At 35.6% G+C, this 144179-nt stretch overlaps 6 protein-coding genes and 1 pseudogene across 7 annotated transcripts; 4 read left to right on the top strand and 3 right to left on the bottom strand.

Annotated features, from left to right (window-relative positions):
* Positions 1-378: 378 nt before the first annotated feature.
* LOC124370446 lies at positions 379-40775 on the top strand (annotated as a pseudogene).
* Positions 40776-63109: 22334 nt separating this feature from the next.
* On the top strand, positions 63110-63735 carry LOC124370439. The gene has a single exon (XM_046828723.1). The coding sequence runs from the start codon at positions 63229-63231 to the stop codon at positions 63622-63624; it is 396 nt and encodes a 131-aa protein (XP_046684679.1). The 5' UTR covers positions 63110-63228; the 3' UTR covers positions 63625-63735.
* A 2666-nt stretch (positions 63736-66401) lies between these two features.
* Positions 66402-69342, top strand: LOC124370440 (protein ANTAGONIST OF LIKE HETEROCHROMATIN PROTEIN 1-like). 2 transcript variants are annotated; one of them, XM_046828724.1, is made up of 3 exons: positions 66402-66701; positions 67114-67426; positions 68464-69342. In XM_046828724.1, exons 1-3 carry the CDS (start codon positions 66562-66564, stop codon positions 69280-69282), a joined length of 1272 nt encoding a protein of 423 aa, XP_046684680.1. In that variant the 5' UTR covers positions 66402-66561; the 3' UTR covers positions 69283-69342. The 2 variants fall into 2 exon arrangements, with proteins under 2 accessions (XP_046684680.1, XP_046684681.1); XM_046828725.1 differs by having other exon boundaries at positions 69125-69342.
* Positions 67437-70217, bottom strand: LOC124370441. The gene is made up of 4 exons (XM_046828726.1): positions 69955-70217; positions 69336-69679; positions 68275-68389; positions 67437-68076 (listed from the first exon to the last, which is right to left on the bottom strand). The coding sequence occupies exons 2-4, from the start codon at positions 69675-69677 to the stop codon at positions 67565-67567; spliced, it is 969 nt and encodes a 322-aa protein (XP_046684682.1). The 5' UTR covers positions 69678-69679; positions 69955-70217; the 3' UTR covers positions 67437-67564.
* A 1587-nt stretch (positions 70218-71804) lies between these two features.
* On the bottom strand, positions 71805-75252 carry LOC124370443 (putative nuclease HARBI1). Its single transcript, XM_046828727.1, has 2 exons — positions 74917-75252; positions 71805-73602 (listed from the first exon to the last, which is right to left on the bottom strand). The coding sequence occupies exons 1-2, from the start codon at positions 75220-75222 to the stop codon at positions 72781-72783; spliced, it is 1128 nt and encodes a 375-aa protein (XP_046684683.1). The 5' UTR covers positions 75223-75252; the 3' UTR covers positions 71805-72780.
* Positions 75253-83632: 8380 nt separating this feature from the next.
* LOC124370444 (39S ribosomal protein L39, mitochondrial-like) lies at positions 83633-111648 on the bottom strand. The gene is made up of 8 exons (XM_046828728.1): positions 111463-111648; positions 108428-108617; positions 107346-107588; positions 103891-104109; positions 101935-102035; positions 97269-97340; positions 91158-91205; positions 83633-83760 (listed from the first exon to the last, which is right to left on the bottom strand). Exons 2-8 carry the CDS (start codon positions 108465-108467, stop codon positions 83695-83697), a joined length of 789 nt encoding a protein of 262 aa, XP_046684684.1. The 5' UTR covers positions 108468-108617; positions 111463-111648; the 3' UTR covers positions 83633-83694.
* A 6348-nt stretch (positions 111649-117996) lies between these two features.
* LOC124370438 (protein SPT2 homolog) lies at positions 117997-136725 on the top strand. The gene is made up of 9 exons (XM_046828722.1): positions 117997-118164; positions 121235-121378; positions 123230-123365; positions 126586-126743; positions 128134-129458; positions 129619-130637; positions 131497-131626; positions 133608-133693; positions 135237-136725. Exons 1-9 carry the CDS (start codon positions 118105-118107, stop codon positions 135329-135331), a joined length of 3153 nt encoding a protein of 1050 aa, XP_046684678.1. The 5' UTR covers positions 117997-118104; the 3' UTR covers positions 135332-136725.
* Positions 136726-144179: the final 7454 nt, after the last annotated feature.

Consider the following 144179-nt stretch of genomic DNA (forward strand, 5'->3'; position numbering starts at 1 on the left):
AAAACAAGAATTGAAATTGTGGCATAATAACAATGTCATGGAAAGTATCATATATATTACTTCAACTCGGTGACAAATAAAAGGATCCAGCCCGTATGATTCAGCTTGGCAAAGTTGTTGATAAACATGTTTCTACAACTAGTCCTGTAAATTTATCCTTTTATACTATCCATTAAGGTGTGTTTAGAAGTATGATTTACTGCCTGTGTGTAACTAGTTAGTGACTTCAAGCAACTGACCATTCGTGATCGGGTGTGATCGGTACCCCATATTGGTTAGTGGTTGTGTCCTGTGGAGGAGATCTTCAAGTCCCTGTAAGCAGATATTGACTAAATTGTGAATAGAATAGAACAAATTTGTCCTTTCCACCTGTTGTAGGTACCAGCACAAGGAGGAATCGGTTAATCTGGCAGAGAAGACTGGCACTGGAACGGGGCTTGGGCTATTAACATCGGCGGAGGCTTTCCACCATTATGCAGATGGGGGTCATGGCGGTGGTTATTTTGTCCCATATGCGGATATCACATTGCGTCCAATCCTGAACTGCCACCTGTTTCGATATGAGGCAAGCCGCGTCCGTACTGCCATGATAGTGGACTGGGACGCTCATCAGGTTAGATGTTTGGTCGTTTATTGCCAATGTTAGTGCATTGGATTTCATCTGAACACATGATGAGTATGTGAAGTATTTTTGACAGTCTACAGGAAATATATCTATGATGCCATTTTACTTGTTAAAAATTATTCACTGCACATGTTTAACACATAATTTATAAGACTAGTGGGAGACAAAAAACAATATTTTTTCTACACAGACTAGATTTTTTAAGGAACAATATTTATTATAATGGTCAAAAACTTTTGAAATTTTCATATTAAAAATTGTGCATCTCAGCATATATTTTCACAATTGTTAAAAGATTTTTTAATTAACCTGACAATATATGGAATTGATGAATTAATTATGCAAAATATTGGCAATATCACTGTATAATCTGTAAATACTAGCTTTAGTTTTACCTGTTTAGGATTAAATTGAATTTGAATTGAATTGTCCATTACAAATTCAATACATCTATGTACAGTAGAAATACAAAAATTCAATTAGTGCTTGTGATCTGATAATATTCAAGAGAGCAAGTTCCAGGTAGAGCGTTCACATTTAATATTTCATTAATTACAATGATGACAGTGGCGTTTTTGTAGAATAATTTCAAATAAGTAATACAGAAATGATACATATCTCCCTTCTTTAAAGTCCACAGAGATGTTTCAGGATAGTTAAGAAACAGAACTATTTATCTTGTTGGGTTTAAAAACCAATTTTTTGTGGACAATAGCCTTACTAGTCAAAGAAAGCATGAGCATGATCTTGATATTAGACTTTAACATGAAACCATTTTTTTGATTCTGAATAAGCAGGAAAGAATATTTTACTTTCAGTGAAAATTGTATCCAGTATGGACTATACATCATAGACATGTATAACAAGATACAAGATATTTTTATTGTCATTAAGCACAATACATATTATGCAATAGACAAAGTCAACATATTATATAGCCTACTTTAATTCTTTAATCTAAGCACAGTTATAGGACAAAATACAGTATTGCCTATTGCTAGAACTAAATAACAATAATATAAATGTGAATAAAAACAATAAAATTACAATTAAATAATTTTAAAAAATCTATATAATACATGCTAACAATCCTAATCTTAAATTAAGAATGGATTAAAAACTTAATGGAGCTAACATCACAGGCTTGGTAATCTTCAACAGTGTAAAAAGCTTTATTTTTTCAGCCACTTTGTAATGGTAACTTTAAAATTATTAAGTGTAACATTTCATGCTTTCTCTGGTAATTTATTAAATAATTTTATACTGAAAAATATCTGGCTGTTTTTTGGTCTTTTCGAGTCTGACTGGGGGTAGATCGAGTAAATACTTTTTTCTTGTGCAGTGTGTATGAAACATCTTGTCTATTTATGAAACTTTTCAAATTTTCTTTTACATCAAGTAATGAGCAGTAGATGTATAAACCTGGCAACGTCATAATTTGAAGTTCTTTGAAAAAAGGTGAACAAGATTCTTGTTTTAGAAAACATTTTTTAAAATCCTAATAGCTTTTTTTTACCATAAAAATATTTTTTGGCACTACGAACTGTTTCCCCAAAGAGTCACACCATACCTCAAGTGTGAATGGAAAAATGCATAATAAGCAGTTATCAACATCTCTTGAAGTAACAGTATTCCTTAGTTTTACATAATAGGTATATAACTCTAGATAGTTTAGTACATAAATAATTTAAAACATGTTGCCAGCTTAATTTACCATCTAGGATAACACCCAATAACTTAACAGAATCATTACTGTATTTAGTATTATTGTGTAGAGATAATTTTAAATATTCAGTTTTATTATGATTCACTGCCAACCCATTTGCTTTAAACCAGTCCTAGTAGCTAATTTAAATGAACTTTCTTGATCAGATTTTAAGGTTTGTGAGTCTTTATTTCAGTTTAAAAGAGTAGTATCATCCGCGTACAAAACAGAATTACAAGGTAGGCTAGATGAAAAATTCATTGATTGCAACATTAAACAGAAAGGTCCCAAAACAGAGCCTTGCGGAACTCCCAATTTCACTGTTTAGAAATTGGACTTGTTCTCCCCCTGGACAACCATCTGTTTCCTGTCAGATAAATAAGATGACAATAATTGTAATTTTATGTTTTATGCCATAACTAAACAACTTTTTAACAACAACTCATGATTAATACAGTCAAAGGCTTTACTTAAATCTATCAATGTTGCAGATGATATAATCTTTTTCTCAAAATTATTTAAAATGTTTTCCACAATTTTTCCTATTGCTTTCACAGTGTTTGATTTTTTTATAAATCCATATTGTTCTTTACAGAGCAAATTGTTTTGAGGAGAAGAAATCATACAATTGGTCTTTTAAACAACACTCAAAAATCTTACTCAGTATGGGAACCAAAGAAATGGGACGGTAACTAGCAGATCTGCCTTGCTGCCCTTCTTATACACTGGCACTACTTTGTAACATTTCAGTGCTTTAAGAAAAATCCCCTCAGATAACATCCAGTTAAATAGAAAAGTCAATGGTTTTTACTATGTAGGGTATAATATCCTTGATGATTTTATTATAAAAACCCAAAATAATCTTCGCTTCTTGATCCACTCAACTTAGATACTTATTTTATAATTTTAAATTCAGTTATTACATTTAATTGGAATGTTTTACTAGCATTATTAAATCTAGATAAATAATTACTCAAAAGCTCAATAGCAGTGTCAAAATTATTTTGCTTCAAATGTGTAGTACTAACTATATTTATAAAATAATCATTAAAGTCATCAGGCTTTATTAATTCTTCAACGCTTTCTTTTCTTACAATGAATTTCCTTTTTTATTATACTCCAAGCAGCTTTACATTTATTTGGAGCTCTCATAATATATCTGTCAGTGTTAATCGTTTTTCTTCCTTAATTCTATTTTTATACATCTTTTTTATTTCTATATACATTTTTTTGTGTTCAGCTTCATTTTCTGTGCCCTTACTTATCTTGAATCTATCATAAAACACTGTTACTATATTTCTAAGTTTATAGTTCAGGTGTAAACCAGTCAACCTTTTGTCTATTTCTACTTTTGATTTTGACATCTTTAACAGGACAGCATTCTTTAAGTGAACTTGTTAATATTTGTATAAAAAAATCAAAAGCATCGTCAACAGTTGCCACCACCAGTCAGTCTAATTCAGTCTATGTTTCAAAACCTTCAATGGCACCAAAAGACAGATCTCTCACTTTTCTTTTAAGAATATTTTTTGTCTGGTACTGTATTTGAAAAAATGCAACTCATAAAACTCTGTGTATATACCAGCGTGATCAGATACATTTGGTTCGATAACTTGACATTTTATTTTGTTTTTGCTTTAAATTACTAACGACATTGTCAAGACAAGCATCTTCTCTAGTTGTATCAAAAATTATGACAATACATATTAAATGATCTTAATTAAATTCAAAAAAAGTACATTTTTCAGAAGAATCTTTTCTTACATCTATATTTAAAATCACCTGTTAAGTGTCACAGTTGCAAAATTTTTATTTAAAAATATCATTAAAGACTCCAAATAATCAAAGAAACTAAAAATATTACTCTTTGGAGTACGGTAGATGGTAACTATAACATCAATCTCCTTTAAATATATAGCTGTTGCTTCCAAAACAAAGACAACACACAAAAAATGTAACAGTAACATCTACCCACGAGACCACAAGGCTGAGGAAGCCATCAGATGCAAGGTCAAACTCCAGTCCTTCATTGAGGATAGAGAGTAACTTGAGTAACAATATTGTACAGAGTGGGGCATATGTCAGTTTTCCCCAGAAAAGAAATTTAAAGGCTTTATAGGTTAATTGAATACAACACTTTTAGGCAAGAAAAAAAATTCATTAGGTATATGAAATTACTTACATATTACTTACTGTACAATGTTGTAGCAACTGTTCGAAATGTCCACCTTGATTTTGTATACACTTCATACAACGACTGAGAGAACAGAATCACAAATGTTTTAGCAATAAGGGTTTTTATGGTTATTAACAAGTTCAAATGCATTTCTAATTAGGTTTCTGAGTTCTTCATGATTTTGCCAGGAGCTACTACTTCGTAGTAGTACAGTACTCGAAATACCCCCTCATACCATAACACCAGGCACATTGAGATCTGCTTGGATTACGTTATGAGGATTTACATCCGACCAGTACACGCAGTTGGTGCCGATTAAACGCATCCATTTAGTTTGAAAACATGCCTCATCACACACCACAAAATTGATCGCAAGAAATTTGGATGAACCTTTGAGCGGATAATTATTGTCCCACAGGATTCCAATCGCCTATTGGAAATCATCCTCGTGAATGGCCCATGGAGTAAAAGATGGACTGTATGGCTTAAATTTTAATTGCTTTAACATTCTTTGCACGCTTCTTCTTGATATTTCTAGTTCAGCAAATGCCTTACGAGTCGATTTACCAGGACTGGCTACAAAAGCTTGAGCAATATTATATAAAGATTAGGTTGTTATTGTGACAGGGTAACGGCCATGAAACAGACTTCCTAGGTAAGGAGACCAGTGTGTTTTTATCATGGACATGTACAACAGTAACATCTACCCCACGAGACCGCAAGGCTGAGGAAGCCATCAGATTGCAAAGTCAAGCTCCAGTCCTTCATCGAGGATAGAGAGTATCTCGCTTCTGTTAAAAAGTAAGTCCAGGATATGCTGTTCACATTCTATTCTTTTTAGACACAAGAGTTTAAAACATAAAGGTCCTCTTACTACAAACTAGACTTGTAAGAAAATGTTGAATTTAGCTCAATTTTACCTTCTAGTTGGAACAGCATTTGAAAATCTGATATTGTCACAGATTTGATATCTGGAAACCATGTCTGATGAGACAAAAAATGTTGGTGACCTTGGAGGCAACAAGGAAGTCACAGAATAAAAAAAATATTTTTAAATAAATCTAGTACAATCATATGACATTTTAATGAGACATGGTAGTTCACGTAGCCTAACTAACCACAAGATATCTTGACTAGGATTTTCCACCTCAAATTTTCCATGCAACCACAACGAAGCCTTATATGCAACACTTGGTGTGGTATAAACAACAATAAGGAATAAGAGAGTGTTTATCTCTTATGGTAGTGCTGTGTAATAAAAGTGACTGTTAGTGAGAACAACTAATTGGTGACTATTGATTTCTTAAATATATTGTAAATAAAGTTCAATTGAAGGGACTCAATACTCAAGCTTAATTTGTTAAACTTTGATTTATAAGTATTCAGATTATTTAAAAGCATAGCCTAAGTATAAGAAATTTAATTATTTGAAGAATTTTTGATAGAATTCAGAGCTCAATTTTCTACCTCAAGTACTTATTATAGAGCTCAAATCAAGCAATAAAACACTAATAGACAGGTGTTAAAACCAATAGGACATTATAAACTATACTTTCTAACATATAATAGTCCTAGGCCTACCATGAAATCATAGAATTTTATATTGAAAAAACACTGATATAATTACTCCACTCAATTCTTCAAACTTTTTAAAGTATAGTACAAATTACGCTCAATTAAATACTTAACAATTAACTGTTGTCTACAAGAGAACACATTAGCAAAATAAGAAATGTGCTGTGTGTATGAGTACATTGCTTGAGAACTTGAACTGACAGGCAAAGGACATTCTGACACTACATTTTTACCAGCTAGTTATAGCTAGCTCACTTGGCTAATTGACTGCACTGGGGTTCATATCGGCTGGAGATCCTGAGTTCAAATCCTGCTCATGACATTTATTTTTGCCAAGAATAATTTTATGGAAATTGATTATTGAGCCTATATCCATAATTTTTATTGCATAAGTATTAATTTTTAGAAATAGACAATAAAAAGAATCTAACTATATTATAGTATTAAAAAACAAAGATAAAGAATATTTTAAGTAAAAATATATAAAACTATACTCAAAAAAATTCCTTAGTTTAATTTAATTAGTGGATGTAATAAATAAATTTAAAAAATTATAAAAAAGAGATTAGGAAAAATATACAATAAGTGAAATAACTTTGAAAAATGAAAAACGATGTTGAAAATGGGATTTGCTGCTGGACAATGTGTTTGCAAAGGTGAAGGGTTTTCCACCATGGCCGGCTAAAATAAAAAATATTATACATCAAGATAATAATACGTACTACAATGTTGAATTTTATGGTACTCATGAATGGGCAAAACTAAAATTCTCAGATTTGTACTTATACTTACTTACTTACTTACTTACTGCCGTGGCTCTTGGTACCCAAGGTGGTACTTTGCCTCGCCAACACACTGCCTCCAGATCTCTCTGTCCATTGCCTCTTCTTCCCTTCTTCCCAGTTTTCTTATGTCTCTTCTGATCTGGTCTCGCCATCTCAACTTGGGCCTTCCTGGTGGTCTTCTGCCCTCCGGATTGTTTACAAGGACGTTCTTGACTAAGGAGTTGTCCTCCTTCCTTAGTAAATGGCCAGCCCATCTCATTCTCCCACTTCTCACCTCGGCCACTATGTCTGGGGTCCATATATAGTTGCCTCAACTCCACATTATGCTTTATCCTCCACTCTCCATCTCCCATCTTCAAGGGTTGGCCCATAGATGGTTTTTCTCAATAATTTGTTCTCAAATACTATCAAACGTTTTTCTGTTTTTTTTACCGAACACCCCAGTTTTCTGAGCCATATAACAGAACTGTTCTTATAATGGTTTTATATATACGGAGTTTGGTCTTGTGTGATAGTAGTCGAGAGCTTAATAGCTTGTGGCATGCTGATAAACTTCTGTGTGCTGCATTTATCCTTTGTTGTATTTCCATGTCTTCTTCATTATTATTCGTCAGCATTACTCCCAAATAAGTGAAGTTGTTTACTTTTTCAAATTTGTGCCCTTCTATTTCTATATTATTTTCATTGTTTATTTGGGTTGTTCTCCCACACTCCATTATTTTGGTTTTCTCTTCATTTACGCTTAAACCAACTTTTTGTGTATGGTTTAGGAGTTTTGCGACCAGCACTTCCAGCTCTTCTTTACTCTTCGCTATTATTGCAACATCATCCGCAAATGCAAGAACATTTATTTTGGTCCCTATTGTAATTCCAGCTTCTGTTTGTCTTACTTCTTGTAATGCTTCCTCTAAAGCTAAATTAAATTAGCATTGGGGACAATCCATCCCCCTGTCTGTACGCCTGTGCTTATATCAAACTTTTCCGAGATTTCCCCATTTATCCCCATATATTCCCCCGAGATTTGTACTTATACAATGACAATAAAGCGGAGCTTGGTAAACCCAAAACAAGAAATCCAAAATTTAACAAAGCACTGCAAGAAATTGAACAATCTATATCTGAATATTCCAATGAAATTTCCATAAATATAGAAAATGAGTGTGCAGTAAATGAAAGTGTTTCGGTCAACAACAGGTTGGAGAAGAGAGTGGCTGAGCATGCTTGTGAGTTACACAATATATTTGGGCAGTTGATTTACAAGCATGGATCTGATGATTACACTGAAATTCTGCAAGTAACTACAAATATTCTTGAAACAAATAATTTACTGAAAGCCCAGATTGAGGAGTTAGAAAGTAAATGTACTCACATTGAGAAAGCTTTAAAAAAAGAAAAATCACTTCGGTTGGAGGAGCTTGAGTTGTCTGAATGTATGGAAGCAGATGTGGAAATGGATGTACAAAAACACAAAGGACACTATAAAGACATTGACTCAAGACTTATCTATTTATATTGAAGATGCTAAAATTAAAAACAAGGTAATTGAGGAGCTCAATGCTAATACAACTTTTTTAAACAATGAACTAAACCAACTAAATCAAGAAAATAGTTACTTAATAGCAGAATTAGTCAACTAAAACTAAATATAGAAATGAAAAATTAAAGTTCACAAGTCAGGTAAATGACTTGAAGTCTCTTGAAAACACCCTAAAACTACAAATAGCACAATTTGAACAGCACCAGAGTAATCTGAACATTAAAAACTTAGATGGTATTGTAAATGCTCAGGAAAATAATTTGAATTTATGTACTACATTGTTGGCAAATGAATGGATCCAGGACGATTTAATTTCATTGTATTTTGATTTCCTTCTTCGAAGTATTGTGATGGAAGATGTCTATTTTATGAACCCATGTATTAGTCAAGCTATTAAGTGTGCAGAAAATATTGATGGTTTATTGGAACAGGAGATGATTAGTAAGGCCTATGTATTCATACCAATTAATGATTCTAAGGGAGCAATGGAAGTCAGTGGTTCTCATTGGAGCTTAATGTTGTATGCCAAAACAGAAAAAAACATTTTATTAATTGTTGATTCAATGAAAAATTACAATCTTAACCATGCCAAAGATATATTCACAAAGATGGAGTCTCAAAAGATGGAGTCTCACAGTGTTCATCAGGGGCCATGTTGTTTCATTGAAGTAAAGTGCCCACAACAAAGAGATGGCATTGAGTGCGGCGGCTACATGCTTTTCTTTGTGGATTGGTTGATAAAAATAATATGGGCTCAGGAGGATAATGGGACTTTTGACTTTAAAGGATGTTTTGATTCTTTTGAGATAAATGAGTCTGATATAATCCAGAAACGTTCTATTGTGACCTACTTAACATACAATCTACAATACAAGAATTTGAGGGAAAATATTGCAAAGGAATTAATTTTTTGTATTTTGAATGGAAAAGGAGACCTCAAAACAAATCCAATCCCAGGTAAATATCTATGAGACCCCATGTGATTGCCAAAGAACGGGTACCAGCTATTGAAAACACAACATTACAATATGATAATGAAGAAAACATGCAGTGCCACTTCTAACAACCAAGAGTGGTCATTGGTGAAAGGGAAACATAGACTGAAATATTTTAACCACCAGCATTCCAGAAGGAGTGTAAGGCCCTTTCGGGGGTTGATACAGCAAATAGGTATGATGTTTTGAACGGACACTCAGAAATTTATGAAAAAAAAAATTCATAAATTTGAAGTCAGGGTTCACTTTTATCTTCAAAATTGGAGGAGCTGAGCAATGGTAGAGTGAAAATGCTTTGGGCTTGTACGAGCTAACACCACTTTGACTCAAGTGATTGACTCTGCTTCACTGAGTGATGATAGCCCAGTGATTCTCCTAGGAGGAAGTAATGATAGTCTGAATGGTGATTTTCAAGATATTTACTCTAATCTGGAAAACCAATTACTGCTTCTCAGCAAGACTAAGCCTGTTTTTATCACTTCGATTCCACAAAGACTTGACGAAGATTTCAGGATTGTTGATGATCAAGACTTGAGACTCGTTAATAACTACATTACCTGAGTTAACAAATAGGTTAAAGAATGTCTTTCTGATTGACTTAAGTGATTTCAGGAGGTTTCACTATACTACTCAAGGCCTCCATTTAAACAAAAGGGGAAAATCTAAATTGGCATATTTAATATTAAATGCTCTTTCAAAATGGCAGTCTACTGTCACTTCAGGAAACTTAAATAAGAGTATGAATATCAACTCCAATCCTGAAGATTGTAAAAAACAACTATTGAACCTTATAAGCCATCCTAAAAATTGTATCAGCCTTATTGAAGAAGATATGGTTGATACCTTGTCCAGGAGTGAGTTGGAAGTCAACAGCCCAAGTGAACCCAGTGATGTTATTGGTTCTGGGAAAGAAATAAAAGTTCTGGATGCGGACATGTGGCAGGTGATTGAGGACTTGAAAAGTAATGATTCCATTGCCTTCGCCCACTCGATCTCGGGTGATTTCGATCATCCAAGAAGGATGACAGCTGGAGTGGGCAGTTACGTTTGCAAAAACAGTTCGGCAAGCCTCAGAGGACGGATTGCATAACTGAGTTTCTGGCGTGCCAGAGAAGTGATCCTCAAGCAGCAGCAGTATACAGTCTGATAACCAAAGATCACTATTACGGTAAGCCTAAGAAGAAGGACTATGACAGGGCATTTCTTGACCTGACATTGGGAATCAAGAAGAGGAAGTTCAGCACATTGGTATGCTCACCGACAGGTTGTGTCCCGGGATCATGTCCAGCTCGACCATTTTGCCAAAAACATCAATCTTTTTCATAGGACCACTGGTGCTGCTGTTTTGGTAATCACTAAAGAACAACCAGGAGCTCAAAGACCATTGCATCTTGGACTTTCTTATTCTGCATTTATCAGCAAGCTGAGGGATGAAATCAGGAGGGGAGGCCTTGTGAACCAGCCAGACACAGAAGCACTTACATCCTTGACGAGCCAGCCTCACTCGCCTCACCAAGTCAACGTCCAGAGAAGCAGTCAAAGTTTTTTAGACAATCTGAACATATTCCCACCTCTCTAAATTAAATGTATCTTAAAAATCTGAATGGACTCCTCCACCAAGATAAAACCTTCATTTAAATCAAAAAATAGTCTTTTCATAATGCACCAAAATATTCAAAACTTTTTGTCTCGAAAACCATCATTAGAAATTGTATTAGATGAAATAAAACCAGACATTTTAATTCTTTCAGAGCATAACCTTCAACCATTAGATATAAATAATACAAAAATAAATGACTACTGTGTTAAATCTTGGTACTGTAGAAAGCACTTTAGAGGTGGCGGAGTCTTAATTATGTGTCAAACAAATTTTAATCTAAAAAAGATTGAAATTCCTGAAATGAATGAATTGGTGATTGATAAAGAATTTGAATGCTGTTTGGCTCAATGTAAAATAGATGGATTATCTGTAGTTATAGTTGGTTTGTATAGAACACCTGGCTCAATTTATGATAATGTATTTTTGTACAAACTTAGTGTAGTTTTGGTTATTTTAAGTAAAAAATTTAAATACATAGTGTGTGCAGGGGACATAAATATTGACTGTTTGAAAAAATCTAGGGCTTCAGATATGTTTGGTAATGTGTTAACTCAACATAATATTTTTTCTATGGTTAATTTTGCCACAAGGGTTGCATTTGATTGTGAAAGCTCTATTGACCATATTTTTACTAATATACCAAAGCACCAACTGTCAATCTCTGGCCTTGTCACCGAACTTTCAGATCATGATGCCCAACTTTTAGAAATCTCATATCAAAATTAAAGCAATAATAAAAATTATTTTACTCAATTAAATAGACAGTTTTCAGATAAAAATAAAAAAAATATTCCTAAAAAATTTAGCATCTGAGACATGGTTAAATCTTTATCAGGCACCAGTTGATAAGAAGTATAATACTTTTTATGACATTTTTATGTACTATTTTAACTCATGTTTCCCAAAAGTTAAAACTAGAATAAGGAATTGTAGCAGGATTGATTGGGTAAGTGAGGATTTAAGAAAAGATAAAGAGGACTTAATTTGTTTAAGCCAAACTTTAAGGGTCACAAAAGATATTAATCTAAAGGATATGTTAAAGGAACAGAAAAAGCTGTATTATAAAAATATCATTGACACTAAAAGTAAATATGTAATTAGTACAATAACAAAGTCTGACAACCCCTGCAAAGCCGTTTGGAAAATTATTAATAATGAAATAAAACCACTTGTAAAAAAAATAATGAAATTAAGTTATCTATTAATGGTAAGGAAGAGAGTGATCCAAGAACAATCTGCAATATTTTTAATGAGCACTTTATAAATATAGTAGATGAATATGTAATTCCAAATATTGTCAGTAATTCAAATTTTGTATCCAATATCAATCATGGTAAAAATAATAATCAAAATGTTAGACCTACCCTCCAGAAATTTCGAGTCAAACCAATAACTGAATTAGAAATTGAAAAAATTGTTATGTCTTTTAAAAATAAATACTCGGCTGGTTTCGATGAGGTTCCAATGCCAATTATTAAACATGCAAAAAAACTTCTGATTAAGCCACTCCCACATCTGATTAACTTATCCTTTATAAGCGGTATATTCCCTGATAAGTTAAAAATCTCTAAGGTTAAAACTGTGTTTAAGAAAGGGAACACCACAGATCCTAATAACTACAGGCCCTTGGCTATTCTGCCGAGTTTTTCTAAAATATATGAAAGAGCAATGTATATGAGATTGATGGAGTTTCTTGAAACCAATGAGTTGTTTGACAGCGAACAGCATGGGTTCAGGCCAGGTAAATCGGTCACAACTGCTGGCATTGACTTTATTGAGTCAATTACAGATTCAGTTGATAGAGGTGACTATGCTGCGGGAATATTTATGGATCTGTGCAAGGCTTTTGATAGTGTTTCACATAACAACCTAATAAGCACCCTCAGGGACTTGGGTATTATTGGAATGCCACTAAATTGGCTACAATCCTACCTTAAAGATAGAAAACAATATGTCGAAACATCATTTAAAAATAAATTTAATCAATTGATATGTATTAATTCCAAGTTAAAAAATATATTACATGGTGTGCCTCAAGGATCTATTCTTGGGCCAATCTTGTTCTTATGCTACCTTAACGGCTTACCGTAGACTGTAAAAAATTCGGGAACTAAAATGTGCTTGTATGCTGATGATTCTAATCTCATTATATCAAACAAATCTTTGCAGGTAATTGAAGATCAAGCACAAAGTGATTTGATCTCAGTCAGAAACTATTTCTCCAACAAAAATTTGTTACTTAATCTCGAAAAGACAAATTTTGTCTTATTCAGTACTCGCCAAAATAAATGTGTAGACAGTCCAAAGATCGAAATTGGACAAGTAAAACTTAATCAATTAGACAGTACTACATTTTTAGGAATGGTTTTAGACAAAAACTTAACTTGGAATGAGCATACACATGCAGTTCTAAATAAATTATCTTCTGGGTTGTATGCTTTAAGGAGCATATCAAAATTCTGTAGGTTGGATGTTTTAAAATTGGTTTATTTTGCCCATATATCTTTTGGTATTGTGTTGTATGGTGCAACAAGTGATCAAAATTTACAAAGTATTCTTCACATTCAGAAACAAGCCATTCGTATAATGATTAAGCTGGAGGATCGTGAATCGGCAAAGCAACATTTTCAAACTCTAGGTATTCTTACTGTGTATGGCTTGTACATATTAGACACTGTGGTGGCTGTTAGGAAAGCTAGGGATAGACTTCCTGTATTGGGATCATCACATGGCTACTTGACTAGAAATCGAAACCAGTTGGCAGTACCAAAATTAAAATTAGAATTTAAGAGAAAAAACCCATTAGTTGCTGGAGTAAAGTTTTACAATAGTATCCCCGAAAATATCAAAAGCATTCCTAATGTCAAATTGTTCAGATTAAATTAAAAGAATATCTTGTTGACAAAACATTATACTCATTTAATGAGTTTTTTGAAAGCAGTGTGGAATAAAACTATAGATTATTGGGTAAATATTAATTATACTTTTGTTTATATACATACTGTTTTAGCAAATTAACTTATGTATTTAGTTCTTAAATCTAAGTACATACTATTGACACAGTTTTATATTTGTATATTTATTCTTGTAATGTAATGTGCAAACGGTAAATAAAGATTGTTTTGAATTTGAATATACTGCTAGCTTGTTGTTACCATATTTTTAATGGTTTCTTGTTCTTGTCTTGCTGTAATTTTAATATTAATTAGGCTTTCAAACTTTGTTGGCTATTATTTCAGTGATCTTCAAATTAGTTATTTTTTAACAATAGTTATTAAATACTACCTACCAAAGTACCGTAATTAAGTATATCGGTTATTATTTATACCTGTTATCAGTGGCGTAGCGAAGGGGGGGGTCCAGGGGGTCCGGACCCCCCCCCCCCGAAAATTTTAAGACGTATTAAAAAATAAAGCATGGAGCAAGAGAAAAAAAAGGAGAGTTATCATTTACTCTTGTCTACAAACATTAAATTGATTGATTTAATTGATTAAAGTGACCGTTGTTAAAAATATAATTGTCCTTTCGTTTAAATCATAAAGTATCAAACGATACTTTTGGGCTCGGGCTTTCGGATAGTGTAGTGTAATCACGGTATTGCTATAGAGCGCGGTCACGTTTACGTCGCAAAGCAACCTAAATTGTAACACGGCGAACATTCGACATCAAGCGCTCGTTGTGTAAACAACTACTGGAACAACATGAGTGACATCTTCAAGAAGATGGCACAGCGTGCCTTTGGAAGCGCCGGGAAGCCAGCTAAGAGGCCTAGCTCTCCACCTGCCAGCTCCGGCGCCTAAGAAGGTCGCTGCTCCAGCAAAGGGCCTTTTTAAAGGCCACAACGTCACCACTTCTACTGTGACATCTGACCAACCTACGGCTTCGGTTTCTACGCCCAGGATACCCTTGCTGTTCCTGGACAGTGTTCCGAACTGGCCTACCCACGCCAAGAAGTTGGAGGAGTTGGCGCGGGACGGCCTGACGAAAACATTCCACGGTGCTCACTATCGCTTGAAAGTGACCACCGTGGAGGACTTCAGGGCAGTTCAGCGGTACCTATGTTCCAAGAAGCTGCCCTTCTACACTCACAACCTTGGGCGTGAAAGATCGCTTAGGGTTGTGATCAGCGGACTGCCCGACACCGATGATGTGGAGCTCTTCGATGTCTTAACTGACGAGGGCTTCGCCGTCGACGAGGTTGCACGACTTCGGACAGCCAGGGGACCTACCAGGAGCTGGCTGATCACGCTGACCAGGGACAGTGAGCGAGAGAATCCTGACACTAAGCGGGCTTGCCAAATCTACAACGTGACAAGCCTGCTCCATGTCAGGGTCTCAGTCACTGTCTACAAGAAGCCGGTCGGCCCGCCGCAGTGCTAACGGTGCCAAGGTTTTGGCCACGGCTCCGGCAACTGCGGGAGGCCGAGAAAATGTGTCCGCTGGGGGGGGGGGGAAATCATCTGAAGATGAACTGCCCCAAAGTCTCGACGGAGAAGGGTCACTGCTGCAATTGTGGCGGCGATCACAACGCCAACTATCGTGGGTGTCCAGCCTACAAGGAGGCCAGAGCGGCAGCTGTCCAATTAGGCCGCAAAACCTGACGGCCTACCAAACCAGCGGTGAGGCGATCAACGGCCCAGCCGCCCAAGCGACCAGCGCGAGATGAGTCACCAGCGGACTCCGTATCGGAGAATGAAGCTGAGGACCACATGCCGCAGAAGAAGAAGCGCCGGAGGAAACCCCAGAACCCAGCCAACCGACTTCCTCGCCCGCCGGCATCTGTGGCTGACCTTCCGGTCACACAGAGGCCCAGGGCGACTCCCAGGCAGAAACTAGAGTGGCCACATACACCAGCCACTCTGCCGCAACAAACGGAGGCGCCAGCAGCTGATGCAGCATCAGAACCAGCCGCCCCCGCCCAGCGCAGCCTACAAGCCGTCTTGAAATAGCTGCGCAGCTGACCGCCCTCACCCGGCTCTTCAATGAAGCTGTGGCCCTCAGTGGCACACCGACCAACTGATAGACTGCTGCAGGAGCAAATTGTACAGTTGACAGGCAAGTCATTGAGTTCAACTGCTCAGATACTGCCCACAGACCAGGAGGAGCGCCCAGAGGCCATCCTAGCGACCCGACTTGGACTTGGACAGTTTAAATTAGCGACCACTTCGTTCAAATTCGTCTTGGGGACGTAAAATGGCTGCTTAGAATTAAGTCACGACGTTTATTTTAGTGTCATTAAACTGTAGACGTGTATATAATTATCGAAAAAAAAATATAAAAGATCACTTCCGGTCGGGAAAATACACTTTAAAAGCTCTACTGATAAGAAGTTCCGACTACTTTGGATTTCACTGACTGAGGTTGTTTGTCTTTGCCTACATTTTCCTTAGTATATTCCGATCTGAAGTGATTATTTTTGTTTTTTTTTTCTCGATAATTATATATTTATTCGTCGGCGTTGAATTAATACCTAAAATCAATGTCCTAACAAAATTATAAATACCACTTTTACCTCAACCACTGAACCAGTGAAATCCAAAATCGTCAAAACTTGAATCTGTAGAGAGCTTTTCTTCGGTATTTACCGACCGGAAGTGATTTTTTGTCGATAATTATATAGGTAGTCCGAGTACAGTTTAATGATAACAAAATCGTCGTCCTAACTCAATCAAAAAACCACGTTTACCTCTATAACCGAAGTCCGAAAGTAGTTGAAGTTACTGTATAATCATTAGAGTTTTTCAGGTGTATTTTATTTCCGACCAAAAGTGATTTTTTGGATTTTTTCCGATAATTATATACTCGTCTACAGTGTAATGATACAAAAAATCGTCATTATAACTCATTCATAAATACCTCAATCAGTGAAATCCAAAGTAGCCGAACTTCTAATCAGTAGAGTTTTTTTCGGTACATTTTCCGACCGTTAGTTTGATCTGTACCGGAGCAACGCTCGAAAATTTCCCTCCTTTTCTAAAGGGTTTCGGCCGTCAGTCAGTGCCCAATGTCCCCGAAGGGGTATTTCATTTTTTCCACAGAATATAGTTGTGTCAATTATATGCTTGAGTGAAGCTCTGTTTTGTTCTTTTTCTTTCTTATCCAGTGAATCCAACGTCACTTTGGAGCCTTATACTCGGCCAGAATCGAACTTCGTAAAGTTTCTGTAGCTATACAAGAAAATTTGTGGTACTAGAGTTGCTGTGAGAGTTGAATTTGCCTATTACATCTTTCCACTTTCTACAAGACGTAGTTACTAAAGCTCCATATTTTTGGTATTTACCTTTTACCAGTGAACTCATTGGCAAATAACACACAAAACGTCCCCCGGATCTTCCAGTTTCGGACCCCCCCCGAACGAAATTTCTGGCTACGCTACTGCCTGTTATTATTAATAGAACTTTGTGAATTTATGACAAGGTCTGTGCCGTATCAAAGCTTTATAGAGAAATTTGAATTTAATCAGGTTTTATCTAATTACAGTTTTAAACAGACTTTATTAAGTTGTTATTTAGACTGATACTTACTGTAATTTACAGATACTTAGACGAGAGCCTAGCCAACTTCCACCCTGACATCCTGGTATACAACGCAGGGACTGACATCCTGGAGGGAGACAGTTTAGGACTTCTCTCTGTCTCTGCTCTTGTAAGCTGTTCCTCACATTCTGTGCTGCCTTTATTTATATATGGTTTACACATAAGTATGGTTTGTGTAAGATAAACCATGAAGCATATAAAAGTATTGTATGATAGCTTCTCACATAAGTAAGGTTTTTGCAGTACACAGCTCGAAGCATATCAAAGTATTGTTTGACACCTTCTCACATAAGTATGGTTCGTGCAGTACACAGCTCGAAGCATATCAAAGTATTGTATGATAGCTTCTCACATAAGTAAGGTTTTTGCAGTACACAGCTCGAAGCATATCAAAGTATTGTTTGACACCTTCTCACATAAGTATGGTTCGTGCAGTACACAGCTCGAAGCATATCAAAGTATTGTATGATAGCTTCTCACATAAGTATGGTTCATGCAGTACACAGCTTAAAGCATGTCATCGAAGCATATCAAAGTATTGTATGATAGCTTCTCACATAAGTATGGTTCATGCAGTACACAGCTTAAAGCATGTCATCGAAGCATATCAAAGTATTGTATGATAGCTTCTCACATAAGTATGGTTCATGCAGTACACAGCTCGAAGCATATCAAAGTATTGTATGATAGCTTCTCACATAGGTATGGTTCATGCAGTACGCAGCTTGAAGCATGTCAAAGTATTGTATGACACCTTCTCACATAAGTATGGTTCAAGTATGGTTCAAAAACAAAACAAAATGGCTGACACTTAACATTCACTGTGAAAGTGCTCCTCATATTAGTGCAGTTATTAGTAGGTAAACCCAACAAATTGCTTACTAAATACTCACCACCACAACTTCAACAGCAACTGTAAGTGTTACAACTATAATATAATACAAATATAAAAGATAAAGCAAGAATACATTGAAAAACTAATACCACAGAGCTGACCTACATTAAGAGGCAGCAATTTCACATTTAACTCATATCCAACTTCAAGAATATACCACTCTGAGAGTACAAATCTCTGCATAAATTACAAATAGTGTAGTTTAATTAAGTGACGTCAAACACATAAGCGACTAAACACGATTATTTTACCACTATCAAGACAACCTCACAGGCGCTACACCATACGTGACAAGGCCGCTGACCCAGATACCGCATCAGCAGTGCTACACCATATGTGACAAGGCCGCTGACCCAGATACCGCGTCAGCAGTGCTTATGCTACGACAACACCTTTTAGCTGACTGCAGTACAACTAACACTGTACTGCTTCTATCTGGCTGACAAGGAATTGATTACCCATAAATCAAACACATTTATTTTTAACCTCTGACTAATTCTGACCACTAGAAGTCTGCCAATTGCTTGACAAGGTGTCTCAGTGGTGATGAATTGAGTAGTTGCCACTGAGTACCGTGTCTAGTAATACACTGGTCTACAGTATCTTACATTTTTGACATGGTTATTGACTACCTTAAATCAATCTAAATTTTACAGTGCAATTCCTTATACCTGACCTTTTTGTAATTACTGATACTCTTAAGAATGCCATCAAAATATCCCTGTGGTATATGCTAAATAGGAGTAAAATACTCAGGATTAAAGTGCACTGGTACATGTGAATTGTGGTGGTACCATGCTGGCTGTCAGAATATCAGTGAAAAAACTCTTAAAAAAATGTCCTTCAATAAAATAAATGACTGAAAATGCAACAAATGTAATACAGACTCTTCAAACCTACTTTCTCAAGTGACAGCTGATTCAAATATAAGCTTCCCCTGTAACACAAACATGAACAATGGTTCTGATTCTCCAAACATTTCTATTAAAGAACTTGAACATAGCCTAATTGAGAACAAATTTTTTGAAAACAAAGCCAGTGAAGAGGGAAAGCTTGAAATGGCTGCAAAAATAGGCTCTGTACTACTCAACGAGAATAATACCTTGAAAGAACAAAACATCAGACTCAAAGCTGAACTTGCTAGCTGTGAAGAACAGATTGAAGAACTTAATAATGAAAAAGAAAGGTACACAGAGAGACTAGAAGCACTACAACGCTGTCTAGACGATATGCAAACTTCACTTGATAGAGAAACCCAACTGCGACGGAAAAACCAAGATACCTTTGATGAGCATGAGTGTAAAATGGGGCAAATAATTGATGATTACATTTGTAAGATGAATGAAAAAATAATAAAAACCCTGCAAGTTAAATTTGAAAATCAAATCAACATCAATATGTCCAAATCAACCATCAGTACCGCTTCTCAGACCCAAGGCATCGAGAATGATCCCTCATCTGCAACAGCCTCTCCATATCCTGCTGCTCCAAATCCTAAAACATAAATAAAAAAAAAACAAGAAAATATGGAAAATATGATGATAGCATTGTCTTCACAGCTTCAACAGTTGTCTACTAATCAAACAAAACAGCTCAGCAATTTGGATCATTTACCTGTGGAGAGTAAACCTATCTGCACTCAAAATTTAAATTATGACCTGACCAACCCCGGGACAAATGAATCACTGACTTCGACCCCAGGAGCCAGACAAACCTGCAGACAAAAACTGAACGAAAGTACATTGAGTAACGCCTATCCAACATCAACCCCAGGAGCCAGACAAACCTGCCGTCAAAAACTGAGCGAGTTGAAAAAACCTTCTACTAACAATAAAAGAAACAACGTTTTCAGTGTTTCCTTACAGGTAGCAAGATTTACAGCTAATAAGGACAGGCAAGGGGGTGTGAATCCAAAAATAAAAGTGCTGGCAAAGAAACCGCCAATAACTGCAAAAGTCTGCAGTCATAATGAAGCTCTAGAAGAATTCTTCGTAAAGCACATAGAATTCTACAAAAAAATCAATGAGAGCTATAAAAGTAGTGCTATTGAATTAGAATTGCTGCCAGAGCACTCTGAACCTAACCCTTCAGATGAACCTTGCACACAGATGGCAACCTCCTCAACAGGTCCTTTTTTAGAGGACAGCCGCCTGAAAAAGGCCAAAGAATAACAATTAACACTCCTAGGCCTGGTTTGGATGGAGAAAACATATTGTCGATTTTCCATCAAAATGTCGACCGCATCAGTAACAAGGTGGAGAGATTAAACCATTTATTATCCTCTCTCAAGCCAGATTTGGTAGTTGTCACAGAACACGGACAACATGCAAATAACATCATAAATACGCAATTAAATGGTTATACTCTGGTCTCCGCATTTGGAAGAGTGCATAACATTAAAGGAGGGGTAGCAATTTACAAAAGTAACAAAATAAAGAATGAAACTACAAGTTTGGAAATGGAACATCTAGTCTGTGAAGTAACAGTTGCCTCTATCAAACTTTCTGGAAAAGAACAACTTTATTTGATAGGTGTATATCGGCCTCCTAATAATCTGATTGACATCACAGCAGAAGCTATCGAGGTCCTTCATAAAGTTCTGGATAACATTCTGACTCACAGCAGAATTATTTTGATTGGGGATATAAATATTGACATTTTAAGACCTACTAGGGAAACTATTATGTTTGATGAATTTCTTTTGTCCCATAACATGACACAACTCCAACTTTCGGCGACCAGAGTATTTCAAGGTCATCAGTCCTCCATAGATGCTATCTGCACAAATGCTGAAATTGATGAATCTCAAGTGAAAATTCTCCATACTGGTATAAGTGACCATTTCGGACAACTTTGTTATCTGCCTCTGTCTGTTGAATCAAAAAAAAACTACTACCTCCTCTCATCGACATGTAAGTCCAGAGAACTTAACAAATCTCAAACGATATTTGGCTGAGGAATCTTGGACTAATGTACTTCAACAAGATAGTGTGGAAGAGGCCTACAGACAATATTTGAAGACAATAACATACTTTTTAGATCTCACTTGTCCAATCAAGAAATTCAGAGTTGTGGCAAAACCAAAAGCTCGACCATGCTATGACGAAGAAGCTCTCCGCTTAAAGAAAGATTTTCTTAAAGCGAATGAGAGATATTGTCTTTCTGGCAGCCAAGAGGATAAACAAACTTCTACGCAGCTAAAGAAGGCTTACGACTTAAAACTAAGGACCTTAAGACAAGAGGCTAGTGCTGCTCATATTGACAATACTGTTAACAAAAATAAGGATGTTTGGGAGATCATAAACAGCGAGAGAAATCATCAGCACAAGGACACAATTTCTGGATTTGACTTCATAGTTAAAAACGGAGACAAAATTGACGACCCTATAGATATAGCCAACCATTTTAACAACTATTTCTCAACTATTGCTGATGAAACTCTCATACAGAACCTGTGCATCAACCCAACAATGCAATTTGTTCAGAACCCACCTGTTGGAATGCCACTGACCTCTATGGAACCCACATCAATTGAAGAAATAAGTAAAGTAATAGACTCACTAAAAACAAAATCCTCTTTTGGCTTAAATGAAATATCCTCAAAAATTCTAAAATTTTGTAAAAATGAAGTAGCGGTACCGATTTTTTCATATCACACAACTATCTCTTCTGCATGGTACTTTCCCCTCAAGTATGAAAATTTCCAAAGTTATCCCTCTTCACAAAAAATCCAGTAAACACCACATAGAAAATTTTAGGCCAATATCTTTAATTCCACCTGAATCCAAAATTATTGAGAAAATTGTACTCTCTAGACTTTTCAAGCATCTTCAACTGAACAACCTTTTGACAGAGGAACAGCATGGTTTTTATTAAGGGACGATCCACCATGACTGCAATAGTAGATCTGTTGGAGCACATTGTGGACAATATCGAGGCTGGAAATAATGTAGTGGGAGTGCAACTTGACTTGAGTAAGTCATTTGATTGTCTAAGCCATGACTTGATTATAAGAAAACTTTTTCATCTAGGAATCCAAGGAACAGCACTTTCATGGTTCTCAGCATACCTTGAAGGAAGACGCCAGGTTGTAGAAGTGACTCAGACCATAAAAAGAATTACTACAATTTCTAGATCTGAGGTCCTGTCAATGGACTGTGGTGTACCGCAAGGATTGTGTTGGGGCCTGTACTTTTTATATTATTTACTAATGATTTTCCTAACGTTTTACATTCATACAGTAATTTAGTCATGTACGCTGACGATTCTATGCTATTAACTGCCAATAGCTCAGTGGAAAATCTAGAAATAAATTCATACATTGCTGTTAACATTGCTATGGACTATTGTAGAAACAATGAACTGGTTTTCAATGAATCAAAGACGAAACAAATTTCATTTGGGAACAAGAAGGATGACATTTCAGATCTACCAAATCTTCAATCTGTCAGCTCAACTAATTATCTTGGAATCATTGTTGATGACAAACTCTCATGGCTAAATCATATTAATAACTTATGCCTTAAACTTAGCTCAGCAATCTATGCCATAAAAAGGACGAAAGCTATAAGCACGACAAAAGCCACAATAACAGCCTATCATGCTCTGTTTGAAAGCCATATGAGATATGGCTTAGCGGTTTGGGGTGGTTCAACTGAAAGAAATCTCCAACGAATCCTCATTCTTCAAAAAAAGGCTCTAAGAATCATGGCCGGCTTGGGATGTAGAGAGAGCTGTAGAGGGGTATTCAAAGAGTGGAGGTTATCAACAGTAGTCAGCCTTTATATTGTAGAATGTATTGTGATAGCTACAACTCATAATGTCCAACAGCACCAAGACATTCACTCTTACAATACTAGGCATGCCAATAACTTTACTTTGCCAATCCATAAGTTAACTCTCTCTGAAACAAAACCAACCTATGCTGGGGCAAAATTCTTCAATAATCTCCCTGATGAGCTGCAGAAAATGGAAGGAAGGAAGTTGAAGAAAAGCCTGCACTCCTGGTTCCAAGAGAGACCCTTTTACTCAGTAAAAGAATTCTTGAATTGGAGAGTCGACTCGCAGAGAATGTGAAGACCTAGGCAGCTAAGGACAACAAACCTGGGAAAAATTTTTAAGATAATATGTATATGACGCCATTTCCTTCTTGATGAATGTGAAAATAAAGAATTGTCTTGTCTTGTCATGCTCTACGCAGCTTGAAGCATGTCAAAGTATTGTATGACACCTTCTCACATAAGTATGGTTCATGCAGTACACAGCTTGAAGCATGTCATCGAAGCATATCAAAGTATTGTATGACACCTTCTCACATAATTATGGTTCATGCAGTACACAGCTCGAAGCATATCAAAGTATTGTATGACACCTTCTCACATAAGTATGGTTCATGCAGTACACAGAATGAAGCATATCAAAGTATTGTATGACACCTTCTCACATAAGTATGGTTCATGCAGTACACAGCTCGAAGCATATCAAAATATTGTATGATAGCTTCTCACATAAGTATGGTTCATGCAGTACACAGCTTGAAGCATGTCATCGAAGCATATCAAAGTATTGTATGATAGCTTCTTGTAATGTATGCGGGTCGACACTGTACTCTCTATGGGTCGGGAAGAATAATTAAACTACACATTTAGAGTAACATTGCTCTAGGACCGCTCGTAAAGGAACGGACGGGACGCGGAGGTTACATGACGGTGTCTGGTGGTGGACTCCGGGTGGACTGCTGGCTGGCCAGCTTGGACCGTTGGTTGTAGGGTAGTGGCGTGATGTGACGTCACAGGAGAGCAGCCTATGAGCATTCTTTATTCTTTTAGACCACATCGTATGTTACATCGCCTGACAATACATACTGCCAACATCACTGGTGCAGACATTAAATATCACTATGGATACCTACCAACTTAGTACTTCTCACACTAAATACACTACAATCCTCCCCCTTAAATACATAAGTCCCCTACAATTTTAGAAATTTATCAATTACAATTTGTTTTACAATTCTCCAATTTTAAATCAATTACAATGAATAAGAAAATTGACATTATACTCTTTTATTTTTGTAAGTATAGATTATAGAGAACAAAATACAAACTCAATATAATCATTTAACACAAATCACAAACACTTCAATCAAAACCAATAAATCAGAATATAGCAATTAATAACACATTGAATGAACACAATTAACAAATCGATAATAATAATGCTTAAACAATATTAATTATATACAAGTCACAATTGGGTTGTATTTACAAGTCCATTTTGACTAAAGGTTTACGATCCCTTAGTGGGTATCGTCTAACAGGTGTCATTTGTTTGGGTGAAACGCTGGAACTGTTATTGTTTACATTTGTACGTGGGCTGGGGCTTTGCCCCTGAGCGTTTCTGTTATTGTTATGGTTTTTGCGGAGAGGGGGGCAAGGTCGTTGCTAAAAGTACTGGCGACCTTGCGCTCGCTCTGTCCCGCGACTGTATATCGATCGTTTCCTGCGTGTGCTCTGTTGCCACGCTTGCGTCTGGGAGTCTAGGCATTGTTGTCAACTCAGACATTTCCGGACTACACTGTAAACCTACCAACTGGTCGATATGTCGTTTCCACCTCATGCCCGTATTCAGTTCAACTAAATACGTGACTGGTCCTAATCGTGAAACTACCACACCTGGTATCCACTTATTTCTACCTCTGTAATCTCTGGCTATGATTGGTTGTCCAATAGCTAACTGTCTAGTTTTACTACCCCTATAGTACAATCGTTGTTTTTCTTGATTATCTGACATTATTGCTTTAACATTTGGGCGAATTAAATCTAACCTAGACTTTAGCGATCTGCCCAACATTAATTGAGCTGGCGATAGATTGGTAGTAGAATGCACTGTATTTCTATAAGTGAACAGGAAGTTACTCAAAGCTAATTCTAAATCCTTGGAATTATGAAGAGCTGTTTTCAATTTATTTTTAATAGTTCTGACTGACCGTTCTGCCAAACCATTGGTTTCTGGGTGGTATGGTGGTGAAAACGTGTGTTTGATACCATTTGACATCAAAAATTCTTTAAACTCTTGACTGGTAAAAGGTGGTCCGTTGTCGGACACTATGTGGTCTACAATACCATACCTACTAAATAATTCCCTTAATTTCACAATCGTTGTGTGTGAACAGCTGCCGTTGAAGCAACGGGCAACACCTCTGGCCACTTAGAGTACGCATCTTTTACCACCAAAAATAACTTGGACTGAAAAGGTCCAAAAAAATCAATATGAATTCGAGACCAAACTCGTTCCGGAACATTCCAATGATGCAGGAAAGCCTTGGGCGGTTTTGCTCGTTCCTCCAAACAGGCTGCACAGCTGTTAGCTAGTTGTTCTATGTCCCGGTCGATATTAGGCCACCATACATATGCACGGGCTAATGCCTTCATGCGAACAATACCTATGTGTGAAGTATGCAATTCGTTCAGAATGTTTATTCTGAACCTTTTAGGTATTACCACCCTGTACCCCCACATTAGGATTCCTTGCTCCAAGGTTAATTCCGACTGTCTAATTTCAAATGGCTTTAGATCTGGTTCAGTTACAATAGGCCAACCTAATTCTACATAGGATATTACCTTTTTGATTTCACTATCTACCATTGATTCTCTTTTTATGTCTACATAGCTTAATGGTATGTCATTTTCAGCTAAACACTGCAAATAGGTACCTATGACATTAATATTAAGGTCATCATCCGAGATTTCATCTTTAATCTCACTATTTACAGGTAATCTAGATAAACCATCGGCATTGCCATGGTTTTGGGACTTAACATACACAATCTCATATTGGAAACCACTTAAAAACAAAGCGTATCGTTGTAACCTACTGGCTGCGAAAGCAGGTAACCCTTTCTTTGGTCCAAAAAATAGCCACTAAAGGCTTATGATCAGTCTTTAACAAAAACTGTGTACCATATAAATATTGACTAAATTTCTTAACACCAAATACAATGCTTAATGCTTCCTTATCTATTTGTGAATAGTTTTTCTCAGCGCTATTTAACACTCTACTTGCGAATGATATAGGTCTTTCTGTACCGTCGTAGTGAATCTGACTCAAAACTGATGCAATGCCATATGGACTAGCATCACTGGCTACCACTAGTGGTAATGCAGGATCATAATGCGCTAAAACTTCAGCAGAGATTAACTTTTGCTTAATCTCTTGTAGTGCCTTCTTACATGCTAAATTAAATACAAAATCGGTATCCTTTCTTAACAACTGATACATTGGGGTTAAAATAGTGGATATCCTAGGAATGAAACGTGAATAGTAATTAACAAGACCAAGGAAGGCTTTAAGCTGTGTCACATTTTGAGGTTCAGGTGCCTTGACAATTGCTTCAACCTTACTAGGTGCGGTATGCAACCCTTGTTTACTGATAACAAAACCTAAATATTCTAAACTGTCACAGAAAAATTTACATTTGTTCTTGCTCACTGTGAAACCCATTGTCTTCAAGTCTTTGACACACTAGTCTAAGTCTATGCATGTGTTCCTCATTGTTTTTACCTGTTACTAGAATGTCATCTAAAAATACAGTTACCCCCGGGATACCTTGTAATGTTCGTTCTATTATTCTCTGGAATATTCCCGGTGCTGAACTGATACCAAAACATAGGCGATTGTAAGCATACAATCCTTTGTGTGTGCTAATTGTACAATACGTTTGACTATCTACATCTAGTTTAAGCTGCTGATAAGCTGAAGATAAATCTATTTTAGAGAATTTTTCTCCGTTTTGTAGGCTGGCAAATATTTCTTCAATTTTCGGTAACGGGTGTCGGTCTACCTCCAAGAAAGGATTTACAGTTATTTTATAATCCCCACAAATTCTTATTTTCCCATTAGCCTTAATAATTGGTACAATGGGAGTCCCCCATTCACTGGTATCTACTGGTGAAAATAACGTTCTCTTGTTCTAGTCTAGTCAGCTCGGCTTCTACTTTTTCTTTAAGTGTAAAAGGTAACGTCCTAGGTTTAAAGTATTTTGGTACTACATTTTCTTTTAACTTTAATTTAACTGGTGCACCCTTGAAAACATCCCAACTTATCCGTAAATACATTTGGAAACTCATTGTACAGTAATTCTACTTGTTTGTTGTTGTTGACAACAGACGGATTGACAGATGTTTGTTTGTTTACCTCTACAGGTGTGTTGTGGCTTCCACTGACAGGCGTGCATGCGTCTGCCGCGCTGCCGCCTGCAGTTGGCACAACCCCCACCATGCTCGTGCGATCAGCTGACTGTACATTGTTTTACATTACTAGGCACTCTAACTGTTAAATCTAATGCTTGCATCCAATCACGCCCTAACAAGGGATTAGCCCCATTAGCTACGATGTATAAAGCTAATTGTTTCTCTTTACCTTTATGTTGTACATTGACCATAACCTTACCTAAAGGCCTGATCTTTTCATGTGTATATGAACTTAATACTAAGCTAGTTGGATACATGTTTATATTTCCTAACTTAGTCTTACAATCTTTTTCTGACATAACTGAAACACAAGCTCCACTATCGACTTCAAATACAATTTCCTTACTTTCCACTAATAACTGTACCGTTATTGGCTCAATTTTATTAATCTTAGTTTCTATTTCTTTAACCGTAAATAGATTGGAAATGTCATACACATCGTCATTGTCTTTATGTTTCCAGTGATTATCTGAACCGGACTCTGCTGATTCTTTACTTTCCTCTACATAGTGCTGCCTACCTTTATAAACATATTGCTTTTTATTGCTGTAAAACTGTTTCCCTTTAGCTGAAGGCTCCTTAGACCTATTTGTAAAAACATTTGGTTTGTTCTCATTAGGTTTGTTAACATAATTTTTCGATCTACAAACTCTTTCAAGGTGTCCCTTCTTTTTACAATGATTACACGTGTACTCACGAAACCGACATTGCGATGCTGTGTGTGATCCTCGCTTGCCGCAACAATAGCAGGTGATGTCTCCCAGCGCCTTCCCGCCGTCCGATGACCGTCTCGCTGCGATGCTCGCCGCCTGTGTCCTTTTCGGTATCGACCCGCTGCTCTGCATCCGGTGAATACGTCCTCCTGCAGTTGTCATCTGGGCCGCCCCCTTCTCAGCAAATTCCATTGCAGTAGCTAGTTGCACGGCTTTTTCATAAGTGAGGTTCTCCTCCCCGAGAAGTCTTTTCTGTATCTGTTGGTCTCGCAGACCCGCGACTAATCTGTCCCTTAAGTAGTCTGGCAATTTATCACCAAATTCACAATACTTAGATAACTGTTTTAAATGCACAATATAATCGCTAACCGTTTCATGATCCAATTGATTCCGCCTACTAAATTTAAATCTTTCCGTGATAAAAGAAGGCTTGGGATGCAGATGATTCGCTATAGTGTCCACAATTTCCTTGTACGACTTGTCAGACGGTTTGTCTGGTGTAATTAAGTCTTTCAGTAACGTATAGGTCCTTACACCCATAACTGTCAACAAAGTGCTTAGTTTCTTTGAATTATCGATATCATTACAATCAATAAAAAAACTCAAATCTCTCTATATAAGACTGCCACGATTCTTCCGCACTATCAAAATAACCCATAGACCCGATAGTTGCCATTTTGTTTTCTTGTACACTCCGTAATAACTGTTTAAAATGTCCCCGGTAAAAATAATCGTCTAACGGCATTAATTGCAACGATTAAAATCAGCTTGTGCGCTGCTTACACCAAGAATAGTTTATATCGATCGGCGTACCTTACTACTCCCGACCGTTGGAATGTCCGGAATGTCCTTGCACATTCGCGGTTATTTGCACGTGTTCATTACGATAGTTGCCCTTCCGCACTAAATCACTGTAATTCACTGTTTCAATGTCCCGAATGTCCCTGCACATTCGTTGTTATTTGCACGTGTTCATTACGCTTGTTGCCCTTCCGCACTAAATCACTGTAATTCACTGTTGCAATGTCCCGAATGTCCCTGCACATTCGTTGTTATTTGCACGTGTTCATTACGCTTGTTGCCACTGTAAGCGACGTTCCACTGTTGCAGTTGTTTTCCTCGTCGCCACTGTAAGCGACGTTCCACTGTTGCAGTTGTTTTCCTCGTCGCCACTGTAATGTATGCGGGTCGACACTGTACTCTCTATGGGTCGGGAAGAATAATTAAACTACACATTTAGAGTAACATTGCTCTAGGACCGCTCGTAAAGGAACGGACGGGACGCGGAGGTTACATGACGGTGTCTGGTGGTGGACTCCGGGTGGACTGCTGGCTGGCCAGCTTGGACCGTTGGTTGTAGGGTAGTGGCGTGATGTGACGTCACAGGAGAGCAGCCTATGAGCATTCTTTATTCTTTTAGACCACATCGTATGTTACATCGCCTGACAATACATACTGCCAACATCACTGGTGCAGACATTAAATATCACTATGGATACCTACCAACTTAGTACTTCTAACACTAAATACACTACACTTCTCACATAAGTATGGTTCATGCAGTACACAGCTCGAAGCATATCAAAGTATTGTTTGACACCTTCTCACATAAGTATGTATGGTTCATGCAGTACACAGCTTGAAGCATGTCATCGAAGCATATCAAAGTATTGTATGATAGCTTCTCACATAAGTATGGTTCATGCAGTACACAGCTCGAAGCATATCAAAGTATTGTTTGACACCTTCTCACATAAGTATGGTTCATGCAGTACACAGCTTGAAGCATGTCATCGAAGCATATCAAAGTATTGTATGATAGCTTCTCACATAAGTATGGTTTCATGCAGTACACAGCTCGAAGCATATCAAAGTATTGTTTGACACCTTCTCACATAAGTATGGTTCGTGCAGTACACAGCTCGAAGCATATCAAAGTATTGTTTGACACCTTCTCACATAAGTATGGTTCGTGCAGTACGCAGCTTGAAGCATGTCAAAGTATTGTATGACACCTTCTCACATAAGTATGGTTCGTGCAGTACACAGCTCGAAGCATATCAAAGTATTGTATGATAGCTTCTCACATAAGTATGGTTCATGCAGTACGCAGCTTGAAGCATGTCAATGTATTGTATGACACCTTCTCACATAAGTATGGTTCATGCAGTACGCAGCTTGAAGCATGTCAAATTATTGTATGACACTTTCTCACATAAGTATGGTTCGTGCAGTACACAGCTCGAAGCATATCAAAGTATTGTATGATAGCTTCTCACATAAGTATGGTTCATGCAGTACACAGCTTGAAGCATATCAAAGTATTGTATGACACCTTCTCACATAAGTATGGTTCATGCAGTACACAGCTCGAAGCATATCAAAATATTGTATGATAGCTTCTCACATAAGTATGGTTCATGCAGTACACAGCTTGAAGCATGTCATCGAAGCATATCAAAGTATTGTATGATAGCTTCTCACATAAGTATGGTTCATGCAGTACACAGCTCGAAGCATATCAAAGTATTGTTTGACACCTTCTCACATAAGTATGGTTCGTGCAGTACACAGCTCGAAGCATGTCAAAGTATTGTATGACACCTTCTCACATAAGTATGGTTCGTGCAGTACACAGCTCGAAGCATATCAAAGTATTGTATGATAGCTTCTCACATAAGTATGGTTCATGCAGTACACAGCTCGAAGCATATCAAAGTATTGTATGATAGCTTCTCACATAAGTATGGTTCATGCAGTACGCAGCTTGAAGCATGTCAAAGTATTGTATGACACCTTCTCACATAAGTTTGGTTCGTGCAGTACACAGCTCGAAGCATATCAAAGTATTGTATGATAGCTTCTCACATAAGTATGGTTCATGCAGTACGCAGCTTGAAGCATGTCAAAGTATTGTATGACACCTTCTCACACAAGTATAGTTCATGCAGTACGCAGCTTGAAGCATGTCAAAGTATTGTATGACACCTTCTCACACAAGTATGGTTCATGCAGTACGCAGCTTGAAGCATGTCAAAGTATTGTATGACACCTTCTCACATAAGTATGGTTCGTGCAGTACACAGCTCGAAGCATGTCAAAGTATTGTATGACACCTTCTCACGCAAGTATGGTTCAGTGGTGCACTCATAAATCTTTACTGGGGCTGTCCGGACCTTCATGGAGTTGGGGTTTTGGAAAAGCCCTCACATCAGAATGGGGGTCTAAGATTAACGGGAGTTATATTACAATATTGTTTCTTTATTTCTGTATTTTGACATAAAAAACTGCTTACTAACAATAACTTTCAGTTTTTATGCCATGTACAATGAAAAAAACACTTTTTTGGCGCTTTTCAACCAAACAACTATTTTGAAAATATTCATATCTGATTTGTGATCATGACTGGAGATTAGTGCTCTAAACTTTTCCTCATGAATCTCGACAGGAGGTGGCCCCTACCTCCAACCTTACCCATCCAGAATATCCCATCACTCTGGAAGCAGTGCAAAGGTCCTTATAGGACTAGGTGCAATTTTCTAATCTTCTTGCACTAAGAAAAAAAAGAAAACATTAGGGGTTTTTACCTCATCACTCTATAGTCTCAATATTAAATTGAACTCTATTTGGATATTTCTTTCTCAAATCAAATCACAAATTCTTTATTTGTAATTTCATGGAGAAATACAATGGCGTCACGGTAGTAAAGTCATATTTTATATAAATATACAAAAGTGGTTTTTAATTTTACAAATTTTGATGTTGTAGCCATTCTTGAAGTTTCCTCTTAAAATGTTTTTGTCTGGAGATCTTCTTCAAGTAGTCAGGAAGGCAGTTAAACAATTTTGGTCCCATGTAGCTTGGCTTCTCTTCATATAGGCTGAGACGGTGGTTCGGCAAAATGAAATTGTTTCCATGCCTGGTGTTGTAATAATGGAGCTGTCCTGTTCTTGTTAGATTTTGATTAGTAGTGTAAAAGGATAACTTCCTGGATGTAGAGGGATACTGATGTGAGTATCTTTAGTTCTTTAAACGTATTTCTGCAGGAGTCAAGTGGATTGAGGTTGGCTAAGATCCTAATCGCTTTTTTTTTTAATTACCAGGATACATGCCCCAGACTGTTATGCCATATCGGAGATGAGCCTCAAAAAGTGTGAAATAGGCAATTCTAGTTATCTCCTAAGTATTGGTAGCCTTTAGTCTTTTAAGGACATAGATGCAGGAGTTAAGTTTTGAAAAAAGTTGGTGTCCAGGTGAGTTTGTCATCAATACTTACTCCCAAATATTTAGCTTTATTATCAAGGTCAACTTCTGGGAGTCCTGTCAATTCAACTGTTCTTCTTCCAAAGTTTAGTTGTTGAGTCTTATGGTCGTTTAATACTAAGTCATTCTGATTACAATATTGTTTTGCTGTATTTAGAGGGATAAAGGATGCTATTTCTAGTTCTTGTACTTGTTTATTTGCTATGAGGAGGATAGTATCATCAGCATACATGAGTACCTGGCTAATCTCTTGGAGATAGTTTGGGAGATTGTTGGTGAGCAGAATAAAAAGTACTGGCCCCAAGACAGATCCTTGAGGAACGCCTCTACTTAGAGGGAGTGGTGTTGATGTTACACGATATGAGGTGTTGTTTTTTATATATGATATTTCTACCATTTGTGTTCTTCCCTCCAGGTAGCTTGTAAACCAATTGGTTGAATTTCCTCTGACTCCCACATTATTCATCTTTTGAAGGAGGATATTATGGTCAAATGCTTTAGTAAAATCCAGAAAAAGGCCAGTCATAGCAGCTCCATCTTCCATCTGATCTATAATGAATTCAGTGAGTTCTATCAATGCTGAAATTGTTGACCTTCCTTTCAGAAACCCATGTTGTTGGGTGGTTAGGACATTGTGGTCGGTCAAATGTGTTACAAGCCGGTTTAACATTACTTTTTCAATCACTTTTGAAACTGTAGAGAGAAGAGATATAGGTCTGTAGTTGTTGATGTCAGTTGGAGATCCTTTTTTTAGTTTTGGAAACACTTTTGCCAATTTTAGAGCTCTAGGAAAAATGCCTTGGGAGAAAGTTTTGTTGATAATAGATGTCAGAGGTGGTACAAGTTCCTCTGAACAGCCTTTGAAAAGGATTGATGAGATGTCATCCACTCCAGCCGAAGGCTTTTGTTTGAGGTTAGAAATGGCTTCTTCTGTTTCTTTCAGGCTACAAGGCCATAACGATATACCAGGTATATGATTCTGTAGCTGGTTGAGTTGTTTGCTTGTTTGTGTGAGTCCAATTTCTGTTAATGTTTTGTCAGCTACTGTTGTAAAATAGAGATTAAGGTGGTTTGCAACAAATAGTGGATCTGATTGGAGTTTCCCATCAATTTCTAGTTCTATGGAGTCTGAAGTCCTGTTGTCCCGGCATCTTTCATAATTTATCACTTGCCATAGGGCTTTTTGCTTGTTACTAGATTGCTCAATGAAATGTGATGTAGCCTGTTTTCTGAGTTCCTTAAGCTGTAGATCATACGCCCTTTTTTTTGCAACAGTTTCGGCTTTGTCTATGTCTCTTCCATGAAAATTTTGTTTGTCCAAGGCCTTCAGATAGTCAGTGTTTAACCTATGAGATTCTTTGTTAAACACCTTTCTATGCTTTTGTTTCTTCTTTGCCCTTGTTTTTTTATATGGACAAGCTGCATTGAGTGTTCTGCACAACACATTACTAAAGAACTCATATGCTTTGTCAGCGTCATGTGTATTGTATACATAGTCAAAAGATTCAAAGCTGAGTAAGTTTTTAAGGTGATGCAAATTGTCTTTAGTAAAATGTCTATAGGTTGAACTAGGATAGGTTTTTTCTGTGTTTGCAGGTTTACAGTGCACAATTGTGCTGTATGGTCTGACAGACCTGTTATGATGACTTCAATACCGATGTCCCCTTTGTTAAGATTTGTGCACACTACATCAATTGAAGATGCAGAGTTGTGCACAACTCTTGTTGCTGGAAGTTCTAGTCTTACAATGTTATGACTGGTTAACATTTCTTCAAGTTTCTTGTTTTGAGTTGTTAGAAACCTGAGGGAGTCTGTCAATATTAATATCTCCTATAATTATAATGGGATGTTTCCAGATTGGTAGAAGGTCAAGGGTGTTAGAAAGAGCATCCAAAGCATAGTCCACATTTCCACTTGGAGGTCGGTAGAGGCCGAGGATATAGATGTCTTTATTTTTGAAATTAACTTTTATTATATGTTGTTCATATATGAGTTCAGTGGAGTTTATACCGGTTTGTACATTTTGTGTTGAGTCCCTAGCTCTTCATTAGTATATATGGCTACTCCTCCTTTCTTGAAGTTTTTTCTGGAGAAGCCCCCAGTCAGCAGATATCCAGATAGTCTAGTGTTCAGGAGCTGGTCTTCTTTTAACCCATGTTCACTCAAGATAACTAAATCAGGTTTAATTTTTTGAAGAAGATGGTCAAGTCTGTTTATTTTTGAAGCTAGTGAATCCATATTTTGATGTAAGATGATTAGTTTATTGGTTTCACCCTTTCTGTTTTTTTTTTTTTTTTTTTTTTTTTTTTTTCAGAGGAAAGCCTAAAACATTTATAGATTTAGAAGAGCTGAGAGGTTGGTTTGTTTGAAGAGCTTCCAAAAAATATTCATGGTGGTGAACATCTGCCTGAACTAGGATTTGCTGCCTGGATATGGGAAGATGATCTAGCACCACAGGAGTGGATGATGTTTCATTATCAATGTTGTCAGTGTTCGGTCGATCACTGTGGTTCTTTGTCATGAGCTCCATGTAGAAATCTATATTATTGGTATAGAATTCCTCTATACTCACATCCTTGCCTCGTGGTTTTGCGTTGACTGGTGGTTCTCGTGGCATAGTAGGCTGTAGTGTTTGTGTTTTTTGCATCTTACCATTTTCTTTTTGTTCTCCAGGAAGTGCAGATACTGGAAGAATATTGGTGAGCATTTTTTTTCCTGAGCTTTAGATGGATAAAAGTCAGGAGTTTCATTTTGTTTTTGGCTGAGTACTCTACTTTTGGCCATTTGGAGGGATACACTAATTTGGCTGTTTGGTCTGTACTTATTTCTATTAGAATATGTGCGGAATGGTGGCCTGTGTTGAGTTTTTCAGTGTAATTTTGAATTTGGCACTTGAGTGCTTTCACGGTATCCTCAACTTCGTTTTGACGGGTTTTCAAGTTTTCCAAGCTGTGTATTAAGAGAGGGCTATGGCTTTGCTCAAAAAAGTGGACAGGTGATTTTATGTTTCCAGTTTGTGTTTCAGAGTGTTTAAAGGTTTTGCTTTGTTTATTTAAATCAGGTTTCTCGCTACTGGTACGTTTCAGGTTTTGTATAGTTACATACAATTATTTAATCTCCTTTTTTGATCCAAAATTGTCAATTCTTTAACAAGTTGAAATTCAGCTTCTTGCAAAGTTTCAGTTAAACTGGAATATTTGTTTTCAAGAGCTTCAACTTTTAGTTCAAGATCTTCAATTTTTGCCTCATACTGATTTTTTTCAAATTCAGTCTTGGCCCTATAATGCTGACTTAGTTGGGAATTTTTTTGAGTCAACTCATGTATTTTTTGTTTTAATTTGCTGTTTTCAGCTAATAAAGCACTTTGATGGCTTCAGCAGCTAGTGTAAGGGATGTTTCTAGATCATCGGCATCTCAGAGGTGTTTGATTTTAGACTGAACTTCCTCAATATTTATGTGAGGTTCAGTTTGACTTGTCAGTAATGAAGAATTGGAGGCTGGGGGAGTCAACGGCAGGTTTGGAGAGCCTGTAGTACATTTGTTACATTTCCAGTTATCTGTTTTATTGGAGGACTTTTTTTCAAAATTTTCTCACTGATATCTTGACAGCCGGAGTGGAACCACAGTCCACATAGACCAGTGCACTTTAGTCCTGAGTACTTTACTCCTATTGAACATATACCACAGGAATATCTTGTCGGCATTCTTGGAGGAAAAAGAAAGAAAAACCCAGAGGTTGAAAATTAGGAGATCTTCAGTTTTCGAAAGTTTGGCTGCTTCTTTATGTCAAGATTCTTGATGTTAAGAAATAAAATTAAAATCAGTTTTTTAAAGTTTGGCTGGTTCTTTATGTCAAAAATATTGAGGTTCAGATATAAAAATCAAAAACAGTTTTTTAAAGTTTGGCTGGTTCTTTATGTCAATAATTGAGGTCCAAAATATAAAAATCAAATCAGTTTTGTAAAGTTTGGCTGTTTCTTTATGTCATAAAACTTGAGGTCCAGGTGTATGAAATTGCACAGTATAAGTTAGATTTATTTAAGGTAGTCAATGGCCATGTTGTAACATACTGTAGTCCAGTATATTACTAGGTCTGGCAATAAATAGCAAGCAGAAGTCTGAGGTTAGTAATCAGCAGACGCTGTGTCAGCGCTGGAGGTTAGTGCTCCCGGCTGCCTGACACACTTGCTCTAGTTGTCTGTCTGCCACCTGTTGTTCAACTGGTGTAGTGTTGGAAGTGACTTATTTAGCAGCAATGGATGAGTTTCAGTAGTGTTTTGTCAATGTTAGTATATTAGAAGAGATAAAATTCTTTCCTTATGCTCCTAGAATATTTTATTAAAAGTCATTCTGATTATTTGACATGTTATTGTCATTCTATGTATTGTCAAAAATAAAGTATGTTGACTTCAATATATAGGTCAGTTACTGGTAAGTGAAAGAATAAGAAAAATATTTCACTTTCTTTGAGTTTTAAGTGTCAAATTTTTTGGTGAACAGAGTCACGGTACTCCAGGTAAGGTGCTGGTCGGAGGTTATTTGTTGTTTGGACCTAAAACCATCACTAATTTACTGATTCTTGAGAGCACTTTCATAGGGAATGTTGGCAGTCAGCCATTTTTTTTTTTTTTTTTTTTTTTTTTTTTAAGAAAGTAACAAAACTACATAGATTTTTACAAAGATTGTTACAAAGTTATACACCTTCAATAGTAAATAAGAAGTAGTTATGTTACCTACTTGGCTCTGGGTACCACAGGGTTCTTTTATTTCTAATATTCATCAGCGTCTTATCTAAAATCGTGAAAGGATCCTCTTTAAGCCAATGACTTAATTTGTGTAGGCCTCGTTACAGAGATGATGATAGAGTTCTATCATTTGACATTCTCTGAATACGCTTGAATGGTATAAGAATAAATTTATTGTCATATAGCTTCGACACAAGTCATGTATAAAAGTTGCCAAAAGTCACGCCACAATTTAAATTAATTTAAAATATAATAACAAATTAAAACAGGTGTATAACAAATAAATAAATAACAACAAGTAAAACACAGCCTCAGAAATTGCAATAACAGATTATATAACATTGATACATTTTTCTAATACAGTTTATATAAATAAAAAACATATGACATTAACATTTAAAATCTAATCATTAAACTAAATAGGTTATGTCTAGAAACTAACAGTTCCACAATCAAAAAATTATTTTAATAAATAAAATGGAATGACTAAAAGCCAGGAATAAAATTTTTGTTTAAATTCATTAAAACTATATTTTGAGATAAGTGGTTTTATCATTTTGTATACTTTCAATGCGATTACTGTGTGACTATTAATAGTTTTGTTTAGTGTATAAAAATCTATGGATACATTTTCTCTATTTCTGGTGTTATATACATGTCTGTCACTGTATGTCTTCAGAGGATCAGGATGTTTGAGAATGTAGAGTACAATATCAAATATATATACGAGGGCTGTTCAGAAAGTAACCTCCGGTCGATTGAAAAAAATACACCAAGTTAAGTAAAAATATTTTAATATATACATCTTACAACTACATCTTTGCACTATTTTTCGACATAGTCTCCATCACGATTGAGGCACTTATCGTATCTCTTCACAAACTTTGAAATTCCTTCTGCATAAAAATCACCCGCCTGTGCCTTGAGCCAGCCTGTGACCGCATCTTTGAGCTCTTCGTCGTCATCAAACCGCTGGGACCCGAGCCATTTCTTCATATGCATGAAGAGGTGATAGTCGCTTGGCGCCAGATCTGGGCTGTAAGGTGGATGGTTGAAAACGTCCCACTTGAAGGACTTAAGAAGGGCTGTTGTTCTGCAAGCAGAGTGAGGACGGGCGTTATCGTGCAAAAAAAACGATACCGGAAGTCAGCATACCACGGCGTTTGTTCTGTATAGCCCGTCGTAATGTTTTTAGTGTTTCACAGTACACGTCTTGATTAATGGTCGTCCCACGTTCCATGAATTCAACCAACAACACCCCTTTGGCATCCCAAAACACCGTTGCCATCAGTTTTTCTGGCAGAAAAATCTTGCCGGGCTTTTTTTGGTTTGGTAGGCGAATCTGAATGTGCCCACATCTTTGATTGTTCTTTTGTCTCAGGGTTTACGTACTTAATCCAGGTTTCGTCACCGGTCACGATTCTGTTTAACAATGGTTCTCCTTCGTCCGCATAACGTGACAGAAAGTCTAATGCAGAGGCCATTCTTTGAGTTTTATGGTGGTCGGTAAGAATTTTGGGCACCCATCGTGCACATAACTTACGGTAACCCAATCTTGCTGTCACTATCTCGTACAAAAGAGTCTTAGAAATCTGTGGAAAATCAGTAGACAACTCCGCCATTGTGAAACGTCGATTTTCACGAACTTTTGCATCAACTGTCTGAACGAGTTCGTCAGTCACCAAGGATGGTCTACCACTCCTCTCTTCATCATGAACGTTTTCTCGTCCACTTTTAAATAAACGTACCCATTCACGGACAACTCCTTCACTCATAACTTGTGGTCCGTACACGGCACAAAGCTCACGATGAATAGCTGCTGCAGAGTATCCTTTGGCTGTAAAAAAACCGTTTATAACAGCACGCACTTCACATTTGGCGGTATTTTCTATTGCAGCACACATTTCAAACTGCCACAAAAACTAAACTAGCGCAGGTACGATGTTCACTCGACTACAGCTTGATGCCGACTGACCTGCTTAGTGCGTGAATGCACAGATGGCGCGCTACTCCCCTCCACTACCCGCACTGTGACCAACCGGAGGTTACTTTCTGAACAGCCCTCGTAAGTTTAATATGGTTTAAATTTATTGGCAATAAAAATTTGTTTGAGCTAATGGTTCACAACGTGCAATAATTCGAATGGCTTTCTTTTGTATAATAAAAATTTCTGATATCTACTGCAGTTAAGTATGAGTAATAAAGATAACAAATTTTTTTGAGTTTCTTATTTTAGATTAAAATTGCCAACTCTCCTAAACTATTGTATAAATGGTGTTAACCTTAACTTTTGACAAAAATTAAAGATTTGGCATTATTTTGATTCTTACTTTTTAAAATGTGCATATCGCAGCATATAACACTCTATTCATAACTACTGTCTAATATATATATACTAGCAGTTACCCGCGGCTTTACACATAATTTCCTGTTGAAAAATTGGACAATATATTCATATATGCTTTTTCTATGACATAATAAACAGTCTAGAGATAATCGTTAGTCACTCAAAGCTATTCCAATCTCCTGATCCATTTTAGATTTAAGTTTAAAGAACAGTGTTTTGGGATCCTGTAGTCGTAAAGTGAAACAGTTGTTATAAGATTAGTATTTCCCTCCAACATTCCATTATAATTTATTGAAGTTCTCCATTGATTTCAGTAACAATAAGAGTTAGTCTTTTTATCTCAATGACAAAAATGTATTGTACAACTAAAAAGTTGCTGCGGTCAATATGAATATGTTCTGGTCGTTCGTTTAAATTCACTCCCGGTCTAATCTATTGACGGTTCCACAATTAATTTATGCTGTTGCTTTGACCAAAAAAATTGTCTCATTTGGTGATTAAGTGATTTTGATATTTTTACCAATCAATAAATATGTATAAAGGATATATGTTTCTAGTATTAGGCAAGAGTGTGTTATCCCCATTTAATTTTCTATAACCACAGTAATAATGCCATACACAATGTTAAAGGACCTAACCAGATTAGATTACTTTACGTGCAAACATTTACAGTTTTATACAATAAGGTAGTTTTTATAACAGATATAAGTGTGTATATATAATAAAACAAATATGTGACATTCAATACTCTACCTGTACTGATTATGTTTCAGGGTATAATTGAAAGAGACGAGATAGTGTTCAAGAGAGCGAGAGAACGTAATATCCCCATCGTAATGTTGACAAGTGGTGGATACTTAAAAAAGACGGCTCGTATCATCGCAGACTCTATCCTGAACCTTCACGAACACGGATTGATCAGCTTGGATATCACATAGTTCTTCCAGTAGATTACAAACACACTGCTCTTGAAAAATAAGCTTTAATCATGCCTTTTCTTCTAGAAAATGATAAATGTTAAGTTTTATCACTGTTATTTGCTTATGTTGCATGTATTATTTCTAATCGGTATTTATAGGGTGGTGCAAAAAGAACGCATGATTTTAAAATGTTATAAGCAAGTTTATTTTAATCATACAAACATTTTATTAAACACCAAAAGAATCCAGCACACAACCTAATTTAAGAATTCCAAAGCACGTCAATTTTTTAAATTTAACATCGTAAATACAAGTCTTTTTGCGTAAGATCACATTAAAAGTCTCTCTTCAAAGTTCTCGATAACTTTTGTTAAATTGTCCTGTGCTAAAGTAGCAATTTATTCACATATTGCAGCTTTACTATCTTTGAGTGAACGAGGTTTACAATCACAAACTTTGAATGTAAAATACCCCATAAGAATAAGTCACACGGCAATAGGTCTGGCGAGCATGTAGGCCAATGGAGATCAAGAAACATAAATTCCATGATCAGGAAACATTTTTCTGATGACTTCCATAAATGCATTACTTATTACGCTTGAGATTAAACTCTCTACGAAAGCTTCAGTATTCACTTTTAAATACTGTTTGATAGCAAACACGCTGTGTTGCACTGCCATTGCTACTAAAACTGGAAGCTCTAATCTAAAAAATGGTGGTGTCGCTCCATTGTCACTACAAGTTTTCCTTTTCAGTCTGAAATGATAACCTATGTGTCATATAGTATGGTTAAGATATACTCCTTCGAAAAACCATATCTAGTCTCTATTGAAGATATGCAGTAATAAGGAGGCCTATAGGTAATAAAGATGTCCAGAAGATACAGATAGATCACGTGTAGGCTAAGGTCAGGGTTTAGTATATATGGGCCAGGAGTAGATTTAGCAGTCCCCCTGGGAAAATACGCCACGGTCTTCCAAGCGGAAGTCATGGCATTAGATTCATGCACCAGAAAACTCATACAAATAAGGCCAAAAGGAGCAGAATAATACTTTCAGATAGTCAGGCAGTATTAAGGGCACAAAGCCTGAAGGTATGGAAAACTCTAAAACAGTATGGAAATGTAAGAATGTACTAGCGGAACTGGCAAAGAGGAACAAAGTTACACTCGGTTGGATGCCGGGCCACGAGGGCATTCAGGGAAATGATAACGCAGATACCCTTGTCAATATAGGTACAGAAACCCTTATGGTAGAGCCAGAGCCAGGTTGTGGAATAACTTTCTCCTACAGCAAAGCTCTAGTAAAAAATTAGGAATAGGATTAGATCTTTAAACTGAAGAAGGGGGCCTCTAGACCAAGACAATCTAAAATGTTTATCTCTCTTTGCAAAATGTTGGTCAGCTCTCCTAGAACCAAGTAAGAAGAATATACGACTGGTATTAGGGATGTTGACAGGATGTGGCCCTCTTAGGAAACATCTTATGGAGGGTCTAAGCTAGACCGATGACTACAGACTCTGTGGAGAAGCAGAAGAATCAGCGGAACATTTATGGCTAAACTGTCCTGCCATATGTAAAACTAGGAGAACATTCCTAGAAGTGTATCTTCTCAGACCGAAGGATATCAGAGAACAGGAGTCCTCAAATTTGATAGGCTTCAGTAAAAGTCTCACATTGTGAGGTCCTAAACATGAAGTAAGAGAGGTGCAAAGGTCTTTTAGGATTACCTGCAGAAACTATTGCCTACTTCTTTCTAGACCAAAATAAAATAGCTCCCCTCCACTGATACTACGAAACTCAAATTCTGTTTGCACCACCCTACACAATTAGGATTAAGGATTACCATACCAGTGTTATTGCCCAATAATGTTTTGTCCATTCTTGAACTATACTGAGTGTTCCAAATGTCTCATCCCTATCAAAGTTTTGAACAGTTAAGAATTATTAAATCTCTTGAAATGTTTGAATTTTTTTTAATATGACGTAAAATCAGCTGAGGACGTTTTTGATGGATTTCAATATTACTTCCGTCTCCCCAAAATAAAAAGGAGGGGCCAATTTAAAAATTTTAATGGAATGGCCATCATGTAATAAATCATATTAACCCTCGAATTGGCAGTTATTTTTACCTCAGATGGCAGGCTATTTTTGAGTGTTTGGTACCCGTACTTTAAACATTTTGTAAAAAGTACGTTTTTACTATAAGCCTATAAGTGTAATATATTTTTTTCAGAGATAATTATGGTATAAAAACATTATGCATAAACCAAAAAAAATGACTAGACAAAAAGTTTTTTTAAGTGGTGGGACTGCCCTTGGTAAAGTGTGATAATATTATAAATTAATATTAGAATCTGATGTAGCCAATTTATTCTTCATTTTATATAGTTTCAGAAAATATATAATGGTATCCAGCTTCATGTGAAGAAACATTATACATATTGTAAAAAACCACAAACAGTATAGGAAAGGCTAAATTTGTTACTATGGATACAATTATTTTCAAAAATGTACAAAAAATATTATTCTTACACTAAATGTTTCCAAAATTTAGAGAATATTATGTACTACAAAACAATAAATAAATAATAAACCAATTTCAATTTTTTTTAATTTTTGAAAAGTGGTGGGACATACTTCAATTTGTTACTATGGGTACGATTATTTTCAAAAATTAACAAAAGAAAAATATAATTTTCACACGAAATATTTTCCAAATGTACCAAAATTTACCATAGTATAGTCTAAAACAAAGCTATAAACCAACATAATACACCATACCCATGATATATCACTAATTTTCAAAATGGCAAGATGAAGACAATCTTTCTGACAAGTTTTATGATTTCACTCTGACATCACTGTTTACAAAACAGCAAAAACAATTTCACCATTGGAAGCAGCAATTCTTTCTGTTTGCAATGGTATATAAATAGTGGTGGTAGTGTTGATTTATCAAATTGTAAAAACGCATTTTAATGTCGATTGCCACCCATAAATCGATTCAGATCAAATCAAATCAAATCTTTATTCACATATACATTGAGTACAGCGATTGTGTCATTTGAATTACAATTGTTAAGTTCGAATTAGGTAAAAAGTATGTACAGTAAGAGTTACAGAATTTGTCATTATTCATCTTCATTGCTGAGTTCTCCAATCCAAAAACTCCTGGACTGTGTATATTGTTCGTTCCAGCAGCCAGTCCATGAGTCTTCTCTTCAGATTCTTCTCAGGGATTCTCTTCATTTCTTCTGGCAGACAGTTGTAGCAGGCAGCTCCTCGATAAGATGGTTTCTTCTCGAATAGACAGAGATGATGAGTGTCGAGTGCGAAGTTGTGCCTATGCCTTGTGTTGTATGTGTGGTGGTCTCCTAATCTGGCTCGGCCTATTTTTACTGCATGCATTACTGTTTCAAGAATATAGAGTGCAGTAACTGTCAAGATCCTGAGCTCCTTGAAGGCTTCTCTACATGTCTCTTGCGGTCTTAGTCCTTTCAGTGTTCTTATGGCTCTTTTCTGAATTACCAATACTCTTTGGAGGTTTGAAGCGCTTATCCCACCCCAGGCCACTAAACCATATCTTAGGTGGGTTTCAAATAAAGAGTAGTAGGCTATGATGGCTGTTCTGTTATCACTGACCTGCTTTAGCCTTTGTATAGCATAGAGACCCATGTTCAGTTTTTTACAAAGTTGGGTCACATGAGGTGTCCATGAGAGATTGTTGTCAAGGACTATGCCTAGATATTTATTCGAGGTTAGTGTTGTTAGTTCTGGAAGGCCTTGGTAGTCATTGGGAAGTGATGTGTATATCAGTTGATAGGTTTTACTTTCATTCAGGACCAGATCATTTTGAAGGCAGTATTGTTTTACCATATTGTATGCCACATAGGACAGTAGACAATAGACAATCTCTTTATTAACAAAACATCAAGAATTGCAATGGCGTCAAGTTTTACAAAGTTGGTTCTTTATCTGCCATCCTGTTCTTCTCCTTTCCAGTTCATGAACTCATCCATGGAGTAGAATGGTCGGCCGGCCAGCCATCTGGTTAGTTTGGTCTTCAATGTATTTCCTTGTAGCATTTTTATGTCCTCCGGAAGGTGGTTGAATAGTCTCCTGCCAATGTAGGATGGTTTCCTCGTAAACAGAGCAGTGCGGTGTTGTGGCAGGTGGAAGTTTAAAGCTTGGCGCGTGTTATAGTTGTGAAGGTTGTGGCCTCGTTGTAACTCCTCTTTGACAGCATGCATTATGACCTCTCTAATGTAAAGGCTAATGATCGTTAAGACACCTTCATGAATGAAGGCGTCTCTGCAGCTTTCCCTTGGACCGAGACCTGACATAATTCTGACTGCTCTTTTCTGTAACAGTAGGATTCTTTTTACGTTTCCTGCTGTTGTGCCTCCCCAGACCACGAGACCGTATCTCAGGTGTGACTCGGACTTTATTTGAACTCTTGTCGATTTTTGGTGGCAACAAGTAGTGCTGTGTCATCAGCAAACATCACTGTCTCACAAAACTCTGAAAGGTAACTTGCCAGTATTACTCTGGTAACTCTGATCATTATAATGTTTATTGCCAGTTCTAGGGTTAAAGGTCTTCATGTGACAAAACAAATGGCACCAGGAGAACCAATTTCTGACTATTTTATAGAAAATGAGATGAAAACTCTTAACTATTCTAAATTTAAGTTGGAAAAATAATTTTATTTTAGAGGTTGACTTTTGGGATGTCCGTATAAATTATGAATTAACAATTGTATATAAGGTTATACAACAAATAAAATCTTAATCTTTTTATGTTTTTTATTCTCTTATAAGTATTGTTGTATGTTTGATACTCTACCGTATTTCCTTCTGTTTTTTATTCAACTAAGATGTGCAATTTTTACAACGAATTGTGATGTAAAAATTTGTTCCATTTTATAACAAATATTTGTTACATGGTGGCAATTGTTGTAGTTCTTGACCTGCAGGGACAATTCTGGTATCCATTTGAAAGAAAGATTTATAGTACATTTATCAACTCTATAAGTGTTAAATTTATTTTATGGAGTAATTATAAATATGATTTATTTTACACAGTAAATTTATGACTAAGAAACCTTCTCTATGCTTTATGTACAAAATTATAAATAATATACTTTGTGCGTCAAGTTTGAAAACTAATATTTTGATCTTAAAAATAATGAAATAGAAGTGTTAATTTAGTCAGTTAGATATTGAAATCATTTATAATAAGCAATTTTAAATATGCCTAACATCTCACCATGTCCGATTGTCTCTGATTGAATATTCTTTATGTCCAGCCACAATAATCATCTATTACCGTTAATTGTTCAAGAATCAAACAAGAGACACTAAACTTTGTAATTCTACTATAAGCAATTGACAAGGATGTTGTAAAAAGGTGAGTAATGTAGCTGTTGTTTGTTAAAGATAAATTTGAAACAATCAGCTGAATAATTTATTGATTTTGTTTCTAGAAAAAATACTCAGTATAGAAATTCTTTGAATTCTTTCAGTTTCATAACAGAATGAGCATCAAAGAGCCTTAAACCTTTTGCAACATGTGCCAAAACTGTACAATAGTCTTTCCACGTATTTGGAGAAAGACAGTGTCAATACCTATCCATCAATCACAATCAGAATAATTTATTCGCCAAACAGAACAAAATGATTTCTATGCAAGTCAAAACATCAGAATAAAGAATTATTATTATACAAAAACAATTGAACAGAATTGTTCACAATAGAACATACCTTCTAAATGTTAGGATCCCACTAGATCGGAAACACTCTCTACAGCTTTCATCTGGTCTCAATCCTCAATACGACCCTTAACTATCTCTTTTGAAGACTAAAACTCTATTAAAATTTATGACACTAGAAGTACCATCCCCAAAATATTATTTCTTACCTCAGCTTTGGCTCAAATAAACCTAAGTAACCCAGTGAAAAAACTTCTGACATCTTGGCTTGGAATGTCTGTATCTCCTGACAAAATCAGTTGCAATAGCGCTCTTTATAATAAACAATAGCTTCTCCACTAGTAATGGAGATGTTGGGTGATTTATTGCGGGGGAGGGGGGTGAGGGGCCCACCCGATCTTGCACATTTATTTTACCACCCGAAGTTATTTTGGTATTACATTTTTAGTTGTGTTTTGCACTTTCATATAATTTTGTTTGTAATGTTTTCCATAAAAGTGTGATAGAAATTATTTACAAAAGGGAGAAAACCAATGTTTTACTGAGTGTTAACGGTATAAACGAAATAGATCAATTCTAAATATTGTAGTGTTGTTTGCAATAGATTTATTCATTTGTTCAGATTATACTGTATTTAAAGAATATTGTTGTTGAACTATGAGAGTAAGATCGTAACAGGAGGGAAAGTCTGAAAATTGTCAAAGACATGATGTAAATTATGGTTGGCCCTTAATTTACCATTTTGTAGATAAGAAAATCTCCAATTGAATAAATCTATTGCTGTTAATCTGACTTGTAAGATATAAACTCCAACTAGTCAAGTCCAATAACTGTGTATTATTTTGATGTAGTTCCTTTTTTACAAATAGATTTTATCATCACGTTAAGTTATGAGAACTTCACCATTAAGGTATTAAACTATGTCTTTCTTATATATTTAATAGTATTTTATTGTTTAGAACTAATTAAAACATAAAGAGACTAATAAAATATTGATATCGTTTAGTTTTAAGTTTTTAATATTGTGCCAAAATGACTTTTAGAAAGGAAAAGTAGGCTATCTTTATAATTAAATACTTAAACAATAATTTATTTATTTTAATTTAACTTCTATTTAATCATAAATGTGTTAACAGTTGTGAACACAGTACATACTTAATCATCTTTTAATGTCTTATTCTCTGTTAATTAATTTGAGTTTTGTTTTGTAATCTAACTTTCACTAACTTTTATTCTTAATAATGGCAAATTTAACCTAATAATTACTCAAGCCATCAATACACATGTTGTTATAGCAGAAGCATGGTATGTTTAAGATTAGATTTGTATTACCTTTTATATAATAAACTCATGCTATATAACTTGACAATGTAAATGTGAAATAAATAGATTTATATTCATATAAATCGCTTTTCTAACCCCAAATTGCAAAACCCTTTCAGTTGGTTTAAATAAAGCAAATTTATTTATTGAACCAAGAAACCTACTTTCTTTGCTTTAACTAAAGTCCTCATGTTTCGATCCCAAAAAATTCAGAACAATAATTGTTAACACTCAAAAATACCCCAAAACGGCAATTTTGGAGGAGGGGTAATTTTTAAAAGATTTCCAAATCTAAAAGTATGTTAAACTCTTCTTCGTTTAAATGTCTATATATACTAATCATTTTGAAAAGTTTTATTTTATTTCGTTTCTTATAAACAGAGTGGTCCAAAATGTCAAAGTTTATTTTCAGTTAAGCCGCGTTTACACTGGAAACAAAACATGTTTATAAACAGTGTTTCGGAACAATGTTCCTCAAATCGAAGAATAACTACTTGGAACAATGTTTATAAACAATGTTTCGGAACAGAAATTCGGTGTTTCTCCACATGTTTCTTGTTTCCCGTAGAAAGCGGTAAGATCAAGGGGTGTTTATAAACATTGTGGAATGTTTCGGAAACACAAGACGTTTAGATATAGGAACATTGTTGAGAAACATAAATCATCAGGTCTACCAATAATTTTTTATGCGTTATGTTGGTAGAACAAGTTGTCAGTATGTTTTGTTTCGATGGAATGAAAATAATGGTTTCAAACAAAGTCAAGAATTCCAAAAATGTGGTGCTTCTATCGACTTTTCATGAAAAGCCATCAATTGATAAGGACTCAAAAAACCTCTAATCATTGAGACATACAACGCAACCAAACGTGCAGTTGATGTACTTTGGATCAAATGTGCCATCAAATGACGTGCAGCCGAAAGATGGCCATCATGTGTATTTTTTGGCATGATAAATATCATGCTAGTAAATTCATATGTTATTTACACTAGTAACATGGTGAAAAAGGGCCTGAAAACCGCTTTCAAGGAGAAAATTTGCAATGCAAATCCCATATGACCTCATCACACCATGACTTTAGCACCGTAGGAACTACCCAAACTTGCCAAGAAAACTCCGCTAATCAATTGCTGAAATAATTAAGGCACCTCTTCAAACAAACAAAGTCAATGTCCCTCAACACCCCCGTCGAACAATTTGTGGAATATGTCCATCAGCAAAACGGAGGATGAAGTCAATCTTTTGCTGCCGATGTGCCAAGTCAATCTGTGCCGAGCATCGCGGAAGATGCTGTGTCCATTGTATAGATGAGATTTAACCATAGACTTAGTTTTAAAAAGGTTTACTAAGCTGTATTATAAGTGTTAACACGCAATTAAATGACCTTTTTGTAGAATAAAATTTATTTGTAAATTTTTTGAATCCTGTCGTAATTTTTACGATTCGTTAGCTTTAACGTAACTTTTTGAACACGTTAGCTCTCTAGGGTTAAGGTCTTTAAATAGGTCACTTCCACTATAAACACGTGACGTAGTGAAGGCCTTACACAGAACCTCCTGGGTTCTCTGTCACATAACAAAACACAGGTAGCGGGAGCTAGAAGAAGAACATCCTCCTCGTCAGACCACATCAAGAGTGGCTGTCCTAAAATGTTTAGGAACATTGTGTGCAAAATATTTCATGATAGTAGCAAAATATAAACAAAGTTTCAGAAACAATGTTTATAAACATGTTTTGTTTCCAGTGTAAACGCGGCTTTAGGTTTCACTGTTTAACTTACTGTTACCTGGTTAAATATTTTACCAAATCCAAATTTGTATCCAAGGTTATCAAAGAAGTACTATTTCTAAAAATATGTTATAATTGTCACTTTTCAGCACATTTCCAATTGTTTTAAATACTCGTAGTTCAAATTTAAGGTATTTCAAATTCATAAAACTTGAGCAATTCAAATGCAAGGTATGACTTTCATTACACCTAACAATACCCCTCTTAAAAACTAAAATTTTTGTATTTAAAGTCGGCTTTATCGTAGATAGCTGAGAAATGGTACCAAAAAATACTAATTTTTAAGACTTTTGTTGAGATTTGAACTCCGGTATTTCCCGTAGGTTCTTAGTGAATACATTGTTTACCTTTACCAAAACGTTCTCTGTTAGGTGCTATAATTTAAGTAATTATTATTTCTACAATTGTCTTGGTTTTAACTATTTCGGTCCAACAATGTTATGTCATTCAACTAACCTTATTTACAGATGTTCAAACTGAAATCTGTTGTTTTCCAAACAGAGTTCTACATTGGACCTGTAGTTTTCTACAACCCTTAAGACCTTTTCTCTGTTTATTGATTGAACAGCAGCTCTCAATCGTTGCATCATGTCATCTTGAGTCATAGGCCTCGATGCCTTGAATGCGAGGATCTGGGTTGATAATTGACTGGCCCACCTCTCCCAAACCATTCTTGAGAATATTCCTCATCTAGAGTTTTTCGCAATGCTTCAGGTTAGTGAGTTGGCGCCCCATGGTGTATAAACCCCATTTCTTGGATAGTTTGTTCAGGAATATTCAACAATAAATTAGACAAGTGTTAGATGAGGAAGTTTATACATATTTCCATCCAAGTGTCCTTTGAAAAAAAAAAACAAGCCAACAATTTCGTTACGGTACCAATAATATATGCCCCAAGTATAGAGGGTCCACTACCTTTGATTGTCTATCTCTCATATTCCGTGAGGATTTTCAAAAGATCCTAATCTCATGTTGTGACGATTCACCTCTCCATTGCTCCGGAAAGTTGCTTTTGTTGCACCATAACACCTTGCAAAAGATATTTTATCATGGACCCACACACACAAAAGTTCATTCTTAGAAGGTAGTCAACTCTATGCAGTTTTTGATATAGTAAAATCAGGTGTGGGTGTATTTTACGGTCCTTAAGGATCCTGATTACTGGTTGTTGGCTAATACCTGCCAAATTCTAGATGAGTCACATGGATTGAGCTGATCTGTAGCCAAAACATATGGTGCCTTATCATCCTTTACAGGCCTAGTGAGCTGTTTCTCTTTGTAGTGATCTGGTTGTACATTTTCAGTTTCACTAATGATGTTCACAGTTCGGGTAACGTTGAGCATACAGAGCAGCAGCTGTGTAGATCTGTAAACATCCACCTAACACCATCAACATCAAGAAAGTTTCCTCATTAGTGAATGGCATATTTGACAGACAACAATACACGTCTTTAGGACATCGCACAAAAACTGACTAACTAAAAGAAATCAAATCTGATAAAACATGTTTATCATCTCTTATCAGTTCTCCCATACTTGTTAAGTAGTTGTTGGAGATAAGCTTTTCCATACCAGAAGAAAATAAATGAATGTACAAATAGGTGTTTAGATCAATTAAAACAAGTTTTAAAAAACATACCTGACATTGCTATTTGGTTTATTATGAAACAAATCCATCACATGTTACTAATAGATAAATCGTACAAATTCACACTTTTAGTATACAGTACCTCATTACATGGGAAGTGTTTTTAAAACATGTGGTAGACACTTTTTAATACCCTGAGGGGGCAAAGGTAGGAGAACACAACGGCTACTAAATGCAACAAAACATGAAAATTAGGATTTTGGCACCATTTCTCAACCATCCAAGATAAAGCCAAACTTTAAATACACAAATTTTAATTTTTAAGAGAGCTATAGATGTAATGGAAGTCATGCCTTGCTATTTTAATTTTTAGGTTTTACAAGTTTGAAACATCCTAATTTTGAATTATGAGTATAAAAAAATTAATTGTGTTGAAATGTGACAATCATAGCATATTTATAGAAAGAGTACCTCTTTGGTAACCTTGGATAAAAATTTGGGTTTGGGTTTGAGGGGTAACAATAAATAAAAACTGTGAAAACTGTAAAGCCGCGTTTTTCACCGGAATTGGCAACAAAAAATTGCCGACGCTAGTTGCCGATGGAAGTTTGCAATTTGTATCTGCAACCATGAACACAGTTTGCTTAATTTGTACTGCAACTTGCAACCAAAAAATTAGACAGTATATAGAATGTCGAGTGCGGAAGAGGTTGTACTTGCTGCGGCAGCGTGTGTTGTTCTAGGTAAATTGAGAAGACGGAGAAGATACAGATCCTTTGACGGGAGAATTGAGATGCGATCAGGGCCGGCCCTAGCTAATTTTATAGTGTAAGCAAACAGTAGTTTTGGCGCCCCCCCCCCCCCCCCCCCGATAAACCGTCATACACTACACCGTAGAACGGTAAATGTCACATACCTTGTACCTAAATAGTAAACAAAGGGGAACAAATTAGGAGAAAAAAAATAGCTGACAAACCAGAGTTTATGTTTATTTACCAGTGTTCATTTACAAATACAGTGACACATTGTAGACTACAATTACGATACATTACATTATTAAGTTTAAGTTATGTGATGTATGATGGAAAACACAAAATCGTCTACAATCAATATTGTGTGTACAAGTCATTGTTAAACGTCAGGTTGTATTACAGACAATTCAAATTAAAAAATAATAGCCTAATAATTACAATTAAGATACTCAATGTTGCAATTAAAAAGGAATTCGTCTGGCTTTTAATTTTGAAAACTCTTGCAGTAGAATGTCCGTTTCCATTTCATTTAGGGCATCATTTTCAATCGCCAAGGTTGCTAGACCACTTAAGTGTTCTTGGCTCAAATTTGATCGTAGGTAAGTTTTTATCAGTTTTAATTTGGAAAAACTTCTTTCGCCACTGGCCACGGATACTGGCAGCGTTAACAAGATTCTCAATGCTACAAAAATATTTGGAAAAGTATCCACATAACCACGTTTGGTTATAAAAGACAACGCTCCAGCTGGGTGACTTGTAGGGGGCAGCATTGGTCCAAAGATTTGAAGCTCATCAAACAGCTCATCTCCGTTAATGTCATATTCTTTTGGTTTGTCATCTCCATCACCACCGCTCAAAACTGTTTCAAGGTGTTTGCAGGCTTTCTTTAACTCTGATTCACTCCATGCTTTTCTAAGCTAGCAATATCATAGAGAAATTTTAAAACCTTCACTATGGTTTTCCATCAGTTCAAATCTCTCCTTTAACGAGGATATTGCTCTATCAAGCACAACAAAGAAGAAATTTACTTTAAACAAATCTTTACCAGAACTTGCAGCTTCATCTTCACTCTCGTAAGAAAAATTGTTTTTTAACTCTTCTTGGTCTAACTGTTTTTTCTTGTTCAAAGTCACCTGCAACATCAATTTTTTCTGCAAGTTCCTTTGCATCAGTAATGACGCTGTTTAGTTCTTCTTCAGATCTCATAGTTTCCAAAAATGATTTTACACTCTTAAGAAGATCTATTGAACTTTGAAGATAATTTGTGACCTTTTGCAACAGTTTACTAACCATGTTTGTTTTATTCAGGATCTCATGCCAAGTTACAATACAACACAGAAACTTGAAGCTTTGCAGTTTTTTTACTAGTCCTACGGCAGTATGTCTACCAAATGCATCATGGTTCTTGTCTTGAGAAGCTTCATATAATGCATCATATACTTCTTCAATATGGTACCTCAAGGGTAATAATGCCTCAATTCTACTTTCCCACCTAGTGTTGCAGAGTGGTTTGACTGTTAGACTCGAAACGTTTTTCAGCAAAATACTCCATCTTTGAGTAGAACTAGAAAAAAAGTTATATATTTCTTGTATGGTGCTGAAACAGTCTACTGCACTATTGCAAGACAGAGCTGCATCGTTAATTACCAAGTTCAGGGAGTGGTTTCCACATGGAACCACTCCCTGAACTTGGTGGGAGTGAACTTGATCTGAAATGCTCTAGGATCTAAATCCTAGAGCATTTCAGATCAAGGATCCTCTTCTGAACTCCAACATGCTTTCCCTTCATTGCCGAACCATTATCATAGCCCTGACCCCTCATGTTTTTTAAAGGAATTCCTCGTTCCTTTAGTTCTTTCAATAATGCTTCTGTGAGACCTTCACCTGATGAATCTTTAATAGGAATGAAACCTAAAAAATGTTCTTTAATTACCACATCTTCATTTTCAGTAATCTTCACAAATCTTATCACAAACGTCATTTGCTCAGTATGGCTAACGTCAGGAGTGCAGTCTAATATTATCGAATAATATGTGGCTTGCTGTAGGTCTTGCAAGATTTTATCTTGGATCTTGGCTGACAAGAACAGAATGAACTCGCTCTGGATATTTTTGCTCAAATAATGAACGTGTGTTTCCTTTGATTTGATCCTTCTCACATGTTCAGCCATAAAAACATCAAACTTTGCTATGTGTTCTACCAATTTTAAAAAGTTTCCGTTGTTACGTTCAAAAAGAACATCCTTTTTCCCTCGAAAGGCCAACCCCTGTGTCCCCAAAAACTGTACTATACACAGTAATCGTTTCAGGACTTGGTGCCAATGTTCAGTTTCAGCATGGATAAGTCTTTCATGTTCTTCATCAATAGTTTTGTTTAATCGTAAACGTACAGAGAGCTCACGCCAAAACGTACAGTTTTTAACATGAGCAGAGGATTTCTCGTGAAAGGTCAAAGTCTTGTGTAGGTTTTGCCAGTCAGAATACCCTTGGTCACTAGCAAGAAGAGAATTCGTGTTTCCAAACAGTTTGCAAGGAAAACAAAATGCTGCATTTTTCGATATTGAGTATAGTACCCAATTTCTGTGAAATTGTTCTCCGTTGCACAGCTTCCTTGTGTAATGATTTGAAGAAAATCTCCTACCTTTACTGTCCGCAGGAAACTTTTTGTCAGTGACTTGCTGAGGCCCTCGTTCAACAAGCACTTTCCGTACCTCGTCATTTATTTTGGGTGGCCACTTCCCACAATCATTTGAAATCACAGGTAATGTGTTTGTGTCCTTGTTCGGTTCCTGGAAGACAAAACAAAACATTATAGTTGGCATCGTGGTGTAATCGCAAGAGATGTATGATGTGTGATAACTCTGTTAAATTACCCTTTTCAGGATTTCAAATATTTAATGCAATATTTATATCTATATTTTATTATAGTCTATAATAAATAGGCCTTCCTATTTAGGTTTAACTAAAATATAGTAAACATTTTTAAAACATCTTTTACACCTATCTATGTTATGGTGGTATAAAATAAAAATTGGTTTAAATAAAAGTCAAATAAGGGCTTAAACATTTGTGTGTTTTTTGTTTTGCGGCCACCATATTGAAACTGTAGGCCTAATCATATCATATTCATGATTAATAATCCAACTAAGTTGGCCGAGGTTATTGCTGGACCTATTTATCCTAAAAATGCTAAGTAAGTTAAATAAGTCAACTTACAATTTCAATGACTTGTTGACTATGCGTAACAACAGACGTAGATGAAGATGACGATGACATCACTGTATCAACTAATAAATCATCATCCCACAACTTTGGTGGCGGCTACAGAATCGTCACAATCAATATTTGATGGTGGAAATGGTGTTTCTGTAGCTAGATAACTATGGAATTGACTGGTTGACGGTCCAGGCAGAGCCTCAGATTTAGTTATTGGTAAATTATTGTCAACATCATGATCTAATTCGGTTGTCTCTACGCTTATTGATGCACTCGCACATAATGGTGGATTTGTTAAAAACCTTTGCAGTGCTTTACACTGCTTTTCATCTTCTTTAGATTGCTGCAACTTTCTTTTGCGGTTAAATGCTCCAGATGTTTTTTTTCTTGCTCGACATTTCGTGTTAATTAAAAACGGCATTAATTTTACAACTTACTACAGTACAACGCACATCAATGTAATTATATAAAATAGTAAGACAGACAGCTGTCACGGCGAGGGTGCTTGCGAAGCGGCGCTAACAGTGACTGTAACGTAACTGCGAGACTCAGACTGCGAACAGAAATAGACATATGAGTCATGCGGACGGTTCCATGTCACTCGCGTAAGGGGTGGGGCGTGTGTATCGGGTAGCGGTGCATTAGTCAGTGCAGGGCGCACGTGCACAGCGCCCCCTCAGCGCCCCTCTCCTCGCGGCGCCACCCGCGGCCGCGTAGTTCGCGTATATCACGGGCCGCCCCTGGATGCGATGGCAGTATAAAAATTTTTTTAAGAATGTCGGGCAACGATTTTGAATGTTTAATTCTTGGTATTGGACACATAATTAGCAAAAAGGATACTAACTACTGGAAAGCAATTCCAGTGCGTGAAAGGTTAGCTATTAATAACTTTGCGATTTTTGGCAACTGGCGACTCTAATACAGGCATCAGTTATTTGTTTAAAGTTTCAAAAAGTGCGATATCTCTCTTTGTGCCAGATGTTTGTGATGCTCTGATATGTTACCTCAAAGATAACATACAGGTGAGTAAATGTTAAATACCTATCGACCACGTGGAGCCGATAGGTGGGAGGGGTAGCGGGGTTTGTTGCAGACTCGAGTCGCCGCTCAATTTGGCACTTCAACTCGTATTGCCGACCGAGGTTGGCAAACGCCTTTGATCTTTACCGACTTCAGTCGGAAAACAAAATTTTGGTTGCCAACTCGTAAAATCGGTCTTCAACTACAGTTGGCAATGCGAGTTGCAGTTGTTTTAAGGCGTTCGACTAAAAATTGCCGATAAAAGTCTGCAATCATTGGTTGCCAACTCCGGTGTAAACACGGTTTAAATCTTTGACATTTTAGACCATCAGTTTTTTTTTGTTTTTTTTTTTCAAAATAATCTGTGAATTTAACACACAGACCTCTAAAATTGAGACCTTTAAAATAAGATATGACTCGACCTACCTTTACATTTGAATCGGTCATTTGAGAAACACCTCATATCCGTGAAAGTAAATTTTCGGGAAATTAAAAAAAACCTTACTGTTTCATCATTTAATAATGCTTACACATAATATTTTTTATTTGTTTATACAAAGGTGTGATAAGCTATTTCTATTGTTATTCATTACTTATTTTTTTATTTTTGATGTAAAAAGTAAAGCAGTTTTTGGAGTTGGGTTGTTTCTCAAATTACTTATGTAAATTTGTGTCAACAGGCATGAAATAACACTTTAAAGAACACAAATTTTGAATGAAAACCATTTTCTTTATTTATATGATGTATATACATTTTTTAACATTGTTTCTTACAACAATTCAGTTTCATCCTTATCAATAGTTGGCCATTCATAAATCTTCGAATAAAATTTGCCAAAAATGTCTGTAGGAATATAGCTTTCGAGTTTTTTTTAGATCATTGATTTTGTTAATGTTTATAGGCACACATTTTTGCGGATAGGCACTCATTGTTGGAAGTTGTGGTGTACCAGCTCCCTGTTTTTTAAGTCGAAAGTGTGTTCGTTGAGTCCATCAATAAAATGCTTTGCTTTCACTTGTCCGACATGTTCCTTAGAGCAATTAAACTCCATAAAAGTTGAGATGCTGAATTTTGTTTTATTCTCCCTTGGAATGTTTCTAGCTTGAGTCTCAGTTGATATAACATTCTTTTTATAAAAGGGCCACCAAGATTTGAAGTCCTTTACTTTTTCACTTTCTACAATTTCCACTAAGAATTTGTCTTGAATCACCGTTGAATGCAACATTAGCTCAGCATATTGCTTCATTGTATAAATCCTGTCTGTTTTTTAAATTTTTCTTTTGATGACACTGAAGTCTCGGTCACAGGGAAGGTACGAATGACCTCGTAATGGAAAATAGTGATGAATACTGTCAAATCGTCCATTTTCTATTATGGCAAGGAACAGCCTTACAACCACGTTGTTTTTGTTCTGTCCTCCTGCACCATCGGAAAAAACATGAAGATGCCTAACACCAGCATCAAGAACTTCGTTGATGTAATCAACTAAAAATGAGCAAATTTCATTAGGCCCTTTTTTAGACACCCCCCATTGATACACATAAAATTTGGCTATCAAAACATTCACTGTCAACTGCCGCAAGTAAAATATTTCTTGAACCGGAATTTCCGGAAGCTGAAGGTTTTGCATAAAGTCCATGCAGATCTCAGCTATTTTTGTTGTCCTTTAAACACTTTTCTCTAATATTTTCGATTGCCTTAAAAAACTTCTTTGATCTCCTTTTATGTACAAGGAGCCCAGCAACGTAGACTCTTTTAGCCGCATCATTTAAAGAGGGACTTTTTATTATGACGGATAACTCCTCACATTTACAACAAGAATCGATCTGAGGCCTCCCAAAAGTCAGATCAAAATGCTCATGAAAGAGTTTCGAATAGAACTTGTAGTCAACACTCAGTTCTGGATTTTTTTCCTTAAAAAGTTGCCACATAATTTTTACATTCAAGTTTGAGTTCATTATTTGTAAGATGTACTGGTATAATGATGAGCTTCTTTCTGGGGAAAAGAGGCTATGTGGTCGTCAGTAGCCTTTATACGTAATATTACCTGGTTTAGTATTCCCTGGAGTATTTTTTCCTCTCAAGTCAAGGTGACTTGCCTTGGGATAGTAATTTACATAGCCTCTTGCCACGTTCAGAAGATATGCCATGGACAGAAAGAAATGCAAGTTTACATACCTGTATTCTTCCACTAGATGTAGACAAAGCATATACAAAGGAATGTGACTTTGGTTTACTAGTTGTTTCACCATTAACCAAATTACGTCTTTTTCTTTCTATTATCTTGCACTCAATCAATGATTGCAGATAAGCATCTTGTTCATTTTTTGTGTTGAAATCAATGAACTTAGCATATGTTTCAGCTGCTTTGTCCTCTGTAATCTTTTCCGGGATACATTTCCATCTGCACCTAAAACAACCAAACCAAATTAGACCTAAATAAACTGAAACTGACAAAAATTAAAATGATAGGCTACACCAGTGGTTCCCAACCTTTTGTGTTTGGCGACCCACTTCCAAATGTTTTTTCACATTCGCGACCCCATCCCTCACCCGTGATTTTATATATACATATGTATATATAACATTAATATAAAATACACATGATTTATATTTTTATACGTGTATAGAAAAAAATGTAAAATGTAAATAAATATGTACACAGCTTAGTATTGAAAACATAGAAAGAGTTTATTGATTATTCAAGATTACAAATAATTTTTCTATAATACTAGTGTGACTTCTGGCATTGTTTTGACTGAACAAGTAATTCAATGTCAGGATTAAAATTTGATATTTTGAGGCGTAAATCACTTTCAACGTCCACCAGTCTGTTTCTATACTTATTCTTGATGTGAACCAAAGTTGAAAAGGCACGCTCACAAAGATATGTTGTCGAAAAACCCATTAGGAATCTCATTGCCTTTTCATACAAAACTGGATAGGTTTGCTTAGCATTCAGCCAAAATGAGGTCAAACCTTTCTTCTTGAACATGGTTTTCATGGTGGAATCACAGGACAACTCAATTAAAGCATCTTCCTGAAAGAAGAAAAAATACATTTTTTAATAGAAGGTAATTTTGCAACGCTTAAAAACTGAAGCTTGTAGGTCAACCAGTTGTCACCTATTTCTGAAAGAGTTAATTTTTTCCCACAAGAACAAAAATAGCTACCATTGAAAATTCAGAAAAAAATTGGTATAGTGTTATATTTAATTACAATAAAAAAATTATAATCGGCATTTAAAAATTCTGAATAAAAATAAAATTTAAGCAAAAAGTTCATGTAAAAATGTGTACATACCTCAAATGCTGCTAAGTTGACGTTCTTTAAATTATCCTCGTCGAATGGATTTTGTATCCACTTATTAGTAGCTGCTATTGGTGGAAAGTATCGCCTCAGTTCGGATGACAAGCCTTGTAAGTGTTTAATTATAATTTCTGAGGTTACTGAATCGACTGTCAGCTCATAGAAATCCACAAATTCGTTCATCAATGGGAATGCATCAAATGTATTTGCTTGTACCTTTTTATGTCATCTGTCAATTTTCTTAATAGTAGCATCCACTTTGTCTTGAACAAAGAATCGATGTACATCTTCTCCTTGTAATGTAAGATTAAGGATGTTTAGAGAGCTAAAAATGTCAGCTAGGTATGACAGTTTTATCAGCCAAGTCTCATCATTGAGGCAATCGCAAAGAAAATGTTTGGCCTTTTCTTTGCCATCGTGTTTAATTTGAACCAAAAACAATCTAACTTAGTCTCGAAGTTCGAACAATCTGGAAAGCACCTTTCCCCGTGACAACCAACGCACTTCACAATGTAGAAGTAACTGCTTATGGTCGCTTCCCATTTCATCACACATTACAGCGAACATACGAGAGTGTTTTGATTGTGCTTTTATTAAGTTCACAATTTTTACGGCGTCATCAAGAGTGCTTTTGAGGTCTGGATTCATTCCCTTAACCGCCAAACCCTCCCTATGGATGCTGCAGTGGGTCCATTCAACTAACGGAGCTACTTCCTTGACTTTACCTACTAGGCCCGTATATTTTCCCGACATAGCACGAGCTCCATCGGTTGTAAGCCCGACACATTTCGACCAATTAATTCCATGTTCGCGAATAAAACTATCCAAGGAGTTGAAAATGTCTTGGCCAGTTGTACTGGTCTTTGGTGAGTGGCAAAATAAAATGTCTTCTTCAACTGATCCATTGAGATAAAAACCTTACAAAACATAACAAATTAGCATTGTCAGCAATATCTGTACTTTCGTCTAATTGTAAAGAATCACAAATAAAAGTCACTTTCTTTCACAGCAGATATTAAAATCTCCTTTACGTTAGCAGATATTTCCTCAATTCTACGTTTCACTGTAGTGTTGGATAGGAGTATTTGACCTATCTGTTGACCTGATTTTTCATCAAGCAGAAGTGACGAAATTATTTTTGCTCCGAGCAAAATAAGGTTCACGCCTGCTGTGTGCGGAGCGCTATTTTTTGCTATTAGCAAAGACAGCTGGTAAGAGACCATAGTAATTTTTTTATTGTCTTGCCCAGATGACACATTCTCTATATTTGACCGAGTCGAAATAAGTTCTTTTTTCTTACTTTGAAAAAACATCAAAGGTTTATTCAAGCATTCTGGATGTTTTGTTGAAATGTGCCTCTGAAGTTTTGAAGGCTTTATACTTTCGTTAGCCAAGGTTTCGAAACAAAGTACGCATTGGGGTAAAGGTTCTTCTTCCGTACCTATGAACGTAAATCCATATTAGAGGTATTCAGGCCAATATTTTCGAAACATTTTTTTCCCTTTCTTAACATTTGAAAATACTCGAGGCACTATAACGTCATTGCTAGTAGACGGACGATTAAGCTCACCTTCATCAGTAGATTCCAGTTTTCTCTTAACACAAAATCCAGTTTTCAGCCAATTCTCCATCGTAAATAGCCTAGACGTAACAGTCACTACTTAAAAAAAAAACCAAGCTAGAACGAGTATCACGCCACTGACGTCTGTTCTTACTCGGGCAAATACCAGAGCCAGACTGACTAATGAAGCGAGACTGTGCGAGTGAGAGAGCGTGCGAGCGAAGCCTGGCGGGAGAAAAACGGTCGGACTGGCGGCACAGCCGCGGCGCGCCGTTGCCAGATTGTGCACGGTCGCTACTGTAAGGCCTACCACACACGGGTCGACCGGTTTGCGACTATAGTTTCAAATCGGTTGCAGACGCAACTGTTTGTTGACCTTGGACGTGTGCTGGAGTGGGGATCAACACACGGGCTGACTAAACTGCAACCAGTTTGAAATCAGTTGCCGACTGGTCGCATGCGACCGTATTTTCTTGTCACCAAACAGTTGCGTTGCATAGTTTCACGTGTTTGTGAGTGCAAGATGGGTGATCAAGAGTTGAATTTAAAACTTGTAGCAGAGGTCGAAAAGTACGAAGTGTTGTATAATTACAAATTACCAGAATATTCTAGAAAGGATATAACTGACAAGGCTTGGCACGAGATTGGAGTAGCAATGAACATGACAGGTAATTGATAGTAGATATGTGCAGGGTGTCCCGTTGTGAAGTAGTGCCAGCCAAACGATATGGTTTTTCAGTCAAAATAAGCAAAAATGTTTAGTGTTGATATCTCAAGACCTATCGTTATCATCGATAATTTGACAGTTTAAACCGTTTAAATTAGAATTTTTTCATGACCACCATACTTTATCTGTACTATAGTATATGTGAGAAACTAAAATTCATGCGGTTGATAATACAGTCTTGAGAAAATAAAACATTTTTTACCGTTTCATAATGGCGGTAATGTAAAATATTTTACCCATTTAAAATATCATGGATTTTGGCCCTTTATTTATGGGACATTCTGTATTATAATTTTAAATGAAAAGAAATTAATAATAAGTCAGTTACAAAATATAGTTATAATTTAATGTACAAAGTTTTATTGAAGTATGTTTTTGACAGTTTACTTGAGTCCTTATAGGATTGCAAAACCGACATCTTGCAATCAATGATGTTTCACCTGGAAGAATGATTTATTCTATAGCTTTTTCCCACTGCCAGGGCAGAGATGCTTGAGGAGAAATGAAGTAACTTGCCAAATATTGTGTCACAGTAACTGCCGAAGAGCGTTCAGTGATTGGATGCTGTCTTGGGCATGGTCCTTCAGCTATTTCCACTGTAGCCGGCGTATAGTCGATACCTTCTCTTTTACGTACGTAATTGTGTAGGATACAAGCGGCTTTTACGATGTCGATTACTGTTTCTGCATTGCGACATCTTATGGGACCATTTAACACTGCAAACTTTTCAGTAGCCATACCAAACGTGCATTCAATAGATTTTCTTCCTCGACTTAATCTGTAGTTAAATATTCTTTTTACATCATTGAGTGATTTTCCATTGTATGGTCTCATTACATTGCGTGCTAGTGGAAACGCTTCATCTGCCAAGAAGTAGTAAGGGAATGGTCTTTGTATGTCGTCGTATCGCAATGGGGTGGGTGGCGGAGTTTGAAAAGCACCATGGTTGAGCCAGTAATCGCATGGCACTGACCTTGTAAACACCTCCATCGCTATTTCGTCCAGCATATCCTGGTTCTATCATAGTGAAAGCACCATCAGCATCACAGCATCCGAGTAAGATTATTGAATTGAAACTTTTATAGTTAAAATTTTCTGAACCAGTATTTGGATATTTCTCAATGCGGATATGCTTTCCGTCTAACGCCCCAAGGCAATTTGGTAAGTTCCACAATGTCTCAAAACGTTCGGCAATTACTTTCCATTGGTCACCTATTGGTACCGGCATGTAAGTTGCTTGCAATGCATTCCAAATGATTTTCGTGGTTTCTTTAATAATGACTCCAACTGTACTCTCGCCTCTTGCAAAATATAAAGAGAGAGCGACAAATGAACATCCTGTAGCCAAATACCTGTAACAAACGCTTGAATGTAACAAGCATAATTACTGACGGGTTTTCATAAATTATATATAAATACTTAGTGTACTTATCACACCTACAATATTGTGCATTTCTACTTTATACTACAACTTACATCGGCCAACCGATTCAAGTTTTGCTATCCCTTTTTTTCTTTTCAGCTGCGGAATGCAAAGACAAGTGGCGTAATCTCCGGACAGTATTCATGCGAAAAATCAAACCTTCACCTTCGGGATCTGGCGCTAAGAAGAAGGCCTACTACCTGGCAGAGGCCATGCAGTTTTGTTTGCCGTTTGTAAGAACATCAGCTCCTCCTTCTACAGGAAATTTACCAGAGGTTCCTAACTGTAGCGACGTAAATACCGACGAAACTTTATTGGAATCACAAATATTGGATGATATTCCAGATGATCCTTCAATTGAATCACCGCAATCGCCGTCAATAGTACAGGATAATACTTCCCGGTCATCCCCAATCATACCAATACAACCTCATACCAGCTCACAGCCATCGTCCATTCCGAATGAAGGTAAAAAAACGCCTAACGCAGAAGAAAAAAGCCGCTGTCGAAGCAGATCAATGTTTTGCTGCATATTTTAAGGCAAAAACAGCACGACTTGAAAATAGTACTACCGCAAACGATAGTAACAAGAAAGAAGCTTTGAAAATGTTCCTTCTTAGCTTGATACCAGAGTTGGAAGAACTCAGTGATTCACACATCAAACAATTTAAACGCAAAGTTTTTACTCTTATTGATGAAATATCAGGCACATCAGATGTCACACACCAGCGTCGCCACATTCCAGCATTTCACTAATCTCTCATCAGTCAGGCAGCAATCAATATTAGTGCGCCGCCAACATCCGCTGGTAATTACTACACGCAATTTACACAGGACATTGACGCCAACCAGTTCTATGTGCAAAATCTGGAATAATTACTTGATATCTAATTTTGTATTTTGACAATAAATACATACCTTATACAAGGAACCACCAGAGAGTGCAGTTGGCGGCGACCAATAGAATGGACTGGCCTGCGCGACGTTGCCACACAACTGCCACTGCCGCCCGGCACGGCTGGCGCATTGTGGCTGATAAAACCGCTGCGCTGTCACAACTAACACTGATACTGAACATTTAAAACTTATCAGTATAATTGAAAAACAATATTTAAAATGCGTTGACAGTTTGCTATATTATATTTAAATTACTTGTATAGTTTATTAATGTTATTACAAACTAACTATCGATTAAAACAAACAAATCGTCCCGTCAGTTAGTCAGAGTAAAGTACTTGCTTATTTCCGTACGGTACAACAATCTTTTCAGTGATTTTAAACGATTACTAAACACACACAAAATTAATATACATGTTGCTTATATTGGACACTGCATGACTTGTTGCTTGATTAAAAATAATTAAAAAGATATAACAATATAATCAATTTTAAAATTATCGAAGAATTATATTTTTAAATTATGAAATAATCAAATTTTCTACTAAATAACTTTTAGGTCCTACTATTTTAAAATGAAATACGTTAAAAAGCATGATTGACTTAATAATATTCTTACCTTTGCACTTGTATATTATTTATTCGCTCTCAGGCGGCAATATCGTAGCCAAAACCTCGGAGTCTTCTTCATTTTCACTTTCTACCTCACTGCTACTCGTGTCAGAATTGTCTGCTAAGTTTATAATTATTTGATCTACAACACTTGTGCGGATACATTCCTTTTCAAAATCAGCTTGCTGCAAGGCTTCTGCGTGCTGAACTCTTGATTGCCAGTCTTCTTTAGTTACTTTGTCCAGAGCATCATGAACAAGTTTCTCAACGTCGGTTATTTTAAATGTCTTATTATTACGTGCTACCTCTCCCTTCACTTGAGCCCATACCATTTCAATGGGATTGTACTGGCAGTGATAAGGAGGGAGCCTGACAACTGTATGTCCCATTTCATTGGCTAATACGTCGAGTTCATAAGTTTTTTTTTTTTTTGGTTTTATATGGGAGAACCCTCATTATAAGTTCTGGTTTCGTTTCTTTCATACAGTATTGTATGTTTTTTTCGAGACAGCCAATTTTGAATCTCTTCCTTTCTCCACGATGAATTTGGAATTTTCTCGGCGAGTACTGAGTGGTATGGAGCATTGTCCATGACGATGATCGAGCCTTCTTCCAAAATGCATAGCAATTTTTTAAACCATTTTCGAAACGATTCAGCGTTCATTTCATCGTGATAGTCCGAACTGGATGATGTCTTAGGCCGAAAAAACCCACTTACATTCTTGCAAAAACCCATCTTTTGCCGAACCGACATGACAAATTATTAATCTTCTACCTTTGCCGAGAGGAACCTTTAGTCCACCAGACTCAGTCGTGTCCTGCCATATGTATTTTCGAGTATGGTTTTCATTAACCCATGTTTCATCGAGGTAATATATGGGCCTACAATCACCAGATTCTCTAAGCTCTTGCATAGTTTTCAAAAACTTTAAACGAGCCGCTACAATATCATTTCGTTCCAATAAAAACTTTCTACCATCATTGGTTTTCTTATACCTAAAACCAACATGCCTTAATAACCTATTTGTTGAAGTTACCGATCCGTTGTAATCAAGTTTTTGTTTGAGATCCTGCGTGATTCTTTTTGATGTGGGAAATTCCCCTCTGTCGTAGTACGAAAGGACAGTTCGTCTCAAAACATCTTTTTCAAAGTCATCAAAGCCTGTTATTTTTGATTTTCGACTTCTTTGTTTTCCTGGCGTTTGAAAACTTAATTTCTGATGATGAAGGTCCATCTTCTTCGGACAGCTTAGCTTCTTTACTTATTTTGTTAACGGTTCTTTCACTTACACCGCAGGCCTCAGCACACAGTTTACCACTTTGCTTAAAGTTTAGAGTTTCTCGGAAATTTGTCAACGACAGTTTTTTAAGAAAGTTTGTAAACGTTGTAAATAATACGTAGTTCTCCACTACGTAGGGTTTTTCCACTACCGCTCTTACTTCCGGATGGCTGTGCAATTGAACAAACATCATCACACTCCATTTTGTCCAAATAAGGAATCACAATAACAAGTATATTACAATTTAATGACACTACACAGAAAATAATCGGTACACTTATAATAGCTACCAATAAACAACACTTAAAAACACGAAAACGTTCATCAACAGTAAAATTCAGCACAAAATAATATACTCGTACTGGAATTGAAGAGAATGCAGTATTTTCAACCGCCAATGATTAAGCGACAATAGGCACTGACTGACGGTCAGAGACCGGAAGGGAACTGTGGAAGGGGCTGTTTCTTGGAAACAGTATGACTCATCCGTCTGGTATTACCACCACTGCTGGCTGGTGCGGCTGTTGCTTAAGGCGGCGCCAGATATGCGTCATTCGGCAAGCACCGATTGTTTGACGTTCGGCGAACTAGTTGTCTTGCTATTTGCCGATTAACGAGCAGACGTCTACACACATGTGAGGTTTTCCGAGCACGTGTTCGTTCTGGGAATAGCAAATAATCGTCAACATGGATGTCGATGTTGATGATGCTCTTCTTGCTTATCACGCTTTTATAATTTTAACTGGAGGATATTTACTGCTAAAAATGAAAAGGAAACCTAGAAGAAGGAGATGGTGGGCGGTATCCGTAAATCGTAATAGAAGCCAGTAAGTACCTTGTAAATAATAACTGAATTTTGTTTGTTATCCCTGGGAATGTTGGGACACTTCTCAATATATATAGTAATTGCACTAAGATTAAGCTATAATATATTGTAGAACAGCTTACCCAATGTTTTGTATATTTAGTTAGGTATACAGTTTTCAGCTAATACGTTTAAATAAAAAAATACCCCCGTCGCAACTTACGTACTAAGCATATTTAATATTTTCGATGACACACACACATACACACACATAGTATTTATACATGGTTTTATATATATATATATATACACCATGTTATGATAACTTATATATATATATATATATATATATAAGTTATCATGATCTTGGGCTTAAGTCTTACCATGCCACCTACAGTAATAATTAACACTTTATTGCATGTTTCTGATTTCAGGTACAGCGGTACAAACTTATTAGCAGATTTGTTAAAAGAGCCTTCTGGACAGTTCCAAAACTTCTGTAGAATGTCTAATGAAGATTTTAGTTCACTACTAGCAAAAGTAACACCTTTGATTGCTAAGAAAGATACAAAGTGGAGGAAAGCAATACCACCGAATGAACGTTTAGCCATAACCTTACGATTCCTAGCAACAGGAGATAGTTTTAAAAGCCTGCATTACTTGTTTAAAGTATCACCCCAAATAATATCAGAGATAATTCCAGAAGTATGCAGCTCAATAATTGAAGTACTGAAGGATGTTATTAAGGTAAGCATAATAAAATTTTCAAACTCATTTTATTCGTCACGTTGTACAAGAACATTTACATCATTTACGTATTATTGTTATTAGGTTTAGCATTTAAACAATAAGTATATATTATTTAGTAACATATTAAGTAACCAATTATTTAAATTTGGAAAAGTAGTTTTCAAGTCCAACATTTGGAGGATGTTCACTATTTTCAGCATCAGAACATACTACAACAGTTCCAGAGAGAGCATGTAATTCGTTGGAATCACTTGGAACTGTGTACAATGTTAAAGTTTCATCAGGACATGGGGATGAATTTACAGAAGCTGACGAGGAAGGTGATGGTTGCATGAAGTAGGTGTTGCCCGATGTTGCAGGTCCTTTCACCATTCTCATTTCAAAAAGAACGTTGTCAATCCGGTGCATACATATTTCCCTTGTAGACTCGTCCATCGATTTTAATTTTGCCGCAACTAATTCGCCGTATATGTCACATAAGTGTTTTTCTTTTTTTGGTTGAAGTGATTGTAAAGTAGTAAACGCAGCATCCATCTTCTTTTTTATCTCAATTTCTTCAGCTGTTCTGGACTTTTTTCGTGGTGGAGGTTTAAAGGAAGATGAGGCATAGTTAGGCGAAGTTGTGGCACAAGCAGGTAGAACAATAGCTGAAAAGAAACATTACAATATAATGGAATAAAATATATATGCAAAGCACAATTTTGTATGTCATGTTGTAAAGTTACAAAAATAATTAAAGACAAATTCATTAAGTATCTTAATAACTCCAGTACTACAACGGTGCAAATTATGGGACTCCCACACGAATTACGGTGATGGATAGTCAATAGAAAAAAACACATTACCTTCGTTTCTTTGTTCAGGCTCTTCCCTGCTGGCAGATGGTACATTATCTGATAAATTTGGCAAATCTATGTTCCTTTCGGCTTGGAATTGCTCTTCATTTGGAGGTGGAGCCACCTGAAATCACAAATGTAGTAACTTTGTATAATGTAAAGTATTACAATGACACTAATTTTAAATAACATTTTCAGCTTCCTGCTACTGCGACTGAGTGGAGAATAATTAGTCGGCATTTCGAGGAACTGTGGAATTTCCCACACTGCATTGGTACTATTGATGGGAAACACGTAACAATTCAGTCACCAATCAACAGTGGATCCGAATTCTTCAATTATAAGAAATACTTCAGTATTGTACTCATGGCGCTGGTTGACGCTGAGTATTGTTTTATGTTCGCTGATTGTGGCTGTCAAGGAAGACTGAGTGATGGTGCAGTTTTTAAAAACACTGTACTCTACAACAAAATAAAAAGTAAGAGTTTGAATTTACCTAACGATGAGCCGCTACCAGGGAGACAAAAACTGATGCCGTATGTATTTCTTGGTGATGATGCATTTGCTTTAAGTAAGCGACTCATGAAGCCATTTCCAGGTAGCCATGAACAAGGTAGCAAACCCCGCATTTTTAATTACCGTCTATCACGAGCCCGAAGAATAGTAGAGAATACGTTCGGAATAATGGCTAGTGTTTTCCGTGTACTAAGGAAGCCAATGCTACTACAACCTGACAAAGTGGCACTAGTTACTATGACCTGTGTTATTCTGCATAATTTTTTAAGAAGAAGCAGGACATCACGATCGATGTACACTCCAGCGGGAACCTTTGATTCTGAAGATAATGGTATGGTTACAGGAGGGTCGTGGAGGGAAGATACCGCTGATATGACATCTATGTTACCTCTACAGAAAGTGCCTAGGAAGCCAGGTACCGCAGCAAAGGAATACAGAGAAGAGTTTGCTGAATACTTTATGAACAATGGAAAAATCCCCTGGCAAAATGACTACAGTTAAATACATGTGTACCCTGTACCATTGATTTTAATAAATAAATATAAATATTTTACCTCTGAACTAAGTGTCTCTCTTGGCAGGTTCTTATCTTTGAGAAATCTTTCCATGATTTCATAAGCAAACCAATTTGGTTTGTATATATCATCAGATCCGGCTCCACTTTTACAGCTTTCCTTAACCTTTTTCAAACACGTTCTAAATGAAGCCATCAGAGAGTCTTTTTTCTTTTTCAATTCGGTGACAGAAAACTTGTTACCCATCTTGCTTTCGATTCTTTTCCATGCATCGTATATTTCATTTCTATTTTTGTGATTGGGATGAGAAGGGTTCCAAATAACTGGTTCATTCTCATAGTATTGTAAGAAATCCAACACCAACTCATTAGGCCACTCCATACCTTAAAATAAGAATAAAATTATTGTTTATGTTATTTTTCTTAAGTTCATAAAATGTTAATGAGTTAATGGGGAACCCCGGTCAATAACTGTATAGGACATGAAAACCCTTAAAATTGTAACTTTAATCATGACAAAATATTAAATATTAATATTTGTAGGAATTTTTAAAACATTTAAAGAATTCAGTTTATAATTCAGTAGCCTGGTCATTCACTAGTTTTCAGCCAAATAAGAACTACTTAACCTCAATTTAAGAAAATAAAATTCGTCTTACCCAATAGTCAATGAGGCTCTGATGACAAAATTGGAAACCGTGAACAGTTCTTATCTCCCAACCACAAAGCCGAATGTGTGGATGAAGCAAAGTTTGCCTTTTCCCAAATATTCGTCCACTTTGATGTGTGCAAAAGACCGACACTGAACGGGAAACAACGAGCACTAATGTTTGCTGCTTGCCGAATAGACAAACAGACATCCACACTGCTCGCGATTCGGCGAGTCGCTGCTCGGTGCTTGACGAATGACGCATGTCTGGCGCCGCCTTTACAGGTATTTCACCCGTTTCCTCCACATTTTCACTCGTCTGACATCATCTACTATGTACTGTGTTCAAATTTTATTGGATGTTATAGAAAATCGTTACTTTAGAATTGTATAAGAAAGTGCATTCATATTATAAAAATACTTGTGCTGTATGATTTTTAAAACTATGGCCAGTTTAAATATTTAAATCACCCACGTGTGAAAACAATTTTACATAACACAGATTCAAGACTATTAATAGCCAGGTAGGAAAAATGCTTTCAAATGGTTATAAATTTATGAGAACCGAAGTGCGTAACAAAACCGTTGCGGCAACAATTCCCACCGTTATGTACTGAATAAGTATATTTATGGAAAAAGAACATATATTTCAGATGTATTTGATCACTTTCTTACCAAATTAAAAATCCATTTAACACAACATGATTATACTATGCAAACATGTAATGTCTTATTATATATCAGTGATAATGGCATTATCTAACTGTTTACGGAAAATTAACGGTTTTGCGGTATTTTTATGTTTTCTTTTTAATTTATATTTCGGCTAAAGATTTTAATCCTACGATCTTCGTATATAAGTAATATAATACACTAATTTATTTCAATCCATTTAACTCAACATGGAAATAAGCTACAGAGATGTACTTTTTTTTAAATGACCGTAAAATTACATTTTGTAATACGTAGTTAATTAATTCAAGACAGCTCTAACATTTCTTTCGAGCGTAACGGTTAAGTATTTTAAGAACGCTGGACTCGCGCGACTTGTGGTTACAGCGGGGAACAAGTTTGGCAACGTCGCTCAGTTCTCGTTGGCCGCTCGAAGGTCACGGGCAAAATAGGCTCCTCCCTCAACTGCACTCTCTTGTGGTTTTTTGTATAGAGTTATGAGTATTCTTTCTTCAGCAGTCACACATTCCCTCATATTTGTGTCAACCTTATGTATAAATGGAGCAACCAGCGTCACCAATTCCACATATGACTCTTTGGACATTCTGTAGAAAGCTATAAACTTTCTGTCTGTCTCTTTTAATTGTTCAGCTGCTACGAATAGTCTGCACCTTACATTTTTCTCTATGTATGGGTGACACCAATATTTTCTGCGCATTCTTCGTTGTCTACGACGTAGAAAACATGCAATTATGTCTTCCTCATCCTCACTAGTACTTGACATGATCGATAAAGTTACACTCCGACAAATAACTATTCAATTATTGATAATTTATCAAGTAAAAAATGTGAATGTAAACATTACTATACCACTATACGCATGTTCGCACAGAGATCGCCAACTGATCCACACCCAGTCGCGTCGTGTGTGGAGTCAGGTTTTATTTTGGTTGCAAACTTGTTGCGTTTGAAACTAGTTCTAAACTCTGGTTGCAAACGGGTCGACCCGTGTGTGGTAGGCCTTAAGCCCCCCACACACTATCGAACATGTTGGTCGAGCAGTTGGGAACCCAACGTCTTGTCGAACATATTCGAGAGTGTGTGGGCTCCAACCCAACATGCGCGATGGTTTTGTTGGGTTGGATGCTGGGCACGACAGCACCACCCAACTCCAACCGCGCGGACGAAATAACCAAAGTAAGTGTCAGTTTAATTGTTACCAATTTACTGTTTATTACTTTCCTTATTTTTACTTAGGATTGAGCGCTAGGTCATTATTTGGACAACACCTCGTACGGTTAAGTTAGATTACAATAAATTATATTAAAGTTAAAAACAGCACAAAACTAATTTATATATATAAACAGTATAACATTATGTCAATGATGTTTGAAAAATTCAACTTTATTCCTTAATTTCGTAGTACGTTGCAATAGACTATAATTTTGCCCCCAAGATAAAAACTATTTAATAATTATGATAAATAAATAATAATAAATAATTAGGATAAAACTCATATCCTTTGCGTGTTAATGTTGTGCAAGTTTTCTAACATTTATAGATATTCAGTCATTTAACTTAACCCCACAGAGGTGTAGCCTTGAGCATTGCTCATGGTGATGAATAAACGCGTATATTTCCTAGGAATTTCATCTGTTTTGGTTTTACTTCTATCTACCTTCCTATTTATTTTTACTTAGAACTGTCTTCAGAGTAACATACCTCAATATTAAAAATATCGTGGGTGACAAAAAGCTCTTTGGCACATGTTTGAAGGGTAATATAAGTTAATTTTTTATCTAATAAGTTTACATAATAAAAGTTAAATTTCAAGAATGAATATATTAATCAAAATTGCAATATATAATTGCAATACAGTAATATTTAGGCATACGTTAAAGGGAAAACAAATACACTTTAGTTTTTTTCTAAGTTCAATATAATTAAATAAACTACAACATTGCTTTTTTCCAAAGTTAGCGAATTAAAATATAAATAAGACACAGTTATGGTATCTAAACGAATTAGAAAAAATGTACAAAGTTCACCAATATTTAGTTATCAAATTGAAAAAGATAGGACTACATAGCAAAATCAACATATTTTATAATTTTTGTTGTTGTTAACTATATCATCGCACTTGTTTACACTCAATACCGAACTGTCAACGCTTATTAATCATTTTTTCTTGGAAATCAACACTTCCTTCGTTGTTATAGAAACTTTTATACCAACCTCGAACTGCATTGGCAATTGATTGTTCTCTGCCATCCCGCCTCATTCTTTTAAACCCAAGAAGTTCTTGCGTGTTCTGCCTCCACTCACCCTCATTTAACTGGCCTGCTGAAGTGTCCTCCCAATCCACACTACTTTGAGTTAGGTAGGTTGGACTTTTCTGGTGTAGAAAATTATGTAAAGTACAACACGCCAAAACAATGATTTCTGCCCTCTCTACACTAACATTCATTGTCGAAAGAAGGACTCTAAATCGAGTCGCTAAGATGCCAAACGCATTCTCCACCACTCTCCTAGCACGGCACATCCGATAGTTGAAAATCTTTTCGTCGTGGGTGATTCCTTTGTTTGGATAGGGCTTCATAAGATTTTCCTTCAGAGGAAAAGCTTCATCTCCAAGGAATGTAAAAGGGAGGCAAACGTCTCTCCTGTCATCGAAGCTTGTTGGTGACGGCAAGTGCAATTCCTTATTTTCCAGCAACTCTCCAAAATCAGTTTCCATAAGTACGCCACCATCGGATACTCTTCCATTAGTACCACAATTTACATAGATGAATTCATAATTAGCATTGACCACAGCAAAAAGAACAATGCTGTGGAACCCTTTGTAGTTGTAGTAGTATGACCCACTTTTCGGAGGTTGACGAATCGCTATGTGTTTTCCGTCTATAGCGCCGACACAGTTTTCAACTTGCCAGTACTTTTTGAAGTCCACAGCTATGTTCATCCAGTCCGATTCATTGCAAGGAAACTGCAAAAAGTAAACATAAAAGTTAAAATTATAATATATTAAAATTAACAATGTTATATTGAGGTAATATTGATTGACGTGCTGTTATATATAACTGTTTTAAACCCAGTTTTTGTGTTTTTTACAGGCTCAAGATGACGCATCTACAGGGATACACGCTGATATACGCCCATCACCATCAAGTACACCAGTAAGTCGCCCATCAGTATCAAGTAGGTCTAACCCAGGATCAACTACTCGAACAAACCGAAAAAAGATATCTGATTTTGAAAAGAAACAAGAACGATTTTTGGATACAGCTACGTCTGTCCTATGTAATCAGAATAAGTTCCGGGCTTTTGGAAACAACGTGGGCTTCCAACTGGAAGATATGGACCGTCAACAACAAGTAATTGCAGAAAAGCTTATATCTGATGTTTTGTTCCACGGTAAGTTAGGCAGTTTGAAAGCATCTGCGGCCATATTGACAGTACAACAGCCAACCCAACGGAATATACCATCACTTAACCATTTTATGGACACTAATCAAAACAACAATCCATATCCGTATAGGCCGGCTGACGCTGAATATTTCTTACAAGATCAAAATTATCAACATCAGACATTCAGTTTTGACCCATATTATGTGCAAAGCCAAATCAACCCTACTCAACATCAGGTACAACGACAACATCTACAACAACAAGTACAGCAAAAACATGTACAGCAACAAAAAGTAGATATTTCACCTCAAACTGTACGTTGTCCTAAGAATTTTTCTTTACCAGAACCTGCTCAAAGTCAAACGGCAGCAACTAAACCTACCGCAGGTCAAGCACTAGCGATTCAAGAAAAAACTGCTCAACAAGAAGTTCGGAATAAACTCAAACAGTATTTGAATCTACCCGGTGTCAGCGAGGACAATGTATAATAAGTTGCTTTTTCATCTTTGTTTGTTCGTTTTGTTTTATAATAGGCTATTACATTGACAACAGCATCTTCTGTTACAGCTTTTTTTTTTGTTATTTGATGGCTTTAAATTTGATGTTTTTGAAAAGTTTATAAAAGATAGATTTGAAAATAAATTTTTTTTCTGAAATTATGTGTGTTTTTTTAGACCTAAAAAATAAGTAATAACGTAATAGGATAAATTTGAAGCAAAATAGGTTATTGTCGCTCTCGGAAGATGGTTATACTCATTTCGTACCCTCCTGCTTTATTCTCGCGCGACAATAACCAATTTTGCGCTCAAAAAACAATTGTGTAAATTATGGATTATAATAATGTAAGAAGAAAAGAGTGAGTTAAAACTAATTAACAAATATTTGTACTTACCTTTAAGAAATCTTCCTTTAGAACATCAAAAATAGCTGCACAAGTTTCTGGTATGATTTTTCCTAGTGCTTGCGGAGATATTGCACAACTAAACTTCAGATTCTCGTAGCTCCTACCACTGGCTAGAAACTGGAGAGTGGCTGCAAGACGTTCTTTTGCAGGAATTGAGGTTCTCAAAAGGCTATCTTCTTTTTCTATGTGCTCACACAGTCTTCCGAATAGATATTCAAAGCTTTCCTCGCTCATCCTTAGATAATTTTTGAAGTCTTGAGGCTCACTAATGGCAAGTTCAGCAAGAAGCGACATATGGCTAAACTTACTCCGGTCCAAAAACCATTTTTTTAGACCACAAGCGTCGATCTTTTTTCTTCTTTTGTCGTTTCAGACAAAAAGCGCCAGCACAAACAGCTACACTTGTCTCGAAATCCATAATACAACTGACAAGACACCCAACCTGCTCGATCGCACGTTCGACAGTGTGGGGGTAAACGTCTAACTTGACAGGTTGGGCGTTGGGTACGACGCCAGGTCAGGTTGGGTGAAATGTTCGAAGGTGTGTGGGGGGCTTTAGGCAGTCACGCCGCGACCCACCGTTTGGGAAACGCTGGGCTACACTATGTTTCAAGGTTATGTTACCTACAACAGAACTTGACAACTAAACATGTAAAATCAAAATAAATTAAAATGTACAAATAATGAAAGTGTTAGGCTAGAGGAAGTTTCTAGGTTAAGTTACCTGCAATCGAATCCATGTTCTTTTGGTCTCACTACATTTCCTTTCCAGTTTTCATACTCCTCATTCTTCACTCGAGACTTTTTTATTCTTTCACAATTGTACTCAACTTGCTTTCGCTCTCTTTAACGTTTTAAACTTGTAGAATCATTAATATCACTTTCATTAGAACTCATTTTTACTTAGATATGAACCATGACAAATACAAAGACAAATTAAACACAGTGTAATTATTTTACAGCTGTTCTAGGCTAGAATAATATTAGCAAGAACAGTGCTGCCACCAGCTACAAATAGTAAGTCATTTGAAAAATAACACATCTCCGGAAGATGAGGTGTTTCTCAAAAGAATGCATATTTTAACATCTGCTATCACTGTGGTTACTTAGTGGAGATGTGGTGTTTACTTAGTACTGGATTCGCCTTGCCTTCGACTACATTTTGGCATGCCTAACTCATTATTGGTAAAAAATGGACATGAGGTGTTTCTCAAATGACTGATTCATTTGAAACTCTTTCAAAACTGACCCCTACCCTCTTCCCTCAAGTGTCATTTTGGGGTATTTTTGGACGTTAAAAATTGTTCCACCGAAATGTTTGGGGGCGAAAAAATGGGGGTTTTCATTAAACGAAGAAGGTAGGTTTCTCGATTCAGCCGCTATACATCGCGGTCTGTCTCACCCTGCATATATTTCGTGGAACTTATATTTTTGCTTTGGTATTATTGTTCTATTCTATATTTCAAAACGTAAAGTGTAATAACTTTAGTTTTCTTAAAAGATAACAGAAAAATCCAAAATTTATTTTGACTCATTTCAGTGTCACGCTTTCAATTATTTTGACGGTTCGCATTACAAAAAATAAATCTAGTGAAATTTCGTTATAAAGTTTTCCCGACGTTATGGGCGAACTCGGAGTCTTCATCGTATTTGCCCCTAAAACCACTGTTTTATATATTTTAAAGAGGCGGATAGTAAAGTGTCGAACCGAGTCTCTAGGCTGTCGAATAAAAAAAATTCGAATTCGACGATTGATCGATGAGATCTAAAGTCGAATCTGCCGAGATTGTCCGCGTCACTAGTTATAGACTATTATAGACAAGAGTCATGTTCATGGCATACTATACATCCAATCCGGAAACATATCGGTAGGTGAAACCTAACTTAGGCTAAACCTGGAAGACAATGAATGAATCGGATACAAAGTTGCGTATTGCGTCGTCTGCTGTTGTGACGATGACCGATCGATAACGGCTAACGGCCGAACGATGGAACGGAGTTGCTCCAGCTGACGCGAGTTCTTTGTTTGAATGTTCTCGTTTGGCTAGTAGTGGTAGATTGACAGTTTACCAAAGTATAACGATTTTAAGTAAAATAGTTTACTTAAATTGGCATATTCTATGTTTATATTGAAGTACTGGGCCGCTATATTGGAGACGACAGGTGGTCTGCAGTTTGAAAATTAAAGATCGATAAAACTTTTTTACATATTTTTGCGTGAAAAATAAATAACTAACCTAATTAACAAATTATGTTGGTTTTGTAAATGATATAATGCTTGCTGTTAGTATTCACTGTGTTTATGTAGGCCTAATTGTGTCGCCGAAGTCAGATGTGTCTATTTGCTGTGATAGCTGAGCATCATTACGCTAACAACCAATCGATAAAACATGTTCGTGTTCGTACTTTGTGTATGAGAACCCGCACATAGAAAATCAGAATGGCAGATTATGGTCGTCTCGTTAATGATATTTAGCTAGCAGTTCTTATTTGTTGTGTCTACTAAGTTCGTGAATTGCCATGCATTTGCAACTCGGCGGTAAACAGACGATCGCTAATTTCTCGTTTTTTTTGTTGTAAAATTACTATATAAATAATAGTAGTGGTATATAAATCTGTCCTCCATAAAATATCGGTTTGCTTACACCCTACTTTTCTTTTAATATGTCTTATACTGGTTTGAAATTATTCAAACATTTAGATTTTAAATACATTTTGTAAATAATACATATATGCCCATAATTTTTACAGTAAATTGCTTAAGTTCTGGAAGCCCATTTTATAATCCATAAAATGAAAGTAGAAATGGATAGTATGGCTTCGTTCTTAAAATAAAACCATTTCTCAGAATAGTGGAATTCTTTGATTACTTTTTGCTTTTTCGAGCGGTATCCAAAGGTTTAGAATTATGCGAGTTGATGTACTGGTGATTTTATTTAAATAAAATGTAGCCACAGAAAACTATTAGGAATTGTGTTTTAAAATACTAAAAGTGTAGATTTGACCATCACTGCTGAAGGATTTACAAAAATTAAATAATGTTACCGTTTTATTTGAAATATTTTGTCAAGCTATAAAAGCTATCCATTATAAATTATTTTTGAATTGAAAATTAATGGAAGAATGATAGTATATAACTGTTAATATTTTTATTGTAAGTTTTGTTCATTTTGTTTTCTTGGGTCCGTAGGTATAAATTAAAAACTTTGATAATTTGAGGATGATTAACTGACAAAGACATATTAGTCTAACATTTGCTAGACAGAAAAATAAAATTATCCAGGGTCTTTGTTCCTGGTAATAGTAATAACTAATACGTTTTGATACTTGAATTAACCTTATCCTGAACTACACCTAATGGAAATATAATTTTCAAACATAACATTTAATCTCCTATTATGTAAAAGACTGATGATTCAATCGTCTTTTCTTCAAAAGGCCCGTTCAGTCAGACAGTGGCCATTACTCCAGTAAGCCAATCAGAGGGATCCTTTTTGGTCATGTGGTCCTAAGCTGTCAGCTGATATAGTGTTCTCTTTGAGGTTATGGTAATTTGTTATTGTTAATACGTTTACTGTAGTGAAGTGTTAATTGATTTTTTACAATAGATAGAGACAACTACCATAATTGACTCCATATACGCTTCTTGTTGAATAAACTATTCATTCTGTACCGTACTCACAAATAAAATATTTATTGTATCCCGAGTTTGTTTATTTCATCATATTCCGTTCAAAACATGCTTCATCCATTAATAATGCAAATAAATCTTTGTTCCTCCTCTGAATAATTCAAAACACGTTTTCTCCAAATTTAAATTACATTTTTCCGGTAAATTTAGGTTTAGTACCTTGTATATTAGTCATAGTCACCAGTAATACAAATAATACGTGCCTTGGTCCAAGTTTAGTAATTTATTTGTTCATTAATTTTGTGTACTTCCTGGAAAACTGTTCCTGAGAGAGAAAGCACGGTTTAACTCTTTGACTGATCAACAATTTTTTATTTTGATTTGTTATAACAATTTCCAAAATTGATACGATTTTTAACAGGGTTATCCCTTAATAAAATTGATAGGCTAAAATTAGCTTTTTTGTACTGTTTTACTAGATAATTTGTAGCTTTATTATGTAATATAATAGAAACTTAAAAGTAGTTTTGTTCTTTAGACATTTAAATGGCCTATTAGGAAAAAATATAAAAAAGCCAAAAAAATTACTTAAAAATGTTTTTTATATTTTTTTGTTTTTTATTAAAAGAAAATTTTTTTCTTTGTCAGTAGTAAACTAAAATAATTTTTTGAAATTTCTTATTGACAGTAATTTATTCTAAAAGTACGTATTATTGTCAACAAATCCAGAAAATTTGAAGCATATAAGTTAAAAAATGCATTTGACTTATTGGTAAGATAATAAAAATTTACTTGTGTGAATTTGAGGCAATCTGTTTAGAAATCTGGAGTCAAACACATTGAATGTTCTATATTAATTAAATTTGTTTGTGAATCCAGTCTTAAAAATACTCTTTATTGTCAAAACACAACACTAATAAAAAAGTTATTATTTACAATATTTACAGTTTTTTAGTTTTTATAATTTCAGTAGCAAACATGCTTGCCGAGGCATTCAGCATGTACACCAAGACCACACCTTTACACACACTGTTCGAGACCTCCGCTTCTTTCCTTCAGGATGATTGTCACCTGAACAGGTTCGGCACAGTTTTTCTTTCTTCTCAGGTAATTTCCTGAGTCCGAAACTAACTGATGGACCATCACCACCACCCCGGAGATTTTGCGAGATTTGCTTACTTGCAAGCCATTCCGAAGAAAGATCTCCTATCACTTCTTTCATGAACTCAGCCCTCTTCAGTTGGCCTTGTGTTGTATTTAACTTGTACAACACATATGCATTCAGCACCATGCGTCCAAAAACATATTTTTATATATTTCTCTATCAATTGAAATATAGTAAGATTTATTTGGCAAAGTAATAACGCTGAAATAAATTTATGATGCAACAACGATGTATCGTTGCATATCAATTTTCGCCCGCCCGAAACATCAACAACGATATATCGTTGTGTGTCACTTTTCGGTAAATTCACTCACAACGATATATCGTTGCATATCAGTCAAAGGGTTAAATGTTTGCCCCACATTTACAAATTTATTTAAAGGCAATTAAAACTTATAAATATATATTAAATGGAACATGTAATATGTATATATATTATGATTACTAACAACACAAATTTCCTCCTGACCGAATAATTTTTTAAGATTCCATGACAAGTTTTCACATTTTTTTGTCCAAATAAGTATTTTTAAACATTTGATAATGTATAACGCTAGAGCTTATTTGGGAGCATATTTTTCAAGAGTTTGCAACGTTATTAGTTTTCTCTTAGTACTTTCTACAATCTTTTGATCTGAAATTTGTTGCTGCAGTGAATATATCTCTTCAGTATAAGCGTTTTCCTAGATAGGGGCAATCTTTCACCTCTTGGATTATACCAAGGGGACTAAATATTTTTTTCCTGGGAACTCATTCCAGTTTGGCATTTGAAGACGAATAGAACATGATTTATTTTCTAGACAGTATTTTTCAGATGCAATAATAAATCTTGAGTAAACTCTCACGGTTTGATCCATTTTATGTTTAATAATTATTTTTTAATTTTGTCTATTAGAACAATAAGTGGGAAGAGATGATTCAATGTGAATTTTAAGTTAGGCTCCAATCTTAAGTCTGAAGTCAGGTTTGTTTGAAGAGATCCAAAAAAAGTCGATGATGAAGAAGTTCAAACTCTTTACATCGTTTTGTCATCAGAGTCACCTAGTGAACAAAACAAAGTTTAGGGTTCATTTGGAGCTTCTTCTTCACCCACTTTTATTGGATCTCTTCAAACAAACATGACTCCAGATTCCAGATGTTGCACTAAGAGGAAGGTGAACTGGAGCTCAATTCAACACTTGCATTTAATCTTCACTTTGTATAAAAGTTGTCCTTCAGCATCCATATCTTCCAATTTCCTCAGTATGAAGTTAAAAACTGCTAAATTTGTTTTTTCTGTGATGTTGTGTTCCTTCCAAGTCTGAAACAGTTCACCATGAAAGTTCGACATCACCTTAAAATTAAAATTGGGTTGCGAATGGTAGCAAAGAAGACATTAAGATATTTCGGTTGTGATATCAAAGTGAAACCAGAAATATTACTTATACTTCTCAGGGGTATTGAATGGTTAAGGACCAAAATAATAAGGTGTTAATTGGTGTTTCAGTTAGAGAAACCATATTAAAAGCCCTGGTTGGGTGCGAAGTCCATTTTACACCCTCTGCACTCCGAGATAGGGAGTAATCCCTTCTGTGCAGAGGCAGCACATTGGTTTCACTTACACTGCACCACCACAACTCCCGCCTTTATTGGGTGCAAATAAATAGCCAAATCAGTGATTTGCAGGGACAATAAATTAGATGAACAATAAAAATGTACTGAAAAACAGACTGTATAAATCTAACCTAAAATGACTAAGTCCTTAAATGCAGTATTTATGCACCGCATAAAATAAATATTATAAGCAGGAGATGTTACTGTAGTAGAACTTGCATTGAATGGAATCACTCTTTACAGAGCCCCATCAAAATTTTAAAGAATTTATAAACACTGTTTTAAACTCCACATGTTCTCTGATAGTTTGGTTGGATCATTTCAACGATTTCATCTGGGCCATGACGAAGGGCTATGACTAGGGGGGTTAACCCATTGAGGTAGTAGTTATATGAGTCTTTGCAGGCCTAGTAGAAGCAATTAATTTAGGTGAAAATAAATGTGATCTTGTAGTGTAACAACTTTTTTTGTTTATGATAGAGCAATGAAATTTGAAACATTGTTTGAAATAGTTGTTCCTCTACATTGTTATATAACATTTTGAGAAACAAATGCTATAGTACCATAAAACATTTTTTGCATAAAAGAAATAAAAAACACACTTTTTTAAGTGAAACATTTCACGCTGTGTATTTAGCATTTTTTTAATAGTCCATAATGTTTCTTACACAGGAAAAAATTATTGACCATATATCTACAAATTTCGAACTTAAAACAAATTTTCATTGGAAGTACTAGGAATGCTATCAACTATTAGACCTATCAATAAAAGAATGTTTGAGACCAGAGTCAACTAGGCCTAAGTTTAACACAGTATTTCAAGGTCTACAAAAGTCAAATTTACTTTCCTGTTGCTCATCCTCATGATATGAAGGAAGGATAATATCATCTGAGTTGTCCTGGCCAGGAAATATTAGGTCAGGGTATTATGCAATCTTCAAAGCTTTCACCACTATCTCTATCACTTGATTTATATACACAATCTTTGTCAACTCATTCTTGTTCTTCTTCTATGCGGCGGCCTGTTGCCATTCACTTAAGCCTCAAGGGCCTGTTGCGCACCTCAGAAGCACACCGTGAGGCCTACCAGTCTATGATTTTAGTAGTTCCACAAACTGCTGAAAACAACCTATCAAGTCCTCCTGGGAAAATTCATCACCCTCGTCCAAACTACCAAAGATGGTGTAGTGTTCCCTTGCTACTGTAGTACAAAGAGCAGGAATTCGGCAGTTTCATCCTGCTCATCACACATTCTACAGAGAGGATCCTCCCGAAGGATGCTTCCTCAGGTAACCGTGTCTTGTAATCAGACCTATAACCCGAGAAGTCATCGATCTACTTAGTGAGAGAAGGTCAGACGCCTACCTGGAGGAAGGCGGCTGTAGAACCATTCTGCTCATTCTCATACCCGGATGCAACCTCCACCTTCTCTCATGTTCAGCGTGGTGAACCCATTTCGAGGCAGCCCCAAAGGATTCACATCTTGAAATACTGCAGAATGGTTGTGGACCCGTCATAACTAACGCTGAGCCCCGATTGGCCAGGGCATCAGCTCTTTCATTCCTAGGGATCTCCTCATGACCAGGAACCCAACAGTCACATTGTTGATTCTGACAAGGGAAGAACACACCATCATTACACATAATGTAAACAAACACTTAGAGAACACAGTGTACAAGATGAGCTATCAGCTGATCAGCAGCAAAACAGACACAACATATTTTTTTAAACAGGTTAGCCACAGTATGAAAATGAAATTATTTATTTGGTTAACATCTAAACAGTAAGAGACGTACCCAGGATGTCTACTGGAAATACGGTGAACTACATGAACAGTGTAATGTCAAAAGTCCACATGTGTTTACCTCAATGGGTTAAAGTGTTGTTATGGGCCCAACGCTCCATTACACCATGTTACCTTACTGATGAGCATAGGTAAGTGTACTAATTAACATCTTCACTGTGGGTCCATACAGTGAAACTGAATGGATACAATCAGTGTCTGTCACATTCAATGTGCTAATTTTAGCCACATCTTTTTGTACCTACATAAGTTTTACAAAACCATAATTGTCCAAAACGCAACACATGGGTACAAAGATTTTTTTGGATTGCTTCAAGCATAAGTACCCGATATACGATTTATATCAACGATTCCAGAACCAGAACCCGATAGAAATGTAACTGACCTCAAAGTTTTGTTTTCAGTCAGCTAATATTCTGAGAATAATTATGGGAACATTACTTAATTCCACTCTGTATCATGAACATTGCTAAATTTCTGTGTGATGGTTTTCAAACAAACAACACACTGGTTATATATACATTTTATTAAACTTATAAAAAGTAATCACTCCAGGATCTAGACTGAGTACTGCTAGGTGGCTTCTGCCGACTGCTTCAGTGGTGGGGATTCCAAGGCTGCGGGGACTCTTGCAGGATTCTGGAACATGACGAACATTAGTAAGTGATACAAGAAAGAGAAAGAATAAAAGTATGTCCGACAGAACATGTTTTATCAATAAGATGAAAGAGGATAATTGTCAACAACACTTACTTTTTTAACATTTATCGAAGGCCGCAGTTGTGAAATTAACAACTTTCCCTGGCCTGGTGATCTTTATCAAAATTTTTGTTTTGAGTACAAGCAATTTCAAATACAAAAATTTCCACAGACCCCAATTAAGATTTTTACCCCCACAAAGATTCATTCCAAATTTGCAGGGTTGTTAATTTTATTAATTGTTCCGTATAAAATATTTTTCCCCTATAGCCTATACAAAAAAAAAAACATTTCTTGACCTAACCAAACAGGGATACCACTGCTACATTAATATATGACCCATATACGTTGTCACCTTTTCAACCTACCAACTATCAAACGGGGATGGCAAAAAGTAACCAAGGAACATCTCAACATCAGCACCAGTGCAAACAGTATATTAATGTGGACAAAAAATAAATAAATGCTTGGCAACTGCAGTATTCACTGAAAAAATACACTGACACACATTAATTAAGTATTCTCAGCTTTGCCAATGGTACTTTATCAAGCAAAACTGTGAAAAATGCAGTAGAATGAAAAAAATGTCAAAATCTGAAATGGTACTAGGTTTTTAACCTGTTGAGGAGTAGGTGAAGGCTATAACCGTCAACCTACCTAGTGTCTACTAGAGTAAGCAACGTTATCATTAATGGACTCCAGTGAGTAAAGAACACTTAATAGTTGTATTCATTCAAAATGTATTGAAATACTATAAAATACCAAAATAATGCCTTATTTGCACCATCTAGGTGATAAAACTGTACTTTTTTATAATTTTGGTAAATCATGATAATGTAACACGTAAATTCAACCCAGCAGGGATCACTTCTGGATGGTTAATACCTACCAGTTGAACCCACCACTGGGCACAGCAAAAAACCGATGAGCCACTTCAATCTGGGCAACCTTATGGATGTCCAGTAGCGGCACATCACTAACCGCAAATGTTGAGATTCTGGGGTTCATGGGCAATTCGATAGGTCTAGTCTACTGTGGAAGATGACTGTTGGAGTTGGTGGGGTTTGTTCCCTAACCTCAGAGGTTCCTGTTAACCTCAACTAGGGTGTGCCACCCCCTGCCTACTTTGACTGGAGAGGCTGGTTCAGAGCTGGCCTCCCCTTCTTCCGGGGAGACATGACTTTGAGATGTAGTGCCCTAATTCTTCCTCATGGATCTCAACAGGAGGGGGCCCCTACTCCCTAACCTTGCCTATCCTGAATATCCTGTCACTCCGGAAGCAGCGCAAAGGTTTTTACAGGACTAAGTGCAATTTATAAGCTTCTTGTCCTAAGAGAAACAAAAAAAAAACACGTAAATTCACAATCAGTGCACTCATAGGCAGGTTTTTCTTCTATGCTCACTCATAAAAGAGCATGAAGAGGGTTTTTTAGTGCATGTAACCTAATAAGATCATTTTAGTCAAGATAATCACTCATTTTACTCCAGTATTCACAAAACTGTCATACTCACTCCAGTACAATAACTGAGAATAGCCTATAAAGGAGTTGGTGCAATACAATGACTGGACAATTTGGCGGCAAAGCTGTGATTATATATTTTGTCGGGGGTCAGCACCCTACAGCAATAATTACATTGAATGTTTCCCAGTCAAAAAAGAACAAAAGAACGCCACTAGAGAACATAAACAGCCATAATATTGATTATTTCAACAAGTACATGACGGATTGTTGAAACCGTTATTACCCTTTTGGGATCAAACTCTTTTGGAACCACTTTTGACTACTCCTCAACAGGTTAAATAAGCCTTATACATTTTGTAAGTTAAACCAATTAAACATAATCGGTGAATCTCAAATCGTTCGATAGAGATTGTTTAAGGTTAGTTTCCATCATGCCCCTAGAGAAAGGTAGACACACTGAACTGCTACAGAAACGTGATCATTGAACGATGCTTCCCGTTAATGTTGGAGAGCACATGAGTCAACTTACGACGAGCCGAGCAACTGCTTCTGGAACCATTGGACATTGCAAGTAACTTTGTGCGTTCATCAAGTTGCAAAGAGGCATAGTGGAAACAAACCTTTATACCAATTTCAGGAATCTAAGTGTACAGTGTAACCTGTCATAACTGATCTAACTTGGTGACAGAGTAGGCTGAATACGTTAAAAGCTATAAGTTAGTTATAGCAAATACATTACAGAAGTTGCGGTTAACTTTTTGATAATACTACATAAATACGAAACTGTGCCAAAATTTCATTACTTATAAATTTATGACACAACAAATATTCTATTTTAAAACTACGCTAATGTACCAGATATTTTTAATTTAGTTTAAGAATCTAAAATTAAATATCATTCAAGTCTATATAGTAAATACAAATTTATTTTAGAAAAAATAAAATATTCAGTAATGTACGATTTTAAAAATTGTTTATCTTGAGTTTTTAACACTTTCAGCCCCATGTGTATATATTTGACTCACATTAAGTTTGGCCCAAAGACCCGTGTGTATTATTTTGACTCACGCTCCAGCCCAACCTAAAAGTGGTCAAGGTTATGTAAAGACCAAAGGATTTTATGCCTCAAAAACAAAGAAAAGATTCCCAGAATCAATAATGTGTCATTACTTTGCTTCCTAGTCATCTAAATTAGCTGTATGGAATCTGTGAGTCAGAATGATACATGTGGGGTGGGAAGGAAATGTTATTCTTTTTATTCTTCTTCGTAGCCCATGTGTATCAATTTGACTCACACTACTTGAACTGGATATCAACAAATAAAGGCTGGTATATCATTTCAACCAAGTATTAGATAACCTATAAAACCAAACATTGTTGTAGCCTATGCAGTAGACCTAACCTAACCTTATTTATTGTTTTAGTAAATTAGGTAAGGTTAGGTAAGTCACTACAAGAGCTACAAGCTAATATGAATTTTATTTATTGGGTAGAATAATGTGTCAAAACAAATAAAATGTATTTTATTTGTTACTTTTTTACGGTGGTAATAAAATATTTTAGGCTTATAAAAGCACATTGTCCCTAATATTTTGATGATAATCTATGAATTTAAAAAAAACAATTTTTACACATAAATTTTTGTTGCGGACAGCCTGGGCAGAAAGTTTTGACTTGAAGACACTTTCTTGATGCTTCATTGTGCCCTAAAGTAGCAGATAGTTGCTTGTAGCACGACTGGCATCGACCCCCTTCGCAAATCTGGAAGCTCAGTTAGTTTATGGGCTCCACCTCTGTTATTAGGAGCATTTTCACGGTCATTTTCATTGTTTTTCACAACTAAATAGGTTTGCAAGATTTTCCCGAAATGCTACAAAGTCCATCGGTTGAAAAACTGTACTCTTGTATACTGAGTGAGCGTTAACAACAGCAGTGTTTGTGAGAAGTTCAAATAGCACTTTCCTATACCACTTTACTCCACGCCTAACACCTGTTCCGTAAGAGGCAAGTTGATCGGAAACGTCAATGTAGGACTTCACACCATTGTAATCTAAAACTGTGGAAGGTTTCATTGTAACACCAGTCGTTTGAACCTCCACCATTTCAGGCAATGATTTCAAAGTAAAGAATAATACATCCCTTTTATCTTTTCATTTACCACATATAATACCAGTATTACTTTCTTTGATAATCATGTCACCTTTTTTCAAATTAGCTTCTTCAACAACTTTTGGATTCATTTTTTACGCAGTGTGCCAACAAGATGTGTGTTTCTATTATTTAATAAGTGGGTTAGATGAACACTAGTGTAATAGTCGTCTGTGTACAATGTACGGCCAACATCGAGTAACGGCTCAACCAGCTCCATTATTGTGATTTCGGAAACTGCATTTCCTCATGCAACACGTTCTTTACCAGCATATAATTTCATGTTCCATGTGTAACCACCTTTTAGGCATAGCTTAACCCATTAAAGCCCAACGGGTCGTTTTCGACCCATCTAAATACGTGTAAACCATTTTGTAGTAAAGCGTACTATTCCGTCTGTGATGTTTTTGTCCGAGAGTGTACTAGTCTATTGACCTTGAGAAAAGGTTTGGGGCCTCTTCCGCCACCCTTACTACTAATCGCAGTCTGCTACATTGAGAGTTGCACAATACATCATGTCTGCTCCACTTCACAGGTTAGTTTTATACATACCATGTCCTTTTAAAACATATCTAATAAGTGAATATTACTATCAATATATGTAGTAAACAAAATGTTTATTAGTGAGATTCACGAAACTTACTGACTTTTTACTATTACATGACAAACTATTAGTGGGTCGAAAACGACCTGTTGGGACCAAGCCCATACTGTAGCATAGGCCTAACCTCAAACCTAGCATTGAATCTTTTTTCAAGTTTCTAAGTAAAAAGCACACGGTGGTAAATTGAAAATCAATATGTATACACATTATACATAAAACATTATTAACATTTATGTTATCTGCTTTTTCAACAGAAAATGTTTTATTTTATTTTTAACTTTTGGGTTATTTCAGGATCGACAGTCCGCTTACGCTAGCTGAGATCTTAGAAGCCTTGGAAGACACTGCGTCAGAATACACCGCAGCTGTCCTCCCGACAATGATGACCCTCACAATATCACAGATGAAGAATCTGGAGAGGAAGATTCTAATGACCCAGACCGAGTGTGCCGTCGTCAGCTCCAAGCCGAGGCAGAGATTCAATTCGAAGTAATTGAAAACAATGAAGATACACCAATTGAATTAGGTGATGAACGAATTGGCAATGACTGCACAGGTACCGTCCGGGCAAACCGAACAGAGAAATGCCCTTTAAATGACAAGAAAATGATGTCTATTCGTGAAAGAGGGTCATTTGAAAGCTACATTGATAAGTCAGATAACATAGCAGCTGTCGCTTGGAAAGATAACAGTGTTGACACACTATTGTCAAATGAGCATGGTGTGGCTCCTCTTGGTGAAGCTAAGAGATATTCAGTGACAGAAAGAAAGAAAGTTTCCATTCCTCAGCCATATCGTATTGCGCAATACAACAGGAATATGGGAGGTGTCGATCTAATGGACAATAATATATCGAACTACAGGATAGGCGTTCGTGGAAAACGGTGGTATATCCCAATCGTTCTCTGGCTTTTTGATGCTGTGATGAGCTTGGTTTCTTGGCTCTTGGTTTCTGGCTCGCTCTCAAGGAGTTACTTTGGACAGTCTCAGTTTCCGAAGAAGTGTGGTCCAGGCTTTACTTAAAAAATTTGGACGCGCTCCTAAAGCAACTGGCCCAACAAGAGCACTGAAGAGGGCTTCAAACCCACTCCGTAGTGACCATGGAGGTTATCTTATAGTGACAGGTCAAAGTAGAAGAAGGTATGTTCTATGTAAAAGTAAAACTGTAAAAGCGTGCAAACGATGTGAGGTCCCACTGCATGATACCTGTTTTGCAGATTTCCACAAAGAGTAATCATTTGTATAATAAACATGTCTTTCAAATGTGTTTGTAAATAAAGTCTCCACTATATACACTTTATTGTGTTTTACTAAGGCCTTACTCCCAACGGGTCGTTAACGACCCATGTTAAAAAAGTACCAAAATGTTTAAAATAAATATTTTTTTGGTCATATTAGTGTAAATTAGATAAGGAATAATTGATTTTTTATAGTGAATAAAGTATTTTGAGAAAAAAAAGTTTTGGGCTTTAATGGGTTAAATAGTTTCAATCCATACCTATGGCGTTTGCTTGGGACATATTGGCGAAAATGTATCCTACCTCGAAAAGGAATCATTGATTCATCAATACAGATCTCCTCATCAGGATTCATTGCTGCTTGAAATTTCCTATTTAGCATATTGATAATTAGCCGTATTTTACCAAGCTTGTCATTTACTGGTATCATTTTGTTGTCAGCAACATGTAACATGGAAAGAATTGCTGTAAATCTGTTGCAAGACATAACTTTACATATAGAATTTTGATAAAGAGGATTGGAACTCCAGTAGTCACGCAGCTTTGGTTTTTTTCACAAGACCCATCCATAGTACTAAGCCTAAAAATGTAAGCAATTCATCTTTTGAAATGTCTTTCCATGAAACTAACTTTGGATACGATTTGCCCTGTACAATAGCTTGTACTATGCACTGTTCTGCATATTTATTGGTCTCAGTAACCAACAAATCTAACACCTCATCATCAACAAATAAGGAATAAAATTCAAAAGGTTTGTTAGTACTTATCTTGTCACTGGCTGCCTTAGTTACCCCCGGTGGTTCGGAAGGAGAGAATATAAATTCATTCAAAGCACCCTTAACATTCTGCCACACAATTACATCGTCTTCAGGAGTTAGGAAAATTTCATCCTCACCAGGTAGGGCAATATCATTATTAGGAGGCTGTTCACAAATATTTTGTACACCATCAGGCTCGTTATCACTTTGGTTTTGATCACTATCACTGCCATAATCAAGGTCAGACAAATGAACGGACGGATCTTCTGAATCACAGAGATTTTTGAAAATACTAAGTTCACTTTCACTACTACTGAATTCGCCACTTCACGCCTAATTTCATCTGATCTGAGATTTTTCATCCATTTTTTTACTCATAAAAATGGTTTATAAACTTCACACAAAAACAACCACAATATACGAATTAGAGGTTAGCAGTCAGTTGTTGTTCATACTCTATGCAGTGTCGCCAACTTTCACAGCATATTTTTCCCATCACTGTCAGGATGGCCAACTGTTTGGGAATCAGCGTCCCACTACTGCCTTGTGAGCCCAAAGACCCAAGCATCCAAATAAACAATGTATTTCTAATGCAGATGTGAGTCTACATGCCTCACAGGCAAAAGAAAACAGTAAACAAGTGTGAGTCAGACTGATACTAATGGGGCTGAGCTCAAGATCGCCAAACTTACTTGGGCTGTAAGTGATACAATGCAGTTTAGGCTTGGGGCTGAAAGTGTTAAACAAATAAAAAGTAATTATCCCACCAGCACACATTCAAAAGCTCACTCAACTGCAGTAATATCAGTTTTACAAAGGTAATTTTTTCTAAAAATACGTCGAAACCAGTGAGGTCATCGTAAGAAAAACAAACCCACATCCCTCTCCAGACCATGCTGCATCGCCGACGTGTGGGATAAAGTTATTGAGCTTGTTCATATGGCATCCCTAACTTGCAAGGCTTACAGTTACAAACGTTTTATCATTTGTTACCAGACCGAATATAAGAGGTGGATGTATATCCGGATATAACGTGTAGGACTGTAATTCACACATAACCTTTTTATCAAAGTTGTAGGAAAAAAATTATCAAAGTTAGTATGGTATAGTGTGCTTTAAATCTTACCAGTTTTGAGGCTCTCTCTTCCAGGATAGAGTATGCGAAATGGTTTATCTGTAAACAAAGGTATTTAGGGATTAAACCATGTATGACGTACGAGCTTTTCGATGTCATAGACAAACAGTAGTGTTAGTTGTTAGATTAAATGCTTTTATAAAATATTTAAGTCATTTTAATCACATAACTAGTTCAAAACACTTAACATGGTATAAACTAGAGGAGAGTGCACTAAAATAATCTGATGACATTTGAGGCAGTATTGCCATATCTACCTCACATACTGTCTGCTTGATTTACGTGTTGTCTGCAAAACAGATGAATGAAGACAAATGTACGTATATTTCATATATTGTATATTTAATTTTCTTTGGGAGTGTCAATGAACATTATTTTAAGACGCCGGATTTTGGATCCGAGTGAGAGATAGCGCAGAATCAAGTCCTGTCTGTGACCGTTACAATTTTTATCAGTACCTTGTACTGTACCAACTCTCCCTCTTAATTTATCTGTTAAGACCCTTGTACAGGCCAGTGGACCATGAAGAGGGGTAGAATAAGACTTAAAAGGAAATGAGTCTGCTTTATTTAAAGGAAAGAGAAAATTTTGTTTATCGTAACAGTTTGATGAAATTTGTTTATTCCAGAAGTATTGGACACAAGGGTATAGAAGTGGAGATTCAGATGCAGCCACCATTTGACTGCACGGTCTGATCTAGTTCAAAATCATGAACTTACATTATTTAGAAAAAAAACATTGATTTAGGAACTAACTAGTATTGTAAATGCCTGTCAATTTTACAACATGCTGGTGTTAAATAAAATGATCAATAAAACTATTGAGTCAACAATTTTTCCAAGACCTTTTTTACAGAATCAAAATGAAGTAAATGGACATGGACAAAATAAGGAAATAATTGGAAACACAAGGCTAATAGGATATGTGTTAGCTGCAGAATTCAGCAGAGAGCGTTATCGCAAAGGGGGAGTAGCTATTTTCTGCAAAACCCACTTGAAAGATGATGTTGAAATACACAACACGCATGATCTCTGTGAGGAACTGGTCTGTGAAGTAGCGGCAGTTAGAGTGAAACTTGGAAAATGCTGCATTTTTCTTGTTGGAATTTACAGGAATCAGGGAAACATCGAAGCTAGTCTGGAGATAGTCTCAGATGTCTTAGAAATTATTCCAACAAACAATCCAATAATCATCATGGGGGATGTTAACATTGACAGTATAACAAAAAATCATGAATACACTCTGATGAGGAATATGTTGAGCGGACATGATATCCAGAGACTAGACCTGCCACCAACAAGAATAACGCCAACTTCAGCAACGTCAATTGATTGTGTCTGTACCAATATTACGCTCGAGGACCTCAATGTAGAAATAGTCAACACTGGGATATCAGACCACACAGGTCAACTCTGCACAATCAACTGTAATAGAAAATCACCTCCACCGCCCACTATCGAACAAAGAAATATGTGTGAACGGAATCTACTTCACCTGAAATATTATCTTAGCCAGCAAGACTGGTCAACAGTCTACCATACAAAGGACATAGAAGAAACATACAACAATTTTCAAAAAATACTCCTAAACTCGATAGACTCTACATGTCCATTAATCAGGTATAAAATTAAAAACACAAATACACATTGACTGACCAAATTGCAATACACATGAAAAGACAGTTTCTCGAAGCACAAGAAAGGTACAATATATCAGGAAGTGAAAATGACAAATTGACAATGTCACGGCTCAAAAAAGACTATGACTTGAGGCTGAAACTCCTTAGGAAACAAGACCATGCGAAACAGTGTCAAGGTCAGGTAACAAATCAAAAACTCTTTGGCAAATTATAAATTCTGAAAGGAAATGAAAAGATGAGAAGTCCCTACCTTTAGCACTGGATATCCACGGAAAACATGTACAGGAACCAAAACTGATTGCCGATCACCTTAACACATTCTTTACCAATATAGCCCACGAAACCATTCAACTGAATGGACACACTAATTTACAGAAAATAACACCAGCAGAAAATTTCAATGTCCCAACTTTGATACTTCAACCAACAAACAGAGAGGAAATTACTAAACTCATTCCATCATTGAAGGTAAAAACCTCTACCGGTTACAATAATGTCTCTACAAGACTCCTGAAAATCTGCAAAGAGGAGCTTGTCGATCCCTTAACAGAAATTATCAATAGTTCATTTAGCCGAGGAATATTCCCATCTGCATTAAAAATAGCTAAAGTCTACCTCAAATACAAACAAGGACCCACCACACAACCTGCAAACTACCGCCCTATATCATTGATACCAACCTTCTCTAAAGTAATTGAAAAGCTTGTTCTTAATAGGATTTTAGAACATTTATCAATGAATCAACTTTTGACTCCACATCAACACGGTTTCTTACCAGGTAGATCAACTACAACTGCTTTGATAAGTCTGGTAGAGTTTTTAGCTGATCAACTCGAAGATGGAAACACTTCCACAGCCATATTCCTTGACTACAGCAAAGCCTTCGACTGCCTTAGCCACGACCACCTGCTATCAAAACTAGCTACGCTTGGAATACGAGGACAATCCCTGGAATGGTTCCGAAGCTATCTCACAGGACGAAGCCAGATAACAGAAGTGAAATACACAGCCAAAGGAGTTACACGCCAAATATGCTCAGGACTACAAGCCATCATGAGTGCCGCAAGGCTCTGTTCTTGGACCAGTCCTCTTTATCCTCTACACAAACGATTTTCCTCAGTACATGGAGGATTTCAGCAGTACACTGATGTATGCTGATGATACTGTGCGTCTGCTCGGGAAAATGAATCAAGACGAGCTAGAGATAGCTGCTTACACGGCTGTTAATATGGCAGTGCAATATTGCCATGGCAATGACCTTGTTGTAAACGAGACAAAAACAAAACAGCTATTCTTTGGAAGACACAAAGATACTGTAGGAGGACTGCCTGAACTGGAGGAAATCAGCACTTCAAAGTATCTCAGAGTGACAATAGATGACTCTCTGATGTGGACACACCACATTGACAACCTCTGTAAAAGGCTTAGCGCAGGACTGTATGTGATCCGCAGGATGAAACATATCAGCGACCTAGAAACAGCTAAAACTGCATACTATGCTCTCTACGAATCACATCTTCGATACGGTATAGCAGTCTGGGAAGGTACCACACTAGGCAACCTGCAACGGGTCCTAATACACCAAAAGAGAGCAATTCTGATCCTTGCAAGCCTATGCACAAGAGAATCATGCAGGCAAGCCTTTCAAGAACTGAAGATTCTCACTGTGGTCAACCTATACATCCTAGAAGCTGTGACCTACGTACACCTGAAATCACCCGATGAAGTGATGACTGGAGCACAGCAACATGACTACAACACTCGGCATGCTGCAAACTAGCATCTTCCAACTCACCGCCTAGCGTCCACGGAGAAGAAACCAACGTATGTCGGAGCAAAGCTGTGGAACGCCCTCCCACTAGAACTGAAGAGGAAAGACCGGCTGCAGTTTGGACACAAACTAAAACTCTGGCTTCAAGACCATCCATTTTACACGATAAATGAATTTTTAAACAGAACTTTCAAACCTGATGTAACAAAATAAAATCTGATGATTGTACTGTTTTCTAAGAATATGTTCAATAAAGAATAAATGAGTAAACACTTCTTTATCTTCTTCATTAGTGAAAACCCAAACTCTGAGGAGAATTTATTACATTAATTGAAGACTGTAAATTTATTTCAATTTAGCTCCTGACGAGCAATCAATCCAAAATATTTTAATGGAACCACTTAAATTTAATCTTCGTGTTTTTTTCTATTCTTGTTTCATAAACAAGGTATCCGAGCCTTCACTATATATTATCAGTACATACAATGGCAAAGCTATCACAATTAGATTGACAATGGATTTACAACAAAGAATAAAAAAGGCAATCATTCTTCGTTTTACATACAAAAGAATAAAAAATTAAATTTCAGAATGCAATACAGTAGAGTCCCGATAGTTCGAGTCTCGATAGCCCGAGGTTCCGTTAAATCCGAGCCAACGCATGTAAAAAAAATAAAATGTGATATTGACATATTTGTACAACACACTCGAGCGCATGTCTGTAAACTGAGTGCTAGGCTACTTGGAGAAGCCGGCAGCCTAACTCATCAGTGCCACTTCATTTGCACCGCCCCACCCCCACCCTATTGTCAAGGCCACGGAACATCGCGCTCCTTATTGTCTAAAAATAAATCAGTCCGTTGCTCATCACGTTCGACTACGGTACGGTTGTTCTAGATTACGATCGCAGTGCACTTACCTGTCTGTTATTTACAACGTACAGTACTTGTTGTCTAAATATTAAGTTTTAGTAAAAAAGTATTTTCTGAAGTGTTTATGTGTTCATTGTACAGTGAACTATGAGTTCAAAAAGTAAAAGAAAATTTGTACCGATAAAAACAAAACTAGAAGCTCTTAAAAGACTTGATAAAGGTGAAACGTTAAAAAAATTAGCTGCAGAGTACAGAGTAGGTGAAGTGACAGTTGGTGACTGGCGAAGGAATCGCGATAAAATTGAAAAATTTGCATCAGAAAAGTGCTTGGAAAAGTGTACTAATGAGTGGAAGTCTATGAAGAAAGCAGAGTATGAAAAAACTAGCGAGGCCCTATTTTTATGGTTTTCTCAACAAAGAAACAAAGGTTGTCCTATTTCCGGACCTATTTTACAGGAAAAGGCATTGTACTTTCGCAATGAAATCAATGAAGGTGAGGAAGATTTTACAGCAAGTGTAGGATGGCTTGACCGTTGAATAAAACAATATGGCGTGAGGCAGTTAGAAATTTGTGGGGAGAAACTTTTGGCGGATTCCGAGGCAGTTGTTCAGTTCTGTGAAAAGTTAAAAAATCTTATTAAAAGTGAAAATTTAACACCTGATCAGTTAAAAAATCTTATTAAAAGTGAAAATTTAATTTTTTAGTGAATTTGTTCCTGAAACCAAAAAGTTTTTGAAGAAAAGCAACCTACCCTCTAAAGCCATCTTAACACTTGATAACGCAGGATCACACCCAGATGAAGGGGAACTGCAATGCGATGGCAAACGCACGATGTTTTTGCCACCGAACGTGACCAGCCTCATTCAGCCTATGGAAAAAGGCGTACTTGAAACTTTGAAAAAAAAGTACAGACGCCGTTTGTTGCAATCAATGTTTCAAACAATTGAAGGAGAGGCAACCATAAAAGATTTCCTGAAAAAAGTCACAATCGAGGATGTAATTTATTGGATCGCTGAAGCTTGGAGCGAAATTAAACCAGAAACAATCCAGAAATCATAGAAGAAAATCGGAGTGTGTAAAATTGAAAATTAAGATGAAGATGACGATCTACCGTTAATAAATTTAATAAACAAACTTCCTGGTTGCAATGGGACAAATCAAACTGATATTGGAGAGTGGATGAGTAGGGACGAACAGTTAGAGACAACAGACGACACCATAGTTGAGATGATCACAGACATGACAGCTGACGGGAGTGAGGAAGAAGAAAGTGTGCAGGAGACAGACTCCGGCAATGACTCACAGCGACGGCTACGCAGCACTGGATGCAGCCCTGCACTACATAGAGCAGCAAGCAGAGGCGACAGGGGCAGACACGTTATTGCTTCGGCGGTGGAGAGACATGGCTGCCCGCAAACGCTGTAGTGTGGTGAAACAAAAAACTCTAGACAGTTTTTTTAAGTAAACATTGCATCTTTGGACCTCTGTAAGTAATTTCTTAATGCTGGTATTTGTAATAAAAGCATATTTCTTTTGTTTGCCTTCAGTTCTAATTATAACCCAATTTTTCTCAAATTGTTCCGTATAATTCGAGTTCTTCACAATTCGAGGTACATTCGGTCCCATTCACCTCGGATTACCGGGACTCTACTGTACTTAAATACTAATTCCCTTGGTAGAATTGTTAGATTTGAAGTAGCTGCATAATACTGAATTTAATGACATTAAATTATAAAGTTTACTTAACCTTTTTGTTTGGAAAACCGGTTCAAATTTGTTATAAATATATGTAATTACAAATAAATTCATAATTACTTACTCTGATCTCTGCTGGAATGGACACTCCTTGAAACCTGTACATGTTCTCCAGTTCACTGTCCAGCTTGTGTACCTGCAACACATTCCATGATAGAATACTAGCTTCTTCATCTTTGGCAACATGATGAACTGATATCATTTTGAAGAACGTACTAGAATATAACACCATCATGTACATTTTAAACAACCGATGGTGGTAGAATTATGAACTAGCTTTGTCTGTTTCACAATATGAGTGCTGGTGGTGGGTGGGGTCAGAGCCCTACACTAAGAAAAGGAATAATGGGTGAGAGAATGGTGTTCTTATTACAAAAATATCTGCACCAATGTTCACGTTGGAGACCACAGCAGTAGTCTTTTGACATGAACTTGTGATAAAAAGCAACCATTAAAAATAATTTAATGTTACTGGAGCTTTTCAGCTATTTTCTCCAAATTTCACGGAGTTTAGAGCATGAAATTGTTATAAAAAATCCTGATTACTACAAATTGTGTGATAGGTGGGTTCCAAATCCAAAAAATAGATACAGTAGAGTCCCGCCAATCCGAACTAATTGGGACCGAACCTTGTTCGGATTGACGGGAAATTCGGACTAGGCGGATTTTTGTTAAATAGTACCATTTATCAACTTTCAAGTGCAATTTACGTGGTTTTAAAACAATTAAATGTATACAATAATCAAATGCAATAAACAATAGTAAGTACGTATTAAACGTAATAATAATATTACAACTTCCTGTCTTTATACGGTAACATCGCGTGGTCGAAACTGAGTGCCATTGTTTGTGCGTAATGAATCTAGTAGAAGCCACCTGTCTGTGGTGGGCGGGGCGAGTTGGTCGGTGACCTTGAAACAGTGTGGCGCGCAAAACTATTGGACTGCCACTACCTCACCCCTATCCCCTCCACCACCCACCCCGGTGACGAGTGGCGAGACGACAGTTTAGTGCAATCTTCCATACGCGCAGCACGTGCTCTTACTGTGTATTCTGTAGTTTGTGGTTTGCAGTTTTGTTTGTTCTTTGCTCTGCTCTGTGCGTATATCCGATATCATTATGGCTAGTAAACGTAAACACAACTCGTGTACGTTAAAAGAAAAACTCGAAGTTCTCAAAAGACTAGACAATGGTGAAAGTGCTACTCAACTTTCAATTGAATTTGGTGTCGGTTAAGCGACGATCAGTGGCTGGAAAAAGAAGCGGGCAAAAATCGAACAATTTTGCTCTGTTACAAGTGAAAACACTCTAGAAAAACGTCAAACTACTACTGTGTCATCGTATGACAAACTCGATGAAGCACTTTACTTGTGGTTTTCTCGAGAGAGACAAAAAAGGCATTCCCATTACCGGCCCTCTTATTAAAGAAAAGGCGCTTCTACTAAACATCCTTATGGGAGGCGATCCGTCATTTTCGGCTAGTTGCGGTTTTTTAGATCGGTGGAAAAAAAGGCACGGTATCAGGCAACTGACTGTAACTGGCGAAAAGATGTCTGCAGACAGCAACGCAGCCGCAGAGTATCTTCAGGAGTTCAAAGAAATTACATCCTCCTACTCACCCCAGCAAGTGTACAACGCTGATGAAACGGGGCTAAATTTCAAAGCGTTGCCAACAAAGAGCCTAGCTTCAAGAGAAGAAAAGTCCGCTCCAGGATTTAAAATGGATAAGCAACGACTAACCGTATTAGCATGCAGCAACGCTTCCGCCACCAATAAGATACCTTTGATGGTTATCGGTAAATCCAAAAAACCTCGATGTTTTAAAAACATGAATATGAACGCTCTGCCGGTTTACTATAAAAACCAAAAGAAAGCTTGGATGGATCGTGCTTTGTTTCAAGAATGGTTTGAGAAACAATTTGTGCCCAACGTGAGAGCCTACAATGAAGAAAATGGACTGCCTGATAGAGCGTTGTTACTCATAGATAACGCTCCGTCCCATCCGGATGACTTAGAGCTGGTTATTGGTGATATAAAAGCCATTTTTCTACCACCGAACGTTACTTCGATCATACAACCAATGGACCAAGGAGTTCTACAAGCGTTGAAGCAAAATTATCGGAAAAAGCTGCTCCGAAGCCTGCTTGAGGAAAATGAAGACCTCACAATTCTCCAAAAGCTTAAGAAAATCACGATCAAAGATGTAATTTTCTGGGTGGCAGAGGCTTGGGAGAACACAAGCGTAGGAGCTCTGCAGAAATCTTGGAAAAATCTTTGGCCTGATCTGCAGTTTGTTGAAGAGGTTGTTCCACCGGTAAATGAATGCGAACTTCTTCCTCTTGTAAAAAAAATACCGGGATGCGAAAATGTAGAGAAGGAGTGTGTTGATGAGTGGACGGCTGTAGATGACAAAGGCTTCGAGGAGTACACAGACGAAGACATCGTGGCACAGGTGCAAGGAGTCCCAGCTGATGACTCATGTAGCAGTGAGGATGAGGGAGACGCCCAAACTACCGATATTGTTCCACACAGCGCAGCTGCAAGTGCCTTTGACCTCGCTCTACGCTACGTCGAGCAACATGCCGCTGCTACTCCCAATGACGTAATGTTCATTCGGCGTTGGCGAAACATTGCATCGTCCATTCGTTTTAGTGTGTTGCGTCAAAAGAAGATCACTGACTTTAGGTCTTAAGAAAGTGTTGGGTTTTGCAGTGTTTTGTTTTACGTTTTTATCCCTTATTGTGTCCAAGTTAAAGTACAAATTATTTGCTAAGCCTTGCGTAGGGGTTTGTACATTATAAATACAGTACAGTACAGTACTATGTTTCATTTATTAACAGTATAAATTCCGTACAATGTATGTATCATCTAACGTTTTTCAAATGTAATTTCAGTTTCTATATGTCAGTAAGTAAATGCTTTGAGAAATAAAACTTACGTTTTACTATAATAACTGGTTTTAATTTATTTTCCTGCCTTTTTAGCAATTTTATATTTTCTCCTAGCCGTGTTCGGATTAGGCGGATTTTCGGATTGGCGGGGTTCGGATCGGCGGGACTCTACTGTACTTGTAATTTTTTTTAAAGATTATAACAAAATTGGTAACAAATTCATTGACTGTATAATAACTTATCAACCATGCCAATTGTGAAAGATAGGTATTACATGGAATTTTGCCTTACACCAGACTCTTGACAATGTTAATCAATGGTTTGAATCACAGGCAGCAGATTCTAAAAAGATAGCTTCTGACATGGTATAAGTGCCTTAATTCAAATGGTGATTATGTAGGAAAATTCTCAAGAATTTACAAATGTATACAATAAAATTTTATTTAGGTTCAGAGAGTGACATGATTTTTATTTATAAAAATGTTAACAGAAAAATTTTAAAACTTTGTTTTACATTCGTTGTTACATTCAGTTAATGATGAATGTAAAAAATTAATAAAACCTCAATGTAGTAATACCTTTATAGCAATATCACGGGTAGAAAATTGAAACGTCAACAATCTTCAGAAAATTTGTACCTAAGGTCCAACGCCACTGTGTTTCTCAATTGATTTAAACTTAACCCTTTGCAATCGGTCGTCGACTATAGGTTGACCGCGGCAGTTTCGCTGAACGCTTGCATGTCGACAATAGGTCGACCGGATAATGTCACTGCTTATTTGGCCATTTCTAACCTATTGCTGTTCGGTATTTGAGTTATTCGGTACTTTGGACTTCTATTTTGGTTACGTGAATGCTACGTTGATCTTTATTCACGATATAGGAGGCATTAGAAGTGAAAATAGAAGACAACTGACGTCTGCACTTGCGTCGTGTTTACAAATATGGCTGGTCCAAGTACAAGTTTTATTGACGATGACGAAATATTAGATGAATTAGATGATTGTAATAGTATTTTCAGTGAAATTAATATCCAAAATGAACAAAAGATTATTGAAGAAGACCGTGATAGTGATTGTGAGTTGAATCATAGTGAAAATTCTTCTGAAAACATTGTGGTAAATGACGGTAACCTAGACGACGAAAGTGATGTGTTTTGATTGGAAACTTGGTAATGAAGGGGAAGAATTTGATCAATTCGTGGATAATGTGATAGAAGTAGGACAAGGAGATGCAAATAATAGAGGTAGGCCTAGGCTACAAACTAGTAGACTAAGAGGAAGACCTAGACATTACCCAAAGTAGGCCTAGGGCTGGACCAAGGCAAAATTATAATATATATAATGTATTATATATATATAATATAATATAATGAATAACATGTATCTGATGAGATCCTAGTGCCTTTTCACCTGTATTCATGTAATTTTGGTTTATTACATATGTATAAAAAAATAAAAATTATGTTTTTATATTTTTATACTTCTTTTTTATATTTTTTAAATGTTACTTAAAGTTTTAAAAAAATACTATAAAATAATGTAAATATTCTTTTTTGGTTATTTACATTGATATGTAAAGAGAAAAAAATAAAAAAGTGTAAGAAAAAGGGATTTAAAAATTGCATTTGTGTATTGTCAAAGAAACTGTAAACTAACAGAAATTAAATACGACCTGAGAAGCAATTTTTATCGAGACCTCAAAGGGTTAACTAAAATTACGCTATAAGATTCTTAATTTCCTTAAGATCGTCAAACATCCGTTATTTTAAAGATAAAAGGACTAGTCAAGTTAGATTATCTTTGTTGACTCAGACTGACAATCTGCAATAATACTGACAGCGGTGATTGAGGTGCGGCCCAGCAGCTTGGTGTTGTTGATCATCGGACCACGACTGATGTCCAGATGATCGCCCACTCTGTACAAAGTGATCTTGTTGCCTGCAACAGTTGCAATTCAAAGCTACTTTACACGTTAATTCAGGGTGTTTCAAAAAAGGACTTTACAACTCTGAAAATTCATATAAATTTATTCAAAAAAGGTACAGTGTTAGTTTTAGTGTTGTTTTTAACGGGAAACACATCAAGTTTTGACTCACATAGTTCGCTAGTGAATAATCGCGCTAGTGGCAGTTACGTTAAAGATGGCTGCCTTTACTGGACCAGAGCGTGCTAGCTGTGTGTTTTGGTTTGAAGAATCAGTCGGTGACAACAGTTAAGCATAATTTTCATACCAAGTACGCTAAAGATCCTCCTAGTAGGCCTACAATTTATGAGTGGTATAAATGTCTTGTAGAAACGGGATGCTCAGTAAAAAATAAGGGATCATCAGGTCGTCCAAGCACTTCTGATGAAGTTGTTGAAGCAAGTGAGACAAAATTTTGTCAACATACATTGGTTTGGCGTTTGTGTTGAGAAAACATTTACAATTGAAACTGTATAGATTGTAGCTTTTACAAGCAATTAAAGATACTGATACGATTTCCTGAAAGAACTTCTGTGCGGCTATTTTAAATCGATTGGATGATGATGAATATAATCTTTTCAGAAGAGTCAACTTTTCACTTAAGTGGTAATGCTAAAAAACATAACTAGGATGTGGGGTAGTGAAAATCCACATGAAACATTGCAACATGCTCGTGATAGCCCTAAGTTGAACGTGTTTTGTGTGTTGAGCAAGAAGAAAATGTACAGTGTCTTATTCTCTAAGAAAAAAACCATTAACGGGATGGTGTACCTGGATATATTGCAACAATTTTTTAAAGCATAGATCAATGAGAATGACCAGGAACAAAATGTTTACTTCATGCAAGATGGAGCACCACCACACTATCTGACTGACATCCAGGTATTTCTCAATGACCGCTTATCCAGGTCAATGGATTGACCGTGCTGCACCCCAAGTGCAGATTTCACTGTATTTTATGAAATTTATCAGACCCGAGTAAGGGTTTGGAAGATCGTTTATTATGACTAAAACAGGACACAGAATAAAATGGGTGTTGCAGTGTTGAAAAGATCATTAATTTCTGCATTTAGTGACATTTGGCAATGGTGTTCTCAGTCATGTCATATCAGTCCTGTGATTGGCTATAAACGACGTATTTGGTAGTTTCTTCAGTCTGCTAGAGCGAGCTTTCCAAGTTGTATTTGTGAAAAGTGTTTACCAAACTTGTTACATTACCAATAAAGACCTATAATATATAAATATGTATACATATATCCGTTAGTTTACAACTTCTTTAATACATTGGTTTAAATATTATCTTGCCAATAAATAGTACTTTCATCCAAAAACCCTGAAGAGCATCTGAGGTGCGTTTCCAAACAAGAGACAGCTTTTTTGAAGCGCACTCAAAATGTGTTTCATACACTGCCAGGGTTAAAAGACAGAAAAAAACAATGGTGTGCTTAAATTGTTTTTCTTTAGTCCTATAAAAAATTGAAGCCTAAAAAAATGTGTGAAGATATTTTAATTAAACATTTTAGTTGCTGCCAATGGTTGTTGCTAGAAGGTTATGGTATACAGTACTACGTTAGGTTGAATTACACTTTTTAAATCAAGCCTGTTCAAAAATTGTTCACATAAGGAACATACAACATGTGAAAAATCTTCCAGTTTCATTATATATTATAAACAACTTGTACAGACACTTGGTACTAATAATCAATGGTAATTATTTCTTCCAATTCATCACAATTAATATACCTGAGTATATGTTCTAAAAATAGATCAGTAATTTTTAAACCAGTTAACTGGGGAATTTGAAAAAGTTATGTTTACGCTACACTCTACCTGGGCTATTGCTGGCAATGTCAGGGATTTGTGAGGACTTGAATGGGTTGTAGCTGAAGATCTCCTCGGCCAGCTCGGGGTCAACATCAAGTCTGTGGAACGGCAGGTGGTGACGACAGATCTTGACAAACTCCGCAGAAAGAATTAGAAGCTCATTCTTGGTCGGCACCCAGTTACCCAAGGACAGCTGCACGTCATATACGAAGCTACCACTTTTCACTGCAACACAATATGTAATCTTAGTCATACTGTTGATTTAGAGAACAGCCCCTCCTGAATGCGTTCAACAATAATAATAACTACGCAAATGCCCTAACAAGCCACTCAAAATGAAACGCAAATGCCCTAACAAGCCACCCAAATGTAGTCCTTGACTACACTAAACATATGGGTGCGGTAGATCATGGCAATCACTCTACCACATCATGTCAGTTCATGTGAAGAACTAGAAATACCCAGGAGGGTTTCACTTCTGGCTGGTGAATTAATTTATCTTTATATAATTAATTTAATGGTATTTTATTAATAGCAAATTTTTGTTTTTATTTGACAGTATTCTTATTATGAAAGTAATATTACTTGACACTATTCTTGTACATGATGTGCATTTCACGAATAAAGACTTTTTGAATCTTGAGTAAAAACACTCATTTGTAAGTTTCCTAGCAAAACCATTTAAAAACTCTTTTTTTTATTTGTTTTTTTATTTTATTTTTAACAAAAAACAAACAATACTTGTTTAATCTAACAAGTAAATTTGTTTAATCTAAATGCATGCTAATTGATTCTAGGCCAGCGTTTTCTTAAGAGACTTTAAGGGTTAATTCAAGCAATATGGTATTTTGGTATAATTTCTCAGAATTGGTATAATTCTGGTCAATTTCTCAGAGGACTTGTATACAAATTGCAATATGGAGTATCAATTTGCCGATCATAAATCTAGCATGATTAATATTTATGTAAGACAATTGGAGAATAAGAATTCAAAAGAGAATATGGGTAGTATTAAATTTGAGTTTAGAAAACAAAATGCGGCACAAATAAATAAATTTATTATGTTTTTGAAGGAGGAAAAATGGAATGAATTGGATGAAAATATGTTATTGAACTTAGGGGGTAGAACAACTTTTTAATAATTTTTTTAAGAAATATGTAGACTTGTGGCACTTTAGCTCTCCACTAATCAGTAAAAGTAAAAAGAAGAATATTAATAGTAATAGGAAAATCAACTGGTATAATGATAAATTGGCAGAAGATAGAAATGTTATGTTAAATTTTTTTAATGTTTATAAATGCCTTAGAGATAGGGGGTTAGAGCAGACACCTGTAGCCTACAACGTGTATTTAGCTTCTAAAAGAACTTACAGGTCAAATCTGACCACCGCAAAAAGGCAAGCTTATGAGCAGTATATAGAGACATCAGCTAACAGTTGTAAGGCTGCTTGGGAAATAATCAATTTGGAAAAATCTCCTGCTTCTTCCAAAGATATTTACTTAGATCCTGAACTTACTAACCAGTTTTTCCTTGATTCAGTCACTGAGCTCTCAAACAATCTGCCACAGAATAATTCTCCTTTCATGGATTTATTGGGTAATATTCCTGTTCCTCCTAACTCATTTCAGTGGAAAGAAATTAAACCAGATGATTTAGTTAAAATGGTTTCTAAACTCTCAAATTCCAAAAGTATGGACTATTACTGGTTATCTAACAATATAATCAAGAAAACCATCCATGAAATCAAAAGGCCATTGGCTATTGTCTTCAATAAATGTCTGGAGGCGGGTTTTTTCCCTGACTCTTTAAAAGTGTCAAAAGTTATTCCGATTTACAAAAAAGGTGACAAGGACAAGCCGCAAAGTTATCGTCCAGTTTCTATTGTCCCCATTTTCTCTAAAATTTTGGAAACCATCATGCACCAACAGCTTTTTTTGTATTTTGAATATTTCAATCTCCTGTCTGAATCACAATTTGGTTTTCGGCCAGGCAGGTCCACAACTTCAGCGGTGTTGGAGGTTGTTAGTCATACCCTTGTGGCCTTCGAGAGGAGGGAATCAACGGCTCTATCTCTCTTAGATTTAAGCAAAGCTTTTGATTGTGTCCCCTTTGATTCAATCATTCAAAAACTCAAATATTATGGTATTTCTGAGAGTGCTTGTCAGATTATTACCTCTTATCTATCGGATAGAAAGCAGTTTGTATCTATTAAGGGGTGTAATTCTTCAATGAAAGAGGTAACAATTGGAGTCCCACAGGGGTCTGTATTGGGACCTTTCTTTTTTACTGTAATAATTAATGACCTGTCAGTGAACTTAAATGTAAACTCAGTTATCTATGCGGATGACACGTCTCTTTTCTCGAGTAACCGATATCTGGACGTTCTTCAAACAGAGATTGAAAATGCTCAAACCGGAGCATTAAATTGGTTCACCTCCAACAAATTACATTGCAATCCAGAAAAAACTCAAAATCTGTTGCTGAGTTTAACATCTAAAGAAAAGCCTCATCCTGTAAAGTTGTTAGGCTTTGTTATTGATTCGAAATTGACCTGGGCTCAGCATGTAAATAATGTGTGTATAAAAATCTCGAGAGTCAGCTATTTACTATGGAAATTAAGAGCTTTAATATCAATAGAACATCTGAGGTCTTCCTATTTTGCACTGTTTCAATCACACTTATCTTATGGTCTAATTCTTTGGGGTCATTCTTCTGGTGTATCGGATATTCTCATCATACAAAAGAAAGTCGTCAGAACACTGTGTGGAGCCAGGTATCTTGAACACTGCCGACCTTTGTTCATCCAAGCTAAAATTCTTACAGTGATCAATTTGTACATCTACCATATCCTTATCTACACTAAAACTAACTTACATTTATTTTTCACTAGGCAGCATTTTCATTGCCATTTGACTAGATTCAGCCATAAGCTTGACTTGCCGCAGCATTGCCTATCAAAAACAGGCTCCTCACATCAGGTAAATTGTGTCAAATTTTTTAATAAATTACACGTTTCGGCTCATGACACTCCATTATCTAATTTTAAGCACAAATTGTCCACCTGGTTACAGAATAATCCATTTTATTCTGTAGAGGAGTTTTTACAAACTGATGTTTGCCTTATCTTTTAAGCATAAGTAGCCTATTTATCTGTCTAATTGTTCATTCATGAAATGTCTTATTTATGTATCTTATTTAATAGCCTGTTTTTAATGTATAAATGTGACTGTGCCTATTTCATTGTAATGATCAATGGCAATAAAGTATTTGACTTTGACTTTGAATACTGAGTTAAGTTTTATTTAATATTTACCTATTCCACATTGGTTACATGGATTTTCCATTTCATAACATTTATCATAAATATTCTTTTAATATTTATATTCCTTCTTAACAAGTTATATTGCCACACAAACTGTCCCAATATTCTCTAATTACTGAATTAGCAAGAGGTGCAGACCATTCGGTGACGGGAAGCTGTGAAGGTGACACTCCACATTGTCCTTGAAGCAGGTTTCAGCTAGTGCACCCAGCAGGAATGAACACGCACGCCAGTATGCCTTGTTGGTCAGGTGCGGCTCAGTGTCAGTCAGGTGTAGGAAGCTCAGAGAGCAGTCCGCCTCCAGAGGCCGGTGAAAATCCCACAACTTGTTTCCGTCTACAAGGGCCAGAGCTGCTTTCTGCGAAACAAACTCATTGATATCTGAAACACACAAGTATTGTACATCACCAAAATGAAACGTTAAATGTATTTTAAGGAAAAACCACAAGAAGCAGCATAATTGATAATTTTGGATTCCTAAGACAAAGACGTAACCGTACCTGGAAATGAGACATAGTTAAAAATGTGAGTTTTAACTTATATCTATGGAATAGAAGCACACAAATTCCCAAAACCGAGAAAATACATTTAGACAATGATGGTATACATACTCTGAAAAGGTATTGCCAAACTTTCAGAAAATTTAGAAAGTCAACTTAAAGAAAAGCATGAAAAAGACAGTTCAAAAATCTAGTTTTTGCAAGATGATGCCTAAACACACACAGAAATTTGAGAACATTTTAATTGGAAGGTGTTTCCAGATTCACCGTACAGTCTGGATCTTGCACAAACAATTATGACTATCACCAGTTTCCAGCAATGACTAAAATGGTTTGCAACGCACGACTAGGCAATAATGCGGAACTGAGAGGGCAAATAATGAACTGGTTCAAGTCTGAGGCAGCAGAATTTTATGACAATGAAATTTTAAAGCATGTTCACCATTACAATAAGTGCCTAATTTTGTATGGAGTGTCTATTTAAAATAAATGACTAAACTAATATGTCTACAATGCTAGTATTCCAGTGTACATTAATTACAGACATACAGAATTTTTTCTGTACTTTGTTTTTTATACCAAAATACAATCTACTTTCTGGACAGTCCTCATTGTAAAAATACTTTATAATGATAAAAAGTGTGTAAAAAACAACATTGTAAGTTTTTCTAGTAAACCAGCGTACTAATATATAATCAACATTACACAATTATTACTTACGCTGAGCGACATGGTATGGAGTCGAGATATGCCTGTTCATTATAAACGTCTCATCCTTAGGTATTCCTTTGTACTCCACAGAAATCTTCTCAATACGGCCTATGCTCTCTTTCTGCCTCTTCACTTCTTCATTGTACAGAGCATTCCTCTTCTTGATTGCCTCACTTAGTGATCCCGAAACTGAGCTTACCTAAAATAATATAATTTGGGTAAAATCTACTAAATTTTTATTGAGATACTTTTACGAAACTTATAGTAACAAAGCCATTGGTAACACTAAAGGCCTGTGATAAACTGCCTATTGCATGGAAGATTTCAAACTAAATTAGGACAGCAAACACTTTTCCAGCTTGTCGGTTATTAGTTTGTTCCATGATCAATATCTCGATTACAATAGGCCTAAGAATTAGTTATGTATGAAAAAAAATTCAGATGGAAGAACCACCAGTGCACAGTTTCCTCATAAGTGGAATATACCCCTTCCTCGATATATTGTTAGGTAAAAAACACATTCATTATGTTCTTGTTTAAAGTTTGTTACTGATGATGATTTGAAAGGATAACACGGTTTTGGACATTTGCCTTTGCTATATGCTCAGGACCATACTCAGCTTTGGCAGGCCCCGGAAAAGATATTCGAGCGAGCCCTGTCATGTCCCGCCACCCGTAAAATTGTCTGAAAAATCGGTCTAAGTACGGGTCTATATATGGTACAAAAACAGAACATTACATTTTGAGGATAGCAATCTATCTTTATCTTCAGGTGTAAAAAATCCCTAATACAGAAACAAAGACGTAAAAACTACAAAGAGCGGCAATGGGTTGCCACTGAAAAACTCCAGTAATTCCTGACTGATACACCATTGCATTAAGTCCACACTGGTGGGAATGTACCAAAGCAATGTCAGTACAAAGAACTAAAAGCACAAAAGGCTTTGTATATAAAATTATTAAATCAACCACTAACTCAAATCAACCTGTTGAAGTTAGGCCACTTTAGCTACCACGAAGGAACATTTTTTGCCCAAGATGAACTAGGAAACCTATAAAATGTTAACAATCAAACCAATCTCAGCCAATAAAATCTATACACGCATCATGATATTGAGGTTGAGGACCAATACATAAGGTCCTAGATGGCTGCTATAAGGTCTTTACCCGTTCCAACCATCGCCTTTCTGTTCTTTTTGGTTATGATGATGTGCCACAATACAACAGAAAATGTCTACATTGATTTTCACCCCAGTTTTCTACCTTCACTGGTGTGTGTGAAATGTGTTGTATAGTGTTCTCGGTTCTGTACAGTAACATCGCTTGCACTCATTCTCAGTAGTTTGGACTTTATGCTGATTTTTCACAACTGAAGAAGAAGGTAGATTTCAATCCTCAAACATAGTGGTTTTGTTTTTTCTAAAATACAACAATAAACAAATGTGCTAAATCCTATTAACATTTATTATGGTTGATTTAACTATTGGTGGATGTAATTTGCATTATGGATCATATCATTGTATAAGTCATCTCTCATGTACATACAATTTAAACTTCACTTCCTACTTCAAACCCTTTGGTTCGTTAATAAGAACAGTTAATTTAGCTATCGTACAATTATTAAGATCTTCAACAGGAGTACTTGGTAGTGCAGTGTTTTAACATTTCAAGCATTGTAAATTATACAAAGGTAAGCAAAGATGATCAGGAAAGAACAATAGGATGGGCACTGGTATGGTACCTACAACACTGACCCTTCCGCTCACATGCCTCACGTACTTTGGAGGGATTGACAAATTATCTGTCACAAAACCTACAGACTGTAAGTAAGTGTTACTTCACATATTAAAGTTCACATGGCCCACTCGGACATCTGTAGTCAAGATTCAGTTAAATATATTGTGATGGCTGTCTACAGTAAGGCAACTGTATTACAAGAATGTAACTGTGTGAGCAATACTTTGACGTTTTGGTAAATATTACTGATAAACTTTCTGTAAACACATATTACACTAAAAACAATTAGAAAACAACAAACTCTTTGTATTTTATGATTTGTTTCACAAGCATAGCAAATGCAATAAAATGCAAGATGGCAAAATGGAAATGTTTTTACTCCAAATTAAGTAAAATAGGGTACTAGTTTACAAGATCCATTCCACATATTTTGTTAAAATTTTCCAACGGAAAGTATTTAATAAGTGGATAGGATGGCAATATCAATTATATAAAAGTGAGGAATGGTCTAAAAATGACAATTTACTTGATATCTCGGCCAGTTGGGCTGTATGGACATAATCAACATGCCAGGTTCAATCCAATCAATAGTATCCTGATTTCAGAAAGGTGGGGAGGGATGAACTAAATAAAATATTCTCTTTTAAAGGGAGAAGAAACTCCCTCTTAGGTAGAGTGCAAGCTCTCAGATAGAGGTTGGCCCTTGAAGAGAGTGATAGACCCTCGGGACATCTGGACACTTTATCATTGGATAGGATGTTTGGCTCTCATATAGAGGTTGACTCTTGAGTAGAGTGATAGACCCTCGGGATGGACACTTTGTCCTTAGGTAGGATGTTTGGCTCTCAAATAGAATGATAGGCCCTCTTGTAGGGCAATTGGACTTCTCGAGTAGGTAAGACTATTAGGTAAGTGTTTTTTTTTAGCCTAACTTCATAAACAACAACATTTTTACTACAAATAATAATATATTCTCATATTTTTGTAATATTTGTGGTTAAAATTTCAGAATTGTTTTCTGAAGTATGTAGATTAAAGAATTCCCTACATTGAGAGGTTCAGCTAAACATGTAGGTACAAATTTTACATTAGGTCCAATTAGGTCTTTCCTCACATTATTTTCTTTAATATTATTATCTTTAAAATTTTTGTACTGTCCACTAAAAAGATCAATAAATTATGCAAAGTGGCACTTGTAAACAATTACCGTAAAGTATATTCAGAAGTTAATATAAGCTTCCAACTTTTTATATAAAAAAGATATAGGCCTAAGGATTAGAAGTACTAAATACAAGAATGCAACTTACGGACTGATACAATATTTCTCACTGAATATAAACAAGACCAAGCCAATTTACAATTATTCATTATGAAAAAACTAATTGGAATCACTATAAATTTCAAAAATTAACTAAAAATTCTTTGGTCTGTTACACATTTTTCTATCCTATAGCTAGCGAGTTGAGGTTATGTTTCATTCAAAATAAATCAGATTTTTTTTTAGAGATAACTGAGGATAGATTTTTTTTATAAATAGTTTGTTCTCATGTAGCTGGTTTCTATTAATAACCCTGCGGCAATAATCTTTATGATAGTACGTGTAACGTATGTATTTTACAGCTTCTAGCACAATGAATCAGTTTAAAACAAGAACCGTATACTTTTACCGTTTTTCCTGGTTAAGTATGGGAAGAACAAACCCTTTGTTTCAACAAGTCTAATCACTTTATTTCTATGAATATTTATTGATGAGAATTTAACATGGAGCTTCCAAATTGAATACATTCCCAAAAGATTATCCAGAGTAATATTTTTACTTAGACGCATTTTGAACTTGCTATGTACTTGAAAAATACTGTCTGTAAACTCTGCATATTATGCATTTTTCAATCAGTAATCAGATACGGTCTACTTGCGTTTAATAGCGTTAAGGGGAGTCGGATGGCCTTTGGTCAAAAATTATCGAATTGTTGTTTTTGGTGTTTTATTATAGCTTAGAATCTCACGATTTTTTTTAAGACCAAATATGTGCAATTCCTTGCAGTGTAACTCGTTTTATAAGCGTTTTTTTGTAAATATTGCACCTTCAATATTGGAACTCCAGCTGTAAGTAAATATTATAAGGCGTTGACAAAAAAGAGCCCTATGAGCATAAACAACATTTTCATCTTCCCAAGATAATTATGGAACAAATAAAGCCAATATTCAGGGACTCGGCAGAACCTAACCTTCTGAAAAAGTGCCTGCATGGGGGCACTCAGAATCCTAATGAATCACTGAATAGTGTATTATGGTCGCGGATCCCCAAAACTACATTTGTGATGAAAAAAACTTTAGAAATGGGAGTATTTGAAGGGGTCGGGGGAAGAAAGAGATAAGTCCACTTTTGAAAATTTTTCGGGAACAGCAGTTTACGATATCTAAACCTAAGTACACAACTGTTTTCACGTAAAATAAAGAGTTAAAGCCGGTTTTTTTAATGTTATAAGTTATATGAAACATTATACTTGCGCAAAAAGTGCATAAAATCTTTGTTAAATACTTTTTGTTTAAGTATTTATGAAATATTTTACATATACTGGGGGAAATAAGGGGATATGTACAACGGACTTATCTCTTTCATTCCCCAGTTGTTGTTCATAAATGACTAGACCATGCACTTTCAAAGCAGAACTTAATTTTATTGTTACATTATTATAAAATAAGATACATTTAAAAAAAAAAAACATCCTAAAGAAGTTTTTTTTTCACTTTTACTTATATTTCAACTTCCTGAATATGTCCTGTGCCTCTGGACCACACAACTTTGATAAGTACTGCAGGTCAGCATACTTAGCCGCACTTATGGGAAGTGGCCCTGAAACATAGCACATACCTCCTAAGTGCTGTAAAATTATGGAGTAGTTTTTTAATGTTTATATTATTGACAATTTAATTTTAAATTTTAAAACTTCAAAGGCCGTTTACAGAATTTAGTTTAGTTACATCATTTATCTAGGATACAAAGAAATACAAAATATTGTATTAATATAGTAACTCACCATTGTAGCTAGCCTCAGGCAGTGTGAATTCAGCTGCAAGATTCTTTGATTGATTCCTCTTTATTATTCCTGTAGATTCCCAAGCTCCATGATATGTGTGCCGATAAAACATGTTTTCAAAGCTCTTATCATCAAACATAATCTCCCTTATTGGCCTAATTTTGAATTCTCTCTTTGCATAAAATGATTCGAGATGTTTGGTCTAACTCATAAAAATACACTTTGTAGCTGGATTTTGGTCATCGATTGGATCAATGGAGTTTACAACGAACGGAGTTGGTTTCCTTCTAGCTGCCTCAAAATGTTCTTGCCAATCTTTTTGTGTTTCCAACCACGCTTTAGGGTTTAGAAGAGCCATGTGCCTGTCGCAGTCGAGGTAACTGTGACCACGAATAGGGTATGTTACTGTGACACTTGTAAACCGCTTCTCAAAATGTACAAGGTAGTGAAGAAATCTGAACATTGTAAAATTCTTATTTTGGCCTCCACAGGCATCGGAGAATATGTGAAGCTTTTTTACATTCATTGATAAGTGATTGTAAAGAAAGTCGTGTACAAGAGAGCAAACATCATCGCTTCCTTTTGTCCCTGCTGCTTCAGTAAACAAGTAAAATATTGATTCACCTGTTGACAAGATTGTTATGTTGAAAACATACAAAGACAATTGTCGCTTATAATAAACGTCATTCGTCGAGACATTTGGGATGGGCAGGTTGCGTCCAAAATCAATACAAATTGCTTCTTCTTGTGGATTTTTTCTACACATCTTTGTCACAGCTCTTTTCCTATTATAAAAAGCATCTGCTTTTCTTTTGTGCAAAGTTAGTTCAGTTTGTATTTTCCCTACTTCTTTTTGTAGCTCATCTCTTTGATTTAAATCACTACAATTATTTATTTCCAATTCAATGGACCTAACTTTTGAGTTTAGCTCATCGCAAGCCGAGCAAGTGTCTATACGTGGATATCCAAATCCAATGTTGAACTCTTTGCAAAAAATCTCATTATACTTGTCAAAAGATACTTTAACTTGGGGGTTTTTCTCTTGGAAAAATCTGTGCATTTTTGTAACATTGAGGTTTTGGTCAAGGTAAACTTTTTTGGTGTCCCTCAGCCCATAGTGAGAGTTTCTAGATGAGAATGACGTAATATGAGTGCGAATCTTGTCTAAAACTTCATCACTAATTTTATGTGGGCGGTTCTCATGTTTTCCTCTTCTATTTTTTGGGCTGAATCCAGTGTCTTTTAATGCAGCAGCAATACGCTCAACTCTCTTTTTACCTATTCCATGAAATGACACAAACGCCTTTTTACATACATCATACTCTTTTGTTTCACCTTCAATTCGCCCCCTTACTCTGTACTTGTAAGTAGCTTCATTTTTTCTTGCCTCTTCTTCAGGTTTCCTATTCCGTCGACGAGCAACAGGTACAACAGAGATTAGCCCGGATAAGTAGGAGTCTTGTTCGTCAGAGCTAGCCATCAAGTTAAAGGCATTTAGGACTGATTTTTTTGCATCGTCTGGCACTCTCTCAAAACAAACATTTTAACCTACAATGGCAGTCTTCTCCTAACTCATGACTCGATAAGTTAATTTTTTTCATTACATCAGAAATTCTTCCAAAGGCTTTTCTTTTTCTACTTCCCCTACTCACCCCATTACCTTCATCAACATCAATGTTTTCCATGTCACTATACTTATAATTTGTACTTATATAACCTACCAACACTTCACTCAACACAATCACTATACAAAACAAAATCTGAATTGAAAAAAACACTTCACAACACCATAAGGAAATATACTAATTGAAATTCACACAATAATTATCTTATCAACTGTTCTGCAAGAAAGCAAGCAACAAACTAAGAATATTGTCCATAAAAAGACAAATCCCAACCAGTCTGTGGCGCAGAGGACCATGGGAAATCCAAATGAGCGCGAGGACTGATCCCTTTATTGCAACTTCGTAGTTCGTTTCATGGACTGATCTCTTTCTTTGCCCTTAGACCGTGGACTGATCCCTTTCTTTGCCCTGAGCGTAATTTTTTTTTTTTTTTTTCTGGTGGACTGGTCCCGTTTATTGCACAAGAAATCATCATAAAACTGTGTATTTGCTACCTAAGAATAAAGTGGCATTGATATCTCTAATTTGAAAAAACATGGACTTAATCCCCTTTTTCCCTCGACCCCTTCATTTGATGCAGTAGCATGCTACAACAAATGATATATTGTTAGATGCACAGTACTAAACAAATTAGGTAACAACTAGGCAACAATATAGTCAAGTTGATAAAAAGTTTGGACCAAATTAGAATTCACAAAGCCGATGAAACTGAAAAAAAGGTGCCGTAAAAAAGCAAGTTTGGCAAAAATCCATCTAGAAGATTTATTTCAAGAAGAAGATGAAGAAGACCCAGACAACCCTGCAAATGGAGCTGGGATGTATTAAAGATAAGATTAATATAATAGTCTAATACAATATACTTTATGTAAAAGTTTTTCCGTGATTCCAGAAAATTCGTTGCTTTAAGATAACGGTACATTTTTCTCAGAAACTAAAAGAGATAGCTCAGTAAAGTTTTGTTTGTTTTAATTGTCATAATAGACTGCCCATTATGAGTGTTTGGTGTTGTTCAGTTGTAAACAGTTTATGACTTATAGTTAATTAATTAATATAAAATGTCGAATGTTTTAACGATATTTTTAAAAAATTATAAAAATTTCAAAAAGTCAAATTCTTTAATAGTAAACACTCATAATGTTGTCTCTTTCAAACAAAAACATTGTGGAAACTATCTATTTTAGTTCCTGAAAAAATGTTCCTCAACTTATGCAAATTAACATAGGCGAGATAGGGCCATCCGACTCTCCTTAAAATTAAAGACATCCTCATCCTGCAAAAGAAGGCTATAATTATAATAACAGGAGCACAGAGACTGAACAATTCCAAATACTTTTTAACTAAAACTACTAACTGTTATTAATTTATATATGTTGACTCAACAACATACGTTCTGAAAAATATTCCATCTCATTTTTAACTTTAATTTTTAATAGCTATAATACCAGAAATAAAAAATATTGTCGCATTAGAGCATTTTAGGCTTAAAATTCCTCATAATTGTTCAATATTCAAGATATACATTTCTAGATTATGTCGTTCTGTACTTAACAGTACTTGTTTAATTTTCTACTTTGTAAACTAGTACTTATTACGTACATTGGAATATATTTTAACATTTTTATGTTACAAAATATATGTACAAGAAGTGTATTAGATCTGTAATAGCTTTCTAAAAAAATAAATGTAATGGATGAAGATATGTAGCTAACAATCCAATAAAAGATTCAAAGTCACCCCTCCCCTATTTTTTTCGGAAGTTACACATGTTTCACCAATGATCAAAGTCCTGGGCTAAATTACCCCTTCTTGGTAAGAGTGTCTTAATAAAGACACAATTAAACTTTTTCCATCATCCCCCGAAGCTTATTGGAAAATAGTCAAAGGACTCGCAGACTGTTTCTGTACTTACCAGTTAAAGAAAGAAGGTGCATACTGGGATGTGCTGCAGAACAAGCATTACTCTATTTGTAAAAGAAAATACCTAAAAATTCTTGCTAAACACAGTTAAATTCTAACTCCGCGCGTGGTGATTGGTCGGTTTAGTTCGTTTGTTTGGTCGCACTGTTATGACAGGTTAGAGGTTATAATTTGTTATTTTAAATGTTTGACTAGCAATACGCGCTGTTTCTTCTCAATCGACTGAATTACGATTGATTGCAGAGTGATTTAAACTAATAATTTACTTAACACTATCAACATTTGTCAATAGTATGACATAACCTATAAACTCAGTTTCTCAACTTTTGTGTCAATCTAACAATTAATCAATCAATCATAGTTTACGATAATGAAATATCAGTGTACAATTATTTACCTTTATTGTTGTAGTTGTTGTAAATGACGAATCTAAGCACTCCACATTTTCACGAATAAACATAGTTATCTGCTTTATCCCGTGCGGCGGACCCACAGTTATCTGCTTTATCCCGTGCGGCGGACCCACTGGACGGGCATCGTAACGTTACCGGGCGTTTACACTTTTTCATGAGTGACTCCGAGCCGCAACCTAATTTAAGACGTTGTCACGTCAAAATGGTCGAAGAAACGGGCACAAGAAATCAGAAATTCTTTATTGTCAGACAGTATAACACTGAAAAATAGCGTCAACAATAATATGGTAAGAAATCTGGCCATTGTAAGAAATAGAGTCTCCAAAAAACAAATGTTGGTTTTTTATTGATTTAGAGCCTTGTTAGAGGAAATGTAACGTTATTAATCAAAACTGTTAAGAAAAATTGTAAAATCGCCTTGGTTTATATTTAATAAAACGTTATATCAAGATTTGAACACCCAAACAGTCAAAGAAGAAATGGCCAAATTCGGTCTAAATTACTTTTCAAGATTGAAAGATTACACTAACTATATTTTACAAAAAATCTACTTGATCATTCTAAAAATGTGTACAGATTTCACCGATTTGCTGTCCTGGAACTATCTGTTAGGATCTTGCATCTTGAAAATCACGTTAGTGTTAAAAACGGTTAAGAGCTAATTCAATTTTTATTAGTAATCTTGTTTCTGTATGTCGTACTTACTTATTGTTTTTCTTAAATTGGACAGATTGTAAATAATGTTACAACGGCTTTCTAATGTTGGTACACAGATATAATGTAAACAGCTGTTCGTTTATTGCAGTGACGAAATATCATCTTTCCACTTTGCTCTGCTGAAGCAGACAATCTTGCCTACTGAGTTGCCATTCGCAATATGTTTGTGGAGAGAAGAGAAAGTTGTGTTTGTTGACATATAAAATAGTTAAAGTTTTAAGAAATATAACGCAAATATGGATTTTGGAAAATTGTTATATACTGCCCACAAAAATGAAAAATCAGCTAACAAAGATGTAAGTGCTTTCACTAATAAATATTACATGTCACGTTGCTTGTTTATTGGATGTAGAGTAGGCTAATATAAGTAAAAGCAGTTTCATGAAGTAGTCTTAACAAAATAAAACTTTGCTACTTCTCAAGATGTTTGATAGTTTAAGTACAGCGTCATTTAAGGAATGAATGACATTAGCGTTCTAATATATGGTAAACGCCTACTCTTAATAGGTTATTACAGGCTAATATGAAAGCAATTTTTATGAACTAGGATAAGGAAATTAAAGTTGCCACATATTAAGTTGCATTGATAGTTTAAGTATGACATAAGTTAAAGAGTGAATAATTTATACATTTTCAGAAACTGTTAGAGACCACTCTTATTAAAGTATTGCATTGTTCTAAATTAATTGGCCTAACATTTTTATGATGACAACTTTTTCAAGGACTAATAGTGAAGAAGAACCGGGGTATTATGACTTCAATGTTAACTATGCCTATCTTGTAAAGACAATCTGGTAGCTAAGTTACCCCATTTTCGTTAAGTAATTAAACTTTCGTGGTTCTAGTGTTACATGAGACTAGATTTGTGAAAGCCTACCTTTTGGGAATGGTGATCCCTACACCATGCAGTGTCCTCTGATTAATCAAACTATTCATTCCATATGTATATAAAGAATCCTGCCATGTATTTGTTCATTTCTTCCTTGTAATGAGACAATCAATTTATAGTATAGCCTAGGCTACAATATAATTAGAAGCTTATTAGGAATAAACTGAATGGTAAAAAATAAAAGAAAGATTAAAGAGAGAAATAGCAGTACTAAAGGAAATATATGTACTTGCGTGTATGGCGTCGAAAGTTCAAGTAACGGTTAAATAGCAAAAAATACTCTCAGGTTTGTTACTCTGTAGATTTGACAGTCAGGTGGATAGGTTAGGTGACTTTATACATTAGTTTACCTTTAATAACAATGGTTAAATTGCAAACAATACTCAGGTTTGTTTGTCTGTAGATCTGACAGTCAGGTGCTTTGGTTAGGTGACTTTACATTAGTTTACCTATAAGAACAATGGTTAATTGCAAACAATATTGTCAGGTTTGTTCCTTTGTAGATCTAAGAGTTAGGTGATTTTATATTAGTTACCTTTAATAACAATGGTTAAATTGCAAACAATACTCTCGGGTTGGTTCCTCTGTAGACCTGACAGTAAGGTGGATAGGTTAGGTGACTTTACATCAGTTTACCTATAAGAACAATTTTTAAATTACAAACAATATTGTCAGGTTTGTTTCTTTGTAGATCTGACAGTAAGGTGGATAGGTTAGGTGACTTTACATCAGTTTACCTATAATAACAATTTTTAAATTACAAACAATATTTTCAGGTTTGTTTCTTTGTAGATCTGACAGTAAGGTGGATAGGTTAGGTGACTTTACATCAGTTTACCTATAATAACAATTTTTAAATTACAAACAATATTTTCAGGTTTGTTTCTTTGTAGATCTGACAGTAAGGTGGATAGGTTAGGTGACTTTACATCAGTTTACCTATAATAACAATTTTTAAATTACAAACAATATTGTCAGGTTTGTTTCTTTGTAGATCTGACAGTAAGGTGGATAGGTTAGGTGACTTTACATCAGTTTACCTATAATAACAATTTTTAAATTACAAACAATATTGTCAGGTTTGTTTCTTTGTAGATCTGACAGTAAGTTGGATAGGTTAGGTAATTTTCTATTAGTTTACTTTTAATAACAATGCTTGAATCGTAAACAATACTTTAAGGGAGGTTGGATTGTTTATCGGATAGACCTGACAGTTAGGTGGTAGGTTAAGTAAGTTTTCATTAGTTTACCTAACAATGGTTAAATTGCAAACAATACTCTCAGGTTTGTTCGTCTATAGATCTGACAGACAGGTGCCTTGGTTAGGTAACTTTACATTAGTTTACCTTTTAGAACAATGGTTAAATTGCAAACAATATTGTCAGGTTTTTTCCCTTGTAGATCTGAGAGTTAGGTGACTTTACATTAGTTTACCTATAAGAACAATGCAAACAATATTGTCAGGATTTTTCCTTTGTAGGTCTGAGAGTTAGGTGACTTTACATTAGTTACCTTTAATAACAATGGTTAAATTGCAAACAATACTCTCAGGTTTGTTACTCTGTAGATCTGACGGTCAGGTGCTTAGGTTAGGTAAGTTTCTATTAGTTTACTTCCAATAAGATTGCTTAAACCCACTTCACATTTTTTTTAATGGAAAGTTTTCTCAAGAAGCAAATAGGATAGCAATATAATTTAAATAAAATTGAGGAAAGACTAAACATTGATTGGTTGGTTGAAATGGATTTTGATCATGTCACGTTCCTCAGTTTGGCAAGTTATACTGAGTTGCCCTACACAATTTTCCAGTTCAGCTTTGCAGCCACTATATTAGGCAGTTATAAAATGTAATTCTTATCCAGGTGTAGCTGCAAAGTCCTGTAATCCCTCGACCAAATAAGGAATAATGTCAGTGCCACTTTAGCACTACAGGGTATTCAGTCAATTTATTGAAATAATAGTGCTTTGGTAGGACATTTAGCGATTGGGTGGTAAGTCCTCGGGTATTGCTGTCAGCCCCAGATATGATGAGCCTCATAAGTCAGGTAGATAGGGTAGGTCAGTTTTTTTATCTGGTAATATTTGTCAGTGACAGACAAATAATAATTCAACATAATAAACAATAATAAGATAATTGTCTTGATTGGACCTTAGTCTGTGTTTGCTAGGTGATTATGAGGTCAACTACTTCTAATATAATTACACATCAAAGAGGAAAGGTCCCGGCATTTATATAAATGTTGTTTCAAAAACAGCCTAATGGTGCTAACTGCAGTCAAAATAGAAGGTCAGAGTAAAATATTTCTAAAATTGTATGTGGCTCTTGCTAAAAAAAATGGGCCAAAGAAGCTCATAACTACCAAATATATTAGTTAAAAGTGCTAGTTATATGGCAGAAAATTTCATCTTTGAGGCCATTCCGAGTTTTTAAATTCAATAATTGTTATACGATTTATTAAATTATTTGCTTTTTTCAGATCAAGTGTTACAAAACCAAATTTGAACCACCGAAGAAAGAGGTCAAAACTAAAACAGATTTATCGGCTAATATAAAAAAATTCATGCAAAAGCGTGAGGAAGAGGATAGAAAAAAAGCTGAAGAAGAGAAAAAAAAGAAAGAGGTGAGTGATTAGTCTTTTAATTCAAGGAAAAGTTTACGTAGATGTTACTGGAAATGTCTAAAAATAATTTTGTAATTTTCCAACTCATCATATTTATGATGTGGATGACCGATGTACCGAACAGTATTTGATGAGCACATTTTGGTATGCTGCTGACAGATCTCCAATGTGGTGTTCTGTGTTGTAATAGAAAGAAAATTAAACTGAACAAAATCAAAAGAATGGTTGTTTATAAAATTTTTTTCTAATTATATAGATAAAAGGAGAAGTCACTGGTTCATTTCTAGAGAAGCCGCAAAATATAGTGTTTTAAAAGAGAACCAATGCAACAAGGCTATAGTGTCTATATAATATACATTTTATTTATGACCATCCAATTGGTCAGCTTTTAGAATTAGGTTAAATGAAATTTCTGTTTAAATTTTATAGGTTGTCAGTTAATTTTTTTTTTTAGGTGCAATTTAACTTACTTTTATTATTTTTTTATAATTGCATTATATTTACTGCTAAGTGCAAAGCATTTGTAAGATTTTATTTATATCATCAAACATCACAGTACACTAGAAGATGTGTCGTTACATAAGTAATACTGCAAAGTCAGAAAAATAGCGAAATAAAACTTTTGGTATAAGTATGACCATAATATCAGGTAATGGTAATACTAAATAGTAGTAAGTATACTAGTAATAGATGCTAAAGCTAAAGTAGTTTATAAAACATAATGTTCTACATAACACATACAAAAATCTGATAAAAGCTGGAGGTTAAAAATCTAGACTATTAAAAATAATTACTATTTTCTTTTAGTTTGTGATATTTCACAGCTCAAGTAATTATCGAGAATTGCTTTACATTCAATTCAGTGCTTCAAATAAGGCCAAACAAAATATAGTTGCAAAATGTCTGCTTCACTTTCAGCACTGGACATGATCTAGTTCTAGTAAATGTTGTTTCTCTCCACGATTATTAAAAAGAGTAAAGGAGGCAAAGAATTAGCGGTACTTTGGGATTACACCGACCACACCCAGCCATGAATCGTTATTTGATATTTTGCTTCTACTGATTACTAGATTAGCGTAGAACAATATTTCATCAGTATAAAACAGGAATTGTCTTATCGCAAACCCCTCCCCATCCTCAGACAAAGGTCAAAGTCGAGCGGTCTAGTAGATAACGTGATTGCAGTCTCGCCGCCCGTTCAGCTGGTGCGTCGCTTAGTTGTACTTCCGTGTTTTACCCCTACATTTCTCCAAACACAAAAAATCAACAAAAACAAACATTACCAAACAAAAACTAAACTCTTTATTGAAAAAAAACACACAAAACTTGTTTTTATTATTGATCACACTCCGCTACCCAAAATGCGAGTGCCTCCAAAAGCGCTGATGTCAACAAAAGAAAAACATCCCTCGAGATAGTACCTATCAGTAAAATATCAAATTCTAGAGGGGCTGATCAGAAATATAAATTGAATTGTAATGGAAAGGCAATTATTTACCGTGCAAAAAACTTAAATAATCATGTGATGCCGCGCGGCCTGCCGTAATCGGGATTCTCGAGAAAAATAAGATAACAGCGAATAACGGAATCTGACCCCATTAATAATTGATAATCATTGTAAGTTTGTAATTTTGTAATTAAATAGTTGTTTTTTCGTTCTATTGTGTTTGTTTCTATAAATTTATATTTTTGTGGTCTTCATACTGGTGTGGTCGGTATAATCCCAAAGTACTGAATTAGCCCTCTCTAACATTTAATCTGGCCTCTATGAATAACACTTTGTTAGGGATGATTTGCTATGAAACAGTTCACTTGTTGTCAAAGCTATACTGTTCTCTGTCCACCTCTTAGGAACTGTTGGCTCTGAGAAGCCAAGACAAGAAAGCGTACAAGAGAGTACAAACTATGTTGAAGCGCACCAAGTCGGCCAACAAGAGTGTCATGGAAGATGCCATAGACGACGTCAACACTGTAGTTACCATGGCAGGTACGTACACACACCTCATATCTTTTGTCTCTTTTTGTCCCCTTACCACTACTTGTTATATAAGGGTCACTATAGCTGTTACGATTGAAACAAGACTTCACAAGCACAGATAAGCTCCCAAGGAGAATGCACGGTGTACTGAAACATTCCCTCTCTTTTGCTGAATAAGAGAAAAAGTCGAAGTGAACAAAAAATAACAATTTGTTTTCTTGCATATATGTTTGTTAGTCTTAGTCCTGTAACGAATGCCAAATTTAATAATGTATGATTTTTCTAGTCACGCTTAATTATAGTTTCCTTCAAGTTTAATTACTAGCTTTATTAAAGAATGATGGATGATCAACTTCATGTTACTCGTTATTATTTAAGGTTTAAGTTAAACTATCATTAAATGTATCGTCAATATTGTAGAGAAGGGAATATGAACCCTATAAGCACACACAGTTATACCAACTTCTTCACAAAGAAGCAGATGTAATATACACATTTGTCTTATATACAAGTTTTAATGTTCTCGTATGCACACTTGAGCACAACTATTTGAATTAGAGGAACCTAAAACTTACTTGCTAACAACAAATGGAAATTACTGTTATTTATAAATAATAAGATTTTGGAATAACACAGAGTTAATTAAAACTTCACCTATCTTAAGATTATTTGCGATTTGTGTCTTTACTAAATAAATAACATAACTTGTTAACATTTATTTCAATTTCAATTTTTTTTAAGGCATTTACTATATACATATTTACAAATAATTTTAATTGCCAAAAAATTTCAAATGCTAAAAAAATCACACAAAATCTTTTTTAGTGTGATACTCTTCGAAACAGTCAGGTACGCAGAGTGCCACATTACAGTCCTTGCAGTAGAACCTGCTGAAATCCGGATCATCATCGGTGTCATCAACAATATCAGAGTCCGTATCTAACTCTAATTCAGCTAATATACTGCCCTCTTCTATTGTTTTTTAAATGCGCGCATCTCCGTGATTGTTGTCGTAGACAGACTCACAACGCGCCAGGCCACGTCAGTCGATAAACAAAAGCCTCAAGCGGGTATGAAGAAGTAGCGCCTAGCGGAATTTTTCTGAACTAACCAACAAAGCTGGCTTTCTAATGCAGCAGACGGCACTCGAATATCACTCGGGCAACTCCGTATATCAATCGGCAAAGCTGTGCTCGAGTCATGCTCGAGCGCCGGCCGGGTGATTAAACAATGGCGCTCGAGTCTGGCTCCAGCGTAGACTCAAATGTGTTAAGAGTTTTGTTCAGATAATTTGTAGAACACTTTTGTAGTCCAATTGTAAGTATATTAAGTAGTCTACATAAAAACGACTTATACAACAAAAAGCCATCCAAGTTTATGACACTGGCAAAGACTGTAGTGAAATTCACTTAACCATGGCTTGAGAAAACTATTAAAGATGTTATTGAATCAGCTCTCCCAATGATTTATACATTCTTCAATAGCTCCCCTTTAAGGTCGAGCTATGTGATGTTTGGGAGCTAATTCGTTTTGTCAGTGAAGACTGGTTCACACTTGAAACAATCTGTCTATGGCACAGGTGATGCATCTGAAAGTTTTGTCCTTTTCCAGTCCTTCAAAAAATTGGTCTACCATTCACCTAAAAGAAATGAATACCTAAAATTTACAGTCTCATAAAAATAACTATATCCATTATAGTTACATTAATATGCTTTTTTGGTTTTGTCTTTAATATAGTTGTTCAAAGACACTCCAAATCCAGATTGATAATTAGTATCGGTATCAATTTATATTAACGTCACCATGGAAAGGTATGTTAATTTTTTTTCCTGAAAACAATATTGAAGAAAAAATTTGTCGGCAACAAAAATCCAAGGAGCTACGATTTTTTTAAATCCTCTGAAAACTCCGTTTTTGACAGTTTTCTATAACTCTGCGTCTGCTCAAACACAGTATAGCCAGATTTTAAAAACCAATTATCATACCAACAACGAGAAATTATCGTACTTTCATATAAAATAATCGTACCAAACACATTTAATGAAAAAGTATGTTATGTTCATATAATAAATTATGTTATAATTAACTTTTGGTTTGTTACTTGTATAAATTTGTCAAAAATCTTTCATGGTACGATAATAACTACCCATCGTGTATCTTACCGGCACATAAAATCAATGAAATTATCGTACCTTTACGATAATTATCGTACCTCTGGCAGCACTATCCATATTTGACAGTTTGGTAATACTCCGCGCCTTCTCAAATAAAGAAGGGACGCCATTTTGAACTACCGTTGTTCCTCCACGTCTATTCTTAACCTCCTAGTTCAGTAGTGGTAATGGCACACCTTTGTGTTGGATGTTTGGTATCTCACGTGGAAGCAATTCGTAAAGACGAGTCTGACTAATACGTTAATCCTGTCAACGATGCCTGCCCGCTGCGCACTGCTTGCTCTTTTAGAAAAAAAATTAACTCGAGCTTGCAAAAGTCGAATCCCAGATCACGTGATGCCCCTGCTCATTAACGCAATAATATCCGAAAGGCATAAATACAGGTGCAATTAAAATATACTGGTATTTAATTTTTTTCCCCTCTGAGGTGAAACTTTGAAAATATCCATATCATAAATTTTTAATTCAATCTATGTACAATTTTAATACCTGTTTGTTTTAAGTGCTTTGAATTGTTTAAATTTTAGATGTTTTTTATAATAATAGAAAAACATTATTTAATTACCAAATCAACTCTTCATTGCACAGTCTTGAAAAAACAGGATTGGTCTTCTAATTATAGTAAAGTGCAAAGTTTGAGTGATGTAGTTGATGTTAGGAGTTGATTGACAGTATTTTTTTTTATTTTAGTGGCAAGCACTCATTCAGCCAATCGTCCAAGCCACTTGTCTAAGAGTGAGTGCTGATGTCACAAACATTGCACAAGTTTTGCAAAATGTGCAATGTACCAGTACAATGAAGAACCTTTTCAATAGATTTATAATTTAAACTATATGTTTCCTTCTTCGTAAGGTTTCGCTTCCACAGGATTTCAGCAGAAGGTGGCTCCGGTCCATCACTACACATCTAATGTATCCTGTGATTTTGAAAGCAACACTATAAAGAGCTCTTAAATTGAAGTGTACCGATATTTACATCTCCTAGCTCTAGATAAAACTGGTATGAAATACTTGCTTTGTCTGCGGAAATTGCTCTGTATGTGTACAATGTTCCAGGACCACAGCAATGCGATGAGGACGACTACGGATACGTGTCCCAGGAGGCTTCAGCGTTTTATGCCAAGCTAATGGACAAATACTCAAGCATGCCACCAGAAGAACCCAAGTTCTCTCAGTCCAAGAAACCTGTCGTCAAAGACTTGAATGCCGCCAAGGTAAATCATTAAATTAAATTTTGTATTTGAGATAATTTATTAAATTTAAAATGTACTTAGCACTGACTATTTAAATCCTTGAGCAGTCAAATTGTGTTTTTTAAGAAAAAAAATGGTAAAGTTAAATTTGATTGCAAATTATGTATAAAAACGATACAAAATACACAGATTCCTAAAATCACAATTTGGTATTGAAGTAAAAACTCCAAGATCCACTTGTATTGTCTAAGCAAGTAACTAATAATTCATGTGAATTCTTTTGTGAAGTTACAATGTTACACTAAAGCGTTATTAAAATAGTAAACTATTTACACAAGTTTTCTAGTGTGTTTTATATATATATATATATATATATATATATATTCACTTTAAATGACCAACCCTGTCCATTGATACTCTCTCAGATCTTATTTTTATTGTAAACAATGTGTGAGATAGCTAAATCTAACACAAACAAATAAATAGTCAACAAGAGTTTAGTGAACGGGTTGACTAACTATTGGCCACACAGCTAGTGCAGTGTGTGGGAGAATCTGAATAAGACATGTAGTTGTGTAATTTACTTTATATAAAATGATAAGGAAGTTCAATATCTCCGTCAGTTTAGAATCAAAACCGATACTATTTGACTGTAATTTCAAGACGTAATAACATAAACCATAAATGATGATTCAGATGTTTTCATCTAGGCTACGACTGAAACAATCAACATCAGAATTTTGCCAGTTCTAGGGTTAATCACCTGATACAACAGATTATCAAAGGATCCAACAGAATGTATAAAGAGAGTTAACAGAATATATGCCATTGTTATATATTACAGCATTGCGATGGCCATATATAAACAGGATTTACTCACCCTGTGATAGATAATCTATAATGGTGTTGTACCACGATTCACCACTAGATTTTTACACCATAGTACTTTTTTACAATTGAAAGCTTTTGACTAGCTTTGTATTTGCATCAAAAATTTAAATGTTAAAATAGTTTTTGCTTTATAATTTTGCAAAATAGTTTTGTAATTTATCTTAACTGTTAATATTTACAAAACATGTTATATTATTTGTAAATATTTTTAGATTATTATTATTTGTTTTATATAAAATCTTTTCAAGATAATTGTTTTCCTGAACCAAGTTTGTAATTTGTTTATGCTTAAAAACAGCTTAATAATGTATTTGTCATTTGTAAGAAGAAATAAATTAATTCCAGATTTTCTTGTTTTTTACGAATAATATTTTATTGTTGTATGTGTTCTATAAAGGATTAAGGTATGTAGAAGCTAATGTTCAAAGATTAAAGATGTTCAAAGTTTTCATTGTAAAATTATGGTAATCTAACTCACAAGTAAAAATAAATTCATTAAATATTTCCTTTTTTATTGTAGGACCGTGTCAGAGCAGCATTGCAAAGAGAGGAAGAAGAAGAAATGATGCCTCACAAAAGGAAAAGAAAGTCAAAATCTGATAAGGCAGGTGAAGAAAATGGTGAATCAGAGAGAGGGGATGAAAGATCAAGATCGAGGGAACATTCTCCGGTGGAGGAACCGAAGCCAAAAAAGCCAAAGAAGATGGCGCCTCCACCCATGGACTTCAATTCCTTATTGAAGCTCGCAGAACAAAAGCAGTTTGAACCCATACAGATTGAGAAAAAGGTCAAAGAGGATGAAGAAGAGAGGCCCATGACAAAAAAACAAAAGTTGGAATATGAACGGGAACGTGAAAGTAGAGAAAGAAGAATGCAACATGAAAGCATGAAGAATGGGCAAAGAAGGCCAGAATCTCTAAATAGAATTCCAAAACTATCTGATGGAGGTGAAAGGAAGGATAAAATCAACGGATTTGGACGTATTCCTAAGAAATCCAACCCTGAAGGCAAGCCTAGGGTCGATGAACCTGATGGCAATATTCTAAGGAACGTTCTTAAGAGAAAAAATTCTATTGATTCTGACAGTAATAGCAGAAACAATTCTGATAGTGATCGCTCAAAGCAAACAAATCATCGAACAGATCGACCAAAAAACCACCAGGATTCTAATCGTTCTACAAGTAACTCTGATGTCAACCGTAGAACAGAATCTTCACACAAGAACTATGAGAGAAAAAGTACGAATCCTTCACAAGCCTCCATAACAGCAAATAAAGCCAAGTCAAGAAATCATAACATGTCCGATGAGGAACATTCTGAGGCCTCAGACTCGGGTTATGAGAGATCCGGTTCTCTCGGAAATGACCAAAACCGAAATTACAAACCTGACAGATCCAACTCTTCCAACACAAACCATAGATCCAACCACAATTCTAGCAGAGACTTCTCAGAAAGAAATGGTTACAGTGACAGACCTAGAAAGCAATCAGATAATGAGCACTCAGATTCTCAGTCAGGCAGTGATAGTAGAAAGTACACGTCTGAGAAAAATCGTCCAAATACCTCCAGTTACAAACAGAAGCCAGAAGTTAAGTACAAGCCTGACACAGAAAGATCATTGTCTCAGGTAAAACCATCCAAAACATCTAGTGGAAGGCCTACGGAGACAAGCCGTGATAGACCTCGTTCCCCTAATGACAGGTACAAACAGTCGTATTCTGACTCAGAACCTGATGATGACAAATACAGACCATCCAAGGTCCAACCCTCCTCTTATGAGAAGAAGTCGACCTTAAATAACAGACCAATTGAGCGTAGTCGAGATCGGTCCCGTTCACCCCGAAACACCCAAATATGAGGTCAAACGCAAACATCCTGAAGCAGATAATGGTGAAAAATATGTACCTTCTAAAAAAGTCAAGATGCCGTCAAGCAAAGAAAAGAAATTGATGAGTTTATTCGAAGGATCAGATGAAGAATTTTCATCAAGTCATGACAATTCTAGGTCACACAAGGATATTGAAAACAGAAACCCTAAACCTTCCTTTAATGGTGATCGGCAAAAACCTGTTCAACTAGACTCCAAATTCAAGATCCCCAAAGCAAACTCTAATGCCGACAGACAGAAAGTTGTTCAAAAACCAGAAAAATACAAATCTTCGGAATATGAAAAAACTAATCTGAAATCGTTAGAAAATGTCAGATCTTCCTCAAGCTCCAGTTCAAAACCACCTGTTACTAAAGAAGTAAGTAAACAACCAACGAATTTAAGACCAGAAAAGTCATCTAATTCTAAACCAGATTTGGACAAAAATCGAATGTCTGTTGACAAAAGTAAAGAAAAGCCAAGATCTTCTAATAATGAATCGCCGAAACCACTCAGCTCCTCAGACAACACGAAAAAAGTACCATCCCAGCAAAGTGCTGAAGAAATGTTGAAGAAAAATGCAAATGTTTGGTCAAAACCCTGTAATCTCTCACCGTCTGCAAAGCCATCAGGCTCAGGTTTGAGTGCCAGTCAGATTGAGAGGTTGAGGCAGATGAATAAAAAACCAACACCGGCGAAGACGAGCACTCAGAGCCCGAGGGATGAAAGAACATCAGATGGGAGACCCTTGCTTCCGAGATCACTGGGACCTCAGGGAAAACCGAGCTTGCTGAAAGCAGCTGCTGCTGCCGCCGCCTCCAGAGCTGCCTCTCAGAGAGCGCAAACAAACTCAGATACTAGATCATCGGAAAAAAAACAACCTCCTACAACAAAACAATTGAATCGACAAGAATCTTCTGCTGGTGCCTCGAACAAACCTCGAGATCCCAAGGACTCTAGACCCAAGCAATTTCCTCCAAGCGATCTCAGACCGAAGCAGTTCCCTCCTAATGATCTCAAACCGAAGCAGTTTCCCCCTAGTGACCTCAGACCGAAGCAATTTCCACCAAGTGACCTTAAACCAAGGCCTTTTCCACCAAAGGATGTCCGAGGTCGTCAGTTTCCACCTGCCGATGTTAAGAGGAAACCTAAACCTCGTAAGTATTAGCACCTACACCCCGCTTCTATTCGTAATTGGTGGTAATTCAGTTATTCATGTGGGTAAATACTTTAACTATCCAACACATATTGGTCATTAAAAAATGGTGCTCGCAAACATGTCCCAGTTAGAGTTACCAGTTGTTTGTTGCTCCTGGTTTGTGCAAGTGTAACTTTGAAGTGGCCGTGCTCACTTATGCGTTGACAGATTTTGTTAGAAAAAGTACCATTGGTATTGTCATTAAAATTTCAAAATATTTGATATCTTTTAAAATTTGTATAACCGATTTAAAACCGCTAGTGCCTATCAAAAGACAAAATCTAAGTAGCTCCCGGCTTGTGCAAGCATACCTATAAAGTGATAGTGCTCATTTATGCGTTGATTTCTTTGAAAAAGATAGTATGAAATTGGTGTAAAAATGACTAAATAGTTGTTATCCTATGCATTTTTTTTATAACTATACCATTATTTTTTTGTTATTTGACTTTCAAAATTTTAAACAGATGTCATTTTGAAACAAGTAAAAGGATTTTGTTAACATTTTATTTTCACATTTTTATATTTATGAACTGTTTTGCTCATTTTTATGTGTAGAACAAAATCCCAGAGTATTGGAAGACTTTTACTGAACACCCTGTATATACAGTTCTTTTAGTGCCATTTAGTTTTGGGGATCTGCATTAGTTAGATTCTATTCTAGAGCCAAAATACAATATATCAATTGTATAATTTTTAGTAAACCTTTTTTCCATCCCAACTTACTATCCATATCATTTCAGTTTATCTCTTTTATTTGATTTTTTTATATTTTTTAAATAGGTTGAACTTTATTGAAATGTTTAAATTTTATATTTCAGGTCGTATTGAGTCCGAGTCAGAAGAGGAGTATGATTCTGAGATGGATGACTTCATCGATGATGGGTCGGACATGAATATGGAACAAATCTCAAAGGAAATTCAATCAATATTTGGCTACGATAAGTCCAGGTAAGTTGAGTAAAATTGATTATAATAAGTATTTGGTACGGTCCTGTAACACTTTTTTTTGGTAAAAATCGAGTTTAGTGACATCACTACACCTAAACACACTAAACATACTAAATTCGCAGCAGCAGCCGAACAAAGCAGTACAAGTTAACCACAATCTCGGTAAAGAGTTTTTTCACGTCAGAATAACAACTGCATAGAGGTTAAAACAAAATCAGACTGATTTCTCTATTGCACATATGTTTTACTGTAAGAGTCTCAAGTTCCACGCATTTGGAACTATAGTTAGCCAGTTATGTATAAAAGTTTATGGATGTCTGTAACGGCTGTTGGCCATGAATGTCAATTTGGCGGTATGGTATTGTATTATGGCGGTATGAGTCTATTTATAACTAATTGTATTCACTTAGCATTATTAATCAGTACCTGTGAGGCCTATGTGCAGAGAGCATAAAAATATCAAGACTTCCCGTTATGGAATCAAAGAGTTAAGTAAAGAACAGTATTCAATGTAATTAATATTATTAATATTGAATAATAATATTTGAAACTTATGTTCAGTGCATTTGAAATATTACTCCTTCATTTATATATCTCTAATTTATTTTTATGTTAAATTAAACATCATTATGTTTTTACAAGCCCTATTTATCATAACTACTACAATAACGTATTTCAATTAAAATTACTTAATTAACACATTTGTGATATTTAATTACAATATTTTTCAAACCGTATTAATTTTCATAAAATATAATTTATAAACATTGAATGAAAATATTGTTTGGTTAGAATAAAAGAAAGGTTTTTCGTAATTTTGCCTTATTTATGTTCAAGAGGACAACATTATTACACTAATACTTCAATAGATGCATGAACTTTATCATATTGGTTGTTAGTTTTATATATATACTACTAGCGGGCCCGGCGCGCTTTGCTGCGCATTTCAATAATTTTTTGCAAAAGTTGCCCGCGGCTTCGCACGCAATTTCCCGTTGAAAACAGTACACTATATTCACTTATTCTTTTTCTATCACATTCTAAACATTGCTGAGATAATTGATAGTCGTTCCATCGTGAGCCTCTTGGGCGTATTATGAAGGTATGTACCATATTCCTGCCTCTATCTAGCTGTTACCCACGGCTTCGCACGCAAATCTTAAGAACCGAAGTCCTTATATTACTTAGTAAATTTTTTTTTTTACTATAATAAATTTTAGATTAAATTAGTTATATCTCCGATGCCACGATTGAGCTTGCTTTGTTGTCTCGATCGAGAGAATATGTACACACGGAGTTTTGAGAACCATACTTCTGTCAAAAAAAACAACTAAGGTTGATTTTATAACATTCTTTATATTTGTAGCCAACGTAAGATAGTAATTATGATATCTGCATTACTCTTCTGATCAAGCATGAGCATGGTTTATATTAAATAAATATTGCAGTTAAAGGTGAATTTTTACGTCAAATTTGAATTGTATTATCTGGATAGTAAAGTCTATGTTTAACAGTGATTGCAAAAACAGTTTAAACAAAATTTGTCGTTTCTCTTAAGCTTACTCTATGCTTTAAAACTATAAGTGTAATATATGTTTACAAAGAACAGCTGATTAAAAATTTGAAAAGACGTTAACATATGTTTGCTGCAATGCATTTCTTATGGGTATTTCTGTAACCAGTGGGGCGGAATCCTGAATCGGGAAAGGGATGGGCATAGCTTATAAACCTTCTCCGTGGAAAAATACATATACGTACAAATTTTCATCATGATCGGTCCAATAGTTCACGATTCCATAAAGGACAAACATACAAACATTCATTTTTATATATATAGATAATAAATACTCTTAAGGGCAGTCATTCAGTGGAAATGGAAATCTTAATGAACTTGTATATGTAAACTTGTTTTATAATTTTTTTAAATCTAGTTAGTTGTCAATTATTCTGAACATAATAAACAACCTTCGCTTGCCTCCAGGTTTATGGGAATGGAAGAGGATGACGAGTGCATGGAGTCAAACTTTGGTCAAATTGATCAAGAGGAACTGCGCAGTCTTAAAATAGGTGAGTCAAGTGAACAAGAATTGTATGTATTTATTCAATACTCGGACTTACGCTCTTATTCAATACTCGGACTTACCACTCTTATTCAATATTCAGACTTACCACTCTTATTCAATACTCTAACTTACCACTCTTATTCAATACTCGGCCTTACCACTCTTATCCAATATTCAGACTTACCATTCTTATTCAATACCCAGACTTACTACTCTTATTCAATACTCGGACTTACCACTCTTATTCAATGTTCAGACTTACCACTCTTATTCAATACTCGGACTTACCACTCTTATTCAATACTCGGACTTACCACTCTTATTCAATACTCGGACTTACCACTCTTATTCAATACTCGGACTTACCACTCTTATTCAATACTCGGACTTACCACTCTTATTCAATACTCGGACTTACCACTCTTATTCAATACTCGGACCTACCACTCAGATCGGCTATGTTAAGAAGAAAACCGGCATACCAAACCATAACCCTCTCCCAGTCGAATGAAAGTGACCTGCTTTTGGTGCTAACCGACTTTCAGGTTTTTTTTCCCATTATTTTATTAACTCTAACAAAAATTTTACATATTATATATTGCTGTTAAGGTTACTACATTCTCTGTAATATGGTGGTATTTAAAAAGTTATTAAGCTTATTCACTTTCACGCAAACGCTGACTTGTAGTTGTCATGTCGGTAGTGAAGAACGGGTAAAGTTATGGGAAAACTGTGAAAACAACATAATATCAATAATACTCTAGTTGTAGAAAGTTAGAAATAATGTAGTATCAATAATTCTATATGATAGCAGCCCAAGAAAGAAAGAATTATAGTGAAAAACGACTAATTCACTGTCAATGAAGAGATCGCTAAAATGTTTCATATATTACTTCTAGATAGCATCCCTTGGTATAAAAGCATTCATTGAACAAGGACAACAATACTTTAAACAGATATTTCCATTACATACACTGTGTATCCTTATGCCAATAAAATGTATACAGTTGCAAAGACAAAGAATTAAATTTCTAAGATTTCAGTTTTTTTTCATTTTTAGTTTTCTCTGATTCTTTAGTGTCAGCTGGTAGCTTACAAGAGTTGCAGAGATGTGATTGTGGTGTTTTTTTTATTACGATGTTAGAAGTCAATTATTTCTGAATTGGTTTCATAGGATTATCAGTGATTATTTGAATTGATTCTATATATTTATTAACTTTACATAAAGATCCAACTCAAGGTCTGTCTTTCTGTTTTTCATTTTCCGTTTTCCTATCGTGTGATATCCTTATTCAATACAATAAATAATAATGCCAAGTTTCCACTCAAGATTTCCTCTTGAAAACCTCTTTTCTGAAGCATTATATTCACAGTAAATATAAAATTCTAGGACAACTAACTGTTCCTAGCACTATCCGATAACCTGGCCTAGTGCTACCACTGAAGGGACCTAGCAAACTCTATAATGTCCCAGTTACTGACCTCAGTAGGACGTCTAGATTTCAATTATCTTTGGTTGTTGTTTTACCTCGTCCTTATCTTTCCAGGTTTGACAGAAGACTGGGAAGACATGAAGAAGGAGATGGAGGAGAAGAGAGCGAAGGCGAGAAGGAGAATGGAACTGATGAAGAAGAAAAGGTGATTCCAGTTCCACGAGTCTAGAGCCGTAATTTAGTTTTTATTTAAGTGCTGTATTTGTGTATATTATCTCGAAAAACCGTACAATAGATCATCCGGTTTCCTTAAATTAGCTCAAATATACCTCAGACAATATTTGAGGTAACTATATTATGTACTACAAAATGATGCTTGTCTTTATTATGTTTTGTACAAGAAGATATGCTAAAGTTCACTGGATTTATCTTCACAGTCTTATAATTACAAAAACAAAAATATTATGTTTTGAAGTATTTTTCTCTGCTCCAGAACATAAACAAGACGAGTGCTCCGTCATTTACCATTAGATATCCTAAATGAATCTTTAAGTTTTGCTATCAAAATTAAATAGTGTTTTAATGCTATTTATTGATCTAGGTATAATATATTATTTTATATACGATTTTATACGTTATTGTATTACGTAACTTTACATGTGTTTTGTTTAATTCTTTTAGAGTGCTGTGATAGGCATATTTTGTTGATAACGATTATCAAAAACAATGTTGTAAGTTTACAGGGCTTATTATTCACTTTCTCACCCTTGTAAGAATGTTTGTTATATATGAATTGTCTGGTTTTTTCTGTTTCAATACTTGCCAGTAAATAATGCACAGGGAAAACGAGGACTCAAATTTAAATTATTATTACGTTTTACGAAATATATTTTTAAGAACTGTTTTTGAATCTGTGATTGAAGTTGCTGGAAGACATAATATTTTATTTTATTTCTTTTAATAAATTTGAGTGGGTTTTTGTGATACTAGACTTGTTAAACAAGTTTGGACTTGCAACGTTATTTGGCTTTCGTACATTGCCAAAGGTTTTCTGAAGACAACCTTTCTCGTACGGCATAAAAGCCCAGTTCATACTTACAATTTTATAAAAAGTTAAATTACTTTTACACTGAGAGTATATATAAATAGTAGATATATATATATATAAAATATGTAGTGTTTTGTATTCCAGCTAAGTTTCTGTTGTATGTATATGGCAGATAGCATAATAAAATTGTCTCTCTTTTTAAAATAATGAAAATAAATTAAAAAGCTTTATAGGGTGGTAATTACACTCTTTAAAATATGTTGTTTATTTTACCCGTGTTTCCAAAAAAGCGTTGGGGCCAATTCAAATTTCAGATGTCAACACACTTATCGACCCATAAATTAAAGAAAAATTTAATCTGGCACAATGTATAAAATCCGTTTATCTTGTCCCTATACAAAATGGCAGTTAATTTAGCTGCAAATTTTTGTCAGTCAAACTTTTTTTCTTTGGCTGTACTGTTAGATTGACCTTTTTTAATCTTTGGAATATTTTTATTAGATGATTAGAAGTTTGTTTTGAAGTTCTTTTTGCTAAGCTCTTTGTTCCTAAATGGGGAGGGCTTTGAAATGAATACAAATTTGTAGTTCTTTATTTTTACTCATCTGAAATAGTACTTACAGCAAAATCCAAATCTGATTCATACAGGAAGTTTTAACTTGTACTCATAAAAAATGGCAGATCGTTGAAAAATGTACCTTTATTATTTAGGGTTTAAAAATAAAAATGAGGAATAGAGGGAAATGAGAAACTTTAATATTTTAATGCGGAATTTAGTGGTGTAATTATTATTTCCAGAATTAGTCAAATGTCACTATTCATAAAGGGAAAAGGGATATTTATTATTGAAACCGAAATGTGGAAATCAAATTTTTAAACTGTCACCGTTTGTATAGGGATAAGTAAACGTTTTTTCATAAACCACATTAGAATTCCTTTTTTTTTGTTCGTACATTTGATGGGTTACATGATGGTGGCTGGCGTTTGGAAGTTTGAATTGCCCCTTCTTTACATTTTTATAAAAAAGGGCTAACAAACGAATGCTCAAAAAAATTACTAGAACTCTTTGAAGTACTAGAAGATTTCCCTGTCACTTTTATTGTACTTTCATTATTTTAAAAATATAAAAGAAGCTGGCTTTTACTTCATAAAAATATCACCAAAACGAGACAAAGTGTAATTCAGTTTGAATTACATTTATACAATTATTATGGTATTTCAAAATAAAAATTTGCGGGCCAGTAGTAACATAATCAACTAATTATTAATATACAAATTACATAATTTGTACTTAATGACAATTTTTTCCACCTTGTAACGTGTGTGTGTGTTTTTCATTACTCTTTTCTTGTTATATCTGTGTTATAAAACTAATGTTGTGGTTATTTTGGGTTGTGATTGTTTATTTTTGTAATCATAGTATTGTTTTTTCCCTGTTTGAATGTTTACTAATTTGTACATATACAAAATTAGAAGTTTTAGTCATTTTTATCCATAATTTTATTTTTAAGTGTGCATGTAAAATGTCTAAGTGACCAAGGTTGTCTTTAGTGTGTAGTATTTCTGTTGTCTGACAATACAGATCAGTTCAATAAGGTAAAACGTAATTATTGTGTTAGGCTAAATACAAGTTGTGAAAATGTATTAAAAAATATTTTGAAGTTGAAACTTATTTATTTATAAGTTTAAAATTCATGTAGAACAATATATGTCACAATTTTTTAGTAATTATATTAAAAACATCTTAAACCCCACAGCTTGGAGTTTACAATTATTTTTACAAGGTAAAAAAATTAAGTTGAAATTAAATTAACCTTGCAGTTACAGAAAAAAACGTAATCTACTTACTGGATAGCTCTCGTATTATGTTTTTTTTTATTATTTTGAATGATTCAAGAAATACCTTTAATATGACAAGCGAAAATATAAATTCTTTGTGTACTTTAACCTCTTTCAGTTGGTGTCTATATTATTTGACCATATCAAGTAATAATACAAAACAAAAGTGCGTTTAAGCTGGTGTAATCGATTATGGGCTTGAAAAATATTTTTAATGTTAAATTCATAGCTTTTAAGATAACTTTCGTCCTTTTAACTATTTATGAGAATTGTTTTTTTTAATTGAATATAATTGACATTTAGACTAAATTAAATTTCATAATAAATAAAAAATGTCACTACTTGAAGCTATATTCATCTTAAACATTTACATTTTTAACTTTATTTGGACATTTTTTATTTGACTATAAAATTGCCTAAATTTCATATTTTAAATGCCTGTGATTTCACAAGGTGTAATAAAAAAGTTTTACTTTTTTGTACTCAAAGAAGTTACCATAGAGGGCTATGAATTGTATAGTATAAAACAATATATTTTCCAAACCGAAATCTCGTCTGACAATAAAACAATATTTTTTAAAAGGCCTTGTCCCAAAAATAAAAATAATTTTGGGAATCAGTGTTTATTACTGACTACAACTAGTTTTAAATTATTTCCAATTGCTCCAAGTCTTCAATTACGAAATACCCTTAATTTTTTTTAACTGAATTCAAAAAATTCATTGTTAAAAGAATTTTGTGCACAAAAATGTTTTTTGTTTCCATGTTACAGAGGGAAAACCGTGTTTCCGCGTACCCTTCCCAAACAATTGCTTATGTTTGTTGCAAGACTGATTCTATGTTTCTGATTACAATTTTGCGTAGGCGGATGTTCACAGATTTTCCAGTTATATTTTGGATATTTTGAAGCGCACTGCTGCTAGGTATGAAATAATGTTAGTAAAGACAATTAGCATCTTGCCATGTTATGAATGTTTTACTTAAACTCGCAATTATTGCATTTCCCGTAATACTGCCTATAATTTAACTGTCTCGGATGAGTTTGTTTGGTACCTTAGCACAAAATCGTTAGCTGTCATGCGATGATAGGGAGTTGTCGATGATAATTGTGCTTCATACGACTTTCTAAATATTCCAGATAAGTGTAATATTAGCTTGGTGAGTAATATTGCAAGAGCTTTCTTTATCTTATCTCGATAGTGGAAATATTAGTGACATTTATAACGGTAGATTTTGTATGCCACATGTAAATAACCAATGAGTTATATACTATAATATATACACAACGTTTCTGTTTTGTAATTGTATTGTTTTTGTATATAATGAAGAGTAATATAAGTACGTTGTAGCATGAATATACAAAAATTATTATTTTGTCAATAAATGAAATATACTTTACATATGTTAAAATTTGTACATTCTGTCTCCCTAGTTGTCTTTGTCCTATTATTAGTTGCTGTAACACCTCCGCTGAAGCCTGTTTTTCCCCACTTTCAGTGGAATAATAGCAAATTTTAAACCTAACAAATATATTTGTGTAAATTTTTTGAGGTACAAAGTAAATATACAAGCTCCCAAATTTTGCTTTTGAAAAGCAATTGACGTTTTTCATTATTTGGAAGTGCAGTTCTTTATAGCAAATTCCAAAACAGAATTACAATATAATTTCCCTCATAGTATTTTAAAACTAAAACAGCTGTGACATTAACCCTATGCACTCGAAGACATTATTTATAATTTGTTCTTGGAGCTTGTATGGCCAGCTGTACTGGCCGCCACCATTTTGTCAGAAGCGCAGATTAATTTTTGCCATAATGTTCTCTCAGCTCGTATGTCCAGCTGTACTAGCCAAGATATACTACGTCCATAGCTCGTAAGGCCAGCACTACTTGCCACTAAACGTAGCAGTTATTTTTTAATATTCTCTTTGTTTTATAATGAATAGTGAGTGCTTATATCCATCGAGCAGCTGTATTTTTAATTAATTTTTAAGTAAAGTAGTACATTTTAAATTAGCCTATAATTCTGCTCTAATAGGCCTATACACTGAAGTGATAGAAACCTAGGAAATTTTACTAGAAAACTTGTGCTAACTATTCTTAACCACATATAAGTATGTATTTTTAAAAGGTTTATTCCGTAAAAAATATAAAGACAAAAAAATAGTCCGTGACTGAATATAACATAATTGTAAAGGCCTACTTTATAATATTTTATTTACATATCTTTGTTAACAATATACATATAAGAGTTAAATTTCCCAAATATATCCAATTTTTTTTTTTTTTTTTTTTTTTTGTGAAAGATTTACTAAAAATAAATTAAAAATCATTTTTCAATTCTTCTTTAGACATTTTAACTACTATATGCAAATAACGCGGAGGAAGTTCAAAAATATGGAGTTGGGGAGGCAAACAACAAATATGGCCACCGAGTTTTTAATGAAAGTAGTAGTATGGCTGTACTGGCCGTACGAGTTGCGAGGACAAACTACGCAAAACGAATGCGACCTTTCTGCAATCTTGCTGTTGGCCTTTCGAGCGCAAAGGGTTAATGATTGGCCATGATGTTTGTACTGTATACTAAGAAAATCCAGAACATCACTTCTCGGCTTGTGGTTTTACTTCCAGTCGGGGTTTTTGATTTTTGTTCTTTTAGCTGTTTCCATCTTAGAGTAAGACTAAATCCTCAACCTCAACAGACTTTGAGTAAAAACCAACGATTTCTGTACTCTTCTCGGTTACGTGATTGTGTCTGAGAAGTGGTACTCATTTCTGTACTCTCCTCGGTTACATGATTGTGTCTGAGAAGTGGTACTCATTTCTGTACTCTCCTCGGTTACGTGATTGTGTCTGAGAAGTGGTACTCATTTCTGTACTCTCCTCGGTTACGTGATTGTGTCTGAGAAGTGGTACTCATTTCTCATCTCTGTCCAAAGGCAATTTCATGTGTAATTTCTAGTGAAATAAGAATGCTTTAAAACTAGTATTTACAAGTGCAGTAATTATATATACTGCTCAGAACAAGTCAAGAAAGATGACTTCAGTCCAGAGTACAAAATCAATCTAGTCTGGAGGATTGTCTTTGGTTCTAACACAACTACTAGTTAGTTATCTTTGATAAAATGATTTATTCATTCCAATACAATATTATGTTGAATAGAATTATTAAGTACGATTGGTGATTGGAGTCCAAATAAATTAATCAAAATGCATTTATCATGCTTTAGTTCAATATGTTGATATAATTTATATTCCAGTTCAAAAATTTTAGTTGATGTAGATTTTCAAATTAGTTTCTTCATAAAAACCTGAATTTTTGTGAAATAAAATGTGTTATATCTATTTGAACCTAATTTATTATTTTATGATTCCTTGGTTTTCTTAGGCATGCAGAAGAGGGATTGGAACAGGTAAGGATTGTACAGAAAATCTTTTGATGTAATACAATCCTGGGATTTGACATAGCTTAAACCTGAAAGAGTGTGGGCAATAAGCCACATGACTGAGGCAATTACTAGACCCAGGAAACCTGCCCTCTGTTATTAAAAACCTAATTTATAGTCTTCTTCCCCCACAATTTATATTGGCCAAAGGAAAACTACAATTGAATCTGTGGCATTTGAAGCCTGTTAAATGTTCAGGTTATGGTGCTTGACAAGAAATTATCGTGGACTCCTCATGTGGACAAACTTTGTAAGAAGCTGAGTCCCAGTCTCTATTCTATTGAGAAACATTGAAGTTGCCTACTTCATTACTAGATGCTAATATTCAATGAATCCTCAAACAAGGGAGGGAGTATATTTCCAGAATCGAAACAAAAGCTACAGAGAAGCCATTAGGACTCACAAAATCCCTACTAATTGTGTCACTGTATTCAGGAAATTGTGATGCTCACATAAAGAGAAGACCTACCTAAGAGCAGTGAAATTCACCAATATAACTCAGAACACAACAGTATATGAATTTCCATCATGCCGTCTGATTGAGTTTGAAAAATTCAACTTACATTTCAAGGAAGCTCCAAAATTTCCTTACACTGGAATTAAGAAACGAAGGGGAAGTAGATCTCAAAACCAAACTACACAGATGGTTCATTGATTGTTCCTTCTACTCCGTATAAAAATTCATTTAAGAAGCTTGTGACAGTCTTCTGTATCAAAAATCTAGCTGTATACCACTAAGAGATTTATTTTCCCAATACAATGGGATGCTTAATTATTTGGTGATTCAGTTTATGGTAAATTGCTATGGCTGATCACTTTGTTAGGACACCAAGAAATGATCATTTCTCCCTCATTTTATCAATATACCAGGTGTGTAAAATGTCTGGAAGCACCTTAATATGGTTTAAACCTTAACAGATTAAATTACAAAGTTTGCACAATGCTGTATGGCTATCTTATCTACTTTTTTATGCAATAACTAACTCATTTCTACCTACATTGGGGAAATGTTAAATACAAGTCTACATCAATATGCATACCAATTCAATCATCCAATAAAATTCTTTATTTACATGCATACTGAGTACACTAATTGCATTATTATAATGGTTAGGCATTTCAAAATTCTTCTAAAATACAAAAAGACTTCTGTACCACCCAGGTCTTCAGTAATGTCTTTAAATTCTTGTCTTCTCCGCATCTCTTCTGGTCGTCTGGGTGTTGATTATATAGTTTTCTTCTCATGTAGGCAATTTTTTTCAGACAGGGTCAGGTGATGTGTAGGTAGGGCATATTCATAGGTGTTTCTAGTGTAATAGCTGTGATTTTCACCTAGGTTGTAAGGTTTGAGCTATTGTGAAGCGGGTGGTCTCGCATATGTTAGATCCCGAGTTCTCCACAGGCTTGCGGCATCAGTCTAGGGGAGTTAGTCCTGCTAGTATTCGAATTTGTAGGACTAGAATACGTTCCCTGTTTCTCACTAAAGAGTTGCCTCATACTGATAATACATACCTCGGATGAGATTCGAAAAAGAGAGAAATATGCTGTCCTGGCAGCATCATTTTTACATTAGCTTTTTACTCCTAAGAGCATAGATACTAGGGTCAAGCTTACAACAGAGGTTATCAGTGTGAGTTTCAAGAGTGATTGTCATCAATCGTAATGCTGAGGTATTTTGATGAAATAAGGTCATTTTTAGGTACTTGGGTGTTTTTTTTTTAATAATCTTGATTAAAGTGTTGGTTATTATGAAGCATTACTGGAGTGGACCTCCAGAATAAATATGTGTTGTGACAATACACACTCAAAATGCACTGAAACTGGAAGCCACTACACTAGACTGTAGGCAGGCAGCCATGTTGTCGAATATAAAGCACCAGGCCAAGTATATATCCTTGAGGAACGCCTCTAATGATTGGGAGTAAGGTTGATTTTGCTTTATGGGATGTGATATTTATATGATAGTTCACTTCAACTAGTTTCTGTCAGTCCTTCAAGTAACTGAAGAGCCAGTTATGTATGCGATACTCCCCTAATGCCCATATTACCTATTTTTTTTTTGGAGAAGCATAGTGGTTTTCGCAATCAATGCCTTACTAAAGTATAGTGGAATGGCAGTCACAGTTGAACCTTCTTCAAATTGGTCAATAATGAATTCCTTCAGTTGAACTATAGCCGTAGTGGTGGATTTTCCTCGAAGGAAGCCATGCTGTTGAGTCGTCAAGAAATGTGAGTAATCAGAAGTGTTATCAGTTGGTTCAGGAGAATTTTGGATATATCAACTATTTTTGGACAAATCGATATTGGTCTATAGTTTTCTACTGATGTTACACTGCCTTTCTTGTGTTTCAGGAATACTTTTGCAAGTTTTAGTTTCATTGGAAAGATACCTTGTGAAAATGAAAGGTTGATTATTTGACATAAGGGACTCTGTATGTCATCCTTGCAGTGTTTCAGTAGTGTGGAGGTACGTTCATCGACATCTACTGATGGTTTTGATTTTAGGGATGAGTGCATGGAAGATTTCTTCTGGTGTGGTTCGATGAGGCATGAAATCAGGTAGGTATAGTCTACGCATGTTGGTAGTCGATTTACGACTTGGCCAGAATTACAGAGAGTGATGTTGGCTATTTTTGTAAGACGATGGCTAATGTGTTCAGCAATTTCAGAAGGGTCTTGAATTTGTTTTTCATTTACTATAAGTTCTTTATACTATTTTTGCATC

Source organism: Homalodisca vitripennis, unplaced genomic scaffold (genome assembly GCF_021130785.1).
Source record: "Homalodisca vitripennis isolate AUS2020 unplaced genomic scaffold, UT_GWSS_2.1 ScUCBcl_185;HRSCAF=1536, whole genome shotgun sequence".
In the NCBI taxonomy this organism is placed as follows: domain Eukaryota; kingdom Metazoa; phylum Arthropoda; class Insecta; order Hemiptera; family Cicadellidae; genus Homalodisca; species Homalodisca vitripennis.

Bases quoted from the DNA above. Each gene is read 5' to 3' on its own strand.
- LOC124370439 (XM_046828723.1), top strand. From the start codon at position 63,229: ATGCGAAAAATCAAACCTTCACCTTCGGGATCTGGCGCTAAGAAGAAG.
- LOC124370440 (XM_046828724.1), top strand. From the start codon at position 66,562: ATGGATGTCGATGTTGATGATGCTCTTCTTGCTTATCACGCTTTTATA. The intron at 66,702-67,113 runs GTAAGTACCTTG...TTCTGATTTCAG, and splicing joins GTAAATCGTAATAGAAGCCA to GTACAGCGGTACAAACTTAT. The intron at 67,427-68,463 runs GTAAGCATAATA...TAACATTTTCAG, and splicing joins TACTGAAGGATGTTATTAAG to CTTCCTGCTACTGCGACTGA.
- LOC124370441 (XM_046828726.1), bottom strand. From the start codon at position 69,677: ATGGAGTGGCCTAATGAGTTGGTGTTGGATTTCTTACAATACTATGAG. The intron at 68,390-69,335 runs GTAAAATATTTA...TTGTGATTTCAG, and splicing joins GAGAGACACTTAGTTCAGAG to GTGGCTCCACCTCCAAATGA. The intron at 68,077-68,274 runs GTAATGTGTTTT...GTTTCTTTTCAG, and splicing joins GCCTGAACAAAGAAACGAAG to CTATTGTTCTACCTGCTTGT.
- LOC124370443 (XM_046828727.1), bottom strand. From the start codon at position 75,222: ATGTCGCTTCTTGCTGAACTTGCCATTAGTGAGCCTCAAGACTTCAAA. The intron at 73,603-74,916 runs GTAAGTACAAAT...TACTTTTTGCAG, and splicing joins TAAAGGAAGATTTCTTAAAG to TTTCCTTGCAATGAATCGGA.
- LOC124370444 (XM_046828728.1), bottom strand. From the start codon at position 108,467: ATGAACAGGCATATCTCGACTCCATACCATGTCGCTCAGC. The intron at 104,110-107,345 runs GTCTGCACCTCT...ATTGTGTTGCAG, and splicing joins CAGCTTCCCGTCACCGAATG to TGAAAAGTGGTAGCTTCGTA. The intron at 97,341-101,934 runs GTCAGTATTATT...AATGTGTTGCAG, and splicing joins GCCGCACCTCAATCACCGCT to GTACACAAGCTGGACAGTGA.
- LOC124370438 (XM_046828722.1), top strand. From the start codon at position 118,105: ATGGATTTTGGAAAATTGTTATATACTGCCCACAAAAATGAAAAATCA. The intron at 131,627-133,607 runs GTAAGTTGAGTA...GCTTGCCTCCAG, and splicing joins TTTGGCTACGATAAGTCCAG to GTTTATGGGAATGGAAGAGG. The intron at 133,694-135,236 runs GTGAGTCAAGTG...TTATCTTTCCAG, and splicing joins ACTGCGCAGTCTTAAAATAG to GTTTGACAGAAGACTGGGAA.